At 36.7% G+C, this 144,179-nt stretch overlaps 1 protein-coding gene across 6 annotated transcripts; it reads left to right on the forward strand.

The window, feature by feature from the left end:
- The first annotated feature begins 2,339 nt into the window (after positions 1 to 2,339).
- On the forward strand, positions 2,340 to 98,365 carry LOC145691113 (uncharacterized). Of its 6 annotated transcripts, none has more exons than XM_081766819.1 (7): positions 2,340 to 2,485; positions 9,409 to 9,848; positions 27,604 to 27,681; positions 49,654 to 50,328; positions 61,682 to 61,816; positions 79,452 to 79,595; positions 92,052 to 98,365. In XM_081766819.1, exons 2-7 carry the CDS (start codon positions 9,579 to 9,581, stop codon positions 92,841 to 92,843), a joined length of 2,094 nt encoding a protein of 697 aa, XP_081622945.1. In that variant the 5' UTR covers positions 2,340 to 2,485; positions 9,409 to 9,578; the 3' UTR covers positions 92,844 to 98,365. The 6 variants fall into 6 exon arrangements, with proteins under 6 accessions (XP_081622945.1, XP_081622949.1, XP_081622948.1 ...); XM_081766820.1 differs by lacking the exon at positions 2,340 to 2,485 and adding an exon at positions 2,622 to 2,717; XM_081766821.1 differs by lacking the exon at positions 2,340 to 2,485 and adding an exon at positions 2,873 to 2,893.
- Positions 98,366 to 144,179: the final 45,814 nt, after the last annotated feature.

Genomic DNA, 144,179 nt, shown 5'->3' on the forward strand with positions numbered 1-144,179 from the left:
TATAAATCAAAAATAAAAACGATGTTTAAAATGTTAAATACGCGCGTCCCTACTCAATAAAGTTTTTAACCTCCCCTGAGATTCTGACGAAACACGTGGGAGTAACCTCTTTAAAAAAACTGTCCAAGCATAACGAAAATATAGGTACGTGCATTTCTGTTTACGAAACCATGAATTCTCCCTTGAGATATTCTCAAAATTTATATGGGGTCATCAGTAAAGAATTCTCGTTCAAGCAAAATAATAATAATAGTAAATCAAAACCGATCAATATGTTACGAAAATACACTTGAGCATACATAAATATATAATAATGAAATGCATTAACGACACACTGTGTTATAGATTATTCAGGCCTATACATACTCGAGTGTATTACTTCAGATGTTTAAAAAAGAAAAGAAAGAAAGAAAGAGAAAAGAAAAGAAAGAAAAAGCAGAAAATATAGTGAGTAATATTGGCTTGTTCAAGCTACAAAGTTGTTTAATATGAACTGATATTGCTGTTTCTTTTGCTATTGTAAATATCTCCCTTTGAATTAACTTAGCTTAAGCATTGATTACATTACGTTTATATAATTATTGTTTGTACTAAAATTTTTACTTCATTGAAGGTCACTATAAATAGAAGAGAAGTTTGCGTGTAAGATATCAGCGAGCAAGCGCTTGTTAAAAGTTCATCTGACTCTCGCTGGCCACGTCTGCGACCAAGATGACGTCATGCGCCAGAGCGACAAGAATGTAGCACTGCATTGCATCCACCTTGTAATCTTTCCACCATGATCCGGGGTTTTTGGGGTATTTTTTATACTTTCAGTCAAGCAGCTACTGCATCGTCACTATTTATTCTAGGATCATGGTTCATACCTCATTCTCTTCAGAATGGAGCTGGCTTTCAAATGGTACCTCTTGCATGCTCATACCATATACCAGGAGAGGGAAAAATGATGTCAAAGGGAAAATTTCGGAGGGATTTTTTCACACTTTGGGCCCCTCTGGAACGGCCCTGTGTGAACGTAGAGATCTAAAAAAAATCTGATAAATAGTACTTGGTATACTGAATGTGTGTGCTAAATTTCAAGTTTGTATCTTGAATACTAAGGGCGAGAGAAATTTTATCAAGAATTCCCACAATGCCCCAAATTACCGCAAAACACCATGATCTCAGGTAAAAAATTTCCTGAGACATCTCTATTTACCCTAGGACTATAATCCGCCAATCATTCTATTCAGAATAGAACTGCCTTTCAGGCGGTACCATTCACATGTCTCCATCATGTATCTAAGGCGAGAAATTCCCGAAAAAAGGGATTTTTTGGGTCTAAATATCCCTTTTTTCAACTTTTAGTCCCTCTGGACCTCCCTGTTTTAACACAGAGATCTGAAAAAATCTTATAAATACTACTAGGTAGGCTGAATGTTTATGCACAATCTCAATCTTCTACGTGCAAAAGTAAGCCCGCCAAAAAATATATACCGACAGTGTACCATAATCCCGTATACAGAAGGATACTTTTTAAAAATTCCCTGAGACATCCCTAATTACCCTAGGGTCATGTTTCGCCCATCATTCTCGTCAGAAGAAAACTGCCTTTCCGAAGTTATGACTCACGTGTCTCCATCATGTATCTAAGGTGGGAAAATCCCGAAGAAAGGGATTTTTTGAGTAAAAATACCCCTTTTTTAAACTTTTTGCCCTTCTGGATCCCCCCTGTTTTAACGCAGAAATCTAAAAAAAATATTTGGTAAATACTACTTGGTGGACTGAATGTTTGTGCAAAATTTCAATCTTCTACGTGCAAAAATAAGCCCGCCAAAGAATAATGAACAATAAAATAATAAAAATAATAAAAGAAAAAATACATTTTAGAATTATGACGTCATCACCTCCTATGTTTCGACGCAGGAAGGTGTGAAACCATGCGCAAAGTCTTCTACAATGTCTCTGGACTTGAAAAAAAAAAAACGGACGAAAAAGCTCAAATAGGAGAGTTATAACGCAATGTACTACGAAACACCCGTATGGTACAAATTGTACCATCGGATCCCCAAAGGATTAATAATTATTTAGGCCTATTGTATTTTTTGCGTTGGTTGATATCCCCAAATTTTACCTAGGGCTAGGACTTCATGCTGGACCAGTCTTCGAAAAATTTAAACGCAAAAGCCATAACAAGCAGTTATAAGTGCTATACCGATTACGTAAGCCTAAACTCACATTTAGTATCAGATTAACGCAAAGACGCACAGAATGAGATTCAAAGAATTGAGCCCACGTAAATGTATATGTTCACAAGTTCACTACAAGATGGCATCAATAATAATGTTATCAGATGCCAATTTTAGGCCCTTGATTATATAGGACTCAAAATGGCGGCCATACGAATGCTGGTAATGGAAACTACGCCAGACATCTGGGTCTAGGGTATGTGTGGACTATGTGAAATCATTGATCGTTTTTTCACGATTTTTTTAATGGAGAATAGGTATGTGGATTTTTTTATTTGATATTTACTTTAAAATAAGTAGCTAGATAGACTTTTATATGTGCATTTTAAATAACTAAACATTTTCTCTCAGATGAAATAAAAATTAGCGGTCTCTGAGTAGGTAATCGATGGAAAACAATGGTGTGATTTTTTCTAAATTTTTTCTGTAAAGCAAAGCTTGGTTCAGAGGGGTGTAGACGAAGGAGTTACTTCAGTCAAGCTCGGCGTGGTAGCTTATTTTCAAAACAAACAATAAAAAAATAGCTCATTTTAGCATACAGTAGTTGAACTTACTAAAATATTATGATAAATAAATATATGGAGAATGCCCTATAAGTATTAAATATAGATCAGGGGAGAGATATCAATCTCTTAAAGGATTGTTGATACGCTTTGTTCAATACGGTAGTATTGAAGCGGTAATATTTATATAAACATACTCACCCTACTGCAAAACAACTTTATTCTCCGTGTTTAGCTAATTATATCAAAATATAGAATACTAAATTAATTTGTTTATAATATGAATATAATAAATAATAGTTTATATAAATAATTTAGTAAATATTTTTGTATTATGAACTTATAGTAAAGTTTTATTTATATCTTTTTTTTTTTGTCAGATGCAGTAGCACTTTTTTCGGGATCACTTTTTATTTTTTTTTAAATCATCAGCTTCAGGATATAGGGAAGATGGAATGTAAACCTACCAATACTTTTTAAATGATTAACATTGGTTAATTTTAAGAATTTGACATTTATTTGTAGAAAGAAATGACATACCATAAAATTTCTTTAATTTTGGAAACTAATATTGGGTTATGGATTTTGTTGCATTATTATTGTAGTTAATAACAAAATGTAATGCTTGTGGCTTTAGTATTCATTACAAGATAATGATTAGTATTAATTATTATTATTATTATTATTTTTTTTTTATGAGGAAGGGTTGCGTCTGTCTCATACAAAGAATGGCAGCGATACACTTCTAAACCCCCCCCCTTTTTTTTTTTTTTTTTTTTTTTTTTTTTTTACAAATTGGTTTGGAGTGGATGATGACAATTACTGAGTATTACATTATTTTTCAGTTTGTTTTCAGAGGAACTAATATTTCTATGCATTGAAAGAAAGTTTCTCTTACAACTTCAGATGATAATGTGATAACACAAATGCCCGAGTATTCTAGGAATTTTCGGAAAATATTTTCCATTTATTCGAAAAGAAAAACTCGTGATATCCTGTCCAATGTCACTTTTTCTTTCTTTTTTAATGTATTCTCAGCAAATATGCCTAGAAGTTTCAGACCTGTCCCAATAGAACTGTCAGGGAAAACTAATATTACATAGCATTGTGGGAGGTTTTTCTTTAAAAATATCGGATAATAAGTTATTTTCTTTATAGCAATTAAGAGTAATTATTAAAGAAATACTTGCTTTGGAAAACAAATCACATCCTATCAAATTGTGCAATATTGTATTTGTAATTATGGTAGCTGTCGAATGTGTGAACGGTTACTGCTGTAATACATGTAGGTTGTGAGATACAGGGAATTTTCAGTTTAAGTTTGATACGTTACTCTTTCTTGAAATTCCTTTCTGTCTTCGAATCTATACGTATTACTATGGCGATACTTCATTTGAAAACCTGCTTTATTGTGAAGCAATGAGGTGTGATTTGTTTTTGTAACACTTTTAGTACGCACAGTAATAAATTTAATTATGTCGAAAATTTTAAAAGAAAAGGGGGAAAATGTATCATTTTGTATTAGTGTTCTTTCTGTGATATTCTCTGCTGTATTGTTTTGAAACTTTTCAATAGTCATCTGTTTCATTAGGGTGACGTGGGGCAATTATGACAGGAAAACGTAAATCACAATTTAACTGCTTATATCCCAGATTGTCGTGTGTTACAATTTTGACAAATACCATAATTATTTTATGCTCTGTATTATTTGCATCAATTAAGATAAGAAATTCAAACCTTTGCAAGAGAATTGGTTTTTGAATTTCCAACAGCCAGAACTGCGCCAACCCTGAGAGAATTACGCCAACGCCTCTTAGTTTCTGTTGTGTTTACATTGCATTGTCTTTTAGGCCGTCATGTCACAGACTTGTATGTAAATGTTTTCTGTCTATTTATCAGGAAGTTATGAATAAAAGCGCCAGACAGTACAAGTAACATAATTTTTATTATACAAAAACAGGATGGCATTTAGTATCTTCCCAAATCTATCGATGGCTCCGAAGCCGGTACTGTGACTTATTGTGAGCCATTGTAAACGATCTCGTTTATGCGAAATCCTACCATCGCTGACGTGCCTGCTCCCTGTGAACGCACCCCGTCACTAACGCTCGAGCCACGCAGCTGTTCTGCTGCCCTTACTCAGTTAGATAGCATTTGTGTTTTTTAATAGTCATCTAGCGCAAGTTGGTTCGTGTTTTGTAGTTTTCATGCCATATGTTCACAATGTATTTGTACTCATGACTGCATCAGAGTTATAAATAACGAACCGTAATCACTGCCAAGTAATTTGGGAGAGAAACTAAATATCCCCCCCCCCCGGAAAAAAAGGATGAGAAGAATTTTAATATGAAATTTCACAACCCTCAGGCTTCAATTTATTTAGGACATTTACAGTCCTTTCCTATTTGGAAAAGTAAATAACCTATATTCTCAGCTAATGCACTAATGCACAACGTAACTACAAGCTTTCAGTCACAATCTGAATCTGGATATATATATATATTGGGAAGAATTCATCTTTATACCTACAAGCCCATATGCGCATTTTTCGTGCGACTTTACTGTTTTCTGCTGGAAATAGTTCATGTCTATAGAGTGGGAAAGGAAAAAAAAATTCACCACTACATCAACATCGAAAAAGTTCTTTAGCTGTACTGTATATTCAGTGCTCACTCAGTTGCGATCACCCTTACATACAAGGAAGTGTAATTAGCAGCCGAGTTGATTACATGACCACCCCAACTGGTAGTATTGCAGAGAAAGAACACTCGAGGTAATATATTGGCAGACGGCACATTGTTCTAATGGTAGTTGGGATGGATTTATCTGCATTCCAATAGAGTATGATTGTGGGTACCTCGGCAATAGGTGCGTCAGTAATCTAGACAGCAATACTTGTAGGCTGCGCCTGTTCCTGTATAGTGAAGGTATACAAGGGAAGAAGAAAATGGGGTAACGGGCTGCAAGAGGTGGAAGTGCAGGGGCGTACGGATGTTCAAAACATTGGGCGAGCTTAGCGTTAAACAGCTCGTGACAGCCAAATGAGTCATTGTGTCCGGGAATTACTTGAATAATACAACGGTGGATGCACAACGCCCATATCCCATGCAGTTATACAGCGTACATTGGCACGCATGAAGTTGCCACCCACTCGTTAGGACTCGTGACTGTTGACCTCGTCGCGCTTGGGCACAGGAACATGCTAATTAAACCGTAGATAATTGGAGAAGGTTGTGTTCGTTCGGTATATCACGGTTTGTGTAAGCGTGATTTACTCTTGGACAGGCGTATGCTTGTGTAGCGACAACAGCACGAAGCTGTGGACCCCTCGTGCATGGTGCGTACTATACATCACCCTGTGTGTCAATAATAAACCCTTTCCAATTGTAAATAAAATATTTCTGTGAAAATTTCCTAGAAATACTCGGATTTTTATAAAATATTTTGTTCGAGATTATAGACTTACTCGTATAGTTTGGGATTCAAATATGTGAAAGGGAGGGTCGGCCACATCTACAATCCACAGTTTCACTAGTAAAAATGATGGATAAACCTGGAGAAAATGCAATCTACATCATATTAATACGTGAGACCACCCTTAGCATGCAAAATCAACTGTAATTCGGTGCCAAGTGGAATTGAGGCATGTAAGTCATCAATATTTTTTTTAAAGGAAAAAAGAAGACATACTTGTTGCTCCGGAGCCCGAGGTCCAGAACCAACCACAGGCGTTTAATAATGTTGTGGTGTGGGGATTGGGATGGGCAGGGGAGGTGTTGTGCTTCATTCTGATAATGAAAGCTTGCCTCAGCGTATCATCATTTTAGAAGTTTGCGTCATTTGCCGAAAACAACATGTGCACTATAGGATAAATGTTTTCATTTAATCACTGTGAGCGTAACCACAGGACCCAGGGGATGCCAAGTAATTACGGCCCACATTGTTACAGAGCAACTGTCATGTACACTGTAGGAAGAAGATATTTCCAGGCATAAACTTTATTGGTTTCCTTTCATTTGCGACTCTCCTTGCATGTTTTCAGTACCATTTTATTCGCGTTGAAAACTGTGATCAGTAGTTTGCAAACACACCTGATCATGGATGCTTAATTTATGCAACTTGCGTCAGGATGTGTTCATAATAATTGGACAGTTTCACTTCTAGTTACTGATTGAGTCCTCAGAGTCCTTTTGCTGGATTTATTCTACGGTCCTCAACAATTCTAAGTAATCCTTGTCATTGGCGCTACGTTTTCCGTGGGCCACCATCACCTCGGACACTATTCCTCGCTACGCATTGGCCACCATAGGTAACAGAGTCCGTTCTAAAAGTATCCGAATTGTTCGCAGCGCGGCTCGAGAATCGGTCGCGGATGCAGGAAAGTGGCGCCGGGGGGCAGTGGGGACCTTAACCTTCAAACAAAAATGAAATGAAATCTTTAGTTTTACGTCCCATGGTTATGCCGGTGAGGCTAAAGGATACGGTGATTATGAGAAATAAATGAAACGGTGGAATGAAGAAAATGGGAGGAAACGGAAGAACCCCGAGAAAACCCACGGTGTTTGTCCACCACAAAGTCCACACGGCGCGAGCTGGGATCGAACCAGGATCCCCAAGCACCGGAGGCGAACGCTCTACCGCTGAACCACCGCGCCCCCAACCTTCAAAACAAGGCCTTGCGCAGCTGTCTGTGAGTAGGAGTTGAGGTACTATCATTCGTGTTGTGTACATCGAAACAACGTCGCGTCTAAAATTTGTATTTGATGGATTTGGTGACAATGGAGCGCACTTTGAAACAGTACTACGCTGTAAAATTTTGTGTTAAAAAAAAATTACAGAGACTTTAACGTTGCTGCGGGAGGCTTACGGCGACGAAGTAATGTCCCGGACGCAAAGTTTCACTTGGCTCACGGCGTTCAAGGAAGGGCAGAAGGTGTTCGAGGACAAACAATGCTCACAGAGGTCGTCCAGGTCAAAAAAGGAGAAATATGTGGCCCTTGTGATAGCTCTTTAGAGTAAGACAGACATTTAAGTCTCGAGGTGATTGCAGAGGAGGTGGGACTGCCGAAAACGCAAGATTTTTGAAATTTTTATCGAAAACGTGAGCATTCGAAACATCTATGCAAAAATGGTTCCGAAGCTTTTGACGAACAAATACACTGTCGTGTGCGAAATTGTGGAACGTGTGAGTGTGTATGGTGAGGAAACTTTTCTCGGCTGAGTGGTAACTGGGGATGAAACCTGGCTATTCGAGTACGACCACGAAAGCAAAAGAGGCACACGCCCGCGACTCTCGTCAGAAGAAGGCCCGGATATCCACATCAAAGATGAAGACAATGCTAATTGTCTTTTTAGACGCGAAGCTGTCGTGCACAAAGAGTTTCTACCTGGTTGAACACCGTGAATGGAGCTTACTACAGAACAGTGCTTGAGGGTCTCCGATAGAGAGTCCAGCTCGTACGTTCTAACAGGTGATTGTTTCACCATGACAACGCGCTGGCTTGAACAGCACTGTTGGTAGATGACTTTGTGGCCAAGGTAGGCGTGACAACGCTGCCTCATCCCCCTTACTGCCAAATTTGGCACCGGTCGACTTGTTTTCGAAGGTAAAAGGGGTGCACATGGGGGAGCTTTTTGCATTAATTCAAGAGGTTCATGTCGCCGCGACCGCAGCATTAAAGATGGTGTCAGTCGAGAACTTCCAGGACTGCTACGAATAGTGGAAAAGTAGCTGTATTCACTGTATTGAGGCTCAAGGTGCCTATATTGAAGAATATTGAGAGCAGTTGTAATTGTCATCAATAAATACCTGGTCTTCGCACGAGGAGAATACATTTCATTTTGGACATAAAGGGATGAACTTGAATTTAAAGGGCATCGGAAATGCTACTGTTCATCTCAGCAACTCCGAAAACTATGGATTCGATACTAATATCAGTCATTATCGATCATTTTTATATATCTCCTCCTCTTCTCTCCCCAAGTTGCAGGGCTAAATTTGGATTTAAACGGCATCGGAAGTGTCACTGTTTATCTCAGCGACCCCAAAAACTGTAAATTCGACGCTAATATCGGTCATTTTGGATCGTTTATATATATCGTCCCCTCCGCTAAGTTTCACCGTCAAAGTAAAATGATAAAAACCATCTCAGGCCCGAACCCCATCTATGTTGAAAATTTGATGGAGTTCGGTCGGGTGGTTTAAAAGCTATGAAGTCACAAACATAGTCACTTTCATTCTTTTATATATATACCGAGGTAGATAAGGATTTATATATTAGATATATCGTTAGACGGTAATAATTTGTAGACTTGATTGAAGGATTGGTTTTGTTCACCGATTGTTGTAGTTTTTATTTTTGTAGCTGTATGATTCATTATTACTCGAGTGCTTTTATTTTTATGAACATGTTCCTGATCCATGTAATTTGTTCCACGTTATTCCTTGTATTCTTTCCACGTTTCGTTGTGTACATTTTCTCCATGTCTTTGATCCATATATCAATACATTACTAAAATACATTAATTGAAAATTTTCAGCTCTGTTACTTTTTTGTTCCTTCTAAATGTTTGTTGGTAACCGAAGTACAGTTCAACAATTTCAACATTATTAGGAACTGAAAAGAAAACCAGTGTTGGCTGTGTCCGAGTAATTTAAGTTCTTCTTTGTCTTGCAGGTGTGACTGTGTGTATTGGGAGATGAAACCGGTGACAATGTAAATATATTTTAAAAGGAAACCTTGTAAACATTTAAAGACGTTATGCAAATTTCGTTACCGCCAGTGCTGCGTTGATTTTATCTGTTTGTTTTGTTGGATGTGAGGTACAGCTATAAACACTCGCCTAAATGTTGAGCATGGATCGAGGGCCGTTGGACATCGCTCAGAACTTGGCAGAGAGGCCTCAGCCTCCCCCGCCCCCTCCCCCCGAGCAGCGGGTGGATGAGAATGGCAGCGTCGTCAATCTGAAAACTGGATCTGATGAGTGTCGAGGCGACGTTGAGCGGGAGCGCTTTGAGGACGCCCGAGCGAAGACCAGCTCACCGCCAGACATGAGCGAGTACGAGTTCACAGCGAAAGAGGTGGCGGCTGAAATGCTCATGAACCACGCTCATGAGGTGAGTACGCTTCAACGGACTTTTTTTTTTTAACCTCTTTTCGTCTAAGGTATTAGTAGCGTTCCATATACGTAACTTTTTTTTTCTTGTTGTTTCTGTTAGATCTTCTGAATAATGTAGTTGGTTTGTCTAATGCAATAGCTAAGCTGTAAATGTATACACGTGCGTTGGGTAACTATCAGTTTCTCACGGTTCATATTTTCATTTGTAAGAGACCGTTAGTTTTCACAGGTGATCAATAAGAAATATGTATGTGAGATATTGATAACGCATAATACAATATTAAAATGTAATGGTGCTGACTTGTTGAGTCCAGCGTATGCGTCTTTACATAACTGCGTACGGTTCTATACAACAATTGACTTATATTTATACAGCAGGTTTTCTTTTGATATTTGTTAAATTTTTCAGTATTTTGACCCTCAGGGTGTCATGATCAAAAATAATTAGTTTCTCTTTGCATGAAACTCAGTTTTTCCATCCTGTCCTGTAATAGTAATAATAATAATAATAATAATAATAATAATAATAATAATAATAATAATAATAATAATAATTTTTATTGGAATCAGGAAATTACAGACACACAGCCAATTACAATTCCGAAGAAATTGTATAAAAATAACAATGCAAACAAAAAACAAGCATATAGTAGTATTAAAATAAAAGCATTCAATAAAGTAACATAATAACATAAAAGCATTCGATAAAGTAACATAATAACATACTTTAAGTAAATCATTACTGAAATATATAATCAAATTACAAAAATACAGCTACGCACGGACAGAAGTAAAATGAGATAAGTAGGAATCGATATAAACGAAAACATGCAAATAAATAAATAAATTGTCATTTAACAAACATTTGTATATTTTGGCGTCACTAAAAATAGGATTATATTTCAAAATTTTAAAAATTATTATTGATCTGTTAGGGATACCGAGATTTACAGCCTCAATTAATGTCTCAATTGATAGTGTCTAATGAAGACAAAGTGTTAGTTGGCGAAACTGTAACACGTATGTACGAGGGCTATCCAGAAAGTAGATTACGTTTTGGAATAAAAAATCAACAAAGTATAGGAAACAAATTTTATTATATACAGATGAAAGCCACACACAAATACTACTTTTCGACATAGTCACCATTCAAATTAAGGCATTTATCGTAGCGATGTACGAGCTTGGAAATTCCTTCGTCGAAAAATTCGGCCGCCTGCGACTTCAACCACTTCGTTACCTCTTCTTGCAGCTGTTCGTCGTCATCAAAACGCTGCATAGCCAGCCACTTCTTCATTGCTGGGAATAGGTTGAAGTCGCTCGGTGCCAGGTCGGGACTGTACGGCGGATGAGGAAACAACTCCCACTGAAAAGATTCAAGAACTTCACGCGTGACATTTGCCGTGTGGGGCCGGGCGTTGTCGTGAATCAACAAGATCTTAGAGCTCAACATTCCTCTGCGCTTGTTTTGAATTGCTCTTCTGAGGTTTTGCAGAGTTTGGCAATACCTTTGAGCGTTTATTGTAGTGCCTCTTTCCAGGAAGTCCACCAAAATCACACCTTTTCTGTCCCAAAAAACAGTCGCCATCATCTTCCTTGCCGACATTGTTTGCATGCATTTCTTGGGTTTTTGGGGAGAACCTGTGTGCCCCCACTGCATTGATTGCAATTTCGTTTCACAGTTCACGTGTTTCACCCATGTTTCGTCACCAGTAACGATGCGATCGAGTAAAGAGTCACCATCCTTATTGTAGGCGTCCAAAAAGTGCAACGCTGCAGCCATTCGCTGATTTTTGTGGTCCTCTGTCAAGATTTTTGGAATCCATCTTGCACAAAACTTGTGGTAACCAAGCTTTTCGCTGATGATTTCGTGCAACAAACTTCGCGAAATTTGTGGAAAACTCAAAGAAAGTTCCGTTATTGTGAACTTTCGATTTTCACGGACTTTAACATCGACTTTTTCGACAAGTTCGGCAGTCACTTTGCTGGGTCTCCCACTTCGATCTTCGTTGTGAACATTGGTTCGGCCATTTTTAAATCTTATGACCCACTGTCGCACTCCACCTTCAGTGATAATGTTGTCCCCATACACTTCACACAGCTGCCGATAGATTTCTATCGGTTTACAGTTTTTTGCTGTCAGAAACCTTATTACTGCACGCACCTCGCAGTTCGCGGGATTTTCAATTAACGCAGACATTTCAAACCGTCACAGTATCTTAACGGAGCACAGCACGAACCTCTCACTAGCACGGCTAGATGCCGACTGAGCTGCGCAACGCTCTGACCCCAAGATGGCCGCGCTAGCCCCGCCCCTAGCGGACACAGACGACAACGTAATCTACTTTCTGGATAGCCCTCGTAGTTTTTTTATGTGAATATATTGTTTTGCTCAGCATAGTTTTGTTTGTGTTTAAGTATATACAAAACAAAGCTTCTACTTATGGAAAATGTTACTCAATTAATGGTAGTTTACTGATTAAGACATTATGAAGTAATTTAATATTAAATAAAGCTCTTCGTTCAGTTAGTTAAGGAAACCAAGTAGGTGCGTAATTTCATCATAGGAATTCTCTGATAAAAATTGTAATTTCCATTGTAACTATGGAAGAAACAAGTTCTGAACTACTTCAATGTCTTTTGAAAGTACTGGGCATCTTTATTCCAAGTACTAGTACAGTATTCCAAGGTGACTTTTTATGTTTGCGTAATATAATTAAACAGGCATTTAAAGAGGAGAAATCTTTAGAATTCCTTAGCTCCTTCTAGCTTTAGAGGCCATTCATTCAAAGTGTTTCTTAATAATAATAATAATAATAAGTCCTAGGTATTACAAGAAAAACTTATTTCACTCGTAACGTTTTGAAACTTTTTTCTTTGTATCCGTCCATTGAAACATTAAAAAGAACAAGGCAGTTTTTAGTACCTATTTTTGTTGGAAATAATTTAGTTTCTGCTGGAATACTTGAGGCACATTTTCCTTTACAGGACACAATGTAAATATAGTAAGTTTTCAGGATTTACAAACAAGTGTTCGTGACCATATCCCTTGTAAGGGTTGAAATACTGAAAATATTTAACAGTTAAACAAATACAGGAGTAGAAAGGTACGTTGTACTGTATCAAGATGTACCTTATAGCGTTTATTAGTAATTATATCCATACGATCCTCTGACCTTTCTTTTGGGCTTCCTGATTAGAATTCTGGTATTTTCTGTGTATATAATGTATCAACTTGAAGTCTTGCGACAGGGACAAACTTCAACATTCATTCAGGATTACGATCAGTACCTAGGTGGTATATTTTTATTTTTTATTTTTATTTATTTATTTATTTATTTTTAAATTTTTGTCGTCATCAGCCACAGCGATGAAATGTTTTTACAGTGTAGTAATACGCATTTCCTGCCATTCTTGTGAGGCGTACTGAGTAGCACAGGCGAACTCAACAGATCTGAAGGCGCAGAAATTACATGTAAGGTGTTCAAGCAGTAATAGGAAACAGCTCTGTGGAAGCTGTTCCTCTTTCTCTCAGAAAATACAGTTTCAAAATAAAGGGACGGATTATTTCGTCCGTTTAGAGTGCATTTTCAGGAAACAAGCGGTTATCGAGTTCGCCCTTACTACCCAGAACGCCTCATATATTTCCTTTTTATTTCGTCGTGAATTATTATGTACATATACAAAGTTAAACTTATTTTTTTAAATACAAAAGTCAGTTTGTTAACGTGAATGGTGCGTAGTGATATTTGAGAGCACTGTCAACATTAACGAGCATGTTATTACTTTGGGACCAGCTTTGGGATAAGCATTTCCCTCAGCCAGTCACAGACCCCCATTCCTAGATCTGCCCTTAAGTAGTCACATGCCCATACCTTCGGTCTCTTTATTAGAATCCCTGAAGATGAATACAATGTCTGCATTCGAAACACCGGATGTCAACACATTCACCTGGCTGATAACCAGAGAAGATCTACTAAAATACTGTGGGATTATTTTTCGAACTGTTTCTACATAGGTACGTAATTTTTCCTTATGTATGAGAAGGATATCACCACTTAAAATTCAAAATTATTATATTTGTATACTTGTCTGCCCCTGGAAATAAAATAGCTATTAAACGCTATGCGTTGAATATAAGACGGCTGCCGTCTTTGCTCATTCTAGGGGTGATGAAAATATTATATTCTGCACCACAAGAGAAATATCAAATATGCAATTGGAAGCAGTTCGAAACCTAATTTCACAGTAATAGCAAGTTTATCAATATTGACAGCTAGTAAATTCCACGAAAATTCGCAGTTTTTTCAGTCACAACGCACAGTTCAGGTACAAATTTTCACTTTTAATAGAAAATAGTGCGTGCCTTCATGTTTTCCTTCTTTGTTAAATTAAATTGATTGATTTTAACAGATCAACATCGTTTGATTTTAACAGATACCACCTGACACATTTTTATTAAGATTAACTAAGACATTCCTAAGTGTGTCTGAGAATCATAGATTTTTTATATTCCTAGTATAATTCCTGTTGCCTTCGACGGCTTGTTAGTAATGAAGAGCTTTGCCTTCATAAATACTTTTATATTGTATTCAAGTTAGGCATTTTTCCACACAGAACATATTGTATAACACGTATGTTAAAAGTACATTGCAGATTGTGTTTATCGGTATATTGTAAGTTAATGTGTGTAATGATCACTAAAGTTTAATAACTTACCGCTTTGTGCAAAAAGACTAACAAGAGAAAGCAGACTTTGGTAAATGAATTTCGGGGCCATCTTTCGCGAGGTAGTAGTGGACATTTAAAGTGTTAATATTACAAGCTGGGAGAGCGTGATAGCCAGAAATAGCCTAGAAAAATGTCCTAAAGTTTCCGACTCGCCACATATATGATACGACACGTACGGCGTGGCAAAGTGAGGAACATCTAAGACTCTCGTGCAAAGGGTCCCGGGTTCGATTCCCGCTTGAGTCAACTATTTTTTTTTTTTGTCACCAATAAAGTAGCCATTTATAACTACAAGTAAAAAATATATATATATATTAATTCGCCACGTGCTTATAATGCAGAAAACAATAGAAATGTTCAAATCAGTTGTAAAACCTTTCAGTGTTCTATGTTAATTAGCAACAAAATGTAACCTTTTCCGTAAATATATTAATATCACGAGTTACATTATGGTTACCACAGTCGTTGTGTAAAAAAATGTTCTTGACGCTTCGTGTCTATATCTGTGGACAGTGTGTGAATTACAAGGGGGAATGAGGGGGAAATCCCCTTTCTTAATACTGGATATATGCTATAACCAAAAGGAATTTCCTCCTCATCCCCCTTGTAATACGCACACTCCACAGATATAGACACGAAGCGTCAAGAACATTTTTTACACAACGGCTGTGGTAGCCATAATATAACTCGTGATATCAATATTACGGTAAAGGTTACATTTTGTTGCTAATTAACATAGAACACTGAAAGGTTTTACAACTGATTTGAACATTTCTATTATTTTCTGCATTATAAGCACATGGCGAATTAATACTTTTTTACTTGTAGTTAGAAATGGCTACTTTATTGCTTAAAATAACTGACTCGAGCGGGAATCAAATCCGAGACCCTTTGCACCAGAGTCATAGGTGCTCCTCACTCTGCCACGCCGTCACTTGATAACTTTACGCGTCGTATCATATATGTGACGAGTCGGAAACTTTAGGACGCTTTTTCTAGGCTATTTGTGAGTATTGCGCTCTCCCAGTTTGTAATATTAACAGTTTAAATGTGCACTACTGCCTCGCGAAACATGACCCCGAAGTTCAATTACCAAAGTTTGGTTTCTCCTTGTAAGTTGAATAAAATGTAAAAGTATTTGCAAAGCTGAAGCTCTTTACTACTGGGAAGCTGTCGAAGGCAACAAGATTTTGGTTACCGAAATTTACTAAGAAAACAAAAATCTTTCTAGGATTCCCAGGGCACATTATAAGAGAATATTGGTTAACACGTAACATCTGCTTGAACCAAATAATGTGCGAGTATTTATAAATTGAATTATGGCACGATAGTATTTATGAAAAGAAATATAATGAAGAAGCTCTTGAATAAGAGAGAAAAAGTTGAAGTGCTTATTTAGTTGTGATAATAATCTGTAGGGAAATGGATAATACGGAGAGATACACTTACTAATATCAAGTAGTATTAAAAAAATTGTGAGCTTTTGTGCATGAGATGGCGTTGGTCTTCCAAATCTCAGAATATATAAGTCGCAGCTCGTCAGGCTTAACGTTATTCGATGCTGATAGTTAAACCTAGCAGATGTGCAGAAAATGTGGACTGAAAATGAAATCCGTGCTAAATGCCAAAAATGCAAAAGTTAGGTTTAATGTCAAAATGTGGTCTATGTGCCTAACACTGCCCAGTTAAAATCGGGCTATCTGATATTCACTGTGGAAGTAGTTCAAATAACCGTCAGAAGAATGGGCGTGGGCATATGTGCCACCAGTTCTGAAGTAAAATTTAAGCTTTTTTCTCACCATTTTCATTTTGGCACTTAGCACGGATTTTATATTCAGTCTACAAATGTTAAATTCTTAGAATCAAACGTGAGGTGTTGAGCGGTGAAGATGAGTGAACTTCCTGCAAAACTGCGCGACATTTTACAATATTATTTCGATAAAGGTGCAGATGCTGCGCAGGTCCGTTAAGATTTTTATGCTATTTATGGCCAAGACACGTTACCAAAAGCTACAACCAAAAGATGGTTTAGTCGTATTCGTTCTGTAAACTTCGATACCCAAGATGCTCCTCGCAGTTCGGGACTAATCACAGCAGACGTGGATGATATTCTGGCAAAAGTCGACCAAGGTTGATTGCCAATGTCTTAAACCTCCACCATCAAACAATCTTAAACCAGTTCAAGGCTACAAGAAGCAGCTCATACCACCATTTGAATGCCACATTCTCGTGACTCAAAAACATCTACTCGATCGAACTTCTGTCCGAATCTCTACTAAAATTTAATGAACTCGAGCCATTTCTGAAGAGTTTGACCATGAGTGATGGAAAGTGGGTAACTTTCAGCAACAATGAGCGAAAGAGATGATCGAAACGAGGGAAAACTCCACAAAGCCCACATTGACGCCCAGGAAGATTATGATGTACGTTTTTGATTGAAAGGGCATTGTACATCACAAGCTACTGCTGCCTGGCAGAATGACAGACTTGGACCTGTACTGTCGACCATTAGCACAAGTGCACCAAGCAGTTCAAAAGAAATGGCCAGAACAAGTCAACGGAAAGCGTATTTACGCTGACATACTAGACTGCATACGTCAGAAATTGAGAGAACTTGACTAGAAGGTTCTATTGCATCCACCCCGGGCCTGGCTCCGTGAGACTATCTTTAGTTTTGATGTCTACAGAACTCCCTGAATGGTGTTAAGTTAATCTAAAAAAAAAAAGAACTCTGAAAAGCACGTGTCACAATTTTTTGACGAAACCACAGAAGTTCTGCAGTGACCGGATTATTATGTTGGCGAAAAAAATGGCAGAAGGTCTTCGAAAAAAAATGGCACATATCTGGTTTGATAATCTTATTTTCAAATAACAATAAACATCCCAATTTTGACCTCCAGAGGCTCAGTACCTTTTAGACAACCTCATATATAGCACTTGGAGACTTCCATGACATAATTTACAAGAAAAGGGGTAAACGTTAATACTTTAGTGTTTTTAACTACTTTGTAGAAATCAGGCTACTTGAAGGTAAAAGAAAATCCAAAATAAAGAAATAACGAATTAAAAGAATATTGAGCTAGCAGGATTATTATTATTTACTGTTGTCGAGCAAGTGTTCTAAAAGTTGAAGCATTACCCTTACATTGTCACCAAGTACTAAAGATTGCACAATATTTTTAGTCATAAGACGAAAACAGAAAAGTTTGCTGTAAAAGTATCTGGGAAGAAAGAAAAAAATGTAAATCATTGGATGTCGCATGTACAAGTGTTACTATACCCTGGCCGGCGAATGATGATTTCTGACAGCTCAGCTCGCGAGGACGACTGAGGATTGCGGTATTGCCATGTGCTTCTTGCGCAAGCGGAGAATCGTCTGCTTCCTCGTTGAGGGTGGGAAGGAGTTAGTGAAAGTTTGCCAATGTGCGGTGGTTACCATGGAGACGGGACAGCTTCTGAGCCTTAGGTTGGTTGACCTGCTGTCTTCTGCTCGCCCGCCGTGACCTTGTGCAAAGCTGTCACAAATCATCATTCACCGGCCAGGGTAGAGTACACTAGAGTACTACTACCGGTATACTAGAATAGTCAAGTTTGTGTAGAAGTCTTTAGAAACAATGTTTATCTTGTCTCCAGCGTCGAGATCTTTCGTAGCTATACGGTTAGCGTATGTCTTTGGCATGGGAGACCCAGGTTCGATTCCTATCGTGAACTCATGTTCGGATTTCGAGTTAAGCTGTAGGCTCACGTCTTATATAGCCTCGCTACTCAAAGGAACGCTAAACTCTAATCCATCCTTCTTTCTTCAGCGCGTATTTTTATCACTCATTCTCGCAGTAGTTTTTATTTATTTATTTATTTGTTTTTTTTTCCCCCTTAAGTTTCTCTCCAGTTCTCCGGTTAAGTACGATGTCCCACTCATGTTTATCTGAAACTTGAAAATCTTTTGCTTATACGAAAAGACTTTTAAGTAGAAGTCAAGTGTAACTTGAACACATTTTGATATTCCCTGTAGGTATCGTGACAGAAGGTACTATTGCTATCTTAAAATAGTTCTATTTCTCTCATTTTATCATTTTAATGAGGCAAGTAACACGTAATTTAACATTATAAAATTGATGAATGCTTCCAAAATATTTGACATAAACGAACTGTGGTATACTAACCAAAGCTAAATGTACGGAAATGACCAGTTTTATTTATTTATTTCTTTTATTTTTAATTGAGTTTCCCCAGTTGATAACCTATTGATGTGTACTTCCGTATGCCGTCCATGAGTTCTGTGCATTCCCCTGACTTGAAATGACTTCTAGGTTTTCATTCGTAGCAGCGTCTTTGTAGGTTTTTTTTCTTTCTCGAATTTGGATCTTGTACCTTTTCCTAAATGTTTTTAATGAGTTTACATTCAAATGATATCAGATTAACGTATATTTTGTGCCACAAGTTCTACAGTTGTACAAAGAATGTAATAAATTATTTCTCCGTAATGGTATTACCGGTGAGCCTAACCTTAAATAAGTATACTCTGTGGTCAGATTTTGATTACATCACTGGAATTTTGCGTTTCGTGAATTTAGGGAAACTGTGATATTTCTTTAAGATTGCTAGGAATTGTATGTCCAAAAAGATGTGCTCAGTTTTGCAAAGTAATTTCCCAAATTTTTCTAAGGTTGCTTCGGTTTGCAATCAATTGAAATTGGTTAATGAATTCGTAGAATTCATATTACGGTAAGTATATATCTTTAGGTAGTACCGGTATATATTTTATCAAATTATGTAGCAGACTGATTTAGCTATAGTATTCATTTGTTTATATACTCGGATAAAATAATCTGTATTTAAGGAAAACTAAGAAATCTGTACTTAACTTTTCTCAATCGAGAAGTCAATACCTTAACTGTTCTCAACCGAAAAGTCAATACCTTAACTGTTTTCAACCGAAAAATCAGTACCTTAACCGTTTTCAACCGAAAAGTCAGTACCTTAACTGTTTTCAACCGAAAAGTCAGTACCTTAACTGTTTTCAACCGAAAAGTCAGTACCTTAACTGTTTTCAACCGAAAAGTCAGTACCTTAACTGTTTTCAACCGAAAAGTCAGTACCTTAACTGTTTTCAACCGAAAAGTCAGTACCTTAACCGTTTTCAACCGAAAAGTCAGTACCTTAACTGTTTTCAACCGAAAAGTCAGTACCTTAACTGTTTTCAACCGAAAAGTCAGTACCTTAACTGTTTTCAACCGAAAAATCAGTACAACTGTTTTCAACCGAAAAATCAGAACGTTAAATGTTCTCGAACCTTAAATGTTCTCAACTGAAAAGTCATATCTTAACTGTTCTCAAGCGAAAAGTCATACTTTAACTATTCTCAAGCGAAAAGATCTCGTTACCAAACTTGTTTAAGATATGGACGAGTTCATCGTGTAGCAGTTGTATCATTAAGAAAGGGTAAGACCAATAAACGTTGTAACTTGAGCTTTATTAAAATGCGAAGCTCTTTGGGTTCACTTTTTCCAGTATTCTCAGGGACTATTTTAGTGGTCGGGGTACAATAATTGAAAGGTTGTATCCAGTATTTCGTTAGTAACAAAAGCCACGCTTGACATGAGCAGAATTTAGAAATACAAAAGCACTGTAAAGCATACACAGTATCACTATGGCGTGAGTAGTCGATTATAAGTAGATTAGAAGTTGCTAAATAGGAAGCTTACTTTGTGTAACTTTTAGGATGGGAACTTAGCGTGATTAATTCATATTTTGTTTTAGGATAAGTGTCATTGTCTGAATCGACATCGTTCTTTTACTTCAACTTATGACATCGTTTTCTTTTAGTCTGAAATCTCATTTACATATTAATAACCTCCGATCTTGTGTTTTCGTTTAAAAATAACTAGATCCTGCCGAATGAGTTGTATGACATTAGCATAGGACAGCGTTTCCCAACTGGTGTGCCGTGAATGGGCCACTGGTGTGCCGCGAGGAATCGAAACAAAATTATTAATTTTATAGCAATCAAATTGCAAAACGTAGGGAAAATGTATATTTGTATTTCACATTACTATGAAACTCTACTATGAATCTACAATTTTGTTTCATACCGGATTACTATTCTGTACATTTCTAATGTTGAAAAAAGTATTTGTTATCATTGTTATGGCCATTATTGCTTCTTTATTGTTGCAGACTATTTTGTAACTTGAAAATTTAAAATATTATCCTTTCGACAAATTACCTACATTTGTGTTTTAAAAGTAAAAGAGATTTGTTCGTTCGTTATTTAGTGATCTCCCTTCTTAGTAAAAGGTTGGATACAGTTTTTAAAAAGAAAGCGTATTTTTAAAAACCTGAGTCCAATATTTCATTGCAATTGTTTTATATTTTTAAATTAGAATGAAAAATAAGCATAATGATTTAGCACGGGGAAAAAACAGTGATAGAGTTTTCTTCTCTGTGGGAAGGAGATCAGTAATCACAGAATAAATACCACTGTGTTTTATATTTACAAATAATAATATCTATAAGTGTGCCGCGAGAATCCAAGTAACGCCCGTAGTGTGCCGCAAGTTAAAAACGTTGGGAAACGCTGGCATAGGAGAAAGCGATGTAGCTAGTTGAAAAATGCGTAATGTTGTTTCTTAGTTGATTTCTGTAGTTTCTTTGGCAGGTTAAGTCTACTTTTTAAGGCTCTTAAACCGTATTTAACGTGCAAGATCAAGTTTTTGTCATATTTGAGGTGAACAACGAATTAAGGAAATCTCTTGGTTCCTGTACATCGTGGACTCTAGTTGTTGACTTCTTGTTTCCTATAGACCGATGTAGTTGTAGGATTGTTTATATATATATATATGAAGGGTAAGGGGAAAAAACAAGGAATGTCCATGTGTGTGCTTCAACTGGTACTTTATCCTATCTGTTCGTGACTCTTGATACTATTTGACTATATATGCCATGCATGAGTAGACGTAGAAATATCCATGTAAAAGGGGCAAAAGATTTGGCTAACCCTATTCATTTTGTACGCGGTTTCAATATTAAAACGTTTTCTCGAAAATCCAGTTTTGTGACATTCTTTCTTTTTTCCTTACCCTTCAATATATATATATAAAACAACGTTTTACGCTGCAACCTAATGAAAAGGGTGCATCCAATGAGAAGCGAAGAACCTTACGGGAAACATTCTCAGCATGCACTCTCAAACTTTTTTTTTTTTTTTTTTTTTGAGTTCAGAAATTCATGTCCTTTGTTGATAGTAATTAGCTAACCTCCATTTTCAGAGCATCCTTCAAGTATACTATAATGCAGTAGATCCAAACTGGTGTGTCACGCAGTCCCGTAGGGGTGTCGCGAAATTTTAAAGTCATGAAGCATTTAATAATTAGTTATAATAAGTTTTGAGACAGACTGTTCAGTCAACGCCTTCAGCATCAGCAGCAATTCTTACTACTACGTAAGAATATTTTTCACTACTTTACACTACTTTAGCACTTTACTACACAAGCTTTGCCCTTGTGTCAAGCCCAAGATAGAGGTAGATTAATTCGTTACTGATTTTAATGTAACTCTGGTACAAACGATAGTATTTTCCAGATAAGTTAGAACCAATAGTAATATTTCGATAGCAACTAATGTTTGCTTCCAGGCTTTTATTGGATTTGAAAGTACTATTACTAATTATTTAGAGTAGATGTACGTTTTCATATGTATATAAATAAGCATGAGATTTAAGATTTTGGTCATAGAAGTTTTATGAAGGAGTCATAGTTCCATTTCTAAATTGTAGTGTACACTCTTTTACATATAACAATCGCTCTAATTGTTATTCGTTCAATCAGAACAGGTAAAATCCTGAAAATTAATAAATTAACATTTCAAGATAATTTTTATGCTCAAACTTATTTTCTGCGACATTTAGTAGTTTTTTTTTTTTTTAAATTTTAAATCAAGTTAAGGAAACGGTCATACGATAACTCATCGAGCACTTTACTACCCCAATTCTGTTAAAATGAGAAAGCGTAGTAAAATTTATATTCACCAAGTGATGAGTGCAAAGAGTTTTCTTCCTTCTGTCGGACTTCATTGCATGACTAATTGGTAATATAGGGGCTCAGTGGTAGAGCGTTCACCTGTGGTGCATGGGGACCCTGGTTCGATCGCAGCTCGCACCAAGTGGACTTTGTGGTGGACAAACACCGTGTGCGTGGGTTTTCTCGGGTTCTCCTGTTTCCTCCCACTTTCTTCATTTCACCATCATTTTATTCACCTCTCATCATCACCGTCTCCTTTAGCCTAGCCGTGGGACCTAAAACTCAAAGATTTTATTTGATTTCATTTCATAATTGGTAATATAGTAAATAGAGAAAATAAAATGGGAAGTGTCAATGGCCAGCCCCCATTTCAAACATACCTTCGTTCACCATACTTTTACGTCAGCGTAAAATACAGTAACTTCATTCACTTATGTTGCGAGTCCAGGTACGTACATGACTACGTTACATTTTCATTTAACATTGGAGCATAAAGAGTGTACAACCAAAACGCCTCGTCCGATTTAAAAAAAAAAAAAAATCCTTTACTTTAGATTGAAAACATCATATTTGGAGACGGTTTCCCCTCTTACATGTTGTTGTAACTCTGATAATAATAGAGTTACCGTATGTCAGGGGACTTTTGATATATATATATATATATATATATATATATATATATATATATATATATATATAGAACGCGTTTCAATACCTATTACCCTTTTTGTTCTTTTTCATCAACTTGAAACTCAAAATGATAGATTTGTACTACTTTCAGTTTAAATAAGTGGTTAAGGAAGGAGGTAAATCTGTTCTTGAGCATTGGGTCCATATCAAAAACCCGCTTCTCCCTTTTTCATTGCTTTTGTTTTGATAGCTATCGATAGGTAGACCTTTTATAGAACATCTGATACTTAGGCAAAGCATAGCTTAAAAGTCGAAATTCATTTTAAAAATCTACTCTTTTTCTTCTGCATTTCTTTCCGAATTATTAGCAGTTCTTAACTCCTGCTCCTGGCCTCGGAGGTCGGATTTCGCAAAATCTCTACTCATTGACAGTCTAAGACAAGGGAAATATTGTGTTCTTCATATGGATGGGTATTTAGTGTTATGACAGTTATTTGGAGAAACACCATCGGATTTGTACTAATGCAAAAGTAATTGAAAAAATGCATTCAAAACCTGATTAGTTCAAACGTAAGTACGTAAACGGGACGCTCCGAAAAATGTATCTGCTGACGTACCAAAAATCACATAGGAGATTAGTCACAGAAGGAGAAGGAAACGCGGTTTACGGTTCTACACATTTCAGAGAAGAATTGGAGTTCAGACTTACTACAAGTGAAATTTGTGACAGGGCGTTGAGTCAATGGAAATAGCCCAGATTCACTCTGTACACACAATACAATGAATTAATAGCGGAGTTCTATCACCTAATGATCTTTATTTCCTTTTCTTGTAGTACAGAACTAATTTAGTATCTGCTTATTAATTTGTCTTATTTTAACAACGTACAATGAAGTTACTTCTGCAATATCTCATAAATATCTTTCTTAGTTTGCAATTCGTACACCATGATTCAAGTGCTGAAATTTCATCATGCTAATTGCAACATATCCTATTTTATAATCTTTATTCTGTTTTTTCTCAGTTATGTCAATAAATAGAGTAAGATTGTCAGTTTCAGAAAATACTCGAATCATTCATGCCTTCCCCTCTGCTCTAATGGGTAGGGTGCTCTCGTCTATAGTGCACGAGTTCAATACCCGGTGGGAGGGCCTCAAAATTTGATTCCATGATGCTAATTCGGGTTCTGTCTTAAATGTAAATCCACATCTCATCTGACTGTGCTGAAAAGGGACGATCAATCGAAACACTCCTGAAGTTGTCAAACACCAAAAGCTGCACTGTTGAAGCTACATTTGCTCTTCTAATATTGGTCAATAAGCATCGGGAACCAAACAAAACTTTCGGAGTCGCGGTGGCTCAATTGTAGAACCCTCACTTCTTGTGCGTGGAGTCCGTGGTTCGATCGCAGCTCCCGTTTCCTCCCTGTTTATTCATTGACTGTTACCATTCACCTCATCATCACCTTCTCCCTTAGCCTCGTAGCATAGTCTTCGGATATTAAACTTGAAAAAAAGAACTCGTTCTTCAGTCAATTTTACATTTTGTAACATGAGTCCAATCGCCATTTGTTTTCCTGCCAGTCCTCCGGAAGAAAAACGATTGAACGGTGGCAGAAAAAAAAGGCATCCATAGTTGAATACATTCATCTGAACTAGATACGAAATTTCGTGGAATATAGAATATGAATGAGGAGGGCTTAATAACGTCGGAATTGTTCGAACACTTACACAGATCTCGTATATTTTTGAAGAAATTACTTCCGATGGACAGGTTTTCCCATTTCCCCCTTGGGTTTATTAAGCACCCGAAACATACAACAGTAAAAGATGTTCTAGAACAGTTTCTAGGAGTTGAAGATGTACGGAATAGTTAGTGGTGCTATTCAGCCGGTTCGCTAGAACCGTTTGTTAAATTACTCCGAGTTCGCAGAACCGTTTCTTATACCCAGACATAACAGTAATTTTTACCCTGTTATAGCAAGGAACAGTAAATTTTAGTCTAACTATCTTTGTATTTAGAAATTCTTATAGCTACAGAGTTAAACATATGTTCTCTGAGAACAGGGTATAATCGTTTATTTCTTAATGTCAAATGTTCAGATATTAAGAATGAGAACTGGGATCACATGAGTGTAGTGGTGTTTATATATATATATATATAAATATTTGAAACTCATACATACCATTGCTGCACTATGATCTTTCCAATACTTTTTGACAACCATCTACCTTGGATAATTCGTTTCCAAGATATTCGCAGTGCTACCTAATTTCGTCACACCACCTTTTGTTAGGTTCCTACCTGTGACTTGTGTATCAAATTAAAAAAAAAAAAAAAAAAAAAAAGCTTTTATGTACCTTTAATGATTTGTTTCCTAAGAGAGTTATATCTATATATCGACCTATCCATCTGCTATCTTTCTAGATATATATATATATATATATACAAAACCGGTTAAAAAATTAGAATAACACCACTGAGCATAGGTGACTTTATCAGCAAATGAATAATGTTTGAGCCTGGTCAATTTAGGAAGGCCCTTATACTTAACATAGATAATTATATTTTGCATAAATTGAACATATCCTTAAAAGTAAGATCATGTGCTTTATCGTATATTGTATTGCTTACAAGCGTTATGTCCGAAAGTGAGAAATGGGATACGCTCGTAACATAGGGTATGATAATGTTTTATTGAATAGAAGTGAACTTAATCCAGAGGTCCCTCGTGACCAATAGTTAGCTGATTGGTCCGTTCAGCATCAAGGCTATATGAGACCTGCATCTACAGCTTATCGTGTGACCCGAACCACATAAACTCCCGTCGGGAATCGAATGTAGGTTTCCCGCCTACTCTAACCATGCAGCCACCAGTAGTTAGCGTTCACTTCTTCGACGAGCTGTACTCGGTTGGATTTCACGTCAGGCTGTAAGAGAATATCTCGTCTTACATATAGTAGTCTCAGTACGCAAGACAAGAAATGAAATCTTTTTCCAGCCGTTTTACAAGATAAAGGATTCCTGGAATAAATATTTTAGCTGTTGAATATATCCAATTAGTATTTTCTTTTATTCAGCGGAATTGTAAATTGAATTTTACCTTGAGTGCAAGTATATTCAAATGAGTAGTGATTGTTGGGGGCTCACCGGTAGAGCACTCTGGCGCGTGTTGTTCCTGGTTCAGTACCAGCTCCCACCAAATGGGCTTTGTGATCGACAAACACCGTGTGCGTGGGTTTTCTCGAGCGTGTCCTGTTTCCTCCCACTTTTGTCATCCCACCAATAACGCTCATCGGTTCTACGGGGCGACCACCCATCTTTCCACAGTCCTATGATACTCCCTCGCTCAAACTCCACGAGTTAAGATTTCCTACATCTTGTCATGTCATCAATGTTGACAACATATTTCAGTCACAGTACGGTGCGGGAAACAATCAACCATTTTTTTGTCATCACCAACTGCTGCTACGCGTTCGAAGTTTTTATGATCGGAAGTCGCTTTCTACTGCGGTGTTGATTATCCCATTCACAGGCAGACTCTTTTCTGGTTTCCATGGTCAGTGTTAGTGAGATACTGGGAGTGTAAATAATAAGTAAAACAAAACATTGCCTGTCTGGAAGCACTTAAGAACACAAATCAAGGTCTTGGGTTGCTTTAAGGTGCATTATCCTAATGATGTTAACTGGTCTTTGCCTTTACTTTAATGTGTTGAATGTTAGGTGACGTCGTTACTTGCAGGGAGCACATGAGCCCGACAGTATAAGGCACATCAATCGTATATCTTATGGCAGTGCAATTCAAACACCAACAGAATTGAAATTAAAAATCTGCACTTAAGTTTATGATGTATCTTCGTAGAATCACCTCAATGAAGGTGCTGGAAGATTATTGGTTGTTTACATCGAATTGTTTATATTAATTTTTCATTTAAAATTTCGGTTGGAATTCTACTCTGGCAATGCTAAAAATGAAAGAGGGGACAATAATACTTAAAACTGTAAATTCAGTAATGTTTCTAGAGATTACAGGTGTGCATTAGCTAGAAATTTTGTCAAGTTTTTGTAACTAGATGCAGTGTTTTTAACAAATAATGTTAATAGAGATGTTTAAAGCGATCAGTTAGAGGTGGTTACGTAATATGTAGTTTAGAAAATGATTGTAATATTTAGTTTATGAAATTCATATAATTAATCAGCAAAATTGCTTCAGTAATATTTATTTACCTATTTATTCGTGAAGAAAGATATAAAAAAAATATATTAATATTGTCTTTGAGAAACGATAGCAAATGTTTGATGCCATAGTAGTGCAATTCTTATTTTTGTGTTCATCATTTTCATATTTGATAATTTTTGATCTGATTTCTTTAGAGAAAAGTGTTTACACCCAGAACGATTGTGGCATACCAGGATTCAATAGCTTCCCCATTAGCCCAGCTAGGCAATTATGTAAGTAAACAATCTATGATAATCCGTTTTTTAAGTATGTATAAAACAAAATAGTTTGTTACTTTGTAGGGGAGGATAAAGGTGAAATTTATTATTTTATGGTCATTAAGTAGCTCATGAATAATGGCCGTATGAATTAACAATATGTTTTTGTATCCTTTAGGTTTCTCAATTGCAGGAGACCGCCTCTCTTGTGAGGGGTGGATAAAACAAGGAATTGAGTTGGTCCATTAATATTGGGTTTTGCTAGTGCAAAAATTAAACACCTATATTTTTATAGCCCTTGTAATTATGATAACACTGCTAGAACATTCTAGCACTTGAACACATCCTTTCTACCTACAATGAAAGAAGTTACCGAGATGATATCATGCTATTAACGCTTGAGCGTGGATTATTCAAAAAATTAAGAATCGTCGTTGTGATTAGTAATTGAACATAGACGTTGTTTGAATTTCAGAAATATTATTTTACATATGTTTGAAAATTGATACGCTACTTTCTGATGTAATTTCTGAAAATAGAGCTTCAAAGCATGTGTTTCCAATTTTTCTTTCTTTGTTGTGGACCAAGGTTGCTCTATCTGTACCTAACACTCTGAAGTATCTCGCTTTGCAGATGAACAGTATTCATTATTAATGACCTCCGCACTAGTGTTAATTGTCTGTGAAATTCAGTTAATGGTAATTGTTATCAGTAAGTTAATGTACTGTTTATTTATCGAACTCTTAACGTCAGCAGAGCTCCTTCGTGGCTAAGTGGTGATGTTTTATATTTGAAAATATATAAAAATCAAACTGATCTTGCAGGTGATCAAATCTCGGAAAACGGCTAAACTGTTTGAAATTAATTTTGGGACATACCTGAGTATTATGACTTACATCGAACTGGGATTTCATCACGCTACTTTGATTAATGTATCGGGAAGTTGAAGGAGGGTCAAAAATTATGGGAAAAAAATTGAGTATCTCCCGATTCTCTCAAGTTAGGAAGATAAAGGTATCTGTGTCCCAGTGATTCCCGTTTTAGGAGAAGAACGATACATTATATATATATATATATATATATATATATATATATATATATATATATATATATATTTGTCATTAAAAGTAACGTTGTCTTGTGATCGCTTCATGGGAAAATGAAATTCGAAACATAGTATCTACCTCAAGCTGGATTTTATCATGTTACTTTAATTAACTGTCATAACCACAGGGGGAAGGGGACAGGATTTTTTTTTTTTCAAAAGTAGTATCTCACGAGTCCGTCAAGTTTCGGAAAGTGAAAGTACATCAACTCCATATCAAAAATGCAGGGCGTAGCGCTTGCAATTGGTGCTTCCGATCTTAGGTTCCCTCTCCCAAAATACTTATAGTGGATCCCTTCTATCATCTGCATAAATTTGATCCAAGACGTTAGGTACCCCTCTATGTATGTATTTATTTATTTATTTCACCTTACATTTTTAGTTTTCATAATTGTAAATAACTTAAAAGCAAAACCTATCCATGGTAGGGTTTCGAAAGTTCTCTTTTAGGAAATTCAGAGTTTTAAAGTTGATGTTTTGAAATATATAATTTGTTTGAAACAAAACTACTTGCATTGCTCTATTTTAATTAGGTTCTCAAATTATATATACACGAAGTTAGGAAAGTGTGAAGATGTTAGATTTAAAGAAAGACATTGATTTCATTAGGGTAACATGTTAAGGTTTTTTTTTTTTTTTTTTTTTTTTTTTTTTTTTTTTTTTTTTGTGACTGCATTCCTCAATAGGGTGACGTTATCCCCACGTGTTGAGGATGAGTGAATTCAACGGATTTTCCTGTTTTACAACTTTTTCTTAAGCATGAAAATGTAATTATTTCAATACAGGGGTAAACATGAATCGAAATTAACTTTGATATTTATATGTATGAATCCTTCTCGGTAGAAAATATTGTAAACTGAAAGTAATCATTTACGGTTTTATAGTATTTTCATGCATTTATTTTTACGTACTTACTGTGTTATTTACTTACTTTACCCCTTGATTGGTATTTTAAAGCTCAGCACGACTCAACTTCTGAAAGTTTATTAGTTTATTATTATTATTATTATTATTATTATTATTATTATTATTATTATTATTATTAAATGCGCACATTAAAAGATTAGTTATTTGTATTTTGTGATAACAGTAATAGTTGATTTCCCAACATGGTACATTTTGCTCTTCGGAAATTCTGGGTGGGCACCCGTTATCATTTATAAGCTCTTATTATCAAACCCCCACAGTATTTTCGTCCTTTTTTCTGCACCTTTCATGTAGCATTCGTACGAACTCAGCCTCACGCCACAATTACATGTCATCTTAATGAACCACCTCTACCCTGTTCGATTTCTGCAATATCATGAAAAATTAAAGAAAAAAAAAGTTGATTTGGACTCTTTAGAATATGTAATATGAATTGTAGGATGTCACCCAAAATTGATAGACAGGAAGGTGATACAGATCCCAGCATGGCGCCAATGACACATCTGAAGCGAGTACAAGTTCAGATGACATAGGGTGTACTCACCTTTATAGCTCCTGTAATTACTGAAGCATCATTCGGTTAGTTGGTTTGTACACCCTTTGTCAGGCGACACCTGTTGTTTAAAAAGTGTCATGATAACCACTGTAGTCTGTTCGATCCTTTCCAATCAGAAATCAAACCTGGGACTGTGTTCCAAGCCAACAAACTAGAAAGGACAGCATCCAGATGGCTCCTGTGAGGTGGGGAGGAAGCCGCGCAAAATAGGCACGACAGATCCTGTTCACCGATGAGATGTTGTTCACTATCGAAGAGGGTTTCAATTCCCAAAATACGGTGTATGCGTCATCAGCTCAGGAAGCCAGGAGGGGACAAAGTTCCGAAAATCCAGAGAGTCCATCATCCCGCGTCCGTCGTGTGGTGTGGTGGGGAGTGAGCTATGCTGGTGCCACACGCCTTCATTTTTGTGAGAAAGGAGTGAAAACTAGTGCCCAGGTGTACCAAAACACTGTGCTGGAGGCTATGGTGAAGAACTTGAACATCACCCTCTTCGGAACACCCACATGGACTATCCAGCAAGACTCGGCTCCTGCTCACAAGAGACAATCAACCCAGCAGTGGCTGGCGCACAATTTGCCTGACTTCATATCCACTGAGAACTGGCTCTTAGCAGCCCTGACCTTAATCCCCTCGATTACAAACTGTGGACAGTGCTGAGGATATTGCCTGCAAGAAATGTCGCCCCACTGTTGCCAGTTCGAAGCGCTCTTTACTGGCTGCATTGGCGTCAGTTCCTCTGGAGACAGTGCGTGCCATAGACGAGTGGCCCGCCAGACTCCGAGTCTGTATCCGTGTTAACGGCGGACATATTGAAATATGATCGGTAGACTGTTGTCAGACCATGTATGCTTCACATACTTTATGCATATTAAATCTCCTGTTCTCTTATTGCTCACGGTGAGTTCTTTCTTTGTAACAGTATTTATGGCTAGACTAGGTAGTAACTGCCTTTTTCTGTTCATAATGATAGTGATTCATTTAAGACTAAGTGTAGCGTAATTCGTTCGATACTCTGCAAGTGTTCCTGACTGATGGCTGACTACTTGAAGTACTAGAATTACGTCAAGGAAATGTAATAATAATATATTGGTTTGCAACATGTGAATCTACTGGATTAATGCATTGTTCGCTCTGAGCAGTGGAAGCCTCATATCTACATCAATATAGTAAAAGGAATAATTATTTGCACTATTATTTTTTAAGTAACAAGATAATAGTAATTACTGTACTTGCAAAATAATTTTTCTGTTTATGTAATGTCTAGTCATGACCGTTGTACTTTGTGGCGTGAGCAAACTCCTCAGGCATGGGACTATACAATATGGCTGCAAAAGTAGAACAAATAGCCTACAACATGCTTGAGAGATAGTTTGGAATTGATAGCAACGAAGATGTTTGTAGACGTTTTCATATTAAAGAAAATATCTTTGGAGCTTTTGACTCCAAAGTTATTCAGTTCAGAATGCGTTGTAATCTATCACCTTCTTATTTTCCCAACAATTTTCGATTGAAGTGGCTTTGCTACTTGTGTATATTGTAAACGGTGCAATTTTGCAAAATATTTTCACAGACTTATACAGTCTTATAATGTGTCCGGGTGCGCCGATTCTTGAAAACTAAAATATATTTAGGCACTCCGTTTCATCACATATATCACTTTTTTTCTATTGTTAAATTATTGCAGAAAAGTAGTGTGAGTGAGTGTCAACACAGTAATTTCTGAAAGTTCATAAATATGTTAATTTACTTCGATTTTTAGGAACTTATTATATGTAATATTATTGTTGAGGAAAGGAAGGTTGTCAGATTGTTGTGGTCAAGTTGGAATATTAGCTAATAACTCTAAACTTAATTCCTTTCTAACATTTAATACTACTAACACTTAAGCATCTAGAAACAAAACATTATTTTTGGCTGTGTTTTTGAGTAATTTTTTTGCTAATAGAAATGCACGATTTTGTTGTTGTTCCATTAGTGTGCATTTCCGATTGGCCATAGAATACTTGTGGCCAAGCACTATTTCTTGTTAAGCTTCTACTTAATAGTTTTAACAGATTGGTTATTGTAAAGAATCCAGGGGAATAAATATCACTTTCATAATTCCAATCCATGCAGAGCTATTATGCAGCAATCATATGTGTAGTGGTTTGGTCTCTGTTCTGTTCTGTACTAACTCATGCTTTTAAAAAGTGTGTGACGAAATCGGTGTTGCGGTTAAAGTGGTTATAAGAGTAAAGTTGAAGATCAAAATTTTCCGAAAATGAAATTCCTTACAATAACTTCAAACACAATAAGTGACTTAGCAGTAGATCATTCACCCTCACGCCAAGTGCACTTTCTGATGGACTAGCCACTTGCGTTTGTTCTCCCACTTTTTCCCTTTTCCTTTATTCCACGATTTAATTCATTATCATGATCACCGTCTCGCTTAGCCACGAGGCATAATCGTGGGACGTTCACGAAAAAAAGGAAGAAAAAAAAAGATGTACATGCAAAAAATCTTACAAGCAACGTCTTCTCAAAAACAATATTCCAGATGCGCATTCACAAAATGGAATAAGAATCATGACTGATCAAAGCAACAGACTTTCTAGTTACCATTCACAATGAAATTCACGAAGATGCAACTTGATCGAGAGTTGAACCCATGTCACCTGGTTATCGTGCTACTGCGTTAACTACTATTCCTCTGTACTCCTCTCCACACCAGCCATATTTATGCTTTGGAGCCTGGTATTTAGCCGAGTTAAATCACTCGAGCAATTTTCGTGGGGTGCACACATATTACATTAACAATATTGTAAATATAAATTAATATGTTGAAACAAATAAACCACGTTTGTTTCCAGATGGATTATGGATTTTCTTTTTTCTTGGAAGTTCATCCATTTTCGAAATACCACATTCTCAATAGTCTGACAATTATTACATTGTTATTTACAATTATCCTTCAATTTCCTTGTGTACTACAAACTTTCTATAGATTCCAACGCTGTTTCTCATCTATCTTTATGACCAATAACTACTTAAAGACAAGGATTACTGCTTCAGAAAGTAGTTAACATTCTGTTGTTCTTAAGAAAGTAGTAATACTTGAGGAAAATGTAATTTTAAAATCTATTATTAACTTGTATCGGCGTATTTGATGACATAAAGACTTCAGATCTGTCTTGTTTTTGTAGGTCTGTAGGCGGAACACCCCCAGCAACTGAAAATTTGTTCTTATTACGTCTCGTTCATTTTCTTTAACCAGAGGCATCATATGTTGAGAATATGTACCGACCGATCATTGAATTGTGGGCAACTCTCCAAATTATGGATTCAACCTTGTTTTCACGTGAATTACTTACGCAGCGAGTAATCCAATAGTCCATAGCTACGGGCCGAAGTAGTCAGCCAGCAGCGAAAGTTCGCGCGTGATTAGTAATCACCAAGATTGATCAGTGTTTCACAAGGTTGAAACACTGAACACATCGTGAGTTCCTAAAGACACTATCTCAATTACTTTATGGCTACACTACTGAGATGTTCGAGAGCAATCGTAGTACTTCGTGTAACTCATAAACGGCAAGCTAAACTGTAGAAGACGATGTAAGGCTAGTAAGTGTTCAGAAACATTGTCAACTTGAAAACATATCCCCTATGACCTTGCGTCATACTTTCGCACTATGGACTATTCCACAGACGTCCCCGGTGTTCCTCGGATTCAGCAATGAGGACGCAGCGTGGCAATTGAACGATAGGCGACTGGAAGAAGGTCTGCTGCTTTGATGAGTCATGATTCTTACTCCGCTTTGTGAATGGGCACGTACATGTTTGGCATGATATCCCCAAAAGTTGCTGGAGTCCTCGCAGGTTCCTACAATGTAGGCCAATATTTGCATATGGTGTTAGGCTAATTTGTATGGGAAGAACTAAGTACTCTGGTGGTTGTAGACGAACACATGATTGCTCTCCTAGCAGAATGGGTAGATCCTGCCATGTTGTTATTTTCCCTTATAATAACCTTGTAGCCATCTCGTGGCCGTCGAACTCTCAGCATTGAGACCTTTCACATCTTTTCCCGCCTTCATGTCAGCATTAAATGCACCTTGGTTGCCCATATCAGCGGATGCATTAAATCCTTGCCATTTGGGAGCTTCAATATATAGAAGGTAAAAGGAGGACCCATACGCTGTCACGTAGGTGATCATAATTCAGTGATACAGGTTGACATATACATTTATTAGATCGATATATATACAAGAGTCATTCAAGGTTGACCGAGATTTTCGTACGTAAATAATCGATGAATAGCTGGATCATGATGAAACTTGCGGGTGACGTCATGTATTCCTTCTCGAGTAACTAGCGCCCGGCATGACGTATTTGGCGCATGCGCAGCAGTTGCAGCGAATATGGCGGCAAGCAGTGTGTCTGTGGAGCAGTGGTGTGTAATCAAATTCTTTATGAAGGAGAAACTTAAGCAAGCTGAGATTTTGAGAAGATTGCAGACACAGTATGGTGAACAAACGATGTCACGGTCAAGAGTGTACGAATGGTGTGAACAGTTTCGCGAAGGACGGGAGCTGGTGTCAAATGAAGCGCATGGACACATTGGCCCGACTGCAGTCACACCAGAGAATATCGCAAGTGTTGAGCAAATGATTGTTGAGAATTGGCGAGTAACAATGTGGGATATTGCTGCCGAGGTGAATATCAGTGTCGGGAGTGTTGAGACAATCATTCACGATCACTTACGCTTCCGCAAAATCTGTACAAGGTGGATTCCCCGCTAGCTGACATTTGATCAAAAGTGGACACGTGTGACGGTCTGTGAACAGCCAAAATGCGCTGGGAAGTTCTGCCCCATCTCCCCTATAGTCCAGATTTAGCCCCCAGTGATTATCATTTGTTTTCACCCCTTAAAGACCATCTGGAAGGGAAGAAATTCACGACAGATGAAGCAGTGCGAAACGATGCCCTCCAGTGGCTACGACAACAACCAAGTTCTTTCTACGCCAAAGGAATCAGGGAGCTGCCACAACGATGGCAACGGTGCCTCGACGCGCACGGAGAATACTTCGCAAAGCTGACATAGTTTGGTGCTCCTTGTGCTATCTGTTTCCTCTGAAGAAATAAAAGTCCCGGTCAACTTTGAACGACCCTTTATATATGTATATATATATATATATAAAGAGAGGAAGTGTAATAGACAATGAAATTCACAAAGCTGCAAGTTGACCGAGAGTTGAACCCATGTCATCAGGTTACCGTGCTACTGCGTTAACTACTATGCCTCCTTACTCCTTTGGAGACCAGCCATACCTTGAGGTATGCTTTCGAGGCTGGTGGTCAGCTGAGTTAGACCACTTGAGTAATTTTCTTGGACTGCTGGCATTGCCGACATATTACAGTAATAGTGTTATAAATATAAATTAATATGTTAATACACATAAACCACCTTTGGTTTCACATATGTTACAGATTTTTTTAATTTATTTTTCTGGGAGTTCATACATTTCCAAAATATCACCTTCTTAATAGTCTGACAACTAATTGAGAAGAGGGGATACTAAGTTGGGAACTGATAAAAACGACAGCTCGTAATTGTAATGAAAAACCTTTACCCAGAATCAGTCAATAACTTTACTTGAGTTGTAACAAAAGATATTCTGATAATGAAGTGCTTTTGATCCGTTTTTTCGTTTTAAATGGCTGTGCAGAATGTGGGTTGCTTTTCTTCTGAATCCCTGCAGTGGAGAGGAGTTAAAAGTTGGTTGAATTATGACATGAGTTGTTGTCACTTCTTTATTTAAATGTTCTGTGGTTATCTCCTTTTCCATATGCAGAAAGAATCTGTTGGGGTACCATACACTCCAAAAACAATTAAAGAAAATGTAAGAAATTTTATATGTTGGTTGACCAGTTTACGGCTATTTTAATTGGTGATCAATGTGCACAGCAGGACTAACAGAACCTTTGGATATTTTTCCATAAGTTTTCCACGTCCGTTTTCTTTTCTTATAATCAATAACAGAAAGTATAGGAAGAGAACAGCATTATTTAGAATTGTTACGAAAATGGACTTGATATTATCATTTGATCAAGCTCTCCCACAGCTTGTTAGGATTTTCTGTCTGTTGCGTTAAGCTACTGAATGACAAAACGAGCTGAATTGGCATGACTTTAAAGATCATTTGAAAAAACAGATACTTTCTTCCAGCGTGTACACATTTAGTATGGCACAAAGTATGACATAAAGTTTAATCCGTATATTTTTATTTAGTGAAGTTCTGAATACAGGATTCTTATCTTAATTTTACTGTAAGTGTCTCTTGGGTGCTCAAAAGGAGACAAACTCCAGGTAGGGAAACAAATTTTGAAAATAGCTTAAGTCACATGGTACACATGCTTTCTAAACTTTCAGTTTCATTGAATCCTCTGATAAGCTTCCTTCCGGTGGCAGGAGAAATGGAAGTTTCCTAAGATGACGTGCTTTGAATCCATCTTCCCTTTTGTATAATTCTGATCGTTATCACCTTAGTTTGCTATTTAATCATGAAGCCCCTTTCATACTTTCAAAGTCTGTTACCGTATGTACATTGCTAATTAATTAATTATATTTATTTCGTTTTGTAACTATACTTTAACACCATTCTTTAGTGATAACCTGCGTTTTTGTCTTCGTTACTTTAAGTCTAGCGACATCTTTAACTTGGTCTGCTCGTATTACTTTTCAGGATAAATTTAAGATTATTGCGAAAATAATTACTGCTTGAGAAATCTTAGAAAATGTGTACATGAAGCGATGGTGGGTCAGTAGTAAAGCACTCATCTCTGGTGTGTTGGATTTCTGGTTTCATCTTAGGTCACGTGTAGTGGACTTTGGTGAACAAACACCGTTTGCTTGGGTTTTCTCGTTCCCTCTGACTTTCTTCATTCCACCATTTCGTTCACGATCATCATCGTCCCGCTTAACCTCGAAGAATAATTATGGGACGTTAAATTAAAAATAAATAAATAAAAATTGTATCACAGCCTCCACACTTCCTTCGTGCGTTCTTATCCGCTTCCTTTCTTGACATCACATATTGTGCCTTCCACCGTCATCTCTATTATATGTGACAGTGTCAGAGTTATATATAATAATAATGACAGTTACTGTGTACAGTGGTTAAAGATACGGTAGAGATTTTTTTTGCAGGCGATCCGGGATAATTTGTAGATTTCAATAATTTGAAAAACGTGCAAAGGAAAGTACAATTGCGGAATCTTAAGAGTCACTGAAGCTACTCCTGAAGTTACCCGAAAAAAGAATATCAGAGGAAGTGATACCATAGTACACTTGCCAGGAAAACTGCATATCTTTTCGCTCTACACGTTCTTCCGTCATTAAGTGACGGAACCAGAGAGAGAGTGTCTCTACTTTTGTTGGCTGCAAATTAGAAGTTACCCTAACGACAAGAAAAGTGATAGCAAGAGGAATAATTGGCTCTGTAGGTACAAGTAGCAGCAGTTTTCTTTTCAAATATGCTATAGCAATTCTCCGTTTTGTTGGTAAACGTACTTAATGAAAAGTTGAAGGTTTTGTAATTAAGTTTTTGATAATGCACATTAAAAAAAAAAAAAAAAAAAAAAGAAAAGAAAAGAAAATCAAAGTATTAACTGAATGCGTACAGTGAATAATGGGTTGGTAATACTTTATAGTAGTTTACAACTGCATCTTCTTAGATACCTATACCTCAGTTCTAACAAATAAAGCGGTGTGAATTATGAAGTTCTTCAACTAACAATTTATGGTGATGGTATGGTGTTGGTGTATTAAGAGCCTGACTTACATGAAATAATACAAAATTTACCATTTTTCTTTTGCTTGTCTTTCATAAGTGAAAGAAGATAATGAAATGCAACTTACCACGATCATAGATAATGTTATTCTACAACAGAAAATATGAACCTCAAGAATTTTCAGTGTTGACATCCTTAGAAATTACAGTGTTGCCAGAATAGCATTTTCCCCAAAATCTAAGTTAAGGCAGCGACTAGAGGAACGAAATCAACTGCATTTGGTTACGTATCATGTTGTGTTGGAATCCTGTGAATTACTTTTGAAATAACATTATTATAACTGTATGTTAAAACTATTTTGTCTGTTAGAAACTAAATACGACTAATATTTAAAAACTACGTCAGAGGATGCCAAGACAATATGATACGTAATCAAATACAGTTGAGTTCGTTCCTCTAGTCGCTGCCTTAACTTAGATTTTGGGGGAAATGTTATTCTGGCAACACTGTAATTTCTAAAGATGTCAACACTGAAAATTCTTGAGGTTCATATTTTCTGTTGTAGAATAACATTATCTATGATCGTGGTAAGTTGCATTTCATTATCTCCTTTCACTTATGAAAAACAAGCAAAAGAAAAATGGTAAATCTTGTATTATTTTTAGTAACTCAGACTCTTAATAATTGAGCTGCCTCTTTTGTTTATAATTTCTTTCTGTAACTTGATTGAGCTGCATAGTAGTCGCTAAACATTCTATATTTCGCATTTTCTTTTCTTTTTTCAGTAGTGTCTCATAATTATTAATTCAGTGCCAGATAACCCAAAAAGACTGAACTAACTTGCTTGCATGTCTTTAATTGTCCTAAGCTGCAGAGCTTTATAGCTATTAACATGTTCCAGTATTTTTATCATGGTATACTATTAATGATTTTGTTAGTAACGAGAATAACTTAACTTCCTGACTAAAAATATTTCTGAGAGCAGGATTTCTAAATGTAATGCAGTGGCAACCATGACATTATGTTTGGTAAACGAAGGCGTAGACTGAAATATATTTAAACATGAAATATATGAAATATATCCATGTAATCGTCTCTGCATCATTAATTAAAAAAAAAAAAAATAAATCAGAAATGGTGGGTATCTCATATAGTATTTATTACACTAATTATTCTGTTCATGTTTGTCCTTAAGGAATTTGAAACTTTCAGTGAATGCACTACAAATGTTGTGTAGTGTCAAATACCCTGAAAATTCATTAGTCGCCGCGATTTACTATCAGTTATGTTATTGGTAGAGTTTGTTATAAATTCTAAATGGAAATCGTAGAGTTGTACAATAGTGCATATTACATCTATTCACTTCTTATTCGTGACACAATCATGAACTCTTTAATTTGTTACGATCATGCTCTGAAAAGATATTTGTTTTAAAACAGTAGCTGCTTTCTTCCACGAAATATCACACAAGTATTACTTGAGTTGAAATTGTTACATAAACACTAGATTATAAGTGTGTAATGTTGATACAAACCTCTTTAAATATACGGGAAGGGGGGACCAATAGAAACCGGACTTCTGTTCTGAAAAATAATTTACTAAGGATCTTACGAAATTCTTTCAGTCTTATTGGGGCCGCGGTGGCTCAGTGCTAGAGCGTTCACCTCTGGTGCATGGGGTCCCGGGTTCGATCTAAGCTCTCGCCAAGTGAACTTTGTGGTAGACAAACACCGTGTGCGTGGGTTTCCTCGGGGTTCTCGTTTCCTCCCACTTTCTTCATTCCACCATTTCATTCATTTCTCATTATCACCGTCTAGTTTAGCCTAGCCGGCATAAGCGTGGGACGTAAAACTCAAAGATTTCATTTTTCATTTCTTTCAGTCTCCTTCAAAGTACTCTCCATTAGATGCGATGCACTTCTCCAGTCTTCTTTCCCATTGTTGAAGCACCTCTGGAACTCTCCAACTTTGATATTGTCCAGTGCGCTCTGTGAAGCTCTTTTTACACCCTCCATATTATTAAAACACGTCCCTCTTAGATATTGTTTCATTCTGAAGAATAGAAAAAAGTTAGGGTCACTTTCAGTGTGATTTTTTAAGTCCTGGCTCAAATGCAAACGAAGGTTTTTTGATCCTATGTGAACAAGTGAGGAACAAACTTAGCAGCAACACGTTTTATATCCAAATTCTCAGTCAGAATCCGCTGGCATGAGCTCCAGTACACTCATCTTTCTTATGAAATTTCGGTGATCGTGAAATGATGATAATCGTTGATTTTTTTTGAGGATTTATTGAATATTTTCGTCGTTTCGAGATGATGAAGGGCGCCCAGAACGAGCAATGGTATTCAGCACTCATTTCACAATATTTATATCGGCCAAGCCACTCGAAAGCTTGTGTTGTGGCTCATAGCATTCTTCTTCAAAGCTTGTTGAAGCGTTTGGTAACTTCCGTTGCCGATTTTTCAAGCAGGAAGGAAAAGTTGAAACACACTCTTTGTTCTTTTAAATCTACCATAACGATTTCGCAGGCGACAAACGAGAACAGTTGAAAAAAACAACACTACGATCAAACGTTAACCTTCTATGCAGACGCCGCTTGGGCAACTCATTTGGAAAGGTCTCTACTAAACCCACGTAGCGAGAGAACTCTACATTACGACTAGGATCGACCGCGTGCTTTCAATCCGGTTTGTTTTGCATCCCCCCTCGTATTATTTCTCTATATCCTTGGACGTTGTATGAAGACGTGACGTACAACTTAATGTGAAATCCGAACCAAATGAATACCGGAAATCGAACTCAGGTCTTGCATACCAAAGACAAGTGTGCTTATCTTATATAAATGAGAGAGCTGCTGATGTTTATTACTCGCAGCCGGTATCAAATTATTTTACTCAGGGAACGGGAAGCGGAAGTTCGCCGAAATAAATTTCTGGAAGTCGACTGAGACGCATGTGTAAAGCCGCCATTTCGTATTCGCCTGATGGAATTAAAAACCAGAGGAAACGTCAGTTATGAGATTCGAACGGAAAGTTTTTCATTACGAAGGTAGAACATTAACTCTTTAAGTCAGTCAATAATGCGTAGTCGGTAACGAACATGAAGCATTATTAAAAAAAAAAAGGGGGGGGGGAGCTACTGGAGAGCCATTATGTTATCAAAGTAACTGATTATTGTTTCCGAGATAGAGTAATACCTGTTATCGTTACTTAAACATTATAAATGCCAAATACAAACTACTTAATCATTTTTGGTAAACATTATATTATAATTATTAGACAGCAAACGAACGAAAGTATCTTTGTTTCTCGTTTATTACAAACTTATGCAAGGGAATAATACATGCAAACAGTTGGGTGACTATCGGTAACGAAAGTCATGAATGTCACAAAATTTAGCTTTTGGGTCCTTTTTTACTGTACAAATGTAAGTACAGATTGGAAAATTTGTTCTATAAAACGTCAAAATTCACCACCAAAAATGTCTATGGTCGGCTTTAGACGCTACCAAATCGCAAGCAAAGTACGTTTCTATCGCTTGGATGAAAATTCGCACCCAAATTGGCTCTTGAAAATGTTAGGAAATTTTGTGATTTGGTAAAGAAAAGGTCACGAAAAAGTCACGAAATTTCATTTTGGAATTTTAATAGACACACTGAATATTTAAACGATCAGTTACGATATACTTATATTTTCATGATGGAATGTGTATGTGCAATGCATTTGAGTGTTCTGTTCTGCAACTGAAGAAGAAAAAGAATTAGGAAAGTACAATAAAATCTTGTTCAGCTGAATCCCATGGTGCCTTAAGTTATTTCCATTGAGAACAGATTCCCGCTTAATACAGCTTACGTTCATTTTGAACAATTTATAGTAGCTATTGGATAGAATCATAACGAATACTGCGATATTACTCACAGCTCAGTAAGTTACATCACTATATGGACACTAAATGAATGCGTAATTTTAATCTGATTTGGAACACAGTTTTAATACCGAACAAAAGTGCAGTGTTGCGAAAGTATTCTACTCACTGCAGAAAGTTCTGTACGCAATGAAAAAAAAAAAAAAAAAAAAAAAAAAATTATTAACCTAAAAAAGCTCTGCTACTCTGGAAGGCACAGTGGTTCAGTAACAGAGCTCACCTCTGATGGAAGAGGTCCCTGGTTCGATCGCAGACCATGTGAGTTTGTGGTGGACAACATCGTGTTCATGGGTTTCTCTCCTTTCCTCCCACATTTTAATTCCACCATAAATTCTCGCTTTCATTAATCATCCTTTAGCTTAAAGAGCATAATAGTCGGGTATTAAATTAAAAATTTTATTTCAGATTTTCAATTCCCGAAAATTCAGAATAAATAACGAAAAAGAGGTCCGAATGTCACCTTGATTCGAACCATTTTCTTGAGGCCAAATCTGTAAAAGTACATTCCTTATATACTATATTTTATTAAGTATTCATGTGCGTATGGACGATTCCAACATACAACTTCGTCATTTCTATATGACATCCGTATATGTTTTTTCGAATAGAAAAAAGTTTGAATATTTAGAAAGAACGTAAATTCATGAACCGTGACTTTCCAAAATAGATTTCAAATCATGTTTTCTTTCACATCACTTTCACGCAATGTCAGACATTAATTGCAACTACATATCCACATTTAATTGGCTACATATTATGAAATTAGCTATAGACGAGATAAATTTTAGTTTTGAGAGTTTGGGTTCAATGAACGAATGACGTCAGTATTTGCCAAGAGTGAATTAGGTGGAAAGAATTAAGTTGGGATTCTTTAACAAGCTATACTGAAATAACAGTTATAAACTACAATCCCAGTACACTCGGTATCTGTTGATGGTTCTTAGAATGAGACAGCGTATCATGTAAAGGATCCTTACGTGCATTAAAAGCTTCTCATGTAACGAATTGCAGAGAATCTGATAAAAACAAGAACATAATGGATTTCGTCGACAACTAGATCAGCGTACACTCATGAATCTTATCAGCTGCAACTTGTCATTTGTGTTCATAGCATAGAAATTTTCATCTTGAAAATTAATGCCATTTACTAACAGTTGAAGAATTAAATTTCAGTTGAAATTAAGATATTACAAAACTGTTAAACCGTTGAGTAAAGGAAACCAAATTAATATCAGAGAACACTCGTTCATTTAGCTATAGCTGCAATTGCTATCAATGCAGAGGGCACGGTGACTCATTAATAAAGCGCTTACCGTCGAGTTACTGGTTCGATCTTCGGTTAAGTAACTTTGTGGTGGACAAGATCATGTCCTTGGGTTTTCTCGGGGTACTTCCGTTTCCTTCCACCTCCTCATTCCACCACTTCATCATTATTCATCGTCTTCCTTAGCCTAAAAGGCATAATCGTGGGACGTTAAACCGCATTTCATTTTTCCTGCTAATGCACCCCAGGAATTGAACGGGCAGATTGTACGGAAAGCACTACAAATGTTAGAAAAGATAACTTGATTTTGAAATGAAGCGTAATAGCGTAAGATATATCAGGGAATGCTATAATATTTATTCTTTTTACATTAATCTTTTACATTAATGATTGATTGCGACTCAAACAACTTTTCATATGAAGACTACAGATAAAGGATACGTAGTTTTACATCTGCTGTGCAAGGGTAGACTTACATTGAGAAATTACAGTCATGGTTAGAAGCTGAACTTACACATTCTTTTAGAATGTTTACTCTGTTTCAGTAATATGTTTTGGTATTGGGCGTTCAAGAAGGGCTTGAAAGAGGGAGAGATCATACCTAACATCCTCTGACGACGAGAGTGAGGACTATAGATAGTTTTGTATAATAATTATGAGACACACTGTGTTAGGATCTTTTTTTTTTTTTTTTTTTTTGTTTTTAATGTTTTCTTGTTCTTAAAGTAAATATGTAAATAGTCTTCAGTTCTATCGTATGTTTAGTGTTTTCCTCAGTGTATATATGTATATTCGAGATGTTACTGAACAGCAACAACATAGAAAAAAATAAAAATCTGATTGTGGTCGTTGCGTATGTAAAGCGGAGAGAGAAAATTGTCCCTTGTCAGGACAACCAATCTCTAGAAATAGTTGAATGACTGGCGAAAATTTCCAAGGCAAGGAAATACTTTAGCCTTCCACATTAATCCTTATCTCTAAAAAGTGTTGTTGTTGTTCAGTAACATCGTGCATATATATATTTTAATTATTCAGGTCTATTGATTTCTCTTGATATTGTCTATCTTCCTTCCCCCATGTACAAAGTCAAATATGAATCTGTAGTGGTTATTAGAATTTATTATAAGGTGTTGAGTAAATGTAAAATGTATTGTAATATTTTGATTGTTTAGTTGTATGATATGATCTACTAACTTTGATGTTTTTACTTAGTTTCTAAGGGGATCCTTTCAGGCTACGTGCTCTCCAAATTATTATAATACAGTGGAAAGGCTTATTATAATGGCGAAGGAAATATCTTTTCTCTTTACATCCTTCTTTGTAAAGGAAATTCACATATTTCGTATTCTATTACTTGTTTTCTCAATGTTACGCAGTAGTTACCTACCAAGTAGACTCTTAATGCACTTGTATCAAATACACCTTGTGTGGAAGCTCACTTAACGCGTTTTTGTGTTGGAAGAATAACGAGTTGGAAGGTTGAAAGCTGCCAGGGTTGAGTTGCGGATATTCTGCTAAAGAGCCCTCATTTTACTCTTGAACTATATATACGTCTCCTAACAGACAAAATGTGAAAAAATTTAAAAGTTTGACACTTCTAGGTCGCCTACAGCAACACACGAGAAGCTTACTTTTTTTCCTATAGTTTAGCACTGGGAGTCTTCCAGTTCTACCCGTTTTGAATCTGCATACAATTTTAAAATATACGGAGGGTTGATTTCTAAGATACGCAAACTTATATTCCTGTACGCGGGACTCCCCCTCTTCCATCTGTTATGCTTGGTGTGTTGGCCAGGAGCCGTGACTCTTGCTCTGCGATGTGTTTCCCACTCACAGTACGGAACGAAGCTGGGCAAGTGTAGTCGAGACCTGACTGCTTGACAGGTTTCCCAGAAGTCCAGTCCATTATGGAAGCATCTGGGAAGTTCGAATGCCAGGCACTTGTCTCGAGTCTTCATTCGTCGATAGCATGCCAATGAATTCCAAGCGATGTGACCCAATGCCTTCACCATGTGGAACAAAACATTTTGGATATCGTTGGCAGTGTATTGCGGGATGTGAACGGTACATTAGGTTGCCGTACTTCCGTTTAGAAGTAGATTACATTTATCTTGACCTTGGATGAAACTTTGCACCAACATGACGCACTGTACAAACTTCTCTTTACATTCCCAGCCAATCTGGGAGCGGCTCTTTGCATCATCATCAACATCAACATTAAAAGTGGCCCTGGACTTCTTGCTGTGGTTAAAGTAGGCCCAAAGCTTCATTAAGAGTGACAGCCACAGCTACTTGACATCTGCAGATATTGTTCATATAACTTGCGTTCGTGGGCCATGCCTGAATCTAGGTTGTGAACCTTCACCTTAAATCTTGCGTAATGATGTGCTCTGTGATAAACTCTCTCCATGTTGTGGTAAGGTATCACTGGGTGGACAGCTGTATTGGTGTTGGTGGGACGTTCCCGTCGTGTGTTTTTTATATCTTCGTTTTGATACCTGGGACCATGTTTTACAGCTGTGGACATCCCTTCCCATTGTATGCCTGCAGGTATTGCCACCCCTTACAGCGTATATTCTGACAATAACTGCCGCGCTGTATTTTGCATCGTGAACTGCATAAATTTACCCTTTCCAGAATGGTATTACTTTAACCAATACATCTGCAGCTTATATCATTTACTTCTATACAACACCACGGCATTAAACAGCCATTACCTTCTCATACTGTGTGTTACAAACTTTGGCCAACCTACAAGGTACTATATGTACTATATATATTTTAAGCGCGTTTACATTCTCAGATATTTACAAACTACATGAGAGGAGTATCACACAATTCTGATACTAGACCTTTAGATTAAATACTTTATATATGTTTTTTTAGGCAGTATGCTCCTTAATATAGTATCCTCGTGTAGCGATGAATCGGTCCTAGTGGCGCCGTTGCTGCTTTTGGAAATCCTGCTCTTGCGTACCGAAAACCTGCAAATCTCGCTGGATCTCCTCCACACTCAGTGGCAACCTTTCACCTTCAACTTCATTTACAGAAATAAGAAGTCACAAAAATCTGGTGACTAGAGCGGAACCGGAGGCGTGATAAAGCTGTTGTGTGTGAGAAACATGTTAAAAGAGCCCGACGAGAGATTGTATTCGAATGGTCTTGCTTTCGGGACCGAATTTATGGTGCATAATGCCTCGAATGCAGAAAAATCGATGACATAATCTTGGTCACGTTACCACTCTGTGTCTCTCTTCATCATTTTTGAGCACTGCTAATACCGTCATTTTCATCGTACCTATAGACCCACATCTAGACGCCAGTGACGAACTCGACATAAAGGATGGACCACTCAGGTTACTGTAACCTAGCTTCTGATAAACTACAGCACTGCTCCTTCTGTTCGGGGGATCAAGAGTCTGGGCATTGAGCTGTCGAATTATTTCCACATTTTGAGGTGTTGAACTTGTAAAAAATTGCCTTAAGCTCTCGTTATTTTCATGTGGAGGTCTATCTCTTCTCGAATCGAATTTGTTACTTGAAATATTTTATCCTAATCCCAGCCCCAGTTTCGTACACATTGTGTGATGAAAAAAAAAGTGCTCTAGATTTACCAAGTTTCATGCAGAATTTGATATTTGCTCTCAGCTTCAGTATTACTGAAATTGAAAATGCGAATGCGAACGTAGTGAGAAACACACTTGTGAACTCCCTATGTATTTACACGGTGACGCCAGTCAACATGCTGAGTGGTGACGGGGCCTGCTCCAAACCGCAGCGGAAGCATTCATATACTGTCATCAGTTGACAGTTTATGGAACGTATCTTGGAGATTTTTGATACATTTATTTATATTGCTGCATTTTTACAGTGTTGGCAACACGGGACAAGTAAAAATTAATGGCAGCTAGGATTGTGAAATGTCCATTGCAGCTGTAATGAACATGTCAAGAAGTAGGAGATTAGATAGAAGTAGCAATTAATCGATATTAGTAACAATTGTTAGAATCTCAACGACTTGATGATGGATCCTTTCCTCGTTACCTTGATCCTTCTTGTCTTAGTTGCTTCACAGAACACAGACATAGGACATAAAGCTAAATAAATTATTTATTTACGTGGATTCCAGTTTTTACCTATAGAAATTTTTAGAGGTGCTGTATTTCCCCAATATCTAATGAATTTTTTTTTTCAATGGAATTTAAAGAACCACCGTTAATAGGTCATGAAGTAATGTCATCAGCTTAAAACTGTTAATATTGTTAATCTAACATGAAACAAGCTTGCTATTTGCATTCTGCAGGACATACACCTTCGTCCTGCAAGTGGTGTTAACTTAGCAAAGATTGGCAGCATCACGTTGAAGGGAAGGAAATTAAAACTTAAGTAAAACCACAGAAATTATTACGTACAGTATATCATTTTTTCCTTTTTTCATAGGCAGTTCTATTTACATAGTTCTATGGGAAGGGGGGACTTTATTCATCAGTGCTCAATTGTAAGTTAGGTTATACGGAAATACAATTATCCCACAAGTTAAAGAAATATTATTACGTAACATAAGTGAGATTATAACATGGATGATTCCATCTGATTTTTTTTTTTTTTTTTAAATATGAAGTACGATATCCATTAAACATTGAAGAACGCATCTAAATTTCTCCAACCTACTTTGTGGTACCCTCTGATTAGAATCTTTAAAAAGAGGATGGTTTAAATTACCACCTGCCTATTTCCTATGATAGAGAGTCAATCATCTCCGGGAGTGGGCACATATTTGCTTTTCATTATGACCCATGACGATTATTATATAGATCCATTTCATACGTTTATAAAAAAAAAGAAAAAATTGAAGCATCATTCCTTGTTGTTTTGATCTCGCTTCGCATGATTTTACTAAAGTCTCCACGGTGCGTATGGTTGAATAAATTTGTGAGAAGTATGGGTTTCTATTGTTACGTTATACTGAATTCTCACGAACATATTAATTGCAGTACTTTTCGATAATCTCTCAATTAAAAGTGGAAGGCAGCATTTAAGCGTAGTTGTAGTCTACTTACTTTGTTGATAGAAAATTCAACGCAGAATTACATTCACTTTGAAACTTGTGTCGCTGCACAACCACTTGGAATAATAACTGGAAAGCACAGGGAATCAAAAAGGAAAGTCTGACTACAATGGAAGTACTGGGAGTCAGACTTTTTCAGTTGAGTGATTCCTCCCTCTTTTCTTGTCAGTTTCTAGCAACTGGGCTATTTGAATTCATTAAGAATAGAGGGATTCTGTTTGGTCTGTTTTTGTTGCATAAGGCTAAAAGCAACATATCTAGTTATTACTTGAGAGACTATAGCTGCACATACTTGTCAGTGTGGAAGGGTGTTTGTTACAGTACTCACGGAGATCAGAACTAGATTCAAAGTAATCGCAGCAGTCAACGTAAGGATTTGACTCAGTTCATTTAAGCCAAGTTTCATTTCTGATAAGGATTTCCGTAGTTTACGTAGGTGGTGAAGAAAACATTATATTCAGTGCAGAATCTCATCTCACAGAAAGTTAACTAAGGAAGGAGCACTCACTTAAGGTGTTGCATTGAAAATCTATGTTAGTCGAGGTTTCCTTCCCCTCAGCACAAAATTTTGTTTAATTCCTCCCCGTATTTCCGTCTAAAACGTATAAAATGTATGCAATATGAGGTAGGAAAGTTGTCGTAGAGGGGCGAATAGACTGTTTTTGTAACAAAGAATGGCTAAAGTTGAAAGCGAGCGTTCTTCTAATGTCTGCTTGCTTCCACGGGATTGAAATCTTTAGCAATGTCCACATCCACATCTATTGGATATTTCAAAAGAAGAGTTTGGGCTCCTAGAATCATTGCATATAATTAAGAGTGTTAAACAGAGAAAAGCATCCTTCTGACATCTGCTAATATTTTAGTTATTCTTTCATCGTAACAGAGCTTGTTTTATACATTCAGTCGCATGCATCTGTTGTACAACTGTACGAGCCGTAGAATAGTGGTTACCGTTCTTGTTTTGCAGTCTGGAGGTTCTAAGTTCGAATCCGGTAGCTGGCCATTCTTATTGAAAATTTTTCACCAAGCGAATGCAAAAAAAATACCTTAGAATATATGTCTTGGCCGACTTTTTTCTTCTTCCTTTCTATTGTTATTGTTAGATTCCAGTGTTAATTGACTTTGCAGCCTGTCTGTAGAAATTCATTAAGCAAATAGGTCTGCTCATTCGCTGCGGAAGATTACTGGGGCTCTATTCTTGTATGGTAAAAACTGTGTACTGGGCCCAAAATCTTATAATATTGACTTTCCACTGTATTTTTTATTGATATGAAAAAGAAAGCCAGCGCAAAGACAGGGATCCCCTTACTAAGATGGTGTGTTTGTTGGGGCAGGAGAAATGACTGTTTGATTCTGCCTTCTATTGCAGATGTACGGCACCACCAAGACCCACCACCACCACCATCATCATCAACTCAAGCCTTACAAGTGCTCTGTCTGCGGCAAGTCGTACGCCTCGAGCACCTACCTCTCCCAACACAAAAGGATCCACGTCGGAGTCAAGCCGTACGAGTGTCTCAGCTGCCAGCGGAGGTTTACCCAACTCAGCCACCTCCAACAACACAGCCGCACGCACACGGGAGAAAGGCCCTACAAATGCTTCTACCCAGAATGCGGAAAGGCTTTTTCCCAGCTGAGCAACTTACGAGTGCATTCTCGGTCTCTACACATGTCGCAGTCCTCACAGTCACATCACGTGCATATAAGCGTCAAACCCTATCAGTGCGACATCTGCCAACGACGCTTCACGCAGCTGAGCCATTTGCAGCAACACACACGGACACATACGGGCGAGAAGCCCTATCGTTGCTTGTACCCGTTCTGCGGGAAGGCTTTTGCCCAGCTCAGCCATCTGCAAGTGCATTCGCGTACACATCAGCATGACAAGCCGTTCAAGTGCACTGATTGCTACAAATGCTTTGCAGTGAGGGAAGCCCTTGACGAACACATGACGACACACGTGAAAAACCACATATGCCAACAGTGCGGAAAAGGATACACCAAGGAGACGTACCTTGTCAAACATCTGCAGAAGCATGATGAGGTATTTTACACTCATAGATTGCTTTACAAACCACGCTTCAAACTTCCAGAATAAATATTTCGTTTGATAAACGCAAGCCCATAAACTATTTATTTCGTAGCTAGGCACATCGCCAGCTTTGAAAATAATGCGAAAACAAAGTATATTATCAGAAGCAGCCATTCGCATAACAAAACATTTCCTCTTGAAATCATAGTGAAGAAATAAAGAATCCCGTGTATCATCTAGTATTTTTTAAATAACCATCAATTCCCTAAAATGTTCTACATAGTATAAATACAGGGGTATAAATGGCAATACCAAGACCGAAATGGTCATTTCTGACAGATGGATACATTGTACATGTCAACTATTATTTGCTACATATGATTTACATGGAAATACATAAGCTAGTTGTGGGTTAAAGACCGCAAAATAATAGAATTCTATTATATCGAGGAACGTGTAGGAAATATAGAAACTAAATTACATCTTTCTGATTAAAAATTGTTCCATAGACGCAAATAATTTTATTTCTACCAGCAATAGCTTTGTTTTCAAAAATAACGATCATCATAGAAGTATGACGACTGTTGAACTAGACTTTTAATAAGGATATTCTGTTAGTTTAAAATCTTTGTTTTTAATTGATTGGAACATACTCCTCTGATTGAGTTGGCAATACAATTAAAACACAAATGTGACAAATATTATATACTTCATTGTGTATGACTTTAAAGAAAATACAACGCAAATTTCTGAGTTGAAAAACAAAAAAGAAAAGAAAAGAACACAATGTAACCTGCTTAAAAGAGGAAAATAAGGTGGAATTGTTTTTACGTAAAACTCGCTAGAATAAACGTATTCTTAGAAATTGTAGCATTAATATGCCCGCTGCTTCGACAGGTTGAAGACCATATTCCTAGCATTTCAACGTAGAAAGGAACAGTAATTGCTTTGTAAACTGGGAGATCTAAAAAGTAAGTTTTCAGTACAGTATATGCTCATTTTCTAAATTTGTTATTTTATTTTATTTACCTTCTTTAATCTTCAAATGGGTCCTTATTATATTACTTGCGTTACCATCGATTTTAATGGGCGCAGTCAGATTAAATGTATTATTCTTAAACCATCTGCGTATTAATATTCATGTGATGACACCTCTTCGTCTCTCTCCTTAATAAGCTTTGCAGCAGAATGCAGGCAGCTCAAAATACGAAGGTCATTTCAAAATCTTGCACACAGCGCATACGCGACCGTTTAAATGGTGTGATTAACTTCAGTTTTATGTCAGTTGTGAGTCAGAGTTTGGGCTTGACGGTTGTGTATGTGTTTGCTGGTTCGCGTGGTTGTATTGTGAGAAATTCAGTGTCAAAATGGGAGGTGAACCGTACTCAGATCGGATTACACACAGTGACCAGCGTTCCTATATCAAAATAGAAACTCGACGTGGAAAGAATCCAACTGAAATTTGCAATGCTTTCCGGGAAGTTTGTGAAAATAGTGTAGTGGATCGTAGCACTGTATCACGGTGGTCAGCTTGTTTCCGTGAAGGTCGTGTAATTACTGCGGACAACCCAAGAAGTGGAAGACCATCAACTACAACGAATACACCTCTGAGATTATTGTGAATAACATTTTGAGAGAGGATCGACGAAAAACATCTGAGAAAAGTGGATGAGGCCAGAATGTCTGCCACTTAAGTTTACAGAATCATTACTGAAAAGTTCAAGATCTCAGAGCTGTAGTCTGTTGTAATTGATTGTCTTCCACTTCTTGGGTTGTCCACAGTGCTTTCACGACTTCCACGGAAACGAGCTGACCGCCGTGATACACTGCCGCAATCCCACTACACTATTTCCACAAAAACTCTCACAAAGCATTGCAAATTTCAGTTGGATCCTTTCCAGTTGGATGCTGGTCACTGTGTGTAATCCGATCTGAGTCCGGTTCACCTTCCATTTTAATACTGAATTTCTCACAACACAGCCACGCGAACCAGCAAACACAGACACAACCGTCAAGCCCAAACTCTGATTCACAACTGACGTAAAATTGAACTTGATCATACCACTGAAACGGTTACGCATGCACTGTGTGCAACACTATTGAAATGACCTTCGTATCTGTCCATGTTAAAACTATAATTGGATATTCTGTTTAATTCTTGTATTCTACAAAATGTAAACCAAATAATCCTTGTTCCGAGGTAGAAAACAGTGGCAACACTTCGTGTTTATAGCTTATGAATAGCACGGAACAAGTCATTCATTGTTGTTTTTGTATTTATTTGCTCTCAAAAAATGTTAATGTTAAGAGATGATCTTCCCAGTACGTTTTTGACATTTGCTGTGGCTTGTATTCAACATCATGAGCAATAGTTATTCTGAAAGTTTGAAGCTCTTCCATTATTATTTTGTGCTTGAAGCTGATTCGTGCAAATAAAATAAACAAGTTTTTTTAGGTGAAAAGAAGAAAGTAATAGTATTCTATTTCTTCGTGCATTATGATCATTTTTCTCCTTTTGTTTTTTTCTGTTGTCACTTCGCATATTGGTGGCTATTTCGATTTGCAATTACCGACGGATATTTTTTATGACTTAAGACATACAATGTTATTACTATTTATTTGTGTCCGAAATACGAGGCTACAAATAACAAAAGTTGAGTGCTTTGCCAGGCATTGAAAACAGCAACAGAGTCATTCACTGTTTTCCGTAAAATCATCAGTACGTATTTTTCATTGCAACACAAATGTGACTAAGTTAATCACCTTAATCAATAGTTAATTATTATGATGAGAGTGTGTAAGGGTTACAGTGATCCGAGACAAATGTCCAAAGAAGTTAAGGTCTTACTTGTCATAGCGGTTGTAGGAACTAGTGAGGGGCATCTGTTCTGTTATTTTATAATTCGAAAATTTTAGTGATATACGAGCGGTACTGCAAAGTTGACATTTTTTTTTTAACCAAAATGAGAACGAAGCAAGAAATTTTGCAAAATGAAAATAAAACTTCAATTTATATGTGAATATTACATGGAAGAAGTTAGATGAATATACGTATCTCCATCAGGATATAACACGAGAAAAATGAGTACAAAGAATCGTTTGTTATAACCCATATGGCAGTATGTAGCAGAATCTTTTGCGTTATGGAGAAAGGAAGTACTCGAGCTTCAGCCATATTCGCCGTACTTATCACCTTCTGTTTTCGACCTATTACCAAAACTGAAGGAGTGTGGAACACACATGTAAAACGAACAATTCGTATTACTCATTTTTCTTGTGCTATATCTTAATGTGGATTGTATATGTTCATTTAACTCCGTACATGTAACGTTTGCGTATGTACTAACCTTTTATTTACATATTTCAGAATTTCTTGCTTCGTTCCTATTTTCGTTAAAAAAAAAAAAAAAAAAAAAAAAAGACTTGTGGTAACCCTCGTATATACAGGATCAGGGCTGAACCTAGATTTTGTTCTAACTTAATGTTTAGCGTTAGTAATATTTCTGTTGCTGAACTTTCAATGCATTCATTGTTCTTGAACTAAGGGCCGATCTGGAATCGGTCTAAAAAAATGTGCATTCATTCGCTTCTTGAACAGAATGCACTATACAGAGATATTTCAACATGGCAGCAAAGCATACGAACAAAATAACGTGGAACGTGAACCACGCATTAAAGCTGAAAGTTGGAAGTATATCCGTCGGCAGTCGATATAAGTTAGTCATATTTCTTGTGGAGTGGAGTGCTATGTAATGCACAAAATAAAGCTAATTGTGATTTACAGTTAATTATCCGAAAGAGATGCTGTGCTTTTGACATGTGCTCAACAATTATTAATGAAATGAAATATGCTTCATGCATTAGGTGCAAAGGGAAATGGAATGTTTATTTAATTGGATCTTTAAGACCTAAAAGCTAGCGTGTAGGAATGTGACGCGGGTTTTGTTTCTTTACTCAGTGAGAGTGTAAGAATTAAAAGGTTAGTATGCAGTGTTTTTGATAATTATGTGTGCGTGCGAGTGATTGTTCGACAGCTGGGTGGAGACGTCCGTTAATCAAAGTGACAGAGAACAATTCGGAGGGTGCGTCGTACACTGGGTGGATGCAGACACATTTGGCAGGATAACACGGAGGGAAGACCTCTCTGGTTATAACATTGGAACAACGTTTTGTGCCCTCCATTATTAAAGCGATGGACACTATTTTACTCAATAAACTAAGTGCCAATTGTGTACAATTAAGGGTGCTGTTTTCAAGAATTTAATTCAGTCTGCAGTTAGGGCATTAGAGGATGTTGTCAGTATACAGTCGATATAGGGGTAGGATTTTTTGGAAACTACCTACTAGTACCTCAACCTCATAAAGTTCCTTACCTCTGTTTTTAAATAAGGCGCATAGTTTATAATCTGGTGCAGTGTTTCTCAAACTGTGGTCAGCTAACCAAAAGTAGTCTTGGAGGTTTGCCCTTATGATTCTCTTAGACTGATTATTTGTCCAGAAAAGAACAGAAAAACTAAAATACAAAAAGCGAATTACGTACTACTCACTATATTTGACAATCTCAAACGGCTATAGATTGTATATGTAATTTAGTAAGGGAAGGATTATACAACTTAAATAGCTTGTATAAACGTATTATTGTAAAATATGTAGTACCAATATAAGATGAAAGAAAATTTATTTAAACTGTTCTAAAAGAAGCAGGCATACTGGTGAAGTAGTATATGCGGAAAACATTTTAAAAATTTATAAATATGTTTTTGAAAAACTTTTGTTTTACTAATAAAACTGGTCTCCACTTTGAATAAGTTTGAGGAACATTGATATAACATACTGCAGGTAAGCAAGATGTGAATGATGGTGGGCGTTTGTATGCAGATATTTTATACTTCAGTACAAAACGGGCTACTTTATTGCGAGACATTCATGGTTTAGGATGTGAAATATTTCTCCAGCATTGTTCCTCTGCCATAACTTTCCTTATAAATTATCTGGGTGTGGTAAACACTTCTCTTTCGTTTCATTCTACTTCATTCTTATAACTTGTCTCCTTTCATTGGGACGGGGACAAATAGCCTCAATGCTGAGTACTTATTAAACCTTGCTCAATCAGCCAATCACTTGCCTCTTTTAGCCTCCAGAGTTGAACTACTTTTTCTTTTCCCAATTATTATATCCAATTTTGCTGACAGCTATCAGCACTGGCAAAACTTGGTAAGCAAAGGTATTTAGTAGGGATAAGATTAGAAGTGAAAAAGACCAGCTTTTTCGGGGTGGACGTTCTTCTCTTTTAAAATCTGCCTTTTTTGGCGAGGGGAGCGGGATTTTCGCTTTTTTGACCATATAATTTTCTTATTCAATTAAATAATAATAAATCCACACTTTTTCTGTCGTGGATTCTACAAGTTAAAAGTATCTGTACAGTATTCACTTCTTATGAGTCCGGGATTGGCCATCTTTGTTTGCGAACAGGCATTTCATTGGCTGCTAGCAGCGGTTAGTTATGCAACGCAAAATATCACAAGGGTCAGTGTGTGTTGTACGGGTTGAATAAATTGAGACTGGCAGTAAGGGGAAAAAATACCATAAACCAGAAAGCAGATTCAAACGCATGTTTGTTTCGTATACAATTTCACTTACATGTCGTTCAATGTTTGGGAGACACTTTATTGTGAGCTTCGGATTGTTTACAAAAGTAAAGCCATAAACGACCATTTCGGGTATAACGTTAGCTTGACGATGGTAAAGTTTTGTATTTACAGGATTGGTTTCTTTCGTATATTTCAAAGAGAAAATTTTGTTACATTGTTTTTAACCTTCTCCCACTCGAATTTTACGGCTTCAATAAATGCCATGTATATAGATTGTTGCGCATAACATCTTACATAAATATTAAAGGTATCTATCTCTACAAGGAAAGAGGGGCCACGGTGGCTTATTTCAGGTATGTAAGGTCTCTGGTTCGATCCTCAGGCAAACAAGCTTGTGGTGGACATCATGACAACATCGTGTCCGTGGGTTTTCTTGCGTTACTACCATTTCCTCCCACACTATCATACCACCAGTTCTTTCATCATCATTCACTTGCCTTAATCATCCGTCTCCCTTAGACTAATGGACATAAACGTGAGACGTTAAACTGAAAGATTTCATTTCATTTCATTTCCAAAAAAAAGAAAAAAAATCTGATAGTTTGTGCATAAATTCTAAAGATATACTAGATTGACTTGATCCCAAGTCTTCCGTTGCAAGCGCTGCTATCGGCTGAAGGAATTCCACGCGTTTTCTCTCGCTTAGCAACAGCTGAACCCTTATTGGCTCAACGCGTGGGTGTGTGAGGGTCTGAGTGTTAGTTCGCATTTTTGCCACGGCTCAAGATATTTTGGCAGCACAATAAATGACAATTTTGACCCATCATATTTACCTACCACATTTTCATAGCAGTTATTGCTATCATTGTTAAATTTTCACCAAAACATTTTTGTCGTTCTGAGTGAGGTTTTCCTCAGGCAAATGCCGGGATAGTACCTAACGTAATGACTCCAGGCAGCTTCCTTCCTTTCCCATTTCTTCCTTCCGCCGAGGGATAATAACGTGACAGGCTAACATGACCATAGATGTCCAAAAATCCAAAAATGTAATTTCCAATCCTAATCCTAAACAATTCGTTCGAAGTAGAAAACTCATTGCGTTCACCAATTTGCCCTTTTCCTTTCCTATCGAGTGACCGACTCTCCTTGATTATTGAACTTGATATATTTTTCCTCTTCAAACTGTAGTAATTAACCTCTTCCCGGTCTACATTTTTGCAGAAAAACGTCCCAAGTCATATTTTTTTTATTTCATATTTTAAAGCTATCATAAATGCAACCTCTCATGATCTATGTTGGTTCAGAATTACATTTCGAAAGTTATAGCTCCTCAAAAAACTCCTGGATTATCCTGAATTATTTCGGGCACAGATCAAAATACAAGAACTGTAAGAATAGAGTGAATTTGCGCTCTAAAAAATATGCTCTATTTGAAACATCTTTATCTACTTATTATCGAACAGAAATAAAGCAAAAGTTCCGCGCAATAATAATATGGAGTTATTTAAAAAAAAAAAGTATCCACAGCTGGATTGTCTCGAATTATTTCGGGCACTGAAAGATACAAAATAATAATAATAATAATAATAATAAATAAATAAATAAAATATAATAAATAAATAAATAAATAAGAATGAAACAAAATATATGCAGAAAATATGCTATATTTAGTCAAATACCTTTCCATATGTCATAATATAATGGCTATATTATCATAATATATGTTATTTTCATTAAATAGAAGCAAATACAATGTAAAAGTTTGTAATAATACGAATGCAAATAAAGAAGTAAAGATAATTTATAAATTACGCTGTAACCAGACCAGAGAACTAAGTGCCAGTTTCTCTGCGTATCGTCTTCAGCGTAATTTATAAATTGCGTTTACATTTTTATTTTTCCTCGTACAAATTGGAAATGTTAAAATATAGAAATTGTCTGTAGCGAATTCACTGTCATTACTACTTGTATTTACACTAATAACAATGAAATTTTCTTCTTCGTCACTGCTCATTGCAAAATGCACTCAACAACGCAGTCGTAAACACAAAACTTCTTCAAAAGGAAAGAAAAACTAACAAACAGCTCCCTCGTAGCGATAATACTGAAGAAAAAAAAAGGAGGACCAAAACAAAAGACGGTTGAATCGCGTGTAAATATTTCCTCCTTGCACTTTTCTTTAACGCGACGCAATATTTCGGGTTAATCCAGACAAAAACGTAAAAAAAAAAAAAATATATATATATATATATATAATGACCGTAATAACTCAGGTTAATCCAGGTTTACATATTAACCCTAAACGTAAATATTTGGGTTAATCTGGGAAGCAGTTAAATGCTTTTCCGTGTTATAATGGGAAAAGAAAGATGAATTCTGAAGTTCAAATGTTCAAAATGCGTAATTTTCAGGCAGAACAGCCGATTTTTCCCCCCCGAGCTTTTGTATCTCTAGATAGGATCTTTGGAAATTCAATAATTTACAGTTGTAAATAAAAATGTTCATATACCCTATTTCTATCAACTATCATTGATTACCTAAGTCTTGACAGTGCTAACAAATGTCAACGATAATTCGATGTTCAATATATTTTGTTAAACAATGTATAATAATTTGTAGGATAGAAGTCCCTTTTGAGTTTATTAACAAGATTTGACTCTTGAGGTGTTTGATATTACAATGGGTTATAATTCCCATTCAATTTCCATATCAGTTTTAGTGGAAACGTCATCTTTTAGTAACGCATCATTTTGTACAAGCCTTGCATCGAACACAATGCCTAAAGCAATAAACACCTCTCAACATCAACGGAGTTTTCAGCGTGTTGGAAGTAGCAGCATTATCTGCGTTGTTGTGTTTGGGTACGTGAAGCCGTTTTTCTACGCAGTGGTTCTTTCACATATTCATATGAGTGTTTTTGAAGACAAACTTCAACAATAAGCATCCTTTGTTCCAGTGGAAATAGCATGTCGTACTTTCCACAGAAAGCATTTGGCCAAACTACCAATGTTGTATTGTTAAATCTTTGACACTCAACATATAGACATAGCACTAGAGGCCATCCTGTGCCAACTGAGTCTTTACGAAAATCACGGATCTCAATTACATAGTTCTGTTTAAAACAGAAAGGGACATTTTAGTTATTAACAATAAAAATAATATAAAGGTTTATCTTTGTGGCATTTATAATGAAATTAATACTTCATAGCAATGCAGCAAATATAAAGATAAAAGAGTTGGTTATACCTGTTACTGATGGAGCTCATTAAAATTCTTTTCAAAGCGAAGTCGATATTGTTGACTCGAAGATATGCAGAAGACATCTCAGGGATTTTTCAGCCGCTTTTTGTTTTGATGTAAGCACTGGCATTTGACAAAAGCTATAGGATTCATGTGTATTTGCTTCAGTCATCAAAGCTTAACATAGCTATGTTTCCTGTCTCCTCTTCCGATCACTATCTTGACATTTACTTTGCGATTCTCATATGCATAAGTATAACCGGCAAACACGTCTTCTCGGGTTAGTAGCCAGGTAAATACTTGTATCTTGCCACGTTTCGAGGGCTCACATTATCCTCATCTTCAGGCAAATATGATAGGGTAATAGAATGCGTGGAATATATACTTCTTGTATGTGTGATTGGACTGACACACAATCATAGTCATACGTCCTGCAAATAAAATCAGAAAAATAAAAACACTGCTGAACAAAACTGAACTTATTTAATATAAAAACACATTTGCACGTGACGTTTCGATCTTCTAGCCAAGATTCTCACCAGACGTACACGTACACTCCTATGACACATTTACACGTGACGTTTCAATCTTCTAGCCAAGATTCTCATCAGACGTACACTCCTATGACACATTTACACGTGACGTTTCAATCTTCTAGCCAAGATTCTCATCAAACGTACACTCCTATGAGGATCTTGGCTAGAAGATCGAAACGTCACGTGTAAATGTGCTTTTATATTAAATAAGTTCAGTTTTGTTCAGCAGTGTTTTTATTTTTCTGATTTTATTTGCAGGACGTATGACTATGATTGTGTGTCAGTCCAATCACACATACAAGAAGTATATATTCCACGCATTCTATTACCCTATCATATTTGCCTGAAGATGAGGATAATGTGAGCCCTCGAAACGTTGCAAGATACAAGTATTTACCTGGCTGGTACCCGAAAAGACCTGTTTGCAATGCGACGCCAGGAACGTTTCAGTGGATATTTAAGTATAACCTATTGAAAGTATTCTGACACAGTACTAATATGAATGCAACACTTGGAAATCATCATCATATTCTGCCATCATTAAAAGTCAGTGGCCAGTTATCATCCTCCTCCGTTTGTCATCTACTTTTCATTACTTGTAGTTTTGTTCTTTCTTACTAATGTTGAAGAAACAGAAAAAATCGTTCGTTCGACAAGCGGCGAAAAGAATCTATGTCTTCTGCTTGCTGACCAGATGTCTTCCCACTTGAACTACTAGTGATACGGTCAGGTTTCTGTTTTGTTTATGCCAACAGCCCATGTAATACCAGTTATTATGGTGAGAGTATAAAGTTCATTCAATAAATAACCGAAAGATGAGACGGGGTACTTCTGTTCTTGTAATCCCTTACTTTTGGTATTTCTCTTATTGGCTTCCTCCAATCTGGAAGAGTAAAATGGTGTTAGGTTTCAGTTGAGTGAAGGCAAGAGATCAATAGAAATTAAGCGCCATAAGACAGGTCAATACACAACTGTATGAATCGAACACAAATTTACGATGCGCTAAGAAGCTCAAACGGCATAACCAACGTTGAAGATACTCCGCGCCCAGATCACTTGGGGTATTCCTATTGATGCACGTGAAATTGTTTCACAGATGAAGCTGTGCCACATCAGTCCACCATATCGTTTATGGTGCATTGAGGTTCATCAAAACGTATGCGAGACGTTTGGTACCGAAAATGAAAGGGATATAGGGAGCTTTCGAGTCGATGAAGCATTTCTTCATCATATTGTTAATGGAGATGGATGCTGGGTTCAGATTTCCACACGTTTGGCCCACTTAAAGATACAGTAACTGGACTGACAAAGAAGTCCAGTCGTTAGAGCATGATTGATTCCATACGCGTCTAAAAGATTTTTTTTTCTCTGTGGGCTCCTTGTCTTTGTCAAGTGCTGGTGTACGTGCATTTAACTACGGAAAGGGATATGTTGAAAAATAGTAATATAACCGTTGCCTGTAACAAATGCTTTGCAGAAACATACTTCTGATTATTTATAGAATATAGTACATGTATTCCACAAGTACTTTGAAAATTTCCCCTGTGCTGGGAAGGCTTTTATATACTGATCCCAGTGTACCTTATATTTATACTGTATTTGGCCATCTGAAGGGACAATATTACGCAATGCATAGCCAGAAGCCTGAAATCATTCTTCGTTTAAAGTGTTGATGCTAAGAATTGACAATGAACCGTTTCCTAACAATACTTTAACGAATTTGGATTCTACCTGCTTGAAAACGTGGCTCTTAGAAAACTTAAAGAAAAGAAAAAAGAAAAAAAGAAATAGAACATTTGATTAATATTTTGCGAAAGATGTTACAAAGATCCACCCAGTCGCCAGGGACAAATGAATCGTTCACCCAAATCGATGCATCCACCGATTTGTCCGCGTACTTTTTTTTTTCATCTGTTATCCTGCCATTGAGTGAATCCATCCCAGTTGTCGAAGCGGAAGCGCCATGACTTGTTGTCTGTTATGTTGATTCTTTTGCAGCACGGACACAACGGACTGTTTAGCCTCTCTGCTCAGACGAACAATGACTCTAGCGTTTCACAAGTCGAGTCGAGGTGCTTGGTCTGCTGTCCATCTGACGCCACGGACAAGAAGTTTCCCGAGATCACCGACAAGGTACTTGCATACCTTTTCCTCAGGGGGAAGACACTATCAAAGAAATCTCGTATCCAGCAGTGCTGTGATTGATTGAATTACCAACCTTTAGTTGTATTTTCATCTTGTCCGAAATCATCATTCCAAATGTAAGCTCAATAAATAAAAAGTTCAGAAAAGTTCATTAAATTGTTAGGAGCATTAGAAATTTTGTCAGCGAAAAACGTATAACTTTAAACGGTTGGGAGGCTTTATCTATGAGTAGTTGAACGCTAAAACAAGGAAATCAGATCTATAATTTTTTTAGGGGGAAGAAACTGAAGGAAGGACATCTAACTGCATTTAGTCTTTTAAGAATAACGAAGAGGAGTAATTTACGCGGCATCCGTTCATGTCCTTTCGCATTTGACTGGATAGATTAATTTTCAAGTTGTATAAAGGCTTTTTAAATCATGATTAGCCAAACACACAATTCCATGGAATTTACTACGAATATCTCAGATCATTCGTATGCTTCCTTCCACTTATGTCATTAGTTTTTGAGGAGCGTGAACTCATAGTTAAGGGAGGGAATATTCTTAAGCTCTTTGATTATTACTGTGTGTACTCCTCCTCAGTTTTGTGTCTTATATGGCTTTACTTCTTTTCTGCATTAAATTGCATGCCAAAAATCCCCCAACACCTTGTATATTAAATAGAGGTTTGGGACTAAAATGGTTAGTTGAAGAACTCAGGATTATGCCGTGTTGCCTTTGAACTGCCCGTTAGGGGGAAGTGAACTCAGAGGGTAAGTCAAATCTAGTGTCCAAAGCTGGTAGTTAAGACTTCCGTGTTTTACCACAGGCATACAATGAAACTTACGGATAACCAGAATGTTTGAAAGCAGAGAAAGCAATGTAAAGTCACACCGCAAAAAGTTCATTATGCACAGAAGTAGAGGGACAGGATTATCAGTGGTAAAGCACAGGTCACGTATTGGAAGCCTGTTCTGCTATGATCTTGAGTTTCACAGTGACAGATCTTTCCACTATTCATGTAACCTGTGAACATTGATCTCTACATTTCATTTAGCTTAAAGCAATTAATAATAATATATATGCGTACACATATAAAATAAAGTGACAATACATATGAAATGCATATTGTAGGAACACTTATTTGTATGTATATTAGGGAAGTCTACCTTATAATAGCAAAAATTCAAGTTCAAGGTAGAGACAGACAGCTGTATATTCATTCCATTTGATAGGAGAAAGTCCATTCCTGTAGTTCTGAAGGCAGTGCTCAAAGCTGCTACAGAAATGTACACCGTTTTTGCGGTTTTGAAAAAGGAACTTAAACAGCTTGAGCCAAATACATTTGTAAGATGTTAAAAATGTATTTGAAGTGTATCAATCAATTATAGACTTAAAATGAAAGGCAGCTTAAATGTTTAAATGCAGTCCGCTGAAGTAGATGGCTGTACATTTTGTTTATTGGTTTGATTGTCCTTCACTATCTGCAGCAGGAGTAGTTCCTCTCCTTCATTATTAGTTATTAACTTGTTGAAGTCTTGAAATAATTTGACATTTCTTTCAGCTGTATCGTTGACAACTTTTACACTTTTTACTTTTTTTTTTTTTTGGGGGGGGGTGTAATTGGGGTTTTAGAGGTTGCCTAAGCATTTAGGTTTGAGTTGAGTTTTAGACTACCTTAATATGTATATATACACACAGGAAATATATAAATACATAGATGAGCTGGTTTTCTTATTTAGTTAATGAATAGTTCCAGAAATATCTTCAGTGCATAAGCAAGATAAAACAATAAAAGTTAAGAATAATGAAATAACAATAATAATAATAATGGTAAACAAAACAATTACTAGGAGTATGTTTCACATCTGCATCAGCTTGTAGAAATCTGTCTAATGTGCCAGATTGTATCTGTGTTTAACTATTCTACTGTATTTTACGCGTTTATTTGATTTTTTTTCCTTTTGGTATCAAAGTAGTAGATGTTGAGAGTTCGCGTGAGACACGAATCACAGTAGCATTAAAAAAAAAAAAAAAAAAAAAAAAAACTCCGCTGATGTACTAGCTTTTGCGTCTGCCCTTGGCACACATGGTCCTGAGCTCGGTTGCTGGTGGGTGAGCATCAAAAAAATATGAATGCATTATGGTGGTTTGGACTTGGTCTTAATGTGTCGGTTCACGTCTTATTTAGCGTCGATAGTGAAAAGGTGCCCAACTTAAACAAGAGCATTAACAAGGTGCCCTTGTCGCTGTGTACTTAGCGTTTTCCATTTGGTACGGGAAACCCAGGTTCACTTTCTAATTGCAGTATATTTGGTTTAGATCTGTTATTCTTGTTTTTCGTTATCATAGTAACATATTAAATAACACCAGTAGTGCAATGAAAGGAGTCTTTTTACTACTTATTTAATTAGGAAACTTTGGACGATTCACTATATCAGTAAGGTCTGTAGTATTTTATAATCCTTTATACTTCCTATCCTATTCATAAATTAGAAGAAAGTGAAAAGTTAGTTCACTTCGACTGTTGAATTCGATTAAGATAAAGCATTCAGATTGACCTTATCACACCATAGCTGTGTTAAAAGACAGGAAATATATTTAAGGCTGTGTGAATCTTCCAACTTTGCCGTATGAGAGAAGGAACAGGACTCCGAGCAGATCCTGATTAAATTGATACGTCTAACATCAACTGTTGACCAAAAAAAAAAAAAAAAAAAAAAAAACCCACGAGAGGAAAAAAGCCAGCACAAGAAAAATACGAAACTCAACCATATTTACAAGGGCTGTATAGAAAGTAGTGTTAACACTGTTATAATTCTTGCCTCTTTTATTGGCAAACTCAAGTTATCTTCATTCAGTATAATCTCCCACCATTTCGATAACCTTGTGCCACGTCTATAGAGGCGTCGTATACCGTTCATCTGTTGTGGATATTTTGCAGGTACAGCCTGATGGCACGAGGATCGCTTCCCGCTAACTATTTGTTTATGTTTGCGAAACATCGTACTTGAAAGACTGATATCCGTGAAATAGGGCAGGCATTAAGTGTGGAGCGTCGCTTTCTTCTGAGTGCAGGACTAAGGTCATGTTGCAAGAAATTGGAGCAACCTATTGGGGTGCATCGTTTTCTGTCCATGACGTGCAAAATGTACAGTATCTCCATGGATGTTCTTCGGCACAGTGAACATCGCTTTCACAACACCATCTTGTTCAGGAGACACTGTCTCTCAACAAGGAATTTAAGTTGCCATTTGAAGCTTGGTTCATGTGAGCAAGTCCTGGTTTCGTCGATAGTGACGGGCCGTTAAGGCAGTTGCCATTTTTCTTCTCGTAGCGGGAGCTCCATCGTGGCTAAGGGTATTGGGCGTGGGAATACTGGGTTCCAATCCCCGGCAGGTGCTCATTTTCGGATTGCATGTTAAGCTGTATGTCCACGTCTCATACAGCCTCGCTGCTGAAAGCGACACTAAACTCAAAAAATGAAATGAAACCAGTCCTATCGTGGCAGGAACTCAAGAATGGTGTGCAACATGTGGAGGACGGTTTTGTATCATACTCCTAAGTCCACAGCTAATTTGTGCTTAGTCTATCTGTGATTCAGATCCAGTAGGGAGGAAAGGAACTGAATTGTATGGTTGTCAGTGTGGGGTCGTCCTGAAAGGAATTGCTGCCTTTCCAAAATACTTCACCCATCACACCACTGTTTGAAATGGCAAAGCTTCATCATCAGACAGTCCTGTATACCTTGACTACGCTCCACACACGTTATTTCACTTAACATAAACATCAGTTTAGGGCTCTTGAAATATCCACCTCTATTTTACAATATTGTTGCTACTTCTTTTTGTCCGCCATGTATGTATATAGAAGAGCCTAATACAAAAGTGGTTTAAATAATTTATCCATACTGCGAAACATATGAGGACCCGTCAACAAAGACTGAGAGATATATTGAAGAAACCTGTTGAAACAGTGTTATATGATGAAAACGGATCAGCTCTGATCGTTGGATAAAAATAGAAGTTCACTCGCGGATGCGTCTGTGCACAGGATACGAGTAAACCATGGAGTCTTTCGTATGAAATGGGAGTCGATTCGTGAAGAGCAATATATATATATATATATATTTTCAGAAATCCGACATGAAAGCGCACGGACTGTTGCAGTAGGCATATAATAATGATGTTCTGCCATAATTCAGGGCACTTCAATTGTTAAAGGAATTTAAAAACAACAATAAAGCAATGCAGTCCAGGTGCTGTTATCGACAGCATTAAACAAAACCATGATAGCGCTCGACGTCACGGAGGCAACGTTCTTACCCAACATTTGACCCGGAGAAATACTGAGTATCCCACCTTCTATACTCCCCAGACTTAGCTCTCTGTGACTTGTTTCTTTCCTCTTTCTGAAAAAGGACCTAAGGGGCGAGCGTTTTGGTTCTTCGGAGGCCGTCATGAAGAAGACTGAAACTGTTTTGAAGATGCCAAAGAACTGTTTCCAGCACGTGTTCCAGGACTGGCAGACTCGTTGGTAAAGTGCATGCTACTCAACAAAGACTATTTTAAAAAAGACTACACTAATCTGGGCCCCATCTAATGTATTCCATAACTAAAATAGAAAAAGAAAGAAGAAGAGTCTCGGTCGTTTTTGGCTAGCTTTAGTAGTTGCATTCAATGTATTGCTTTCGTCTCATTTACATAGACCAGACACGTTGTGATTCCATATTAAATTGTTAGACCCATCCCATATATATCATGAGTCGTTTATCATCCATCAATCACTAGAGGAAACATACGAAGGAAGTTGAAGTATTGAAGGCGAGAAATTCCGTATTTTCAGGCTGTAAATGTCACGCCTTTACGAAACTTCTGAGGAGCATTAAAAGAGGCTGATGGTAAATATTCCATGCATTATTTCAATCAACCTTTATATACTTACAAAAGTCTCATCCTCGTATTCATATCTCAAGGTAAAGCAAACTACTGGGAAAGTCCCATTCGGAATGATTTACGCGAGACACAGGGCGTTCCGATTATGAAGTACTTAACATTTTTACCAGAGTCCACTGGATGGAAATGAAAAATATCCTTAGCTCAAGTGCAAAACCGACTAACGGTTTGAATTTCAGTTTAAACTGTCTCGTATAACTTAGGTTAGAAAAAGAGGCGTTAAATTTGAATTAATCCATTGCCAAGCGATGTGCTAAACAACAGATTGATATATAGGTTCTTATTTAAGAAATTGTGTTAATAACTTTTTATTATTATTATTTATTAAATTTTATCGAGAAAACTATGAGCAACATGGAATTGTGGTTTGCCATACAGCATATTTGTAATTGTTCTAATGATTCCAATCTGTTTGAAAATTTACGTACTTTAAAAGCAAGTATTTTACTAGTTTGTGAAGATTGAGTTGTCTTCGTTTAATGCAACAAATAACTCGGGAAAGATTGTTTTTAGTCTAAATTTCTGCTTCATAATGAATTGTACAAGGGAAACATAGAGGAAGAATTAAACTACCTTTACGTGCCGAGGACTGTATCTGGCTGAGACATTTCTGTTTGTTGATTCGGTGTAACTGATAGCAATAATGACAATAGAGGTTGGTAATTCCTTCCTTCAACAGCAAAAAGTTGGATCGATTTTTCTTTGATGGTCTACAAGAACATATGCAAAATGAGCTAAATCTTTATTTTCTCTTTAAATATTTTCTGTCGAAAGCAGAGAAGTCCTTTACACGCTTTCTATAACGTTGAACGAAACTAGGGTTTACATTTTATAGCGAGGAAAATAGGAACGACGTAATGGTTAGAGAGGCAAGTACTTCGTTAATGCGTCTCTCAGAGTTTTCCTGTACAGTTTAACCACTTATTGTGTGGTTTTGTGCATCAAGTTCAACTTTTACATGAAGATCGAAACTTTTTATAAATGTATTTAGTAGGTTTGGCTGAAGGTTTCTAAAATTGAGGAAGACCTCTTGATGATCTGATTCTTTATATAAGTTTTTTCGTACTTTTTTTAAAAAAAATTATTACAGTATTGCAGATTTAACACGCTAACAACGCGAGCTTGTCTCTTAGAAACTGCTTCTTCTTTTCTTTTCCTTATATAACTTATACAGTTTAAACATCAGTTTAAAAAATAAATCATTATTAGTGATGTAAGGAATTATTGAATATGTAATCATTATAATACACTGAAACTCAAATAGGACGAGTGTTCAATAAGTTATCTGCCTAGACAGGAAGGAATGGTCATCACTATTTTTCGATATAGTCCCCATGGAGGTCTGTGCACCGTCGCCACTTCGTGGGCAGTGAAGATATCTCAGCAGAGAAAAAAGTAGTCTTTGTCATGGCCTGCAAACCATTGGGAAACAGCCTGTTTTACCTCGTTGTCTGACGAAAAACGTTATCTCCACAGGTCTTGAGGTCTCGGAACAGGACATAGTCACTAGGAGCCATGACGCCTCGAACAATGAAAACCACAGTCGATCCATTGTTCGTGGCGTCAGACAAACATTCGCTACGAGGCGTAACAAACACTCTGCTCATGACAATTCCGTTGCTCAGACCGACCTCAAATTGCGCAGCGGCCTTGTCGTGCGTGCTCCGCCCTAGATAAGTTATTGGACGCCCCTCGTACGTTCACATTTAACATTAACACTTCATGTGTGGCATATGAACTGCGTAAAATATTCTTTTGTCGTAGTCCAGAAACCAAGCTTAACTTACATTGTTAGTGTTTGCGGAGAAGGGTTTAAATGTGTAGTTTTTCTCAAAGAATTGGACGTAAAAGCGTTTCTCTATAAACAGCCAGTTTATTAAGAAGCATTTTTTCGGTTTTAGAACCCTTGCACCAAAAGAGGAAAACTTATTTTTAAAGCAGTTCGAATTAACCATGTGAACAAGCTCATAGAATAAGTGGCTGAAACTGTACAGCAAAATTTTTAAGATTAAGTCACCGAACGGAGTGTCTTACGTTTCTCTTTAACAATTAGGTTTAATATGCGTCAATGTGTATCTTTATGTAATGACAACGTATTACTTAATCTGACAGGAAATTAAAGGGTTTAAGTTATTGAATGTAAGGAAACTCTTCGAACAGTTCTACGTAATATAAAACGTCGATGATAAATGTACGTCGAATTAAGTCATCATGCATTGGTATTTCTGGGTATCTTTCATAAACACTGACTGATAGTAAATCTATCTACGGCTGCCTTTCTAATTCATTCATTCCGCTTGTCAAGGACGTCAGCACTGAAAACTTATCCATCCACATGTCCTTTTAAACCACATGCGATAGCACATTTACCTTGGCATACTTTAACGTTTGCATTCGGTTTTTTGTCATTAACTTGTCGTTTCTCAGTTAGACACTTGCACTCTGCCCACGGCAAGTGCACAAGTGAACAAGAAAACAAAACAAACAATATTTTCATAAGCTTTTATAGTTTAGCTAAAACATTGGTCTTGTGACTGATAGTATTACTCGTCGGAAACGATATTTTACTGTAAAAATAATTTTTAATCGAAAACCGGTAAAGTGAAAAGTAACTATTCAGAGTCACGTATGTCTGTGAATAAAGCGATTGCTTCCTGCCAAACAAGTGAACACACAGTTTGGCAGTCCGTCACAGGATTTTTTAATTTAATGTGAGTCCATTATCACAATTTCTGTGTATCAGAATCCTGTTTCCGTTTTCTTTTCTTACGGAAGATAATGAACATAGCCGTTCTGGTATGTTATATTATGTACTAGTTCGTAAGCTTGTAACATGGGTAAAGTATTCCATCATTTACTTCTTTTTATTTATTTTTAAATTCATCCAGATACTAATTGACAGAAATTGTGCATAGAATACAAAATAGATACGAAAATCTTAATTTTCATGTAGTGTACTTGATAGCAAGATCTTGCTGCGAAAATTAAACATTCAAGTTTCATCGCACTCATGTTTAAAATGGGCAAATTAAAGGGAAAACTTTGTTGTTTAGCGTATAATCAATGTGCTGAGGTTTTGTAAATATTATGTCGAGGTGACAAATTAGTTCGCCAATAGAAACGCATATAAGAAACATCCAGTAGGAAAATTTAAATGGAACTTTTTAGTTTACGTCTAACGGTTATGCCATTTAGACTAAAGGAGACTAATAGTATTGAGAATAAATGATTGTAAAACTAATTTTTTGTACTCTCTCACCGAGAATCGAACCTGGGATCACGTGCACCAAGTCGTACGCGCTAGCCACTAGACCAGTGGGAAGAGCAACGATATTAGTAAGAATGCACAAATCTAGCACAAAATTCGTACACAAGAAGAGGGTAGTGATAGATGGTATTTATTCCAGCATGATGCGTGTGGGACATATTATGTTGGGTTTAGAAAATATACAGTAGTCACCTTAACAGCACGTGTAAGCACCCCGAGCAGTCGCACAAGGAGCTGTTCGGGCAGGGAGTGAATATCCCTCTGCAATACAGTGGTCGCAATGTACTTTGGTGTAGCTGGCAATGGTTTTTCCTTCCGAAAACTGACTGGCAATCAGGCTCCCCGCGTTCTAAATAGTGCGTAAGTCAGGGTAAAAGGCATATATGGAATGGATTATGCTCGGTTGCCCTAATGGCACTGGACGCAAATTGTTGGAAGATGAGGTTCCGCAAAGTGTCCAGATCAGGTTAGAAGACAGGAGACGTCATATGACGCAGTGGTACTGCATTGCTACAGCACTCGCTGGGACACCCACACATCCGTCACTGTTACAGAAACAACTCATAGCTGAATGTCAGCGGCTTCTGTTTGCCTGGCTACTGCAGTCTCTCTTGGCACTACAAAAGACATTCTGGAAGATAAGCAGTTATTAGGGGGAAATTGTGCGAGAGGAACATGAAAACGTCGACATAGATTCAGCAACTGATTCCTTAGTGTTCATGAGTTTACACGAGAGCCATACCGCCGGTTGGAGCATCCCGAACGAAGGCAGTTGGGGGTGTACATTTTCTGTGAGAATCCTTCCTTTATACCACCGGTGGACTACTGCCATATTATGACCCACACAAGAGAACAACCACCTGACCTCATGTTGTTCCATTATACGATGGTGCTCAGATTCATTTAATTCCACATTCGGCGTCGTCCTATCATTTCATACACAGTTATAATCGTGTCCTTCAGTCAACCTGCTTTCAGCAGTGCGGCGTGTGCTCTATTTAATCTCTGAAGAGATGCTTTCTGTGGTGCGAATTTCGTTCAAACTGTGTCGTGTATACGAGATGTTTTTAAATACGTTCCAACAGTGAAAATCTTTTGGCACGACAAAGAGCACAGTTAATATTTTATGTTAAAAGTTTATAACCCGTACTTTTGGACGAAAGAGCATAAGAAATTAAAACAGAAAGTGGAAGAATAGTTTACATGGCTATTTATTGCTTTGAGTTTAGAGTGATAAAATCTAATATCTACAGAGTAAAAGAGGACTTTGATAGCAAGGTTTCTGAATAATGACATCCCTGTGTAGACTCCCAAAACTTCATTATCTTAACATTATAATTTTTAGAATACACGAAGTGAGCAATTAATCCTTAGGTTCTAACCTTTTACGCATGATGACATAAGTACATATATGGGCAGTGGGAAGGATTCTTCTCTCTTTTGTACGATCAGCGAACAAAAATAAAATGGAGATCATACAATTCAGAGTGAGCAATTAGACGTTAAGTTCTAAGTAAAAACGCTATATGACAGTGGTTTTTTAACATTTAAGGGAAAGGACTAATTAGCCAATGCTGAGTTAAATATCAAGTTATGTATTTACTTTTGTAAAACATGCACTGACGTGTAAAACACGTAATTGATTGCTTGAGAGTCGCTGAGCTCAATTTTGCGGACTTGGGATGTGGATCTTAGTCATTTAGGATAGCATTTGATTAGCGGTTTTTATAAAGGACTTCTCTGCAGGCTTGTTAGTAAAATTTAAAATATATATTTTTTGTGGGAAGTTCACCCTTTTATTCATAGGTAGGATTACATGAAACAAGGCATATATCGGTTATGATATGTAAAGCTATGCGAGCAACTAAAGATCTTGAAGATGCCTGTTTTTGCCTTTTACAGTTATTGAACATGGACTTCGAGTCTGACATATTTTCACATTCTGTACCAAACACTAATTCTGTTTTCTGGTTATCTATTACAAAAATTTAAAATGTTTTTATTGGTATACTGCTATGGGGAAAATTCTACGGTGACAGGTGTTTCAGACAAATGAACGATCTGCTCCAACAGAAAAACCATCGCATTCTAAATAACCTTTCTTTGACTATTACGTAGTCGGTGAATGAACTCTAAATCTGAAAAATTTAGTTACTCAGCGTCAAATAAAAATTAATTTTCACTCAATCGTACAGCAGATACGGATGGAGATACGGCAAGAGGTTACGACAAATTAGGTAATGTTACAGCATATTTGAGTTATATTTGTTTTCACCGTTGAAACATTTCACTGTGTAAGTGGGTGGTCTGTGAAAGTTAAAAGATCACATAGGAAAATCCTTGTGTGGGACCTAATTTTAGAACCAATTCTGAAGAATGCTCAAAGCTAAATTCTGTAGAATGCTCAAAACTATAGTATTTTATTTTTTCTCTTCTTTCATTTCTCCACTAACGTACTATTTACACTCTCTGGTATTTTACTTTCAAATGTTTTAGAATTACACCTTCTTGTTTAGCATAGTTCGATTATCTTACTTCTAAGCACATATATCTTCATTCTTCGTTCACACATTTCATCCGAGTTTGTTAGAACAAAAGAGATGGATGATCATACATTTGTCTACTGGGATACAAGAACCTATAAACAAATAAAATTATTAAAATTACTTGTGTTAGTGAGTTTAACAGAAATTACTAGCACAAATACTGATACTTTTTTTATTTTTTTTTTTTATTTATGATTTCCCTGTAACTCTTTATTTGGTTATTAAGATGTTAGGAGCCGGAGTCGTGCTTCTAGTGACGTATTGGGAATCGTATTGATATTTCAGTTCCTAAGATTGTGTATGTTATGACTTAGTACGAGATTGCGATCAATGTGCCCCTTGAGAGTTCATTCAATTTCAGAGGAATTCTGGTTGAAGCCAAAAATTTAACTAAAAAAAAAAAAAAAAAAAAAAAAAAAACTTAGAAGATACTTGGAAGCACGGATGGTAACGAAGTTAAGCAGTGTACACTCTGAATTCTTTGTTGCTGTCAGTGGAGCTACAGATACCGTTGATAAACAGCTTGGAAGCCTGTGTGCAGTCTTTCAATGGCATATTTTTCGTAAACCTTGCTTCACATCTGTTTCGTTCTATTGACTTGATATGCCTTTTGTCAATGTAATCCTACCAACAAAGTGAGAAAGAGGATTTTTAAAACAACATTGCTTTTGGTTGTAGACTGACGATCGTGTCGCGGGTCCTGTTTCCAGCCTCCGCAGAGGCAGCTTTTTTTTTTTTTTTTTCTTTCTTCACTGAGGAGGTTGGCAATAGGACTAACGAAATGATCATCGGTGTCGAACGAAAGTGCATGACACATCAGAAGAATGTTGAACTCTCGTCGTGAAAACAAAACAACAATAAATAGTTTTTTTTTTTTCCTTCTCATGGAAAATTAACATTATTACAGAGCGGATACAAAGTCACTTTCCGCATAGCAGATGATTTTCACATATTCTGGAAAACGACTTTGTGTCCACCCTGTATGTTTAAAGGGAGGCTGTTTTTCCTTAGTGTTTTCATTGATTATGTTGTCCCAATTTCCGTTTGATTTTGAAGAATAAGTTGGCTCATTTTAAGCATTTCCTTGAGCTGCATGAAAAGTCAGCGGATACATTATTTGACTTCAAAGCATGAAACCTTTCGTTTCACTTAGGTACGAAAATATGAATTTACAGCTTGTCCTCCTAAATTCATGTCTAAACTTCTACAATACACAGGGTTGCCACATTTTAAGGTTAGGAACAATTAGACTAACAGGACGTGTTAAAATTGAAGAGAACATGGTAAGAATATCCGATTAGAAAATAAATGGTAAAAAGAACGCAATAGTGCTTGGGAAGAAGAGAATAGGAGAGGGGAAGAAAGTAATACTCTTCATTACACCGAACCAAAAAACTCCCCACTTTTTCATTTTATCTTCGGAAGAGTCACTGACGCGATTCAAAGAAGGAAATTTCCAGAATGTAGAATATTTCAAAATTACAATTTCCATCCCACTACGCTCGCACCTAGTAAGAATTGCTGTTGCTGAGGCACCACCAACCAGAATTATATTTAATTTTCAGCGTAATTAAATGTTGTGTTGTGTTGGTCATGGTTTTATTTCAGCTTTACAAAATGATTTACTGTATAGAAGACAGATGTAATTACGGAAACTTTTATTTGAAGACTACGCTAGCGTGCTTTGCTTTTTCTCATGATTTGAAGTTTCGTAGTTAATCGTATCATCTCTGTAATATTATAATTATAGACTTTGTTTTTAAATGACAGTAAATACCTTTACGAATTTCATCATTTTCGATTGACTCATGTTTGCGGAACGCTTTGCCTTTCTATCATTATGTCACAAGGCCAGGACTATCAAAGGAAAGAAAAATATTCTTTTAAATTTATAATTGTGCTATAGAGATATGGGACTAATTTCCTGACACAATTGAATAAAGTCTTTCAAGTACTGAAGTATGCGCTGATTATCTCTTCTACGTCATTTTAATATACTTTACAGTAGTGGTAAGGACATTGAAGGAAGATCATTTTGGCTTTCGTGTCATATTGGTTGGAATGAACAGTATTAACATTTTGAAATAGAACGGAAAATAAAATGAAATTTATGTAAATGACGAAGGAAGCCTTCAACAAGGAAAAACACATCTGTTGGATCAAAAGATCCAATATATTTCAATCAAAAATTTTCTTGTACGCTTTATATCTGGAGAACTACAGATAGTGTAGCCAAACCCAAACTATCAGTTAACTCAGTATAATGTACTTATTCCGTTAAAAAAAAAAAAAAAAAAAAAAAAAAAAAAAAAAAAAAAAAAAACGATTTGGGCAGTTCAAAACATTTGAGGCCTCTGATCCAAGAACTAATTATGAGCCAAGATCGCAATCTTTTGAATCATTCTTAAAATTCTTGTGTTGTTAGTCATTGGATAAGGAATTCATTTTAAAAAATCAAATATTTTGTGTTGAAAAGCATTGGAGCTGTATTTCCCGAAAGTATCAAGACACATAGAAAAGTGAGTGTAAAGGGAAGAAGCGTATTTCTTCGGAAGTTGGACTATACAAAGGTTGAACAAGAAACTTGAACCTGGTAACAGCATTAAGAATGAAAGTTGATATGCATATTCCCATTAAAGGTAACATGGTGAGGTGGGGAACGTTCTATATTCTGAAGGTTGATCTTGCGTTTGCTTTGCATCGAGGTTAACCAAGATATCCCTAACGTTTCAGTCATTTTCGAAAGTTTTCAGTAGTTCACACCAGTTGTTCAATGTTCCTACACTTTTAAGCACAAGTATTGCGCGATACGGTCATATGGTTGTTTAAATGGTGTGCAAAAAGAATGAAATGTAGCGGAATGTTCTGTTTCGTCAATTTCGGCTTTAATACCAAGTCTGTGAACAGGTATTATAAGAGTGCGTTCGTATATATCGATTGATTAAATTACCATGTTTAAGTTTACTAATAATGTACAAATAAATGGGCATTCTTATATAATTGGTATTACATAAGCTGTAAAAATGCTTTAGTAGTTTCATTATTACTGTCCCCTACGTGGGACGTTAAGAAAACAGGTATAGGAAGGACAGCTGTAGGTAGTAAAGATATAATAGCTTGTTCTGAATTCAAGAATCGTGCAAGATAAAGAGTTTTATTGCTGGAGATGTAAATAGTATACTATCGAGCAAGAGAACTTAAGTACGCTTGTATACGAAAAAGTGCATGCCTCCCTATGGAATTTTGCATCAACCGTACACAGAAGAAGAATTATCTAGTCAAGAACAGTTTTTCTCTCTTTTTGATGATAGCATTATTTGATACTATTGTAACTGAATCTAAGGTGTATGGGAGTCAATAGAATCGTCAAGGAAATATCTCCGCTGATGGACTTAAATGCTTATATTTTTGAGTGGCTACCTGCAGCTTCCACGCCTACAAAATTGTTCTAGAAACAAACGAAAGATACGCGTAACATCGTAGTTGTAACAGAGCTAGATTTAACACATAATCATCTCAGATAATGATTTCTTCAATGACTTGGATAAGCTTGCAAAAGTATAACCACTCTTCACTCTGTATAGCCTTAAACAGTAGTTTTCAGAGGAATGTCCCAATGTGACAAAACCACAGTGTACGTGAAGTGATGGTGTATTACTTTGGTAAACATGGGTGTCAAACCGCTTACAAAAGGCAAGCCTTTTCGATATGGCTTTAAGATGTGGGTAGGGAGGGATAACACCTGTGAATATGTGTTCTGAATTGAGCTCTAGCAGAGCCTAACGCAAATCAGTGAAAAGTAGAATTTTGGTCTCGGTGCTTCTGTTCTGAAATATATCAGTAAACTAGTTGCTGTTTAAGAAACTGATATATAATAGATATCTATTTTGATTTTCTTTTATATCTCTCGATCTTTCACAAGAGAGAAATAAACGGAAAATAAGACTTTTAGAGGACTGAACTCTGAAATCCATCCTTTCAAGCCTGAAAGGCTATGAAAAAGAAGCATAGAGGAACTTAGGAGCCTGATACAAGTAAGAACGAAACAAAACATGTGGAGGAAAACACGATCACTTATAATTAAAGAAAAAATAGTTATCATAGTCATCGTTTCAAAAATAGGTCGTCAAAGCCAGAAACATGAACCATGCATGGAACATATCTGGTTTAAATCCCGGTTGTAGTTCGGAATCCACGTTAATACATACCAGTTTTCGTGAACGGTACACACGGAGCTATTGTGTAAGAGACTGAATATATTGTAGTGGCCAAAATGTTGCCGAGAAAACTTCTTTTGGAAAAGAATATGGTTTGGCTCTGTGTTATGAAAACTTTTATCATTTCCCGTATACTAGAACAGCGTGGAAACAATAGCTTTGTGGTATAACAGGCCACTGTTTCTTTTTTTGTTTGTTTTTTGTTTTTGTTTTTGTTTTAAGGTTCCAGATTATTCACTGAGGTGAAGAGACACACTGATAATGTAATGAATGAAATAGTGGAATGAAGAAAGAGTGAGGAAACGGGAAAACTCCGTGAAAATCCATTCATACAAACTAGGGTCTAACCAAGGACCCCACACATGAGAGGTGAGCGCTCTACCATAGACACCGGGGCTCATATGTTAGTGTTATCTCCTTCACAATTGACATCAAAGAAATGACATCCAAATAAGGCGTGAGTGAAATTCACAAGGTCTTGCTAAAGAATATCCGAGAGATGTAGCGGTCTGTGAGAATCGATTACCATGATATTTTAAAGTCAAATGATTACATATGATCCATATTATTTTTACGTGTTTAGTGTAAGTTTTTCATCAAATTCATAAATTTAACTCGTCCTTTAAAAAAAAAATGAATTTTCATAACTGAAATTCACTAACAGAAAAGTACTGAAAAGAAAAAAAAAATGTAACGTTACAAAAGAGTGACTGAATCATTATGAACTAGATTTTGAAGAAGACTAGTCTTTTATAAGTTTACACATCAATTGTGTAATTCATTTTTTGTAAATTACTTTTCTGTTGGTGAATTTAACTCTGATTCCCCCCCCCCCCCCAAGAGTTAAGGATATGAATTCGATGAAGAAATTAAATTAAACATGTAAAATTCAAGCAACTCGTTTAGTAACTTCAAAGTACTGTAACCTGGATGAAGATATCAGAAGGCAAGTCATTGAAATAATAAGCTTATAATAAAATTGCAATGAGCTAAGCTATACCACGGTAATTTATATAAGCGCGTTTTATAGAAGCGTGAAAACCTTCACTTATTATGAGAAAGAGGTACTTTGAAGTGTTGTGGCAACCCTGTTGTATGTTCGTTTAGTTTGTCTCGTGCTAATTACATCAGGGCTAGAAGTTGTAATACAATCTGAGGACAAGTATACTCTGACAAATAGCCTTAGTTTTTGTTATTATTTTTATTCTTAAGCAATAGAATGAAAAGACCTAAGGATTCACATAGTAATGTTTTATATCAGCAGCTGGCTTTTCGGAAGAATTTGTTAAAATAATGCATGCTACACTGATAGTTTTGCAATATCTTTATTTGCTTTGAGTAAATACTCCAGCTTCGAAAGTGTGAGTTTCTTGAAAGTCTTGTAAAGAGGTAGAAGTAAGACCTACCCCTCCGCGACTACTTAGAGTTGAAACCAAATTGAAGTACTTACCTGAACTAGGGTTGCCAGATTTTGTAAATGAAAAACAGGGACACCAATCTCAGGCCATAATGTCATGGTTCCTACTCATTTGGTAAGAATCAATTAATTCCCTGTCTTTTGCAGGTTACTACTCACAATTTTCCAGTTCATTCTATACACATTTAACACAAATGAAGCCCCGCATGGGTTTTATAACGTAAAAGGTTATATAAGAAGAGCTGCTTGCCGTCATTTATTCTGATTTCCTATTTTTTGTGTTTAACAGGTCCTAGATACTGCGCCAATTACGACGCACCCTTCCATTTATGATTGAAGAGAGAGTTTTTTCTTTGTTGCGTCATCATCTGAGTCAGAAACGCTACCATAAAGGAAATACAAATTTAGCATTTAGCAAGAAAAAATACATTTACACTAAATTCAGAACAATAAACAAAAAGTAAATTTCTGTAAAGATTTACCCAGGCTCTCCAAAACTTTGACACAAAAAAAATCCGGTATCAAAATTAAACAGGACATGCCTTTGTGCGTTTATCTGACACTTCCTGTGCTAGAGTAAGCTGTTACGGAATTTTAACCTGAGAATTACTTTAAAAAATATATCAGAGAAAGGAAAAAATATAAATCCAAAATTATTGAATGGGTGTATAGTATCTTTAGAAATATTTATCCATACATGGGAAAGTATATTAAGACAACTCAATTTTGTAATCCTTGAAGTGGGATTTCAAATGAAACTTCGAAAACCTTCCGTTTTTTTGTGAGACAAACTAGTTCTTGCAGGTTGAACTTTTTTCAATCTGGAGAATGAAAACCGGGACAAACAGGCGTCCCGAAAGCCTTTTTCGCGACAGTTAATTCTTTCACTGAAAATCAGGACTGTCCCGGAAGTCTGGCAACCCTAACCTAAACATGCTTTAGCTATTTATGTTGCTTGGCTTTGCTTTCTTTCGAATATTCTGTTCTAGGAATGGAAAAGAAAATCATGCAAACAAGTAAGCTTATTTTACCCTCATTAGTTTCCCTCTTTAATTTTTTAGTTGGATCGAGAGAACTTAGTTACGTTCTGTTGGGTCTTTGTATTTCCAAACACACCTCTGATTTTGTTTGAATTTATTTTGTGAATGGATGTGTGTTTGTGCCAAGACCTCCCTGTACTCTTGTCGTACTGTGACTGATTGTGGACGAGGAAGTTGTTTTGTGTGTTCCCTTTTTCAGCCTGGACAGGACAGCATATTTAGCACATCCACTCAGACCGATGACTCGAACCTTTCCCAACCGGTGAGTTCTATTCAGTCGAGATGTATGGTGTGCTGTCCCTCTGATTCGCTGGACAAGAAGTTCCCAGAGATCACGGAAAAGGTATCATTGCCCTTTGCATTACCCCTGTCCACCCACCTCCACTCTCACTAAAGGCTTCAGAAAGACAGACGATTATTTAAAGTGCGATCTTTCATGGTTAATTGTACACAGCAAGGTGGGTGGGCAGATCTATTTAGAAAGTACATGATCGTTTCTCAGGTGTTATGTTGGTTTATAAAATTAATGTAACACTGCAAGTAATTCAATGCTGAATGTGAAACAACGCTAAAGCATACAAAACCATTTTGTATATTTGATTACTGTGCCCAGGGTTTTCGGAAACAGTATCGATCAACTTTCGGACATGAATCCTCACACGGGACATTATTTCGGAGCAGCTGCCTAGCGGAAATCACTCGAAAGGATAAAATGTCGGATGAAGGTAAAAGTGGGTGTAGGGCAAAAGGCGGAGAAAGGGTTAATCCTTAAGCGTAAGAGGTTAATGAGGTATTCTAGAAACAAAAAAATGACACATCAGAAACTGAAAACATGTACACATTTCGTATCCTCAGGCACATTAATGGAATCTAGGCTCCAAATAATTACTTTTTTTTAATCTTTTACCTGACCTTCATCCGACGTTTCATTCTGAAGTCATGACCCTTCGTTTTATTTTTCCGATCAATTTACGGGAGGCACTTGCTCCGAAACCAGTCATTTGTGCACTTACGTTAGTTCATAATTATTTTCATGTTTCCGTTTGTGGATTCATTTCCCAAAGTCGTTTGCTGTTATTTCCAAACATCTTTATCAGTATTTTTATTAAGTGGTAGTGCAACGGAAATGAACAGTAAGGTAGCATGATGCGATGTGTCTATAATAATAAGTTATTACTAAGATTATCTACTTCCTAATAAATGCGTGCTAACAGTTTGGTGAGAAGTGTGGATGCATGAAATTGCAGTCTACTTTGTATTTAGTGGAAATGTCACTTAGAGCCGAAATACTGGTGAAAATGTATAAAATGCTAAAGCTAGTTTGTGAAGCAGATAGTTATTCGAAAACAAACTTTAAATAATGTCACAATAGCAAGTAAAAGCGATTCATACTTACCGTTATAAATCGCAAAATAGTAGTACTTTCGAGGAACAGTGATATCATCTGCTGACTTGAGTTTGAAAAGAAAGGTAAAAGGATGTGGAAGATTCGCACGTGTTTTTATTTTTATTATTATTATTATTATTATTAAAACTCAATGTCAGTCCCGTAGAGTGGTACTGTTTTGTGATTTATAGCGGTGACCTGCTTTTATGGCTATTGTCACTGCTCGCAATCTATATTACTATTGTAAACAATCCCCTTTATATGCACGGGATAACCTATATTGTAGGACTGTCGAGAAGAACCCTAAGAACAACTTTTTACAGCACCCTGTACCCACAGCGACACAAGAGGGTGGTATCGAAGTCCATTGGCCGGGTGACGCAAGACACAAGAGAATCTCTTAGCCAGCAGCTGGTTTAAAAACGATAAAACAGTTCATATTGAGATTTACATGGGGGACGTGTGAGAGTTTGAGACAAATCTAATATATTCATCCGACAGCAATCGTAGACATGAACTTGCAAAAGATTTTGTGTGGATGATCTTTAGTGAGGTTGGTGAACGCTATTTGGAACATCTTCGCCACATTGATATTAAAAACTCTCAATTTCCGTACATAAAGTAACTGTGTTCGATTATTTCATTTGTTTATGAGCCCACTGTAGTCTGTGTAGGTCATTTTATATCCTATATGTGTAGGAATACCAAATTCAGCATGCTGTTGTATCTCATAATACAAATATAGGATTCTTGTCTAAGAGGGCTCAGTGGTAGAGCGCTTACCTTTAATGCATGGGGTCATTGGTTCGATTCCCGTCCAAGTAAGTGCATGGTGGCTAACATCGTGTCCGTAAATTTTCTCGGGATACTCCAGTTTCCTCCCACTTTCTCATTCCACAAATTCTTCCATCATCATTCACTTGTTTAAATCATGGTCTCCCTTAGCCTAAAATATATAATCGTGGGACGTTAAACTGAAAGATTTCATATCATTTTCATAAATTTTGTCTAAAATTGTTGAAGTAATGCTGATCCTGCAATAAACACAACAAGTACGTACGTTCTTAAGAATATACTTATTTCAGTAGAACAAAATAAGAAATTAATATCCGATGTCCCCAAAATTCCGTTCTACTGATGTTTTACTGTATTCTTAACAAGTAATATAATATTTACAGAAAATGAAACATTGTCGTACACGTGCTGAACATAAACAACCGAAGTTGTGACCACGAGGTGCAGAATTGTAATGTATACAGAAAGTTGTTCGCTATATATCTGACCATTTTCGATTCAGTACCATCACCTGACGTATCATGCTTCAACTATGGATTTGCTGGCGGGAGCAGTGTTGTGTCTGACCTTGTGGGTGCGTGAGTGTTATCAAATGGCACCGAAAATCAACCGGTATTAGGAGTGTTACATAATGCTAAGATTTCATACGTACGGATTGTGAAACAATGTCGGGAGAATGGGTTAACACTCAGACTGACTAATGCGAAAGCCATTGTGACCCATTACACACAACAGGTGCTCCTTGCGAAACAGTCACCCAAAAAAAAAAAAAAAAAAAAAAAAAACTCCAGGAGAACTGCATGTAAAGTGACACCCGTAGTACTAAGGGAAATCCGTCAATTGGCGTGCCAAGAAGATCCCCGACGCAACGTGATATGAACCACAGGTTCCACCTCGCACCGCCATGTGTGAACAAAACAATTCGCAAGTGCCTCAGGTTGATGTGCGTGCGGAAGGCCCATGTACACCGCCTGCTACCGCCTCACATTGCTGAACGTAAGACGAATTGCACAAAACTGTTTGAAGAGTACCTGGCGGGTTCCAAATTAAAAAAAAAAAAAAACAACGGGGTTACTGCTGGTAGTCACATTCGGGCGATCACATGCCATACATTGACGTCAAGGGGCGCAGCAACTTTGTTCGTCAGTGCAAGGAAAATCTCCTTCGTGGCTTTATGGCTGTTACGGGATTCAGATAGGAGGGCAAGTTGCTGATACGCAAGGTGGACAAAAACGTGAAGGTGCTACCAAGAATCCTTTCTGATACCTACCTATCGGACAGACATCCCGCAATCGTGTGGAATGGACGCGAACCAGATGATGATCGATATCGACAAGGCTTTCGAGTCATACCGCCAGAACATCACTGCGTTTTTTTATCAGGAAATGGAAGAGGAATTAGTAATTCGTGTCATTCCGTTTGAATATTCCTGTGAAAAGCCCAGATGCCAGTCCAATGTATTTTTGCTCATTTGGACTGTTGAAACGACGTCTTCAACATCGCCGCCCGCGTACCTTGGATGGCCTATGGAAAGCTTGGAGGAAGGAATGGGGCAGAATTCCCGCGCCTGTCCTGCACCAGAGTTTGCTGCGATGCCGTGTGATAGTCCACAGTGCTAATCAATGGTGGCAGTGTGGTATCTTTTAAGGTGAATACCCGTTTAAAAAAGGTCGGATATAAAGCGAATAACCTTGTGTATTTCACGTGATTCTTAGTTGTTTCAAAGTGGAGCCTGCGATGAGACCTGATAGGATATATTGAATTCAGTACGAAACACGAATAGCATAGTCGGTAGGAGCACATCTAAAGCTATGCCCAATTAAGACTTCGTTTCAGTTGGGAGACGTGACTCAGCAAATAGCCTCTCACGCCAGTATTCCTGTCTTTCTGTATTGTAGTCGCTACATCGTAATCAAGACAAAATTATATGAGCCACTGTGAAACGAGTTGGAATAAAGCTTACCAAAAGAACTCAACCTATTATTCAATTATATTGTAATGCAATGATTTCAAATTAATACAGCGTTAATTAAAATACCTGCGGTTTTTGTTCTAAATATTTTGAATATTAAGCTTTTACTTATTCTTGTTTTAAATCGTTATGTGAAAGAAATCTTTTGAAGTGCTCTTAACCTTAATAGAAAAAGGAAAGTTATTTATTACGATGGATTGTAGATGTTCCGACATTCCTAGTTTCAGTGTCGGTTTATATCACCCTTTCTCCTTCAGTATATAAGGCGTATATAGTCTATCCCAGTGTTTGCCAATATTTTTTGATTGACGACACACCTAATAGTGTAAGCCTTATATGTTTCCAGAAAGTAGCGAGTTTCCATGTAATATTGAGCATAGTTGCTGCCATTAAACACGCGTTGAATGGTACATTCTGTCCCAAAATTGATTTCAGCTAATTGTTAAATGCTTCAAGGTTTTTAAATTCCATAATTTCGCGACACCGGTTGGGAACCATTGTTCTATTCTATTAAATTAACAGTGAATCAAATACATTTTCTATCAGACCGTGTTTGCATATGGTCAAACTAACCACAACAACACACTGAACAAGGCCATCTGATAGTATATAAAACACAATCACCTAACAATTTCAACACAACTGTGGGGGCGCGGTGGCTCAGTGGTAGAGCGTTCACCTCTGGTGCTTGGGGTCCAGGGTTCGATCCCAGCCCCCGCCAAGTGAACTTTGTGGTGGACAAATACCGTGCTCGTGGGTTTTCTCGGGGTTCTCCCGTTTCCTCCCACTTTCTTCATTCCACCATTTTCACTCATCTCTCATCATCACCGTCTCCTTTAGCCTAACCGGCATAACCGTGGGACGTAAAACTCAAATATTTCATTTCATTTCAACACAACTGTGTCTTTATCAGACTTCCATTCCTGGCTGTTTGGAAGTTGGTCACCTCTTATATACTTCCCAAAGATTAACTTTTAATTAGGCTCCACCCCTTCATTAAAAAGTAACTCTTGTGTTATTCGCTTTTGCTTGTACAGCTGCGCACTTTTCCAGTTTGCTCTCTTTCTTCTCCCATTTCCTTTCTTTTTCTTTAAGTAGAATCTTCTTCTATTCTTTATTTATCACGAATCCTGCATTCCAATTCATCACTTTGTTTCCCGCCTTCATAATCTCCCTGGCTTCTTTCCATTTTCTCACCAATGTCCTGTTCTCTGCTTCTATAACCTCTGTTCCTTTCCACCCTATTCTGTGGTTTGTCTCTTTCTGATGCTTATACTGTTCCTTTTCAATCTTACTTGATGCTTGTGCTGTTTTATTTTTATACTCTTTCTCTGTAGTATATTTTTTGCTTCGTCTAATAAAGATTCATAGATAGAAGCAGAAAAAGATGATGTTACGCAACGAAAGAGACTTTCATTTTTTTATGTTAGTTTATTTATTTAGTTGTTGGCACTGTTTTGGTTGTATTGCTCTCAGGAACATAAATTCTCCATCATTGTATTGGTAACAAGAAAAACTTTATAAATGAAAGTCACTATGTTCGTAGCTTGACTCTTGAATTACCCGACCGATCTCGATCAAATCGAATCGATAGTTTTCGGAGTCTCTGAGACGAACAGTGATACTTCCAATGGCGTCTAAGTCCAAATTTAGCCCCATTGGTACTCCTAAGAGGGATGGTGACGTAAAAATAATTGAAAATGTCCGATATTAGTGTCGAATTCATAGTTTTTCAGGTCTCTAAATTGATTGGTGACAGTTTTGATGTCCAAAGTGAAATGTATTCTTCCCGTGCGAAGAACGGGCTAGTTAAGTTATAAAATAGGATTGTTTGGAAATTCTTTCATCATCATCCGGTCTATACTCCTACAATATTATTAGTTGAATGTTCGATTTTCAAGACAATGTAGTATAAATTATGTTCTGTGCCATTCCGATGAATGCTACAAATGATTAACAGAATGTTCCATCATTTGAGAGAGTTTTTAAAAGAGTTAAATCTGTTAATTTCATCAAAAGTAACATGTTTCGAAATGTTATTGATATTTGGTTTATCTTTAATCTTTTATATATCTGTCCTCTTAATTTAAATGTCCGAAATATCTCCGTTTTTTAAATTTTCGAAATATTTAAGACTCCAATAATGTAGGGCATGCTGAAACAACGTAAACCCCAAATTTGTACTTTTGGTCACTTGGTAAAAGTAGTTACACTAATAACCGGGAGATATCTTACAGTTCTATCTCCTTGAAATCCTGGTAGTCTAGCTCTACATAGGTAGTAACTCCTAGATTAAAATTTCATCAATAAAAAATATATTTGTCTACCAGCATGTGTATGTGAATGTTAAGAAGTTATTTATTTTTTTAATGTTTTCATAGCATATTTGTGTGAGAGTAATTGAAATCTTAGGGCAGAGTTGGGGAAAATCTTGCATAATGATCGAGATAATGCAATTGCATAAATTAATAATAATAACTACCTGAACCTGCGCTCTCTACACAACACATCATTCACATATGAGCATAAATCATTCGTCACAACATCTGTACATGTTCCTTTACAACACAAGTAAAGGATGTCTTGATAAAAATCAAAAAGGGGAGATTTTTTGATTATTTTTTTCAATATTTCGCACCGTTTATAAGATTTGAGTCTTCTAATTAATGTATGATCAGTGTTGTAGTATGTAATAAGCGAATACATTACACACATAGTTAATTATAATGTCAGTGATATATGGTGTTCATTGTGCAAAACACTCTAAACAATAAAGATTCATCTTAGACTGGAGAAATGGTTATCCTTCGTTTTTCATTATTATTTGGCCATCAAACAAGCGCCGGAGAGATATACAATCCCTGTATAGAAATATGTTGTGTGGAATGTATAACTCGCAGGATATGATGCTTTACTTTTTAAAATATCAATACTTCCAGTGTATCCCTAAAAATGTAATAACGAAATAACGACCATTTTTAAAAATTGAATTAGAAGTAAACAATCTACACAAAATTTGCACTTGATCAGTGAAAACGGCATGTTTCTAGAACTTGTGGTTTCAGAGTTACCATTGTAAAAAGAGTTGGCCATAAACATATAAACTTTTCTACCATTTTAATATATAAACTAGACAATTTACACAAAATTTGGAATCGACCAGTGAAAACGGCATATTTCTAGCATTTGTGGTGTTCGAGATCTCACTGCTGAAAGAATTGGAGACAAATATATAAACCTAGCATTTTAATATATAAACTAACTGAACCAGCGCTCTCTACACAGCGCATTATTCACATCTGAGCATGAATCTCCTTGTTGTTCCTTACATCTGAACGTGTCCCTTTGCAGACACAAGTGAAAGACGTCTTGATAAAAATCGACAAGAGATACCGTAAAGGAGAGATTTTTTTTTTTCGATTACTTTTTCAATATCTCGCACCGTTTGCAAGATTTGAGCCTACTTCCGGTTGCAGTTTTTAATTCATGTATGATCAGTGACTTCTTTCTTCTTGCATGCAGTATGTAGTAAGCAAATACATAAACTAACTAACTATGGCCTATGGAACCCGGGGATTCAATGCCGCGTTCACAAAACCTTTTGCACTGAGTTCTATCCTTAGCCAATTGGATCCAGTTTCTACTTTGTATTCCTATTTCTGCGAGATCCATCTTAATATTGTCCTCCCATCTGCGCCTCTTCCTAATGATCGTTTTCCGGCTGGTCTTCCAGTTAAGATTTTGAAAGCGTTCCTTCTTTCTTCCGTCCTCGCTACATGACCTGCCCACCTGAGCCTCCTAGATTTGATGACCCTAACAATGTTCGGTAAACAGTATAAATTATGTAGTTCCTCGTCATGAAGTTTCCGCTATTCCCTATTCCCGTTTCTCTTCGGTCCGAATATTCGTCTCAGGATGTTGTTCTCAAATACTTTCAATCTATGTTCTTCCTTCCGAGTAAGCGACCATGTTTCGCTATCATACAGAACAACAGGTACGATTATCGCTTTATATATTTTAAAATAAGCTAAGAGGGCCTACATACACATACAATCAATTATAATGTCCATGATATATGGTGTTCATTGGGCAAAATACTCCAAACAATAAAGATTCAACTGGGGAAGACTGGGGAAATTGTTATCCTTTGTTTTTCATTATAATTTGGCCATGAAACAAATGCCTGAGGGATATGCAACCGCTATATGCAATCATATGGTGTTTGAATGTATAATGTGTAGGATATGATGCTATACTTTATTTATTTGTTTATTTATTTATTTATTTATTTATTATTTTTTTTTTTTGAATTTCAACACTTCCAATGTACCCGTAAAAATATAATAAAGAAATAATGGCTATTTTTTTAAATATTCAATTAGAACTGGACAATTACGCAAAATCTGCAATCGATCAGTGAAGACGTGATCTTTCTAGAGCCTGTAGTTACCAAGATCTCATTATCGAAAGGATTGACCACAAACATATAAACGTTCACAAACGTATAGTTCAAAAGAACTCGAAAGATGGCAGCACAATTGAATTGCATTGATTTTGAAGGCTTACTAAAATACAAAGGCTTTGAACAATAGTTTTAAAACAAACTTTATAAAAAAAAGATTATTTAAATAATGTATTTAAAGTACACATACTTTAAAATATTGTCTTTCTTAAACGTGAAATCACTGAAATCACAAATAACCGTAAATCAAAGCTTGGAAATACAAAGTGAGAGGTTGAAGTTCAGGGGTTTTTATAGCTTCCGTATCATTTTAATAGATAGATAGTCAATCCATTCTGCCAACAACGATAGATACGTAAATGCCGTTTGCTAGTGACCCGATGTAAACTTTGAGTCAATTTCCAGTGATATGCATAGGTATACCATATAAATAAATCATTTTCGTGATTAAAATATTGAGCATGATAATACAAGCATTGCATGATGGAAGGTAAGTAAAGAATATTTGCATTATAGTTCTTATAAGTATTCTGCAGAAGTTTATTATAAATAATTTTATTTCTATATCTCCATGTTACTATTTCATTACAGCGTTATGATCTTCGATATGGGCAAAGTTCGGCATTCTTTCCTTTTAATTAAAGAAAAAAAAACTTGAAATATTTTTGATGCTAGATCCCACGTAGTAATTTGTATAGTCGCTAGGAAAGGCGCATCCTTAGCTGTTCCGTATTGATCCCAAGAAGACGTTATTTACGACGTAAGATTTAGTTTAAAATAAATGGAAGGTATCTCAGTGAACATTAAAATAATATCTCGAAGAAAAGGACGTCGTTAATCTTTATTTTCTGTTAACGATCATACGTCTTTGTCACAGCACATATTCGTAAAAATCGTTACAGCTAAGATGTTTTATATTGCATTTAACTAAAATGAATTCCAAACACATTCAAAGTAAAACCTAAGGCAACCATCCGTACTATAGCAGGGCCAACAAGAGATGGTCTCTGAAGTTTCTTACCAGATGTGGAGAGAAAATGCAGCCCGTACTTCGTTGCTAGTGTTACGAACCACGATCACTCTGTCTTACACACCATTAATTAAATTGCCATTATAGGGTTCACCGAAAAAAGCCTTGTCACGTGAGTAGTGGAAACGCCGCTACGAGCTGTCACAGACCTTCTCTTGCTGGTGGACAAACACCATGTGCATGAGTTTTCTCGGGGTTCTTCCGTTTCCTCTCACTTTCTTCATTCCACCATTTCATATATTTCTCATCATGACCATTTCCTTTAGCCTAGCCGGTAAAAACGTGGGACGTAAAACTTAAAGATTTCATTTTTTCTAGTTTCCTCGCAGAGCTGGACGTATTGCTAAAAACAAAAAAGAAAGAGCCGGTCTACGTTTCGTGTAGGTGGAGGAAAATAATCTCTATTTTGAGTCATTGCTCGTTCAGAAATTATTGACAGAAAAAAGGTCGTCGTAATAGGAAGCACTTTCTTTGGCGACTGTACAATTACACAGCATAAGCTAAAGTGTAGCCGATCTCTTGGGTTATCTTTGCGTAATAGCTTTGTGTTTGTTCTGTTGATGTATAAGGTACTTAAAACATAAAGCTCATATAACCTTACTTGGAGGTAAAAGTAAATGTAGCAAAGGAAAATTTATTTACTTTTTTAATAATTTATTTTTATTTGTTTATTTTTCTTGATCTGTTGGCTAGGCATTTGCGCTTAAACGATCTTAGGTTATCATATAGTGCGCTTTTTTTTAGAAAGAAATGAAGGATGTGTAAGTGCTTTATTTCACATGTGTCACGCAGACTTTCTCATTAAATAAATAATGTTCGAATGTTACTTACCTGAGTCAAGTAACGTGTTGCAAATTTTAAATCAGTAAGTAGGTATTAAGAAATTAGTGTCTTTTAAAAATTGTAAATCATATTGTACTTAAAAAAAATTCTAAATTTATTTTTAATTAATTTATTGACTTTCAGTTGTAAAGCTAACACTAAGTTAATCGTTGATGTTACTAAGCAGAAGTTTGTTTCTTGTTCATTTGAAGTGACTGACATAACGAACATGCTTCCTGTTGAGGTAGCTGAAGGACCAAAAATGGCTAAAATCTGTAATTAAAATGTATAAAAACGACTCAACATCCTGTTGTTTTACATTATGTGTAGCAGATTATCAGACAAAAAGGAAGAAGGAACATCATACCTCTAATGTTTGGGAGAGGGTAATCTTACCGCTCCGAATTTGTGGAAAATTTGAATCAAGTTCGCTGCTAGACTCCCTCTAATATCAGGTTGTCTAAAAGTATTGAGATTTGGAGGTCAAAATTGAGAGTACCTTTATTGTGGTTTGAAAACAACATTTTGAAACCTTACACGCACCATTTTGTTCGATGGCTTTTTGCCATTGATCAAGCAACAGTATGTGGTCAAAAAATTCCGGCACAGTTTAAGAGGCCTGTTGTGAAACTAACTAAACACCATTGAGGGAGTTCTGCAGAGACCGAATCCGGGCTATACGGTGGATGCGTTAACACCTCCCAGCCAAGTTCTCTTAATTTTGCGGATCGTTAAAGATGTATGCGGGTGGCGTTGTCAGCGTGGTACGGAAAACCCTTTGTATTGTCGTTTCTTTTGCACTGCGCTAATTATTGATAGTACAAGTCTGAGTCTATCGTTCTACCCGGCGGCAGCAGCTCGTAATCCCAGTCAGTGCACAGCATAACCATCACTGTGGGCTTTGCCACAAACTGGAGCGTCTCTTCACTTAAACCACCATCTTTTTCGCACATTGTTGTCGTAGGTTATCCATTTTTCATCATTCGTGTTGAACCGCTTCAGAAATGGCTCGAGTTCATTACCTTTCAGTAGAAACTCGCCGATAGAATTTCGATCGAGTAAATGTTTTTCAGTGAGAACATGTGGCATCCAAACATCAGCTGTTTTTGTAGCCAACTTTGGTGATGGATGTTTAGGTTGTTGGCGATGTCGTGACTGCTTACTCGAGTCTTGCCAGAATATCATCCACTTTTGCTGTGATTGGCCACCCATTGCCAGAAGCATTTTGGACATCGAAACTTCCGGAACGAAAGCAACTAAACCATCTTTTGGCTGTTGGTTTTGATAAGTACGATGCCCACTTTTCTCGTATCTTGCCCAAAACTGTTAAGGTTTAAATATCATACTAAATCCTTAATAAAACTAATCACAATTGTAATCTGAATTACCTTTTATTCACGAGTGTAAGTCTATAATGATAATACTCATAAGCAATAATGCATCTTGTATCTAATCAATTATATTATCAACTAACTATTTTCAGAGACTTTGATTATATCGCAATATCTTTCAAGTTAATCACCTTGTGATACTGATTAATAGCCAATTGTCCATATTCACTGAACTTTACTTTCCAACAATAAACAGCATAAATTTCTTCACGCGCCTGTGCATCTTTGTCAAAATAAAACAATAAAATTAGCGGAAAGTTCATTCATCTCCACGGTGCAGTATCTTACGTCTGGTTATAACAATTCCAATACTTTTTGCACATCTACTTACCTTCAACTGTCAGCTGTCAAATGACGTTTAGATTGACTCGGTGAAACTCATACCGTGAGGTTTAGGACATTAACGGGATCTCATACCTAAAAGGCTCAATACTTTTGAGACTACCTGATACAACTTGCATTTCTTCACTGTGTCCCACACCTTCTGCCAATTTATTGTATATTGTAAGGCATCTTTAATATTTAGCGCTACCTATTCGCTACAGCCCTGTTTATTAAACTCGTATGACTCAATCGTATAACGCGAAATGCAGTACGATTTGTTTACCAGCAAGCCTGTCTGGAAATACATAAATTCTGGAGCGGTAAAATAGTGTCCAGTGTGTTTTCTAGTTACTTGTAGACATCGAATTTTTGCTATTGAAATTATTAGTGGGTGGTATAAAATTGCGAGTGAAATGTTATCGTCAACAGTATTTTTATGGAAACATCTCACATTTATCCTGCTATATATTGCATTTGTTGTTATGGTATATAAAAACAAACATCGTCAATAATAATAATTTATCTGCAACTTAAATGCTTAGCTGTAAATCTTACATAATATTTTTTTTTTTTTTGTGATTTGTGGTAGTAAAAGATTTTTATTTTGTGTTGACAGATTTTTGGTTCGAAGCCTGACCAGGTGAAACCTTACAAATGCCCGGACTGTACGAAGCATTTCGCCAACACCTCCTACCTGACGCAGCATAAGCGGATCCATCTGGGAATCAAGCCCTACCAGTGCGAGATCTGTCGTCGGAAGTTCACGCAGCTGAGCCACCTGCAGCAGCACGTGAGGACGCACACGGGGGACAAGCCATATCGATGCCGGTTTCCTGGATGCATCAAAGCGTTTGCGCAGCTCAGCCACCTGCAGATCCACTCCCGCTCCCATGAAACTGACAAACCCTTCAAATGCAGTGACTGTTACAAATGCTTCGCAGAAAAGAATGAGCTGCTTCAACATATGCCCCGCCACTTGAAGACGCACGTGTGTCGTGAGTGCGGAAAGTCCTACACGCAAGAGACCTACCTGATGAAACATATGCAGAAGCACGCGGAGAACGCTGCCGAGTGTCTGTCGGCGGCGGCTGAACGCGAGCAGCAAAGGAACAGTGTAATGAACACCAATGAGGCAGGTGTACAAAACAATGGCCCCCCTGCCGTTCACCCACCGCCGCGCCCACCCAACGAAGAAGAAGCACGCCACTGCTTCTCGTTGTGGCAGAAAGTTTTCGAGGCGAGCCCTGGCCGGATGCTGCATGAAAAGCTGGCCAAGCCTCCACTGCCACCCCCTGGACTCCAGAGCACCCTCATGGCTCACAAATCGATCATGACGGACTCACCCCATGTGGGCACCAGTACATCCAGCCTCGTGTGTCCTCCACATATGTCCCAAAATTTACCCTAAATTCTTGTGTTTGATCCGTTAGTGGAAAGTGCGACTGGTAAATTCTCTCAGAAAGTTGTGCAATATTGCAATATTACCTGTAAGGTATCGAAGCTAGAGATTATAGGGAGATAATACACAAATGTTGTAGGGTACGTTTACATCTGACGTCGAATATTGTCAAAGCATGTTCTACATTTGTGACAAATTCTTCCTGAAACATATTAGTATTGAAATTCACTGGACAAGTTGTTCGGTTCTTTTACTGTTAATTGTCAGAACTGAGTATTTCTTGTCCCGCTGCTGCTCAATATCGAAACATTCGTAGAATTCCGATGCATTTAAAGTAACATGTGCTGAAAAATTGAATTGTGGGAAGAATACAATGTATGCCACGAAAGCTCGTTCATTCCTCCTCTCCTCAGTGACTTGGAATAGGCTTTTGTAAGACCATATACAGTCGGCAACAAGAGTTGTGTCCTTTTAGTAGAAAAGCTTATTACGAATCGCATTGAAGCATTATTATTGTTATAATTGTTTTAAAAAAACAGAAGGGGTATTAAGTCTATTGAAAGCATTTAAAATTAATAACAAGAAGGCATAATCGTCTCTATGACGTTTGTTTTATTTAATTTTGGTTTTGAGAAAAGTACACTGATAGTCATTCGATTTGTTTTTGCGAAGTTTACGGGGTTAGACTGCTTGCTATACCGTATACATAACACTCTTACGCGCTGTGAGATACAAATGAACTGTTATACGTTCTGAGGTCGACAGTGTTCATCACATTAGCACGTTGTGTTTGTCTTCTTATGCTTACACTCAAATATTGCTTTTTAAATTGCTCATTTTCTGTTGATGTCTATAGATTCACAACAGAAAGATCTGATATTCGTATTATGTGGAATTTTTAAAGCTCTGAGATTATTGGCATAGCTACCTAACTCTCTCGGCAGAACAATGATTGGAACTTCACTAATTAGATATACGGCGGACACTGATATACGAAATAAAATATTTCGAAGAATTCACGAGATAAGAGAGGTCACGTAGATGGGACGGTTAGATTGCTGCAGGACAAATTTTGTTGCTGACAGTACATGGTCTTGGTATATTTAGTCGGATGCTAATGGGAATATTCTCAGATGCAGACGTGCCCTTTGATGAGCTTCCAGTAGAGTGAACTCTTTTTGAAAAAGCTTTCGGCATAAAGGATTTGACGAACAGATTTTGTCTTTTATAAGTTAAGTGTTTTTATTTGTTTTTATATAGAGTATATGTTATTTTGTATTACTCAAAGCTATTTGTTGAAAGTGTGTTAGTATGTGGGAGCCGAAAGCTGAAGAGACTTTTAATATGTAAATGACTAGAACCTATAATTAATTTTAATTAGTAATTTTGTACTGACTTGTAGAAGGCCTAAGGCATCCACGTGCATGACTCTTATTGTCTTTTTTGTAATAGAGAGTAACCCATAAAAAATTATATGATGGTTAAGCAAGACATGCAAATTTATTAAAGCTTGACACTGGTTTCAAGTGGTGCTATTTCAATGCATGGAAGTCTTCAAATCGAGTTAATCTTTTGCATTTGCAGTTTTTTTTTTTTTTTTTTATTATTATCTTTCTTATTTAAACTAAGTATATGCAAATACAATTCTAAAGAAACTAAAGTTTTAAAACATCAGCAATAATAAAGTATTCAAGATTTGCGCTTATGAAATCTTATAAATTATGGCAAGAAAATTCAGGAGGCAGGAAAATTGAAAAGTATATTGTGAACTGGTCCTTTCTCGATTTGAAGCTCTAGTCAACACCTGCTATTACTCCTGTTGTTGCGAATTCCAAACAGAAGCTACAGTTTTGTCGATTGCCTACACTTTATATTATAGTTTTTTAGACAGTATCATTATTATTTAAAAGTTGTTTGTCCGTAACACATATTTTTGAGAATACGTGCAAAAATGTTTTCGACTAATACTGTTGAAATTAATAGTTTTATATACTTCAAACTATAGTTCTTCGCCCTGATGTTACTTTCCTATTATTCATTCCTTCTGTTTCATACAGATACGTTCTAATGTGCATGAAGATATTATGTTATTGAATTATTTCTTCAGTCACTTTTCATTGTAAATGGGTGAAGCAGAATAGTTGTTAAATGCATAAATGTACATTTTGTTATATTCAGATCACTGAATACGCACATCGCGTATCAGCCGACAGCGCTTATTTTCAGATTTTGATGCCACCATTGTAATATAATTTTGCTCCTGCTGTTATTAATATGTAGTCCTTAGGGTTTCCAAACTACTTGTATCGATTTTATATGTAATTATGCAGGAGACGCATGCTACAGCAATTGTTTTTTTAACTTTTTAACTAACAATATACCTTCCGCACTTTGTCTGTGGTCTTCTACTTTTCAAGTGACAAACGAAATGTTATGAATGTGACAAAATCCATTGCAGTATTTTCCTAAGGAAAAGACAAAAAGAACAGCTGCAACAGTTTTTGTTATATGAGTGGACCTAGTGTCGCATGGTATGACAAAGCAGTCAGTCAGAGCGATCTCTCGTCAATGATGCCAGGAACATTTAAAGGGTCAGATCATCAGGTGTGAAAACTTTGTGTCTAAGAGTTGGCATTGTGGATAATAGATAAGTGGAATAAACGAGCATCAATTCATTCTTCTGACTGATTGCTTTGTTATGCTTCATTCAACTAGGAGTGTGGTTGTTAAGAATGAGTACATTTGTTTTGCGTCATTTGTGAATAGGCAATTAGCCTACCTGCTTGTGAGTGTAGTGGAAGTTCAGTTATTACACTGTATGCATTGAGTTTTTGTATACGTGTATGCAAAGTTATTCGCTTGATTTAGAGTAGAAAACTAAACTTAGCATTATATATATAAATACATATATATACTTAACAGTTAGTATCTCACGTGGTGTACAGTTAACGAGAAAAGGTTTTTCCTGCGAACTCGTTGAGTTCAACAGGTAAGATCGTTTTTCTGGGTAATTTCGTGTACGAGTCGGAATCGTAATTAAAAATTACGGCGGCCCCAGTGAGCTGAGATTATTACGAATGTAGCATTGCTGTTTGTACAGAGAAATGATGTGTGACACATTTTCCTAAATTGTACAATATGATGAAGATAGACTGCTACGAATGTAGTACAAACGACTTGTAGTGTTTGTGGAAGTATTCGTCGTGCTTTCGCTTTTGGATACTTAACGAGTGAGTTGTACATTAACTTCAGTAAATAAAAATTACAAATTGACATTTCGTCGTGCCGTAAAGAGAATCACTGGCTTAATGCGAGTATTGGTTCCAAATATCTAACGGACAGAGACAAATTAATATTCCGGAGATCACAAAATTAGTAAAATAAAAGCACAAACGGTGTAAAATTGTTTTGTGCAGCAAATTATGTCAATTTACCATGGTCTGTTTGTTATTTCAGATTTGTTTTATTTATATATATATATATTTTTTAACTAGAAATAAGTTTATTTCAAAAGTAATTACTGAAGTCTTTGTCATCTTTTGAAAAAGTATTTGTAAAAGCTGATTGCAAATGTCTGTTGGTGAAATCTGATGTTATCAAAATTAAATAAAGTATGAATAGGATGCTGTAAATCCTAGACCTCCAACTTATTTTTTACAAAGAACTGTGACGGAAAATGTTCTGTTTTTTAAGTAAAGACTGGTATTCTGTTAAATGCATTTGTACAGTCTTGGTCAAAAAATCTTGGCCATCTACCTTGCTTAATAAGTTCAAATTCTGGTAACCGTGCCTAGAACGTTCTAGTACTTTGGCTATAAAGATCTCAATGGATAAAAAAATAATCAATTTGTTTCATTTTCTTGTATCTGAGTAAGAGTACAGGCTTTTTAAGGAGAGTGGATGGCCAGGATTTTTTCAATAAGACTACATTTTCTAACAGAACTATACAATGTGTCATATGTTATTATAATTTGGAAGAGAGTAAACAGATTTGCGATTCGATTGGTGTCTGAGAGTTACGTTTTTGCTACTTCAAAGGAAACAGTATTTGAATTTGCTCTTTCCTTCTGAAGTTATTGTCAAGCACGGATGCGCTTTTTCGGTTATGATTATGCTTATATACATATTTTCTGATTCATGTTGAGAATAATAACTCTCATTGACGAAATGTAATGATACAGGAAGTTATTGTAATGCGTATTCATCGTCTCTTCTGATAGAAATTTAACAGAAATAAATGCATGTAACTGGTAACAATAAATTTGAAGAACTGTATAAATATTTGCAGAAAACTACTGTTGATAGTAGTACTAAAAGTACTAATATAAGGTGATATTATTCTTAAGCATATTCAATTGGATTGATATTGTCTTGCCATTCTTAAATCTAGTCTTACGATTGAATTTTTTAATAAAATAGTTTATAAATTTTATACAAGCTATACAGCATATATCTATAGCATATAGCTATATAGCTATAATTTAAATGAAACAGAAAGGAGAAATCTGAATTTGAAGCATCATGAATAGTTAATATTTATTTAAACTGCAGAACAAAAATGAAAAAAGAAAGTTTTAAAAGTAATCAGAGATATGTTAATCTTCTGGGTTGAATTTGAAGTGAATAATTTATTACAGTTTTGTTGCTTACGAGATTTTGAAAGTTATTATTTCGTATTTTTTGGATGATGAATACCTTTGACACTTGGAGTTTCTACCAGAGTTTTATTTCAGAACTTCGTTAAGATGATCATACATACGAGAGGGAGTCCGAATATAAGTTTCCCCAGGCGACTGTGGACAGAGTGAGGATGCAAGACCAAAAATAGCATGTGACATTGAAGATCAGACGTACCTTTATTTTTTCCACATAAGTACCACGTACATTGAGACATCTGTCATACCGGTCTATAAGCTTCAAAAACTCTTCCAGGAAATATTCAGGGCTCTGCATGTGGAAGAAGCGTCGAACAGTTTCTGTAATTTTCATCATTAAGCGGTTCGCTTTAATCATGTCATCCAACATCCTGATATTTTGGTCTGTAGTGGCCGTGCAGTCCTTCCAAGTCTCGATGTGTCCAGCACTTGCTGCCGCCCGTCACTGAATTCGCGACACCATCTCCGCACCATTTGTTTCGACATCACATCAGGCTCATAGATTTCCAGGAGGCGGTTATGGATTTCTGTTCCTGATACACCACGTGTTCATTCATTGCGGACAACCACTTGCACTTCCTCCTTTGACAACGAAAACGCGCCTTCCCTCGTCTCTGCGACGGCGCCATCTGCAGGCTCGTGAGCGAGCTTTTGTCTGGGTGTGTTGCGCGTGCAACCGCTGTCTCTGTTTCCTCCATTGCTGTTCGCTTTCCTGGGGAAAACAAAAGGGGAAACTTATTTTCGCACTCCCCCTCGTATAAAACTCATTAAAGAGGCAGGCGATCTCATTGTTAACGTCACGCTTTACCATCATCATACTTGAGTCCTGCAAGCGAGTCGTTTAGCCCACAATTATCTAATGTGTTAAAAGTCAAATCAACATATCACATTATTTTAGTGTGTACGATAGATTGTATAGGGGATGAAAATGGAGTCTACAAGTTACGTACAGGGTGACGCACGAAATGATTCCATGTTTGCTTCTGAAACAAATTATATTCTTAAAGAAATAGCTCATTACAGTGGCTGACCTAGAGCAGTACATATTTGATATGGTTTCCCTAGAATGAAACCTTGTACTATCATTCTGTCGCTTGATTTCTTCTATTAAGATATCTTTCTTGTAATTTACGTATAACTCTTGTGAACGTAAACCTCTTTGTGAGAACAAATAGCAGCAAGCCTTTCTTTTCTTCTCCAGCGCTAATTTGGCAATTCCACGAACAATTGTTGCCCCACCAGCGTTCCCTACGAGTCCGTTTTCTGCATGTTTTATGTATAAGTTAATTTCGAAGAGATAAATAGGTTACGATTTGGTGAGTCACCCTGTATGTGTGAGTTGGTTCTTCTTCGTGTACACGGAAGCCACGTGGATATGCATTTACGCAAGGCTTTCTTGATCATATCACACAAAGAATGTAAAGATTGGTTCATGTATCTGTCAAACTCCATGGTCTATTTCTAATGCGAGTTGTGGGTAGGAAAATGAGTAATAACACAAATGGCAAAGCAACATTTATTTGTAGTTGTTTGAAGCTTATATTTATATGAAGTGTCTTCACTAAATAATACCGTAAAGAACCACTTCTTAAATGTCATACTCAGAGGGGACATCAATATTATACCTATGTCATCTTATTCAGACCATCCAATAATATAAAAAGTGTGCAATTTCTGACCCATTTTTATCTTGTATGTCTCTTTCTAAACTGGTCGTAATTTGATTCTAGGCCTTCAAATTCAGTTTCTTACGAATTAATTCATAAATTTGATTTATGTTGATTTTGTAGAAAATGCTCCAAATGTGTTGCGTAATGACTCCTACTCATTAAGACTGTGTTTTCTAAAGTAAGGAGAGAGAAAAAAGTGTAAAATATTTTGTATAAATTCTGCATAGATTGCTTTTTAGCTTGTTTTGAACAGCTATGCAAAAGCGTAAATGTATAAAGAGGAATACAATGTAAGTTAATCTATTTTGCTGTCTGTATGAGACGTATATTATTGAGCCATTGCGTGAAGGACAAATCTTTTACTACCCAGTGATAACGTGTTACTTTAGAGTTAAGGATTACTGTATGTTTAATACTGCTTTAAAATCAGTATTTATTCCTTGTACTCAAAGCCTTAAAGCTCCATGTGATTGGAATTCTATACACTGAATAGCGTTTCAGTGTAAAACTTCCGTTGCGCCGCATTTGATAGTTATTTTAAAGATGAAATCTTGAAATCTCTGTATGTGCTTCTGCTGATCCTTCTGTCCACAACTTTTTGGTTGATGTAGATTCTCAGTCTCTTTTCAGTTGAGGTGTACTTCCCCTTCCTACGGTCACACTTTCTGTACTCTATTGGAGATCGTCTTGGCCCCACTCTCTTTGTTACATTCCCCTCAAAAAACGGAACATTCCGACTTCGTAATGAGATGGCCAAACGGTGAATCTGTATTCCTTCTTTTCTCTCTCACAAAAGTTTCTCATTTATCGCTTTTGCTTAAGATGCGGCACCTCACTCCATCTTCCTTAGTGGTTATTTCTCCTCCACTCTAAAGGTTTTTTTGTACCTCAGACTGGTCAGGAAGTCAATAGACCTTTGTTTCTGTGAAATCCGTGCTTCGCTTCAGATATCCGTGTTATTACGTCTGTTGCTATGCTTTTGTCTGAAGGAGCCACACTTTCCAAATAAACAGAAGTTTCTCATCTATTATTTTCTCTGTTTCAAGTGGACATTTGTTCCGTTTTATCCTTCCTTTGCGTATTTTCTTGCTTATTCGTATATTTTTCGGTTGTAGTCCAAGCATACAAGAGATTTGTAAGTTGTTCGTCGTCGTCTAAAAATTCTATCGGCAGCGAATTTTACTTTGCAATTTACCCTTCTGTGTTACGTTTTTGTAGTTACTTACGTTCGCTGACCTCTGTGCGAATGTTGGATGTAAATGATTATAATCTTACACTTTCCTTATGCTTGCTTCCACCATTTCTTTGTCTGTTAAATTGGTTGATTGGATTATTTGCATTTGTCGTCCTTTTTCATAATGGAGTCAATGAGACAGGAATTAACTAGTTGGGTTTGTATTCTAGGCAAGTAAGCTGAAAGGTAAATTTGGCCAACATGCGCCATGTTGTTTCCCTAAAAGAAAGAAGGTCGGATACTTTTCCGGCAAACTCATATGCAGGGTGATTCAGGAGGAATGTCACATAATTTGTAAGGTGATTCTGCATGTGAAAATAAACCAAAAAATTCCTATGAATGTGTGTCCGATTTTCGATCGTTACGAAACTGGAGCGGATAGAAAACTACACACATCCATGAATGATTATGAAGACAAGTTTGAATTTTATTTGCCGGAATGATGTATAGCCGCTTTGGTGGACAGAATAGTCGTGGGTCAGATGACTGATCCATCCTACAAGAGGTGTTTAAAAAGTCCCCTACTCATCTCAATGCACTTGTCAATGCGTTGGAGCGTGTACCGAACATCTCCATATCGACGAGCTTACATGCGCGCAACAGCGTCGGTGATGCGAGTGACAAGTTCTTCACGTGTATCCACCTTCGTAGCGTACACATCCCTCTTTAACCAGCCCCATAAACAAAAGTCTAAGCGGGTTAGATCGGGTGATCTGAGAGGCCAGTTAATGAGTCCGCCACGACCAATCCACTGCTGAAGAAATTTGTTATTCAGATACTGGGATACTTGTGTGGTACAGCTCAATCAAACAACACTCAAGCACGACACGCACACGGCCTCACGACTGCTCACTGGTCCAACCCACGATTATACAGTGAGTACGCTTGCAGCTGTTGCCTCGGTGCGACGTTACAGTGCTGCCATCTGTTGGAGAACCCCACACATCGTGTAGGATGGATCAGTTATCTGTTCCACCATTATTCTGTCCACCACAGCGACTATACATCATTCCGGCAAATAAAATTCAAACTTGTCTTCATAATCATTCATGGATATGTGTAGCTCTTCTACCTGCTCCAGTTCCGTGACGATAAAAAATCGGACGCATGTTCATAGGACTTTTTCGGTTTGTTTTCACATGTAGAATTACCTCACAAATTATGTGGCATTCCTCCTGAATCACCCTGTGTATATATATATAGAGAGAGAGAGAGAAAGAGTGAGTGAGTGATGGCTGAGTGCGTATGAGTAAATCTCATCTCCCCTGGGAAAAGTATTCAATTAATACAGTAAATGAAACAATTGAAAGTTGTATAATCCACATTTGGGCATTTTACCCTGTGGCTTCCGTGAAGTAAGACGATCATATTAGAAATCAGTTTTATCCATGACAATTTGTTTCCGCTAATTAATAATGATAACCAGAAATTAAATTTGTCTTTGTTTAATGTGGTACGCGTGCGGTTTTAAAGAAAAAATCTTTAATTGGTCTGTATTCATTACTATTATTTTTTTAGTCTAATCGAAAAAAGACGTTGAAGTCCAATTAGCCATAAGACCTACAATCCATGTGTAAGGAAAAGAAAGTACTTCCAATTGTGAGCTTATGACGAAACAGTCTCAGTTTCTTTTCACACTTCTGTTGAAGTTTGAAAACGGTAATCAAATGTTGTGGTCTGACTCCAAATGTGCACATGACATGTAAAGTAAATTTGTGTATGCAAAGAAAACAGCTTTATATTACGTAAAGCCATGTTGTAATACTTGATATGGTAGAGTTCCGGTTATTCGGTGTGAATCAGATGCTGCAATATATATATCTAGTATTACTTTTCATTATACTGTGTTAAAGTTGAGAAAAACACAGTAAAATTAACTGAATACGCGATCACGAGTACAAACAAGCAGATTTGATTTTCCGGATAACTGGAATTTTTCTTAATTAAATGATGGAGAAATAATGCGACCCTCTGTAAAAATAATGTAAATGAAAAAAAAAGAAAGGTAACTGCCAAGCAGTAGAGGGAATCAGAATGTTAAATCTTTACAAAATACAAAATATATTACTTTGTGTGTTTCAGACTGACATGACATATGTTATCTCTATATATGCAACTAGGATAAGAAAATAACTACTAACGATTTTGTAGAGTAGATGTTTACGTAGTTGTTCCTTGTATAATAGGAAATATAGATGTCACCATTGAACTGTTCTGCCAGAAAATATTCGAGGGTGTTTCAGAAAGTAAAAGCAGCTAGTCACATGTAATTTCTCGTTTTAAAATTATCAGTACCTGACTTGGTATCCATTACATATTCTGGTTAAGTTATGTGGCGTTGCTTAATCGAAAAGCTAAAACTTTAAATCTATGAAAGTATTTTGTGTTGAGGCTTTCGTATTACTGTCTTCCTTAGCTGAATTTTCCCATTAGCCTTTTAAGCTTGAATGAGGTGAGACGTATGAACATGACGGCAGACTCAACCAATATAATCATGGGCATAGAATACGGCTTTAATTTTCATTTGCTCTATTTTATTAAAATGCAAGTCCTGTAACAGAAGTTTAGATTTTACAATTGTGTGTCATAAAATTATTATAAATTACAAGTAAGAGCACTAGTATTGATTAACTTTTTTCTATTTCGAGGTACGATTTCGAAACCTTTCACAAATACTGTACCTTTTTTCGTGATAATTTTCAACATAGCTTGTTTCGTGGAGGTGGTCATTCCTAAGACCCAAAGGAGAATGACCATCGATGCATTGGGAGGAAGTTATGGTGGGTAACGAAAAGTTCAACAGATTACAGGGCACGAAATATAATTGTATTGGCAGCGTACAGCATAGAATGTACGATGTGAGGAACATACCAGGACCGTAATTCAAATAGGATGATTGCAATTACGAAAGAAGAAAAACAAGAATAGCTACATTCAAGATCGATGCACTGGCGAAATTAGGGGCGATACGCACTCAAGCATAGTGGTATGTCCGGTGTTTCCAAAAAAGTTTACAAACTGCTGCCCATTATTCCGGTTACGAGCTTCTTCAATGTTCTCTAATGAACAGACGCACATTGGCAAAGATAAACGAGATGTGCAATCAATTGTGATGCAGTGACGGCGGCGTAGAGAATTTCATTTAGATATAGCTATTGAAAAAAAAAAAAAAGAAGCGACTTAGGTCCTGGTAATCGTGGAAAGTATTGAATTAAACTTCCACAACTAATTGATTTCACAGAAGTGGACCTGATGAGTATAATGGGAACAACTTGGTTCTTGTTTCCTTCATTAACTATCCCCATGGTATATTGGACTTACTGCGGTAATGAATTTAGTGATTTGATCGATATTCTACCTTAGAAGTGATGACGGGATGCGCTGCTTAAAGTGGAGTCCAAACCACGACTTTTCGTTTGTATTGAAGGATTAGTACCGTCAGTCAGGAAGGATGAAACTCAGTTCACATTCACATAAAGCATGTGCTTTAGCCTTTCAGACAAGAAGGGGCTTTCTGTATAATTATGCGTTCCACACATATTTCTCCGATTGTACATCACTGACTTTATTCGCGTATTGTCTGTCGTCTGTTGAGCACTTCTTACCCGCCATATCTCCTTTTCAATGCATCGAACGACCTAACTTAGTAGGGACCATAAGTATAAAAAAATCCTTGCAGGTTGTGTAGTTGTTTACGGGACACTCTGTATATATCTACGATGTATGTGCGTCGTGCAGACAACTTTCAGAATTTTGGAAGTATGGGAACGTGCCTACGAAACATTAATGATTATATTATCTTTTGAAAAAAAAAAAAAAAAAAAAAAAAAAAAAAAAAAAAAAAACAGAGCAGGATAGATGCTCATTCATTTGCAATTCAAAAGAGGAAAAATAAATCGATTTGTTACGTTAATAAGGGTATTTGTTAACCGAAATGCTCGTCAAAGATAAAAAGCTCACAATTCAAAATTATTTTAGCACTCTCCTATCCCGAACTTGTATATTTGTCATTCTTCTGTGCTTTCTTCTCTGAAATCTGAGCACGCTACTTGTATTATGCATTCGAGTGAGATAGAAATCTTGATTTTGTTCTCCGTATATTATTCGATGGCCTGTAACTATTTGAACATTATTTGCACCAAATAGTTTTCTCAAAGCTATATTTACAAAATAAAAGGGGACTTCCTATTTAGGTATAGAAGGTCCAAAGAATATGTGCAGAAAACGTTCTCGATTTCTGCTTATAACGCTCCAGTCGTCTTTACACTCAGGTACTCATTTTATAGTGGCTGAGTAAACCGTTCCATTGTAATGAACGTAGAACGAGAGGGAAAGCCCCACTGAAACCGAAACCAGGCTCTCCAGTTGGTACGTAAACACATTACGGACACAATGTTGCTTTTCATGTAATATACTAATTGACTACATATATATATATGGAATGTGATAGTCTTTAAAACTGCGTTGAATCAATTAAGCACGACAAAATGCAAAATCAGCTAGTAATTCTATAGAACTTGATGTGAGGGAGATTTTGTAGGAATTTCAAAATGTACAAAGTCAACTGACGTGAACGGAGAAGCTCCTATGGTTCTGATCTGTTTTTATAATATATTTAAATATTGATTCCATTATAGGAAAGCCACTAGAAAACGCGACCATCAACAAGAAAATAAATTTCTCTGCTAATACTTCCTGAAACATCTTTTTTTTTTTCTTTCTTTTATTAATTAAAATAAGATAAAAGACTGGTTACTGCTGTACCAGTCAAAGTAATGGGACTTTCAAACATTATCATTTTTTTTTTCTTTCGCAATGTAAATGTGCTGCATGACTTAATAGTAGAAGTTTTAGATTTCAGTGTGAATTAGTTGGATGTGTAAGAAAGTCCGTGTATGCTTTTATGTAAGTCCATTAACAGTGTACTATTCCTTGTCAAGTACAAGAGTCCTGCTTCTTTATAGATTTTTTTTAGTATTTAAGAAAAGTTCCTATTCGCAAATATGGCGTCATTTATTGTGATTGTCGTAAACTATGCTGCATCTCATTCATGCAACTAATATTCGTGCTAAAACTGACAAAAAAAGACCATTTGAAAATTATTCTTAAGAAAAAGATATGTATACTATATATATATAATAATAATGTCTTCTTTTAGTAAAAAGAGTTATATGACAAATGTATATAGTTTCTTTGTAAACATGTCATCAGAAAAAAAAAAAAGTGTGAGTAGTGTCCTGAAAACAACAATTGGTGTTGGGACTCTGTTTAATGATTTTGACAATCTCTTTGAAAAGAACAACTTGGCATCAAGAAGATTCTGTGTGTTCAACTTGTACAAAGTAAACTGATGTAAGCAGAGAAGCTCCTGCTATTATAAAGGAAAAGCTTTTATGTACCTTCTCATTCCTTTGTGATTGTCTACATCCAGCGCTCTCTTTCCCATTGCAGTCAGTGATCGAACTGGATAACTTACGAATCGCTGTAGAAGCAACAGTCCACCAGAGTTCAGATTCCATTCCCATTGGAAATATACAAAATGTTCTTCGGTTTATACCTAATCTGCCGTGCCGCCACCACCGGTTGGGTTATATGGAACCATTAACGTTACGGACTATCGCCTGACATCGCAGTTGCTACTCGCAACAAACTACGTTACAGTACAGGCATAGGAATTCCTCCCTGCAGGTTTTCCATAGACAGTGAGGATGATGTAAACATCCTTTTTAATAGTTTAAATGCGCAGTAATGAATTCAGGTTGCGTCAGGCCTTTGACAGAAATAACATGAAAGGCAATAACATGGATTCTCATTTCCTACTTTGTCATGATAATACTGGAGGGCCGCTTCTTCCACATCGATCTACACCTGGTTCTTGTTGGATACGTATAAACGAGGGATATCTTTACGATAGATTGCTGAACGTAGGCAGCATTCACCTTTACGAATGTATCTCCAATATCTCATGTAACTGTATCACGGTTACCTGCGAGTTAACTTTCTCTTCACTGGCGGTAAAACTCGCTGTCTTGCCGGAAGTGTCATGGTATGTAATTGTCCAAATGATAACATTGCGATTAGAATTCGTTTAATGTGACAACTATTTTTAACCGCTCTCCCCCTCCCAAAGCTTCTATTCCTACAGTTACGGCAGTTTGATATTCAACAGTGTGGCACCGGAGGAGGTTTTTGTCTACAGTAGGCTGCCTCAGATTTAACAGGGTTCCCACTTATTTCCTGACTTTCCAGGTCACGATTTACAAATTTCCACGTGTGTACGTAATGTACAAAAGTAGCCATATTTTTCCGGATCAGGGATTCCTTATCTACTATGTGCATGTACAAGTATATTGTATGTGTAGGAAGAGAAGTTTTGCAAAACAGGCTAATTTATTATAAAATATCCCGTTACCAAAAAGAGAAATGGGTTCCGAGAAATAAAAATCTGTACTTAAAATTTCTGGACTTTTCCGGGCACTCTTACGAGTAAGCTGAATTCCCTGACTTTTCTAGGATTTCTCGGTCTTTAAGAACTCTGTACAATCTGAGAGCCATCGTGGATGTTTCTGACTTGCCAATCGACGAATTTCACGAAGCAGCTGAAGCTAAATATTAGCTGTGTTTCGTACCCATATGTTTTATTTGTGGTCACTCTGATGGTTAAACATCTTCCCATTTACTATTGGGTTGGATTGAACAGAAAACGATCCATGATATACCGTTCCTATTCGAGCTCGTGTGGTTCAGATTCTACTCCAAGTTGTAGGTTCACGTCTCATTTAGCCTTGCTGCTGAATGGGACGCTAACTCCAATCAATTAACGAATACGACATTTCGACTCCTGTAACCTGACACAACACGCTGATGACGCTGGTTTTATGTTTATGGCGCAACCTATGCAGGTAAGAATAGCGTTATAAAATCGGTCTGATATAAACCGAAGAACAACATTCTGTATGTGGTTCGAATCATACCTAGTCCACGTCTCTTGTAGTTGTGGTGTTGAAATGCGACATTTAACTGCAACGGAAAAGAATCGAACTAGATGTCCGTCCATTTCACTTATCGAATCTGTGTCATCGAGCATTGTTACTATCATCTCATGATGTTTCGTGAGAGGTTCTATTACTCGGATTCGTTATTGAATACACAAAAACTCGTCTAAAAGACTTCCCAGCTAGAGTTCGGAAGCAGCAGCTCTTCCCACTGTACGTATTGACGAGGGATACCAGCGATTTCCCTCTGACAGAAAATGTATGTCCCTTTGAAGAAGAAACTCTTCAACCCTGGCAGATAACTTTCCTCCCTTCTACATTTTTTTCTAATCTTCATGAGGATGGGAACATGGAACAACTTTTATTTTGTAGACAAAAATACTACAATTAGGAACAAATCATATTAAGGAGATTGGTTATATATCTACCCTGTCAATGTGTCCGTCCGTCCGCCCGCAAGGACTACCAAATTTGTTCAGTACGTAGAGTGCCAAAAGTTAGGAGTCGATAGGCAATAATTAAACCGGCTTTTACATTGATCACAATAGAACGTAAACGATATTCGATTTCGAGACATGGTTTTCGGCAATCGAGTAAACGTCCGAAGAATACATTTCTTTAATATCTTTTGCTCTTTACTACAATCGGGAGCGGGACAAAATCCACTACAAATTTCGGTTTCAATATTGATCTACACAGATCTATTTTAATCCTCGATTTCGCGTTCTCAAAGCAAGTACCATTTTCATTTAACTCCCTTTGAAATTGGAAGTTTCAGATATAAACCACTTTCAGATTTAATGTTGATCGCCACAGAACAAAAACCGTAAGAGCTTGGATTGACCACTTTCGATTTTAAATGTAATCGCTATAGAGTAAAAACGGTAATAGAAAGAAGTGTTTTTTTGCAATCAGTTTTAAGGGCCCAAAGATGTACTCATTTTCACTTTGGTCTTTCTGCTACAACGGCGAGTGGTAGAAACCTACTACTTCCGGTTCCAATATTGAGAAAATATTTTGCTATACAAACCACTGCTTTACGTGGTGTACACGTGTCTATACATTATATAGATAGACGACGTTATTTCATACCTGCCCGTCAGACTCACTACGACCATACATACTGGGGTTCGATTCCCGGCGAGATCATGTGATTTGGATCCCACGTTAAGTTCTAAGTCCACGTCTCATATAGCCTTGCTGCTGAAAGGAACGCTAAACTCAAAATCAAAACTAGCAGTGGCAGGTAACAAAATGCGAAGCAGTAGTGTGAGATGGCTGAGTACGTATATTGGTGAATTCAGCCCGCCTGAAAACATTCAATTAACTCATTGATTCATTATCATTTTTAGTACTCGCAAGCTGAACTTCTAGTCAGTGCTTTATCTTTCGTTCTTTTTCACGTTTCAGTTTCACAGCTGTTTCTGCTGCCCTAGTTCAGTTTAAAATAGTAGCTCGTGAACTTTGTGTCGCTATTCCCTGAATTATCATTTTGTATGGCATTTTCACAAGATTTTACAGACGGTTTAAGGAAGTTAATTCACGATAATTTACCTTAACGTTAAGGCTGGAGCAATCGGTCCTATCATGGTCGCATCCAATCAGGGACGTAGGTCGACAGTGGGTCCTGGAGGTTCCACAAAATTCCACTTGTCTGTAACTTTAAGCTAAATTCAGGGGAGATTTTAGAAATTTTAATATAATTCCTCCTCATATTGAATTTATACTCTTCGTGAAATAAATTCTAGCGTTACCCTTACTCTAATGTTACTCTTATTCTAATACCATATAACAGTAGCCTACCGCATTCTTTCGCACCATTTCCATTACAGCTGCATCTCAAAGTTAAATACAATACCTAACAACATCAACGAAGCAACGACTGATTTCTATTCAAAGTGATACCAAAGAAATTCATGAATATGAATTGACGTAGGATTTACTTAAAATGAGGACAACAAAAGTTTCGTTCTTTAAAGGTTAAGAAACTTTTTGGTTAAAATAAACAGTACAGGGTGATTATAAAAAAAAAAAAAAAAAAAAAAAAAAAAAAAAAAAACTAATGGCAATAATTAGTCGACCTCTTTGAAATCCGCTACATATAGAATTAACTACTTTCTAGTCCTATCAGTGCTATTAACTAACAAATTATTATTCAGTTCAAAACTTTTTTGTTTAAATATTTTTTTAAAAATAGCACAAATATTAGATCGATCGGGGACAGTATACTGCAATGGATACATCAAGCATAAAGGATTTGTGGCATCATTTGTTTCTGGTGGGTTTTAAAGGACTGAAACGTAGTAAATTTCCTTCGCTGACTTTTGTTTTAATTCCGTAGCAAGGAACGAAAGTATGAAAATCAGTGTGAATGCTGTTTTACGTAGCCGCCACATTGGAAGCCTGCACTTCGTTTACTACATAAATGGTGGTTTAATCTCATCTGCATCCCGTGACTACTCTCCTTATATTATTGAATACGTCAGTTATCGCGGTAACCTTCAGCAGCAATTCTTATAAAGCTTGATACGTTGCACAACCATTGTTATATCCGTGTAAAAAGTTTTGGAAAACAGGATTACCTGAACAGATTTATAACTTTTTCTTTTCCCCTTTGTTGTGACTCTTGCACTTATTCTCTGCTTGTAACCTTTTGTTGTGGCTGTAGAAATAAACAGATTAGGATTGGTGACAAGTTGTGCGTGCGTGCGAGGGAGTATCAGAAAGTTCATGCAATTATTTGGAAGAAAATGATAGTATTAGTCCTCTCTACGTAGTAGCCGTGCTTCGTGACACATCCCTATGCCTGAACAAAACAAATAGTACAAAACGACTTAAATTGTACGGATCTTATATCAATACTAAATTTTCATGTCCCGACACTTAAAACTCGTCCTGATAACTCTGGCCTGTTCTATTGCAAAAAAGCAAGGACCAATGTGTTATTGAAATCACCAATCTGGAGAATAAGCTCTTCTTATAACAAACTATGTATCGAACACAATGAAATTGACATATATATATATATAATATGAACTCAAAACTATTGTAAATGTATTATGTAATACACCAACACTATAATTGGGCTTGTGCCTGTTGTGTTGATGACAAATAATAAATTTTTGCCAGCGGTTCTTGACATTGCAATATCCGTTTTCGTACAAATTTCAAATTTCAGCTTGAAACCACGCTTTTGCATCACAAATGACGTCAACTCTGCTGTCAAAATGTTGTCATTTCATTGGGTGTTTCAGTTTTCGAAAAAGAAAGAAATCACTTGGTACTAGGACCAGTGAATATGGATGATGGGAGAAAATTCCACATCCTAACCACTACTTTCGCTATGGATGCATTGCCTGCCAATAGCAGTAGCCCTCTCCTATGCATTCCTTGATATTTTGTCTTCAGTTATTCTCATAACCGATTCGTTCACCTCCGGTGCTTGAGGTCCCTGGTTCGATCCCAGCTCGCGCTGTGTGGACTTTGTGGTGGACAAACACCGTGCTCGTGGGTTTTCTCGGGGTTCTCCCGTTTCCTCCCACTTTCTTCATTTCACTCATTTCTCATTATCACCGTCTCCTTTAGCCTGACCGGCATAACCGTGGGACGTTGAACTTAAAGATTTCATTTCATTTTCTCATAACCGATTATAACAGGCAGATTATAATATTATTGTCTAGTATTGGTTTGACCTGGCAAATGGTATCATGATGATCCCCTCACAGTCCCAGAGCACTGACAGCACTGCTATGAAGGGAGACTTTCCACCTTTTCCTTGTTAAGGATGGGGAAGGAGGAGTGTTTCCACTGCTTCCCCTTTCTTTGGTTTCTGGGTCATAGATATACCGAACTTTCATTCATTGTGAATAGTCGGCCGTAACATCTTCACTCAGCATTCCTGTTGATGGTACCTCTCGAATTCTCTTCTGGAAAGAGGTAAGCAGCCATAGGAGTCAGTGATAATACTTTCTGAAAATGCAACTGGTTGAATTATATTCCAGATGGATCCAGAACTAACACGTACTTTAGCTATAACACTTCCAGTGGTTATCCTCCTATCAGGATGATCTTCCTAGTATTGTGTCCATGGACACATGCCATGACGGTATTATCTATAAAAAGATTTCCTAGATCTAAGAAAATCTGAAATAGTAATGTGTCCAGTTTGAAATCTTACCACTTTGTACCATAACATGAGCTTCAATTTCCGTAAACTGCTTTCATCTCGTGAATTTGTTTTGCTGATTTCACCTGGTGAGACAGGAACTTGGTAATGTGCTATGCCTTATGCTTTCAAATCACTGCACCAGTGATTTATGTATAAAATAAAATAATAAATAAAACTTATATATATATATATATATATATATTAGAAGAAACAAGCAGACGGGGTCGTTTCCTGAGTGATCGCGCGAACTATTTGATACCACCGCATACATACAATTTTTAATGTATTCATCCAAGAAGTTGAAGAAAAAAAATCAACAAGAAATTAGTACGTATAGTGGTTTGACAAGTCCTGCGGAAGAACATACGATGACTTTTACACAAATAAGTAAAATTTACAGGAATTCGTTTAAAGTGGATGATTAAATTTTCCCTGCACTCAAGTAGGAGGAATTATGTAAAGAAAGAACTAATTCCTACGGTAAAACAAATGTTACAAAAAGAGAGTAACAAGAAATGAAAAAAGAAGTTACAAAGCTGTTTTTTGAACCTTTTTTTACAGGCAGACAACTTCTACAATGGTTATATAAGGAATCTAAGCTTTATAAGAACAGCTAGTGCAGAAGTTGGTTACAGTGATAACCGACATAATTCACTAATATAAGTAAGTAGTAGGTTAACTGTGTTGTTACGGGAAGTGACGAATATGCTTGACGTATCCATAATTAAAGTATTGCAACTTACGAAACAACTAAATCGACAGGGTTCGTCACTGTTCCCTTCTTTCGAAGCGGCTTGCCCTTCTCTCGAAGCGGCTTGCCCTTTGACAGTGTCGTAAGACCTCAGATTCATCCGCGCAAACGAAACGAATACGACACATCTCTCGTGAAGAGCTCGATTGACATTGATGAACGCACATAATAATGAACAGCGAAAATAAGAATAGATGTAGAACTGACTGGATAAGCTGTAGTTGACAAGATAGACCTCGCAAAAGTGTTTCCAGCTTTTACATTAAAAGAATATCAGATTACAAAACTAGGGCAGTAATCTTCTGGTTTAACTTCTAGCAGACCGAAGAGCATGTCTTCCAGTTTCCATACGATAGCACTCCTGTTTGCCACATAACACTTGCGCTTTTTGATCTAATTCTCTGGCTATATAGTAAGCATACGAGCTCTCAGCGTCGAAACTCCAGATTCGATTCCAGATGGGAGCTCAGATGTTAAGCTGCGGACTACATCTCAGATAACTTCAGTGCCAGTAAGGGTCATTAAACTGTAAAGAAACTAAAAATAGAATTTGAGTCCTATTTCTGCAAAACACAATTACAAGTATCAATTAATAGAAAAATATTTTTGGGATGTTAAAAAAAGTTTACATCGGAGAGAGATTTTTGCAATTTCTATGTCATACTTTAAACTAAACAAACGAATTAAGTTGAAGCACGCTTAAATAACATTTTGACAAACCATTGTTACAAGCATCTTAATAAATGCAAAATGAAGTCTGTTCAGTCGTCACCTCAGTAAGTCCTAAACAACTTCATTCACCATTTTTCTTCAAAATCGTGAATTTATTTTTCAGTTGAATGCCAGACATTCATGCTCCGAGGGTATGGGAGATGGTGATAATAGTGAACAAAATGGTGGAATAAAAAAATCTGAGGAAACGGGATATTCCGAGAAAACCCACGCAAACAGTATCTGTTCACCACAAAGGTCACTTTTCGCGAGCTGGGTTCGAACCAGAGACCCGGTGAGCGCTCTACTCCTACGCCTTGAAGATCATGTATTTGTTGTAAGTTGATTATGGGTATTTAAGAATTTAGAGGACACATCTGTCAGTTATCTCTTACGGTATCGCTGAGTAGTGCCACAATTTTCTTTTATTGAATATCTTATTTTTCTATGAGTATTAGGACAAGTTCCTTTTTTCAGTTCGTTTGTCATTTGAAAATTAGTTCATAAATAAAATCAGAGGAGCTAGTCAAAGGGGTCAGGGCAACGAGATGAGTTTTCTTCTGATGGGTAAAAACGTGTTAGTTTACGCCTTGACCCACCGTACTTTGTGATGAATCATGGCGACCTAGTACAGATACGACACTGCAGGAGCTTAGTCGGTACAAAGTTCAATAACGAAATTATGCACATACGCACAAAGCCTCTGCGGAAGAAAACTGGTGAAACCAACAGGTACGACGCCGCTTTAACTTCTCAGGAGGAAGGGTCAAAGAAATTTTGGGGAGCGTAGTTTTTATATTACCGAAACTGCGATTTAGATTAAAATACAACGTATCTTCGGAGGTAGTAGGCTTAGTCACTCCCTCGACAATGTTCACCAGAAGTTCATGGATGCCAATCGAAGCAGGGACCCTACGCTCGAAAGGCAAGCGCTCTATAATTATGCTTCTTCGTATGATAAATGGAGGAAATGACCAATATTTTTGTCACAACACACTGTATAGGTACGATTTGAAAAATACAACTGATTCCCTGATCAATCATAGATTTTTCACACAGTGAAGTTATTAACTCCTTAAGAGAAACATTCATAAGACAGCCATTCGTTTTAACGAAAAAATGTTTCCGTACAAAGAAGTTGTATTTATTTTCAAATGCATTCAAAGTTGTTACGCTTAACAACATGCACCTCATATACCAACCTTTTGTAAGTAATCTACGAGTGTTCAACAAGAATGGTATGTGGGAAGATTTTTTTTTTTTTTTTTTAACTTTACAAGTGAAATATAATAACTATGCATAACGGGTAATGAATGTAGTGGATTCTGAAGTACGCAGGCCCATAGTGTAGCAGGGTTTGAAAATAACTCAACCCACCTGGGCCCATATGGGTATTTTTGCGTTTAATTATTATTTTTTCTCGAAATATTTCAATGTCTACGGTAACAGCGTTAAAATGTGATTTATATTTCAAGACTGACATTGTCACAACTTTGCAGCAGTTTCCTATTCACTGCTGTTTTGAAAAAATTGCCGCCATTTTGAAATTTTTTAGATTGGATCACCGAGAACATCTATACAGCATATTTAGAATGTCTCGTGCTTCTATCCTCAAAATTTCAACTTAAAAATCCGAAAATTGCACCCTGTAGCGTGGATACCCGCTGTTTTCAAATTTCACATTGGATCACTGTCAAAATCTACACAGCTAATATAGTGTGTGTCGTGCTTCTACTCTGAAAATTTAAACTTGAAAGACCGAAAGCTATACTCTGTAGTGTCTGTGTGGTACAGTAAGACAAACGAACAAATGTAGATCGTCTCTTCCTAGTAGCCTCATTGAAGTTTGCCAATTATGAATACCAAATATATTAATTTAAAACAAAAATATAATTCATATTTTATACAATAAATTTTTCAAAATGTTTTATATGAAATAAATATTTTCCAGCGTAAAATAAATCGTTTTATTGTTGAAGTTCACTTCCGATACTGTGCGTTCAATTACGGGAATTTCCCGAATACTTGTTGCAAGACGGTTCTTTTCCGAAAATGTAGCTTTCTTTACTGTATATCGGAAGTTTGAATGCAGCACTTGAAACAGTAAACGTCACGTACTGTTCACAACTCCGAGCATTAAGCTTCTTAAATTTGAGAATAATGTTTACCCTATTACTGGTATTGATTCTACAGAATGCTTATTCGAAGAGTAGCAACAAATGACAACTAAACTGTTGTTTGTTGTTGGAAAACCAAATTTTACTGAAGAATACTTGTGTTACCGTCAAAAGTAAGAAATAATATTGATAGATTTAGTAATGTATTTAGATATTTACTGATAGTCCCGGCAGCTATGGCCTTAAACCCGTCAAACGCATGAAGGATAACATCCCTCGGCGAGCACCCTATTCACGGAAAGTATTTTCTAAAATATAAAAATTGCATATTTTACTTCAAATACGCTATAAGCATAATCCATACATTCAGTGGTGTAATGCTAGAATTTTTGGTGGGTATACATTCGATCTTTTTCAGAAGTATAGCGTGCACGCAAGACTACTTGATATATACGTACCCCAATATACACTCATTCTTTCCTAAATTTAAGGTGAGTATATGCTGGACTATAAAAGATTTAGGTCTGCATACACCGTATACGCCCCATTATATCCCTGCATACATTAACCCTTAGGAGCTCTTGGCTTTTTGAGCTATTTTTGAGACTTTCAGTCAAGCAGCTACTGCATCGTCACTATTTATCCTAGGATCATAGTTCATACCTCATTCTCTTCAGAATAGAGCTGGCTTTCAAATGGTACCACTTGCATGCTCATACCATATACCAGAAGCGGGAAAAAAATGTCAAAGTGAAAATTTCGGAGGGAAAAATTTTTTTCTCGAACTTTGGACCCCCCTGTGTGATCGTAGCCATCTAAAAAAATCTGATAAATAGTACTTGGTATACTGAATGTGTGTGCCAAATTTCAAGTTTCTATCTTGAATAGTAAGGGCGGGTGAATTTTTATCAAAAATTCCCACAATGCCCCAAATCACCATAAAACACTATGATCTCAGGGAAAAAATTCCTGAGACATCCCTAATTACCCTAGGACTATAATCCGCCAATCATTCTCTTCAGAATAGAACTGTCTTTCAGGCGGTACCATTCACATGTCTCCATCATGTATCTAAGGCGGGAAATTCCTGAAAAAAGGGATTTTTTGGCAAAATTTCCCTTTTTCAACTTTTGCCCCTCTGGACCCCCCTGTTTTTACGCAGAAATCGGAAAAAACTTGTGGTAAATACTACTCGGTGGACTGAATGTTTGTGCAAAATTTCAACCCTTTTTTACCCCTTTGCCCCTCTGGTCCCCCCCTGTTTTAGCACTGACATCGGAACAAAAAAATCTGGTAAATACTACTCGGCGGACTGAATGTTTGTGCAAAATTTCAATCTTCTACGTTCAAAAATAAGCCCGCAAAAAAATAATGAACATAGGCTTCAAAAGGGAAAAAATACATTTTAAGATTATGACGTCATCACCTCCCATGTCTGGACGCAGGACGGTCTGAAACCATACGTAATGTCTTCTACAATGTCTCTGGACTTGAAAAAAAAAAAAAAAAACGGACGAAAAAGCTCAAATAGAAGAGAAATAACGCAATGTACCATGAAAAACGCGTATGGTACAAAATGTACCATAAGATCCCCAAAGGGTTAATTTGTTGTATAATTACCTCAAGCTAAGGTATTTAATTTATTTATTCAGTGCATTCAGAACTTTATAAAGGTCTAATGTTGTTGTTGTATAGCTTAAAGTGAAAGCATCCAATTCGCCCAAGGAAAGTCCAAAATCTGATAAAAATAACTTTCTGTGTGATGAACTTAGTTGTACGAATTATATACTAACAAAAAGCTCAAGAACGCAATTTTTTTCGGGTGAATCTTTTAAAAAAAAAAGCAGTTTTTTTTGGGGGCTGGGCCCATTTGGGCAAACCCTGTAGTGTAGTGAGTAAATGTGTATCACCTACTTGTCTGCCTCCATTCATTATGGCCCCCACATTCTCCACTGGGCCACGAAACAAATCTCGTGGAAGTATAATAAATAACACTGTAAATAAAGTACGACACTAACAAAATCGTTTATATAGCATAGCTGGTGGCCAGGAAAGCAGGAAATAGAGTAGAATACATTGGTATCGACTTAGTATCCTGAGATGTGAACGCTACTGAATAAATTAGACAACAAAAATGAACGCCATCTACGGTGCAATCCTCCATAAGGCAACCACTGTGTACTATGAGCAATGAAGTTTTCTACTCTTTCGTATATTTTATCTTCCATACACACGGTGAAATATATTAACTTGTAAAGCAATATTAAAGTAAATTACAAATATGATACTTCAATGTTGCACAATAATAATAATAATAATAATAAAAAAAAACTAGGTAGAAACCTCCTAGGTTGGCACCTTTTTTACGTGCATACCCGATGTCGTTAGCGCGCCTCTACTCTTCTCCACGGCACCCCCGCCTTGCTCTGAACAGTAATAGGTGTCAATCCTTGTTTCACATGACCATCTATCACTGACTGATGTATGTTTAAGCTGGACAACACTTTTGTCGCGGTGCGCATCGAATTGTGCCAAAAAAAAAAAAAGCCCCAATTACAGCTATAATTGTTATACTACCGAGAAATACAACATCGCAACAACTATTTATGAATGGACCGTAACTCAAATTGATATTATTTAATTTCTTCTCCTAATCACTTGGTAGTAACTCTTACTCACTTGGTACTGATTACGGTTTATTATTTTTAATTGTGGTGAGTATAAATAGAGCGTGAAGATATGTCATAAAAAACTACACTGCACAGAACATGAAGCAACTTTTGCTAGGTGGCCTCTAAAAAGCACGAATGCCATCTAACCGTCAGGGCAGGTGCGAAGCAGGAGAGCCCGGGCATAAATGGAGTGCGTCCGTAGGGAGCAGGCGTGTCAGCGATGGTAGTAGGTATACGTATAAACTAAGTCGTTTACAACGGCTCACTATAAGTCGCAGTACCAGCTCCGGAGCCGTCGATGGATTTGGGTCAGATACTAAACGCCATTCCTCAAATTTATCAAAATGCCATGGTGTATAGCCTGTAATGAATTTCGATTTGAGTCTCTATTGTATATCTACTCAAAACTATTTTATCTGTACTCCCTGCTTTTCTTACTTTTTTTGTGGATTTCAAGATCATCTTCAAATCAGTGCATGTAGTTTTCTCCCCTGTTAAACCAAGAACAGAAAAAAAAGAAAAAAACATTCTACACCTCTGTAAGTCAATGGTGCATTTTAAGGGTACTGTTTTGCAGATGTGAGCCAGAACTACATTCATTTAAGGTAACCTAAAATCATCTTGCTCACATCTCCGGAATATATCACCATTTGAAACGCTCAGGAACGCTTTTTTTCTTAAATAGAACTCAATAAAAATCACTACATAATTACAAAAGCTAACATAGCATGTTATTTTATTTAAACAACGTTATCATACACTATATCCTTATATTTACATAAAACTTCTTTAATATACCCAGGATATTACTTTGTAAGGCAATCATTTGGCAGCAGAATAAGACCTCACCCTTTCTTCTATTTGCTCCTTTGTCTGCCGGTATATCGGTTCCTTGCTTTCAGCAGCCGCACGTATTGCGTTTATATAAGCTTGTTTCCTTTTGCCAGTTTCATTACGTTCATTCATACTTTCGGCTTCGAACTTCTTTTTAATTATGTCTTCGTTCGGAGGTAGTGCTTTGAACAGAACGTACCCTGCTCCTCCGAACAAAAGCATGTAAACCATAGAACGGGCTGCAGCCATTATTTTCAGTCGTATAGAAGTTCACTGTTCTGTTGGGACGCTCCCGTCCTTTTTCCACGCACTTAAATCAAGTTCTCGTGCTTTACTTCCACCCAAAAGCTCGCCTACTTTGTAGAAGCCGTCCAGCACCCAATAATGTTCTTTGTACATATACAATCTGAAGTCACGAGAAGTATTCATACGATGCCACACATAATATGCGCCAGCAATAAGCACTGCTTCACCTACGAGTAATATTTTGCCCCCTCTCCATAAAACACTTCCTAATTTTCTTTCTGGGTATTTACGCAGCATTACCCATTGAAGACAATTCTTTTCTCTTTTGAACTCTTCCCACAGCTGATCAAAAACAAAACAGCAGAGATCCACTAGACTGAAAATTTCTAAATATAAATAATTTCGCTCCGCTCCACACAACGTTCACCGTCATTCAAGGAAACTAATATGCAGGTTTCACGTTATGGTGACGCAAACAATTATGGAATTGGGTCGCTGAGTAACAAGAAACATGTAATTTTTGTGTGTCAGAAACGAGTAAAATACTGTCAAAACCGACAACATAGTTTCTTAATTATATAGTTTTAAATACAATATTAATATACTTATTTTAATTGTGGAACCCGACAAGATACATCCCTTTTTCGCGTGAGTTACCACAAGAAACCCCATTCCATAAGGGCATGCTCAAAGCATCGAAAAATCTGTTGATAGTTTAACGTCCCTTTCAGCAGCGAGACTATGTGAGACGGGACCTATTGATTAACGTGGAATACGAACCACATGAGCTCCGCCGGGCGAGAAAGCTTGTATTTTAGTTTGCAACAATATGTATAAGAGCTCTAATTGATTTTTACAAACTTTGCTTGAGTTACGCTCCAAAATGTTTTGCGAAGACCAGTATAGATAAATAAATAAATATAGATAGTAATAAATAAATAAATATAGTGTATGGCTCTAGGTACGTCAGATCTTATGTTTTTGTGTTCTGTATTGCTAAAAAAAAATCCTTTTTTTCTCTGAAAACACTAGCAAACTAGATAACATCTTGCAATAAACTACTGCTACTTCCGTAAAATTACTTTTTGACTTGAATAATATTTAATATTCAATTGAAAAAATATTGAATTAGCAATGAAAACTGCCAACTAACCAACTTCCAAAAAATACAGCCCTCGACCATATTCGGCATGCAGGAGTGTTATTTGAGACAATTATACTATACTAAGTTTCAGTAATACATATATTTAGAACGACCTAAGTTTAAATTCTTTATAACTATAACTTATCAATTATGTGCCAATGATTTTACGCACGTGTGTACCTTCTTAAAAGTACTATATTCTAGAAACACTTAATTTTGTTGACTATATATATTTTTATGCATGTATTCTATTTTTGTGAACTCACCATATTCTATATTACATAAATGACCAATAGTCAGGTTTGGCTATGTATTGTGAACACGGATAACAGAGGTCTGATCTGGAAACAGATACAATATATATAAGATTACAAGTTGTGAAGTTGAAAAGAAGTAATATCGTTGTATATTGTGGCTTCCGAATCTTTAGGACTTCTTAAGTTATGTATAATTTAAGAAAGAACCCTGGACCAATTAATAACTTATGAAGTATATGATATAGTCATATTACTTTTTGAATTACCCTCTCATATAAACATCTTACACCATGAATCAGATTCAAAGGAAAGATTAACTATAATGACTCTAGAATTATTTAATCCTTTTGGGTAATGTACCACATAAAATGAGACCAACGTTTTCTTTAGAGCATCGCTTATTGTTCTTAACAAGAAGAATGGTGGAATTCGACTAATCGCAGTGGACAACATTCGGAGAAGAATAGCAACAAGAGTTATGTTCTAGAATTAAAGAATCCATTCAACTTTCCTTTATCCTCATCAATTGGGAGTATGCGTCCTCAATGGAGCCGTAGCACATGCAGCTCGCATTTACTTTTCTACTCCTCATACACAAGAAAAGGCTTTTCTGAAATTAGACTTTCGTGATGCTTTCAATGAGCTGAACCGAGATGCAATGCTACTCACAATTAAAGATAATTTTCCATCAATTTACCCCTACGTACATCAATGTTATGCGTAACCAAGTAACCTATTTCTAGGTGATAGCATTATACTTTCTCAACGTGGAGTACAACAAGGCGATCCTTTAGGTCCCGCTTTGTTCGCCATTACAATTCAGCCCATAGTATCTAGGACCAACACAGAATTAAATATCTGGTACTTAGATGACGGCACCATAGCAAGAGATCCTGACACAGTTATAAGTGAGCTATACAATATTCGAACTATGGCAGCAGACATTGGACTGCACTTAAATTTCATGAACAGTGAAGTAGGATTTTTAGGAATTGCGCAAGATCAAATGGAAGTGTTATATTCACAATTTAAAAACTCAGCACCTGCAATACAAGTTATCACAACCTCTTCAGCCTTCCTACTAGGCCTTTCACCTGAGGAAACACGTAATTTATTAGTCGAAAAACTATAATAATAATAATAATAATAATAATAATAATAATAATAATAATAATAATAATAATAATAATAATAATAATGTCACGTCTGGCCCTAGTACCAGCACATTCAGCTATTTATCTTCTTCGTGCGTCATTGTCCATGCCGACTAATCTTTTTTTCTTTTTTCTTTTTACGCTGTTCACCTTCTTGGCGTGAAGTCGATTTACTAGAGAAGTTTCACATCATTCTGAAATGTGGACTGGAATTATTACTCAACTGTAATCTAAATAGTAACGGATTGATACAGGCCTGCTTTCAAGTTGATTCTTGAGTTCTTGGTATTCGTCGGTTTATTGTTTTGGCGAATCCTACATTTTTAGCGTCGTTCTATGGATTCGGGAATACCACTGAGATACTCCTCAATCACGAAAATGAACCTCACATAGATTTTGATGTCCAAGATTGCATACATGGCTGGTCTAACCTAGTTGGTTTAAGTCCTTCTGAAATAACTGGCAGAAGTTCATAATCAGTTTGGGACAACCCGATCATCAAATTGCATCAATCAGTGTTACTGCAAGAAGCAGACAGCCAAGAGGACAAAACCAGACTTTTCGCCTCCTCATCGCCAATTTCAGGTGCTTGGCTACAGGCATTACCAACACGCAACCTAGGGTTACACCTTTCAAATGAAAGTTTTTCTATTGCAGTTGCATTTCGCCTGGGGGCAGACATATGTGAATTACACAACTGCTCTAAATGTGGTGCATCAGTCAAACAGAAAAGTCTAAATGGTCTCTCTTGCATAAGACATGTGAGACATTCGAACGTGAATAACATTATCTGGAAAGCAGAAGTTCCTCACTTCGGCGGAAGTTCCATTTGTTCGTGAACCTCCGGGATGTAACATCTGACGGCAAGAGACCAGATGGCATGACAGTCGTAGCATGAAAGAGAGGAAAGATTCTCTCTGGGATTTCACCTGTTCTGACACTTTCGCGTCACCCAACCTTCATCACGAGAAAGAACCATTGCAGCCTGCAGAAAATGAGAAAAGAAGAAAATATAAAGAACTACTTGATAGGTACATGTTCGTGACCGTAGCCATTGAATCGAGCGGCACTTGGGGCCTCGAAGATCCAAATTTCATCAAAGTAGACCAACCAGTAGCGGCTCGATACCATAATCTGAGGTAGTTCTGCACAGTGTGTTTTTTGTATATTAAATTTCCCGTTTGCAATAATTAATTATAAAATCTACACGAACCGCATATCTTTTAATCGTTATACGTAAATGACAATTATAATTGAAATTAACAAATATATATACAACTTTACTGTATCGCAACCAAAACACTATTGTTTTGCTTATTGGGTGTCAGTGGCGTATTTAGGATTTTGTTCCGGGAGGAGCTATGCACAGCATATGAATAAGCACTTAATTTTTCCTTTGGGATGCCTACAAGTTTAAATGAATTTCGGGGGATCTTGAGCCTTATAGCTCCTATCTAAATACGCCACCGTTGCGTGTAACAAACTTTAAAAATACCATACCCATATCGCAAGAAACACTGTTTTCAGATACCCTAACAATTTCGGATTCACGTAATGTCTACAGGTAGAAATTGTATTAATACTGCTGAATTATAAATATTTTATCGTTTGTAAATAGTCTATCCGACGTGTCTCCTGCTGTACAAAATGTCCTATTACTCTATCATTAAAGTTCGGCATGATGGATATGAAATCACGCTCGATTGATAAGGCAGCCAAAGCATTGATTCTTTCCTGACATATTGTGCTTCCCGAAAATGTTTTAACTATTTTAAAATTAGAGAAGTAACGTTCTACTTCAGCTATTGTCGTTGAGGTAATTGAAGAATTTCCAAAAGGCTTACGGTTTCCTTAAAATTGTCGCACAAATTGTGTTTGTTCAGAAAATTTGCACAAACTTGAACATGGAATACTATTACTTTCAAAGCGCACAACACCATTATCAAAAACAAGAGAAGAGAGCCTCATGTACATCACGTCGTGTGTCTTCGGCTTCTTCGGAAGTATTCGTGAGTTCTGAGCTGCTGGGAGTGCAGCTCTAGTAAATCCTATCTAAGAGACAAGGAAAACGTAATACAGTGCGGCTGGTGAAGATTTTGGTTTCAATGCTAAAGCATAGGGCAATCCGTGCACAGCTCTTGCAATATTATTAAGCTTCAGAAGGTGTTTCCAGTAATACTACGATATGTAGCATATCCAGCAGTACAATTTCAGGACACCGTTAGACCAAATATCATCATTACTTGTTATTACCTTGATTAAATTAAACACAATTCAACTCAATTGAAAATACATTTATGCCACTAAAATAGCTGGTAGTTCTGCAGCTCTGCAGCACTTATAGGCAAGCCGCCCCTGAGACCAACATATTGCACACGTTATTAGCGACCAACAGGCTACTATAACTCGACAAGTTTCAAACCAAGATGCGCAGATCGCTGCGGAGCACTTCGTATTCCACCGCCCTCCCCACTACTCTTCCCTCCACTGATCTGGCCTTGAAAGTACCAGTGATACTAACTCAGCGAACTTATGCTACAACAAATATCACCTGCTAAAATAAATGAAAAATATTAGCGTGTAGCGTTACAGTATCGACTCGTAATTCTCATATCAGTAGTCCATTTCATTTAATCCCGCTTTTGAAAATGCGTTGCGGTGGTAGCTCTTCGTATTCTACGGTAGTATATTCGCGTATGTTCGTTATTAAGCTTTATAACGAAGAGAAACCAAAAGGCGAATGGCTTAATTTTCTGGATTCCACATTAAAGACTGAATTGACAGCCGAGCCTACTAGAACATTACGATACTGAACCAGGGGCGAATACAGAACGGGGGACGCATCTTTCTAAAAGGGAAATATTTCTGTCTTACTTCAATGAGACGAGTGGACGAAAGTATTTTTGTCAATATAAGACAACAAATAAGCTGCTTTCAGTCTATTGTTAGTACAAACTATGTGTCAAGTGTTATAATGTTTAACATTTTGTGCCCCCCATCCTTCTGAGTAAAAATGAATAATTATTCAACTTCCAAGGCCGAAGATACAACTTGTTTTTTTTTTTTAGAAAAAAAAACTGGTAACTAGTAGAAAAAACTTTGTTCAACGATTTCTTTTATTTCAGCTAGTTCCTCTTCCAGAAGTGTGGAACAAAATATTTGGCATAGTTGCAATTAAAATATTTGATTTAATTATCATTCTAGTTATACGTTCGAGGCCCCAAAGGTCATGTGGGCCCCCTATTGTATTTATGAATATACATTATTTGGCATAATTTGAATTCAATTTGTCTTAAAATTCTCATATATATACCTTCTGCATCTGAATACCCCCCCCAACTTTACAGAGAAATCGGCGCCCTTGGGTCGGGCCTAAATGGTAAAACATATTTCTAACTCGAGTCGGGCCTCACATTATTAATTCACGGGCCCAGGCCTGAGATGAAACCTACATTCACGCATCACATTCAGTACCGGCGTGTTGGCAAAGTAAGAGTGAAATACGTGTAACAGAAACTGTTGGAAAAGGGCCACGTCTTATTATTGTCCATGCAGGAGGGGAATTTGGGGGTGTTGATAATGCTCTATTAATGTTCAAATGTAAGCAAAAAAGTGGAGATTATAATGATGACATGAACAGTAGAAAATTTTCAAAATGGATCGATGAAAAACTACTTCCTAATCTTCCCGAAAACAGCGTTTGTTTTCATTGATAATGCCAGATATCACAATGTTCAAATCAATAAAAGACTATATGTCTTCATTTAAAAGCGACATGATACAGTGGTTATCAACGACAGACAAACCTATAAACGAAACCGAAATTGAAGCGGATAATAAAGCAAATACATTGTGGAGAATGAACAAAAGACCATATTTCTTAAGAATTCAAAATGTACCTTATGGGAAACAATACGCGATTGACAAGAAATTTATAAAAGACTTCCACCTTACCACGCAGACTTAAATACTATTGAGCTTATGTGTGTGTGGGGAGGGAATCAAGAGCAAAGCAAGGCAATGCATTTCCGATTCACTGGATGCAAAGAAAGAATTACTGGGAAAGTTATTTAATGAATACTCACCACAGAAATGGGTAAAATGTTGTGAACACGTGAAAAAATTGAAGATTCTTACTTTGAAAGAGACGGACTTATGGATGAGCGTGTAGATGAACTGATACCAGATTTGGTGAAACCGATTCAGACTCAGATTCATCGGCCGATACAGACTCAGATGAACGTGAGAGTGAAACTGAAGGAGAAATGGAAAACATTTAGAAGGTGATTTCTGTTATCATTTTTTATTTATTTTTCATTAAGATTCATTGCGAACTTTTCCACCTTTTTAATTCATATATTACGTTGGTAAGGAATACCCCTAAGCATACTTAATTCATTTAATATTCAAAGAGAAAATATTAAAATGCATTAAAAATTTAGTGCAGTCAATATACAGCATTTACACTCAAATGTCGTAGAAAATCCTCAGCCCATTCCGCTCCCTCCAGATTGCAACACTGCAAAACATCATCGTCGCGGAGAAGGGAGTGGGGAAATGTAGGATTAGGTGCGCAACAACTAGGCTACAGCGTTCTGTTTACAAACTTTTTTACTTATAATTCTTTGATACAACGTATCAGCATACCAGTTCAGCGAGGCAATGCGGCTTCCATTTTAGATACATTACCTCCTGACAAATTATTAGAAGAGGTTTTCCTTTTATAACAACCTTTGCAGAATTTGTTGTTTTCTTTTTTTCGTTTCAACGCGCCATCTTTTTTAAATCTCTTTACCTGTTTTTACCTTCTCTGATTTTAATTTATATTTTTCACAATTACCACATGATTTTGTATATCGAGAGATATATAAGGAAATAATATGATCATAATGGAATATTCAAAGATTAATTTGTGAAGTTAATTGTGTAACGTACCGGTACCGGTATTAACGATTTTACAATGGAATTCCAAGAATGTGATATCTTCACGTATACTCTGGAAGCGAAATTGTGTAGTAATTCTGTAAAAAAAAAAAAAAAAAAAGTTCAACAAAAATTAAAATTTAGAAGATTATAATAATAATAATTTCAGAGTTAAACTTGCCAAAACTTACCACAATCCGCATTACTTTGCAAATACGAAAACTTATTTGACTTATAAAATTAAAACCTGTCTTGAATGTCACAAATTGAACAAGTTACCAAAACAATGGGGGAAATTACTCCAGCACTGCTTATAGCCAGTGCCTGGCATTTGACCTATTAGGATCATTCTCAATTGGAGATGGTCCTACAAAATATATATTTTTGTTGTAGTAGAAATGTTAACTCGTTACTGTGTTACCAAGGCTGTCGATAATATTATTGCCGAAGCCATCGAGAATTTTATTTTAGAAGACGTTGTCCTACTTTACAGCGTTTTCTTTTTATCTATATTTTGATGGGCTTCCAGTTCATAATGCAAGGAGGCTCCTAAAGTTGGCTAAACATTACGATTTTGATTTCAAGTTTTGTCCAGCATACAACCTTAGTGATCTAGGGATAGTAGAGAAATTTTTAAAAATATATATAGAATTCGCTTAAATTTTTTGGTTAAAAAATCAGACCATATGGCCCAATCTAATGTCACATATAACTTCTGTGACAAATATTTATATTCAATCTGGTACCAAACATTCCAGCTTCTTTTTTCTGTATAGATTTGAACCAAGGAACATGTGGATTCTAACAAGTCCACACCTCACCTGCAACTGGACAGAGATTACTTAAACAAGATACGAGGAACTGAAAAAAATCCACAAACTCTAGAAGAAATATTACGATGAAAAACACAAAAATTGCTATTGGTGATGTGTTGTGCTAGTGTTCTAATCTTTCCGTAAGACCAATCAAGCAGAAGTTTGTAGTAATCGAAACGACGGTCCCGGATTTATAGTTGAAAAATTAAATCCTAAGTTATATAAAGTTCGCCCTTCAGACACATTTAGAAGCCAATTCAGAATATCTCAGCTGACAGACTCAAACCTTATTACGAATAATAAAACAACACTGCAAAGAAATAGCACGCACACAATAACTACTGAAAGAAACATATATTCGCTTTCATAAACATATGCGCCAGCACGATAATATCTTGAAATAAAAACAAAAGCAAGCAGGAAGGCTAACAGAGAAACAACATGCATCATCAGCAACGAAAAATAATTAGAACAAAAATAGAAAGTATTAAAATCGTCAGTTATGAACACTGCACCATAAAACATTTTTAATCATTTTTTACTCTACATATTCAACTTTTTAATGAAAGACAGAAGTCACCGCTGAAATTAATATATTACACAATCGTCTTTCATATGGAGTCACTCATCATAACCGCAGTATACCACTTGTTAACATAAAATACTGCTTACCTTCATTTTGCAAAAATGTTCCACCAGTGGAAATCAATATCATATTAATCTACTTTCATCTATAGCCAACTCTTTTTTATCATAAAATTGCCATTTTTATGACGGTCTATTATAAACTTGCACTATACAATGTATTGAAACATCATTAAATAATGAAAAAAAATATATGATTTTTTAATTAACATTATCTCGTAAAATTGACAAGTTCTTTAGTAGGATAGTTATTAGTAAGTGGAAACCGTGCAGTCCCAGTTTAGGTACACATACTTAGAATCATAATGCAACCTATCCATTATAATGAGGAAGGCTATGTTACATAGCCGAAACTATAACACAAACATATAATTTTAAAAAATATATATTGTTTTGGTCAGTTGGAGTCTTATTAGTAATGTATCCATGTCTTTCAACGGCAGTTTTACTCTTGCAGAAGGGCGGACTTGCATTACTGGATGCAGATTTACTTTAAAAAGGCTTACCTGTTATCGGTACAAGTATAGAGAAGTGCCATAAAAGCTAACAGTAAATAGCTACAAAAAACACTAACCAACTTGTGTTAGGTAGCTACTAAAAGTGAGAATTTAGATTTAGGATTTAGATTTCTGGGCTTTCGGCATCAAAGGGCATGTTAGCCCGTCACGTTTTTGAGGGATGAGGTCCCTCAGCGAACACACTGAAAGGGTAGAAAGAAAGAATTGAGGAAGGAAGGAAGAGGCCTAAGATCTATGTTAGGTACCACCCCGGCGTTTGCCTAGTGTGATTAAGGAAACCTCATTCAGGATGGTTCGCATTAAAAAGCTTTTATAGTTTTTCGATTGAATGCCGCCACCGGGAATCGAACCCGGGATCGCTCACACTGAAGGTAAAGCAAGAATGGTATTTAAAGCGCACAGACTAGAAGCAGCAAAACCTTTGCTTAGCACAAAATAATAGATTATTTTTAACAGGTCAAATCATAACACTTACCACGTTACTAATGGGTGCAGGTTTTGTTTTGGTGCATTCTATTTTGGAAGATTTACAAACAAAATTCAATACTTTGCATGAAAAAAACATGTCCAGTGGAAACTTTTTAGGTTATAATAAGAAGGATATTAGTGAAAGATTTATAATTTTTCAACAATTCTTTCTAGTGGTGCGGCAAAAGTAGACCTGTACGTTCTAATGGAGCTTATATAATCTAGCGTAAAAAACGATCGGCTTCATGAACCAAACTATCTTTTGTTGAGGCATATCTTGCAAACCTGCACCTGACCTTTTCGAAGCATTTTAATATTTTTAATTTTATTACGTAGATCAGCAGTTGTGATTTTTAAATTCAATTGATGAATAAATCTAGTGCTGTTCCTCTAGTAGCAATATTTCTGTAAAGAGTATTTTTTGTATTCCATAAGCATTCATTTTTCTCATATAATTATAAAAGTAATTTAATATAAAATAAGCATAACCGCATGTCGGACACTTTTCCTTTCCGTTGAAAATGTTTTGGAATCAGGTGTTTACACTAGGCAATCTAGTCGTATTCGCTAGGCAATCTGATCGAATCGACCACAGAAAATAGAACGTCTTTCAATTCATTTGCCATTAGATTAGTCGCTTTCGATCAACAAGCGATTAAGTTGAATTCCCGTTTACACAGTCGATTAAGTTGAAAGTGACGTCAATTCAACTGAATCGAACGCAAATAGACTAAGTGTAAACGCCCCATAAATTATATTAATAAACATACCATTTATAGATAATTAAAAGAGTCGGTATCATCAATATTTATAAATAATGTACTTCTATCTGCTAATTGCAATACTAATAAATTAAAGTTATATAAATAGAATATCTCCAATCCAGTAAAATAGCTGTCACTATTGTACAATTCAATTGTCCTTGCTCTTAAAACATAGTAAACATCTACTTCTTAAAAGACTAATAATTTCAAACCTACAAAGTATAGTCTGAACTCGTGTTCCTAGTAAACCGTAGTTAGTATTATGGGGCGTTTACACTTAGTCGATTTGCGTTCGATTCAGTTGAATTGACGTCACTTTCAACTTAATCGACCGTGTAAACGGGAATTCAACTTAATCGCCTGTTGATCGAAAGCGACTAATCGACTGGCAACTGAATTGAAAGACGTTCTATTTTCTGTGGTTGAAATAATTGAACACATCCATCGATCTGATTCGGCCTAGTTGCTTCGATTTAGTGACAAATGCAGCGAGTCGATTTAGTCGTGCGACTAAATCGATTTAGTCGTGCGACTAAATCGACCAAGTGTAAACGCCCCATTAGTTATCAATAATTCATACTTAATATTGTGTCATATTTCAAATATAAAATAAATTCTAATCCTACTGTAATATCTACAAATAGTCGTAGAAAACTAATTTATCCTAAAATATATGCAATATGTGATACAATAAAGTAGTAAATCAGTGGAGGTACCATAACACATAATTAAAGTTCTAATCAATATAATAAGCAAATATTATTCATCGCTAAATTCGAGCATAGTTCTTTGTCTTCAATCTTATTTCAAATATAGTTACCAATTCTAATAAATGGTTTCTAATATGGCCTAATGTGATATAACAAACTAATTTAGTAGTTGTTTCTGGTAATGTTACATGAATATAATACAGTAAACAAGTTTCAAGTTTGAATAGTGTGATTATAATTCAACAAATTTAAATCAACATCCATAAATAAACCAAATAACATCAAACAAAGTTCTATCTTGCAATCTGAAATTCCAAAATCTTAATGCGCACAAGTTTCCGTGAATTCTTTTCTAGAAACCAATAACCCGTATATCTATTATCCTAACAATAAAGTATCAATCATTTTCATCATCATACAGTAATGGCGTGTAGTTAATCTGTATCTCTATACAAAACTAATCTCCTAAAGGACCTAATTCAACAAAATACAAGCTGTAATCAAGCAAATCTTCATATGATGGTTCTGTAGGGTAATCTTTTACCACAATACAAGTTATGTCAAATTCTAATATTATCATGCATTGTAAATTTAAATATATCTACACTATACTAAATATCAATGTGCCATATATACATCACATGTCAATGTGTGGATCTTTGATTCCCAACTTCAATTAAACCTACGTCAAATACTCTGTCAGTAACAATATATTCTAGTCTTACATATAATCAAATTCACATATACTCCATGAAAAAAATATTTTTACGGTAAACAACCAAGACACTTAACACAAAATTTCGAGACAAAAGCAATTTTTACCTATAATGATTCTGTCACTAATTTAAATGCATATAAATTGAGTCAGATAAAAGCATATACATTAAAATATTGTTGTGCAACATAGGAAATAAATAATCAACTATCACGTCCAAGTGTTAACCAAAAGGTTTGTGGATCAAGCCCATTTGTGAGTGCAAGATTAAATATCCGTAGTATATTTACTTCAAAGTATAATAATACACTCATCAGCAAGCTTAAACTAAAAACTCCCTATAAAAGGCGTCAACTAAAATATTCGCCTAAATCAATAGTCTCGGTACTGTATTCAATGTAAGTCTTAAGTCCACATAATATATAAATAGTTCTGCAACACTATCTATCACAAAGTAAATAACTTACCCCTACAATTATCAATAATTTCGCATTAAATTCGCTTCAAACAATGGAATACCCTCTATTCTTACTTATAGTGAACACACTTCGTAATTGGTATCGCCAATACTCTTGGTTCAATTCTGGGCCATGTATGTTTGTAATGGACAAACATCGTACATATGGGATTTTCTCAAAGTTCTCCCGTTTCCTCATACATTCTCATTCCACCGTTTCATTCATTTCTCATCATTAGCATGTCCTTTACCCTAGCAGGCATAACTGTAAGACGTTAAACTTAAAATTATTTAGTGTTCGATTGTAACCCCTGGAGCATAAAATTCGTAGTTCAATTCCTGATAAGACTATCAAAAAATCAAATATTTCTGTAATTATATCTTCATTCAGTAAACAGATATTCATTTCACCTACAAAAACAATAACCATCATGCAATAAACGTATATACCATTCAAACGCTGTAACAAGATTTCTAAGTAAACTCAAGTATAAAGTTTCTCGTTATAAAAAGAATTCTGATTTCAAAGCATAATCCAAATAAGTCAAATGTAAATCAAACCGGTAAAGTTAATTTCATGGAAGCAAAACAGCTTAAAACCAATGTAAGTTCTAGTAAAATTAGTGCCATACGTAGTAAATATAGTTTAATTAGTAAAATTCATGCTTGACTTGACAAACCATAATGTCACCATTATTTTGAATACAAGCTGTATTAAATTAGTAATAAAATTATTAAATTCGGGTCTTATATCTTAAATGTATATGCATTAATATTGTAAATAAAAATGCAGCATCCTAAATAAAAAGAATAAATATCTAGCAAAAAAATAATGGATATCCTTAAAATCCACCCTTCGAAATATCTAATATACAATTACAGTTTCAAATATATTCATCCTATGTATGGAATGTCTATTCTTATGCATATATAATATGAAATCCAAACAGCGCAAAATTAGGTTGGTAAACAAGACTTCTACGCATTTTCAAATTGTTTGTTCGATCTTACCGATTACATAATTGGTAGGATACACACACTAAACATTAAAATCTGAATATCACAATCCAAAAGTAAACTAAAATCATATGGTCTCCGCAATTAATAACAAAATAATGACTATATTATACATATCAAATAATCGTAACGTTCAATTTTACATTTAAATAATAGGGGCATGCAATAAAAACGATCGTATCTACATGTTATGTACTGTTATTCCTATATCCAATTTCATATACTAAAAACGCAATCACATGCTTATAATAATTTCCTGCAACATACAAAAACTAACTTTCTTCCAGTCATATATATCCTGACATAACGGAGTAATAATTCAAAGAGCCCAAGTTCCTATTCTGTTTACGTAAGATAATACTTATTTTCATAATAATAATAATAATAATAATAATAATAATAATAATAATAATAATAATAATAATGGAAATTCCAATTCAAACTGTATTAACAATAAAAAGTTTTATGTATAAAGAACATAGTTCAAGCTTGTAAGGATTAGCAAATATCCTTCAATCAAATGTTGTGCCTGCAATCAGTATCAAATAAGCCAAAGTTTTGGAAAAGAGTGGTATACAATTACCAGCATGCAACGCGAGCTTGTAAAGATAGTTAGTTTCAGATAATATCCATATGTCTGACACGTATCATAGAAACATCCGGCTACATATTGCAATAATGTATAGTTTTCGTACTTTTTAAAAATTTCTTCAATACATAAGTGCACAATAATTATGTTTTTTCATAAAATTACAATGTCAAATTTATATATACACCCAAGTAATTATTATTTTATTAAATTCAATAATAACCTGAATCAAATAGTCAACCGAGGTTATAAGTATACCCTAAAACCGGACATTACAACTGCGGTATCGCAATATTTGTTTGCTTTCGGTTCACGCAACAAGTTCTTCTATGTCATAAAGAATATTGTGAACATCAATGAACCATCGGGTGACGACAAAAAACCAGGAAATAACCAGCGAAATAGCAGGCGTGTCATCAAAGGTAAGTGAACTTTGTCTTCTTACTTAAGTTAAAGTATTGGATAAACATACAAAGTGTGCCGGTATCTATAAAGGAAAATACCATCAGCGTCCGCTGCTGCGCGACGAGCGGGTAACAATATACAAAGCAGGCGGTAAAAGTATAAAGGAAAGTCAAGAGGGACCTAAAAATAATGGCACAAGCGGAAAGGTCACACATACGTGATAAGATATACAAAGCAAGCGATAAAAGTATAAAGGCAAGTCGCGACGGACTCCAACAGTAAGGGCGTCATCGGGAAGGTCACATATACGTAATAAGATAAATGGATCCACTGTAATTGCAAAACTATCATTACTTCAATTGAAAAAACTAATTAACCTATGTGCATCATACTATATGATGAAATGTCGCTTTTTCGGATGAATCTCAGATTAATCCCATGGCTACCTAACGTAATAAGAACATACAACACAGTAATCACCGTTTAATCCCCTTAGCATACCTGACGCAGGTAAAAGAAGGAGACGTTTGCTGTATGTTCCTACTGACATGTCCCCCTTAATCTTGGAACTGGGGAAGACTATCCCCCCAAAAGACGATTTGAAATGTGTTTTTTTGGGGAGAAATGTGATGATTTGTGTCTGACTGCCACTTCATCTACATCGTCTGATACATAGTATACAACAGGTTTACTTCAGAAATCAGATTCATCTACCGTAATATGAGTCTTACTTCCTCCTTTTCCCAGAATAAGCCTCAAATCTGCCCATCTCCTAATGTGGAAGACAACTCTGCTCCCAGATCCCTCATAGCATTATTTTTCAACTTCATAAATGTTTTGAACATCGCTAAAATGTATGGTCTTACCCGTCCTTCCCAATGTTGAGGACAGATTTGCGCTGTTAGTGCAGACTTTAGTACTAGGTAGACTATTATATAAGTCAGCCCTGGCCACGGCGAGCAGATAGTGGAAACTCTCCTCGTGAACGCTCACGAGCATTCTACGTGCAAATACCGTTGTTCGTGCTTCGTGAATCTTCGGGTTTCGTCCTTAGAGGAGCGGAAGTGTTGTCAACCTTGGCGGTAATCACTAGCTTACCAAATAATAAAAAAAAATATGTATGGTAACTGATTGCCATTTAGTGTATAGTGTTTTCTACAATGTGGTAACCGTTAAATATAGACAACACAAACTTTTAACAGCAATCAAATGATAAACTATGTACGTTCCTTTTCTTCTTTTTTTCTTTCCTTTTGTTAAAGAAGGATGTGGTGGAACCAAACCATCGCTTACATTTATAAAAATTTGCCAGTTTGCCCAATGGAAAACCAGTTTTCAATATATATATTATCAAGTTCTTAATCCGAGTGTGGGTATGTTGTTTCGCTTTATAGGAAAAGAGATAATCTGTTGATACGAAAAAAAAAATACTGTAGCACTTGTTTGTAATTATCTAAGTATTATCTCCAGAAAATCAGCTTATGCATGTATGTGTGTGCGAATAGGCTTAGCAAGGGGTTGGTTGTGGAGATTAGAAGCCACTATTACACTATCAATAGGAAGAATAGTATTTCTTACTCCACTTTTAAAGTGGGGCCGCGGTGGCTCAGTGGTAGAGCGTTCACCTCTGGTGCTTGGGGTCCCGGGTTCGATCCCAGCCCCCGCCAAGTGAACTTTGCGGTGGACAAACACCGTGTGCGTGGGTTTTCTCGGGGTTCTCCCGTTTCCTCCCACTTTCTTCATTCCATCATTTCATTCATTACTCATCATCACCGTCTCCTTTAGCCTAACCGGCATAACCGTGGGACGTAAAACCCAAAGATTTAATTTCATTTTTTCCACTTTTAAAGTTACTTTGATCGCAAAGAATCAAACAAAATATTAAGAGAGCCAAAGAGATTTTCCATTTTTAAGAGTGACCATTAGTGAGTACCATTAGTTTTTTTTTTTTAAACAAGGAGTGTCTTTTTAATAAGGAAAAATATATTGCCCCTGGCTGGTTGCTTGCCGGTGGCTTGTTAAAAGTGAAAAAGAATGTTAAATCATATCAACGACTGAAGCTACACGGTTGTCTTTCTTCGATAGTTACTGACTGATTTTGAAAGTCACGATGTTGTAGGCCTACTGTAACAGCGTAAACTCGGAAGAGAACGTTCCAACTGAATGATACGAAGAATTATTCCCAATGTCTTGAACATGAAACGTGGATTGCACGGATAACGCTTAAAGTGGGCTGGACTGCACTGAAATTTCCTTCCGGCAAATCAGTGTTTGGTCGGAACTCAGTTCTTCTGTGTAATTGTCTCTTAACAACATTTGAACATTTCCTTTAGATAATAATAACTAACTAACTCTATGGCCTATGGAACCCGAAGGTTTAATGCCGCGTTTACAACATATTTCCACTAACTTCTGTCCTTAGCCAACTGGATCCAGTTTCTACTCTGCACTCTTATTTCTGCAAGATCCATCTTAATATTGTCTTCCCATCTACGCCTAGGTCTTCCTAGTTTTCTTCTTCCAATTGGGTTTTCAGTTAAAATTATGAAAGCGTTTCTAATTTCTTCCATTCTGGCTACATGGCCTGCCCACCTGAGCCTTCTACACTTAATGACCCTAACAATGTTAAGTGAGCAGTATAAACTATGCAATTCCTCGTTATGAATTTCCTCCAATCCCCATTTTCATCCCTCTTTGGTCCAAATACTACTACTACTACTAATAATAATAATAATAAAAATAATACGCATTATTATTATTATTATTATTATTATTATTATTATTATTATTATTATTATTATTATTATTATTATTATTATTATTATTTTCAACCTCCCGTCGTTCTGCTGTCAATCTAGCAACGAAAGGCGTTCACAACTTAGCAAACGTGAAGCGAGTGACAAGTTACAGACCAAGTGCTAATGTAGTACAACGTCTCGAATTGTGTAAGCAAGCTAAAAAAGGCCTGAAACAATTCGTTTCCGATTTTTGCAGTCGTTTTTACGTCTGTAAGCTGACATGTTTAATATTAGTTTCTTTCTTTCTTTCTTTCTTGTTCATTTGTTAGTTACTTCAACGCTAACTGTAACCTCTATCATGCGTCTTCCTCGATCAAAAAACGTACCAATTTTATTTCCTGCAGTGTTTTCGCGTCACTGCTTTCGAAATGGGGAGGGGGAGAGCACACCTGCACATTTCACGCTTGCGTCTGCTCAATGCTTCAACATCGTACGAATTTGTGACCAGACTTGGCCGTAGGTTTTTTTCCCTCATGTATGGTTGGCAACACTTATCGGAATCAGTGGAAGGGGCGGAGCTACCTGCTCACCTGTTCTTATCTCCGCTCGTGCTCGCTCACGCTTCGGCTCCGGGAGCCAATTCATGGACAGGCCTGATATAAGTGCTGAACGCATGTTCATCTTTAATACATAGCGGTAACATGGGTTGAAGTTGGCCACGAGGCAAGGTAATCTATGCGAAGTACTTCTCTAAAACGGGAGCCTTTCAATGTTTTGACCGGCTTTGCAGGGGAATGTCGATCCACTTTGTCACACAGTCTCGAATAAATTCCTGGATGTGCTCCTTCATGTTTCACTAAAAATGTTTTCAGGTAACTGCATAAGTTTCATCTGCTTCGAAATGTTAAATGCATCCGTGATTGATTTCCAGTATAGCTGGCACAAAAACTGTAGGAAGGTAAACTCTCCACTGCTTCGGCTGATGAGGGTTCTTTACTAACAGAATGTAGTTAGTTTTCTTTCTAATATTTCCATCTCCTGTCACCGTATGCTACTTGTAAATCTTGCAGGACAAGTGTAACAAGGATTAAGTCTTCATCTTGCTGTTGACGCTGACTCAGTAACTCTGAGGTTAAGATGTTGGATTTCCTCACAAGCAGTTCGTACTAAGTTCACCCAGTCCTAATGGTCCTTTTTCTAACTAACTAACTAACTAACTCTATGGCCTATGGAACCCGGAGGTTCAGTGCCGCGTTCACAAAAGCTCTCCACTGACTTCTATCCTTAGCTAATTGCATCCAGTTTCTACTTTGTATTCCTATCCTATACTGTAATTTGGAACAACGCACCCATTGTTACATTCGACTGACCGGAAAGTGTACCACCTTATAATCATTGTGTTTCAGTTCAATCGACCATCTAAATAGTCTGCTGCTCCAATTCCTCCATTTTCTAATTACTTCAGGCCTTCATTGCCGCACAGGACTTTGAACTTCTAACAATCACTTGGCCCATTTTCGGACTGCAAACATCACAGCTAAGCGCTCCAGGCCACTGGAACTGTAATTTCGTTTCGAGGGTTTTACTCTTCTATTTGCGTATTTGAGAACCCTGATTTTATCATCTTGCTCTTGTTTCAAGCACGCAGCCAGGATGAAATGGGATCAATCACTCTGCAGCAGAATTTATTAGGATACACCACCTGACGTCTTCTTGAATATTTCTTTTGAGTGTTTCAAGTGCATTCTCGCATTCTTCTCTTCAAATCCATTTGCTTTTTCAATTTAGAAGACTGAAAGGTGTTGCAATTTCTGCAAATCTTTCAATGAAACTATATTGATATTGCACCAATTAAAACCAACAATGCTACGCCTTATTGCTCAGAGAACGCGGAAAGTTGATGATAGGAATAAACGGGTTGTTACTACGTATCTTAAAACTTTTTCTCAAGTAGATATTAGATTTAGAAGGATTCAATAATTTCCGCAAATGGACGAGGTGTTCTGCAGATGTACCACAAATGATTTTACCAGGGAATCGCTGGAATTAAATGCTGTAAGGTCGCAGTAAACGCACTACTGCCGTTAATGTACAAGGTAACCAAAAAAGTTCTTGCCGTTCTAGAGCAATGATAAACAAAGAGCAATATAGTGGACAGTACTTACCTTTAGGTTTCGAAGTAATCTCCATCAGCATCCAACACCTTTTGCCGACGTTTCTACAGCTGCACAATATCCTGGTAAAATTCGGCGATCGTGAATTCAAAGAAGTTCGTGAGTACGTCCCGCAGGTCTACCTCTTTTGCGAAGGATCTCACACAAAGGTTGTTGTCGAGGGAATGACATAGATGTCAATCTGTTGGCATAAGCTCCGGTGAATATGGTGCATAGCATAGTGTATCCAAGCTAAGTTGCTGAAGGTCTCCCGAGTCCTCTTTGCTATATGAGGCTTGGCATTGTCGTGCAGAAGGAGCACACCCTTGCGATTCGAGAATGCCGGTTTCTGCCACAATGCACGGTGCATCCTTTGCAATTGCTGAGAGTCATCGTGTAAACAGGTGGAAGGAGCTTGTAGTGTACCAGTTACCGACAATTTCAACAAAGAGAAAGCATAACCTTTCGTGGGTGAGAGGTGGTCTTGTGATGTGAGGAACAGGGTCACAATATCTGGTACGCTTTGGAGTGTCACAGAAAACCCCTTTTCGTCATCAGTAAGCAAGCGATCGAAGATCGGTGTGCTCAGGTGCCGAGTGAGCAAGGATAAACAGGTTGTCACATGCTATTCGTTGTTTTCTGCCGACAATGCATGGGTTACCTAGTTATTTAACTTATATAACTTCCCTATCGCATGCAGATGCAGTTTCAATGGAAACATGGAACCTTTCTGCAACTTCATCACACGCTAGACTACTGTCCTCGATGGCTGTTTTCAGGGCTTCGTCATCCAACAAATGTGGTCGTCCACTGCGAGATTCATCCGAAAGGCTCACATATCCTGAACGGGATCTCTTGAACCAGTGCCTGACAGTACGTTCGTTCACGGAATTCTCCCCAAATGCCTCTCATATATGGCGACCTGATCAGATAGGTGACAGCCCACTTTCAAGTCATACGACAAACATAAGCGAACAAGTGAAAGCGGAGTTTTCCTGATAAGTTTTACTGTATTCTTTACCACAATGTATATGCAGAAGTTACGTCTCATTTCTTCAAAATATTTATGCTACAACAGCATATCTAGATACACATTAAGTCTAAAACTTAAATGACCCCGCCACCATCTCCTGGAAAATGCATTAAGTTAAAAGTCGCTAGGTTTAATATATTTCTGTATCGCATTTTCAAGATCCAAATTGAAAGTCTCGGTAAGCACAAATCTCAGAAACTATTTCCTATAAGCTATTAATGTTTCATGCCATTTTCAGTACAACTAAATGCAGGTTGTGACAGCCTATTTATATACACTTATTGGGATATTTTTCGCGAAATTTGCAGACCTCGTATTTACAAATGATATATTTATTTACGGGATTGATATAGCCTACTGCACTCTTATCGAAGATTACTTCAGGAATGTTATAGAATATACGAGGGGTGTCCAAAATAAGGAATATCTAAAAAAAAACGCTAAAACAGGTTTGTTCAAATCAAATTTATTTTCACATGAAAGAACACACCATACACTATCTTTCGACATAGTTCCCACATCTAATGTTCAAAGACTTGTCACAGCGGATAACCAACTTGTCCAAACCTTTTTCAAAGAAACATCCGGACAGTAAAGAGAACCATAACTCCACAGCGTATTTTGCGTCGTCGTCACTTATTAAAGCGCTTACCAGCGTTTCGCGCTTCAGCTGCAGGAACAAGTGGTAGTCAAACGGTGCCAAGTCGGAGCTATACGGCGGATGATCAAACTGCTTTCAACCAAACTGTCAAATTAACATTTGCATGGCACCAGCAGTGTGGGGACAAGCATTGTCTTGGAGGAACGCAACTCCTTTACTGAGCATTCCTCTTTTTTTGGTTTTGGATTCCACGCCGAAGTTTTCTCGGAGTCTCACAGTATCGTTCCGCATTGATGGCTTCACTCCTGGGTCTGAAGTCAACCAGAAAAACCCCTTTCTTGTCCCAAAACTTGTGTATATAAGTTTTTGTGCTGACATTGTCGTTTCGAACTTTTGCTTTGTAAGAGATCCTGTGTGCCGCTACTCCATTGAGTGTTGTTTCGATTCTGCGGTGACATGACCTATCCACGTTTCGTCACCAGTGACGATTTGGTTTTAAAAGTCCTCTCTTTCCTCGCTGTACCGGGTAAGGAATCTTCAGGCACTGGCAAGTCGTTTGGTTTTGTGGACGTCTATGAGTATTTTCGGAACCCAGCGGGAACATAGTTTGCCATAAGATAAATGGTTGGTAACAAATCTCATGCAAAACAGTCTCGAAACTTGAGGAAACTCATTTGAAAGTATTGTCATCGTGCGTCGTCTATTCTCACGAAGTTCCTCATCCACTTTCCTCACCAACTCATCAGACACAACAGAAGGCCGCCCACTTCGTAGTTCATCGTGGACATTTATCCGCCTTTCATTAAACTGCCTCATCCACTTTCGCTCCATGCCATCAATCATTGCATTTTCACCGTCTTTAGAATTTGACGATGAATTTCGGGCGGCTTAACGTTTCTTGTATTCAAAAAACCGGATAACAGAACGAATGGCGCAGTCGGCGGGTTTAGCAATTGTTTTAAACATTCACACAACACAGTACACTCGCGACAACACAACCGTACTGGCTTTAGTGTAGAGGCAATTAACTAGTGAAACAAGCTCGTATGCACGGAGCGCCGACAGTAGAGCTGCGGTGATGTTCAAACTAAACGATGCGTACTTGCCGGACACTGGCGGCATGTTTCGTTGAGGAAGGTTTTTACAAGTTGGTCACTCGATCTGATAAGTGTTTGAACATAGGTGGAAACTATGTCGAAAAAAATTGTGTAGGAAACAAAATGGATGAAGGTTGAAACTACTTGTATGAAAGAAGTAAAGCAACAGAAAGAATAAATTAATGTTAAGTGGTAGCCTAGTATATCTGCTCATATTGAAGTTTCCTTCTGAGAAGAAATTCTTTCGGGTGTAAATAAGAGAGATAGATAAGGACTGCAATTGATGGATAGTATTAAAGCGTAAAGTTGGTTATGTCAAGACAAATAAATTACTTAACGACTTCAATGTACGTTAACTTTGTAGCAAAAGACGTATTAGATAAACGTCAATGGCAAGGAAGAAAAAACACGAAAGTTCTTGGGTTACAATCTTATGATGACTGAATGGAATCCCACTGAAAAACATATTCAAGTATGAGATAACAAGTTAGATGGTATTAAGTCTAAAGATGGTAAAGTAAAAACATTTGTTCGAAATTTCGAAGGTACCTATGAGTTGAGAGGAAGTAAATATAGGAAGTAACTAGTTGCATACCGTATTTACGAAATATTAGACGCTACGGACCATAAGACACAGCTTAACTATTAAGTAATTTTTTTTAAAAGATACCGTAACATTTTAACCATTATTTATTATTAGATTGCAAAGCCAGACTAAAAAAATTCTTGGTTTATAAAATCGAACGACCTTTTAAAATTCCTGAAAATCGTCATCTGAACTTTCTTCTTCCAATATTGACAGATAGGAATATTTTTCCCGCGGGCATCGAATATATGACCATTTTTAAGACTGGCGAGAATTTTAAATAAAACACTGGACATTTTTGTATTAATTTCTAGGATAAGAAGCATCCGAATTTTGGAGGTTATTTTTCGAAGAAAAAAGCACATCCTATAGCCCGTAAAATACGGCAAGTATTTTGAACTTTCCTAGTAAGGTACGGTATCACGAAGGTAGAACAGCTAAGAAGCATATATTATAGAAGAAATTTTGAAAAACTAGGGAAAGAAAAGTATGGAGACAAAGTAACACTGATGAATGTAAAACAATGTATAGAAAGTTAAACAGTTAATTAGGAAGGGAAATCGACAAAGATGTAAAGTGGCAAGAGTAATTAAAAAGGTAAGAGAAATTCGAATAATGTTTATGGAGATAATTTCAATGAGAATAGAAAGATAACAGGGGAAAGCCACTACGACAATATAGAAATTAAGGATTGAAATGGATGGATCTAGGGAACTGTAGCTTGAGATAGATGGAAGTGATACATTGACGAGTTGTTTGGCAAAAAGAATAAACTGTGTATTTTGGACATTAAAAACAAACGAGAATGGCAAAGAAATTGCGATACTAAGGGACAAGTTCAAGGGTATATTGCGAAATGAACAGGTAGATTCTTTAAAATATTTTTCAAAATATTGTGTTTCTTAAGAGTAAAATAGAAGGGGAAAAAAGCAATATTCGGAACTTGTAATCAAATAACGAGATACTCGTTACAGAACGTTAAAATTTCATTAACTACGAAGTAAAATACATAAGCTCTATAGAGCAAACGCACTTAAGAATTCATAGATCTGGCTCAAAGTTGGTATACAAGGAGGCGTTGGTGGATGGTACTATCCTCAACATGGGACATCCTAAGTATGTTGTAAAACATACAGTACTTGTCTTAATACAGAGTCCCAAGTTGCTACACAACTGTTCAGCCTTGCATCCGTTCAGATGCTGACGTTATGTCTACCTGAAAAATAGTAGTTGCCCTAGCCGGTTGATGGTCAATCGCGTACTACCATCCCTCATATGCGCTCAATAAGGCGGGAGTCCGGAGTCTCTCGAAACGCCATCGAGAAATTCTTGAAAATGTCCAGGTGTCATGAGTAGTCGTACGAAAGTAGCTCAGGACCAATATTCAACAATCAACTGTTTATAGTGTTAGTGCGCGCTCAATGTGTTTAGTGTTCTGGAAACTGTGACTGATTGTACTGACGGTCCTGCCAATAAGGATGGCCCAAATGACCCTTCTTTCCAGGGACTTTCGGTGTGCCGTGGAATCACTTAAGAGGAGATGCCGGCTGTCTCCCATCGAGTATAATAGCGATGGACTACAAACACATGATACGCTAGTGGCAATTGAACGGAACGAATATACGATCTCTTGTCTTAGCAGACGGCCATGAAGAAACACTCTTTAATTGTACAATAGACATTGTTGGTGACGTCCCATCGTCCCCCATTACTGCAAACGAAAATTGGATAAATAATTCAAAAAACAACTGCGCAGCGGCTTGGTCTATAATCAATAAGGAAATAGGAAAATGCAATATTAAAGATCCCATACCAATATCCGCCAATGAATTCAATGAACATTTTGTAAATAACATAAGGAAATTAAGTATAAGTCAAAAAGTGAAGACTTTTCTTCTGAAAATCAAATCTATAATTTGAGTAGTTTATTAGCACAGCAAAACCTAAATAACGTTAACTCGAATTTTCAATGGACTAGAATAAACACCAGGACTGTTTTACAAATTGTTAACAAATTAAAATCTTCAAACTGTGAAGATCTTTATGGGTTTTCTAATAATTTGTTTCGAAAAATAATTGATGTTATAATTGATCCTTTGGTTTACTTATTCAATTGGATACTTTTACATGGAATCTTTCCTGACTGCCTTAAAATGACAGTTACAGTACCTATACATAAGAAAAATGATAAAAGTGATCCTAATAATTACCGTCCTATATCATTAGTCCCAATTATTTCAAAAGTTTTTGAACAATGCATCAAAAGTCAATTATCAATGTACTTTGAACAAAATAAAATATTCCACAGTTCACAATTTGCATTCAGATCTGGCCTTTCCACGATTAAGGCAGTAGAAAACGTAGTATCACACATATTAGATAGCTTCGAAAATAATTTAAATACTTGTGCAACATTGATAGATCTAAGTAAAGCATTCGATACGGTGTCACATCATATATTGGTTGAATAATTATATTATTATGGTATTCGAGGAACTGAGTT

The sequence above is a fragment of the Thermobia domestica genome, chromosome 7, assembly GCF_964235325.1.
Source record: "Thermobia domestica chromosome 7, izTheDome1.hap1.1, whole genome shotgun sequence".
NCBI lineage: Eukaryota > Metazoa > Arthropoda > Insecta > Zygentoma > Lepismatidae > Thermobia > Thermobia domestica.

Excerpts from the sequence above, each read along its gene's own strand:
- LOC145691113 (XM_081766819.1), top strand. The coding sequence starts at position 9,579 with ATGTTGAGCATGGATCGAGGGCCGTTGGACATCGCTCAGAACTTGGCA. Across the intron at positions 27,682-49,653 it reads TAGCCCAGCTAGGCAATTAT|ATGTACGGCACCACCAAGAC; the intron begins GTAAGTAAACAA and ends CTTCTATTGCAG. Across the intron at positions 61,817-79,451 it reads TTCCCGAGATCACCGACAAG|CCTGGACAGGACAGCATATT; the intron begins GTACTTGCATAC and ends TCCCTTTTTCAG.